This window comes from Nycticebus coucang, chromosome 3 (assembly GCF_027406575.1).
Source record: "Nycticebus coucang isolate mNycCou1 chromosome 3, mNycCou1.pri, whole genome shotgun sequence".
NCBI classification, from domain to species: Eukaryota; Metazoa; Chordata; class Mammalia; order Primates; family Lorisidae; genus Nycticebus; species Nycticebus coucang.
This window is the reverse complement of record NC_069782.1, coordinates 36,954,197-37,098,375: the sequence shown is the minus strand read 5'-3', so window position 1 is coordinate 37,098,375 and position 144,179 is coordinate 36,954,197. Positions and strand designations below refer to the sequence as shown.

The 144,179-nt window shown below is 36.5% G+C and overlaps 1 protein-coding gene across 2 annotated transcripts; it reads right to left on the bottom strand.

Annotated features, from left to right (window-relative positions):
- Positions 1 to 28,240: 28,240 nt before the first annotated feature.
- SLC6A15 (solute carrier family 6 member 15) lies at positions 28,241 to 120,901 on the bottom strand. 2 transcript variants are annotated; one of them, XM_053586012.1, is made up of 12 exons: positions 120,787 to 120,901; positions 54,980 to 55,453; positions 51,205 to 51,362; positions 50,724 to 50,850; positions 49,520 to 49,701; positions 43,825 to 43,935; positions 40,030 to 40,271; positions 39,510 to 39,702; positions 37,543 to 37,735; positions 35,287 to 35,446; positions 30,912 to 31,074; positions 28,241 to 29,608 (listed from the first exon to the last, which is right to left on the bottom strand). In XM_053586012.1, exons 2-12 carry the CDS (start codon positions 55,266 to 55,268, stop codon positions 29,237 to 29,239), a joined length of 2,190 nt encoding a protein of 729 aa, XP_053441987.1. In that variant the 5' UTR covers positions 55,269 to 55,453; positions 120,787 to 120,901; the 3' UTR covers positions 28,241 to 29,236. The 2 variants fall into 2 exon arrangements, with proteins under 2 accessions (XP_053441987.1, XP_053441989.1); XM_053586014.1 differs by lacking the exon at positions 120,787 to 120,901 and adding an exon at positions 75,180 to 75,444.
- Between the last annotated feature and the right edge of the window lie 23,278 nt (positions 120,902 to 144,179).

Genomic DNA, 144,179 nt, shown 5'->3' with positions numbered 1-144,179 from the left:
GTAGACCTTTCAGATACAAAAGTTGAAATCATTACCAGGTAAAGAATTCCAACCAGCTGAGATTCTGACAGAACACCAAGGGCATATGGAACGCATGAGGGATAAAGATCACTGATTAGTAATCTTTTTGTCCTCAACGTCTAACAGTGTTTTTGGCACATTTAAGTGCTCGATGAACATTTGGTAACTGAATAAAATTTGTCTGTCCAGCTAATTATCTAAATCATTGTTAAACCAAATGACGTTTTCAGAACTAAATTATCAAATATGGTAATGACTTGAGGTTTGCAATCCCCACTATTTGTTTTCCAATAAATGCACGTGAAAATAGAACCACAAAACAACTAAATTAACTTTGCTATCCTGATAAAAATTCTTGTGAGTAATCCTGATCATAGATTCCCAAGTTCCTCACTTTGCTTTTCATTATATTGATAGGAGGTATTTTGGAGAACTAAATATAAAACATCTGCCTTCAACTGACTTGACTGGCAGGTGCAGTATAATAATAAATCATTAATTTGGATGCTGAACTTAAAGAATGACACCAATCCACATGCAATACACATTATTTGCTGGTTCTCGGTGTCATACTTTTCCTTCTAAGCTCTCCCCCAAACTGCAGGGGAATAAAGCAAAAAGCCACATTACCCAGAATCCATTGCCAGGAAAGCAGTGAGAAACATTTTTGAAAGTTTGGGAGGTGGGAGAGGAGAATTCTGTGACTGGTGTTGGGAAGGGGTGTGGGCACCAACAGGTGTTCAATAGATGAAGGGCATTTGGGGAAGCCACGGGAGTTCCATCTGAGAATTATTCACTGTAATGTTCTCTGGCTTGATTAAATGGTGCAGGCTTCCTGAGGCTTTCTGGAGTTCTGAAAAGGACCCTCACCGGCACTTCAGGAAGCTCACTCATGTCGCTGGTGAAAAACTCCCCATGCTAACTTCATTTCTCAATACCCTAAAGGTGCCTTTTTCCTAGCCCTTGCAATAGTTTGGAAAACCTCTACTTATGCATTTAAATTCCTTTCTTGTATCACATTCATCTCTGATTACCTACACATGATACACCATTTATGTCCCATACTGTTTCCTCTTAAGTGATATGAATAGAGGAATAAGCAAAAAGAAGGCAGAAAAAAATCAATACTTATAATATTTATTAATTTTTTTTTAAATTAATAGATTTCCTAGTCCCAGGGATCCTTATGGATGAATCAGATAAACATTTTTGAAAAAATACTGGAAAACAACCTTCTCCCAAAGAGACAGATGAATGGTCAACAAACACATGAAAAAGTCCTCTGAGAAATGCAAATAAAAATCTCGTTAGGACATCACCTAATCCCAGTGAGAAAAGCCAACATCACAAACTCCCAAAACTGCAGAAGCTGGGTGGGTGTAAAAACAAGGGAATGCTTTTATTCTGCTCGTGGGATTGCACTCAAGTACAGCCTTTTTGGAAAGAAGTATAGAAAATCCTCAAAGAGCTAAAAGTAGAACTTTTATTTGATCCCACAATCCCATCACTAGGTTTCTACCCTAAGATAAAAAAAAATCATTTTATCATAATAGGACATTTATACTCAAATGTTGACTGCCACTTAATTCACAGTCACAGATACATGGAAACAACCCAAGTGCCCATCAACCCATGAATGGATCAATAAACCGTGGTATATGTATACCATGGAGTACTATTGAGCCATAAAGTAAGATGGAGACTTTACATCTTTTGTATTTACCCAGGTGTAACTGAAGAACATTCTCCCTAGTAAAGTATCTCATGAATGGAAAAGCAAACACCTCATGTGCTCAATACCAATTTGAAACTACTGGATGAGCTGGGTGTGGTAGCTCACACCTGCAATCCTAGCACTCTGGGAGGCTGAGGCAGGTAGATTGCTTGAGCTCAGGAATTTGAGACCAGCCTGAAGAAGAATGAGACCTCATCTCTAAAAATATTTGGGCATCGCAGCCGGCACCGGTAGTTGTTGTGACCCCTAAGGCCCTGGTCTCGGTAGCCTCATGATGGAACCAGGTGAGACATGGATTAGAAGTACAAGTTTACAAAAGGCAGGCTAACTTTAAGTGCAGGATAGCCCCAAGCCCCCTCTTCAATGGCTATTTGTTAAGGTTATACACAATACGTGTGGAAAGTTAAGGTAATTACATATGAGGGCTTCATGAGTAAGGATTGCCATGTGCTCTTTCATCACATATTCTTTCCCCACAACCCCCCATGAAGAAGTACTAAGCATCGATGTTTAACACATGCTTTCTAGTGAGTGACCTATTTATCTCATTCCAGAACACTGAATTACTTGGGAGATTGCCCCCAAGACACAAAACATCTCTAGGCTTGCCAGGAGACTATCCTATTCTCAGCGTTTCCATTTAATGTGATAAAAATCAGTAACTATCCTTTGCAAGCATGGTATCCATTCCTCTACATATCCCCTGTTTTTGTTTAAGACATTTTTGGTCAGGATAAGGAAAAAAATAGCCATCGTTCCTTTCAATAGTTCTTCTCGTTGAGCAGCTCCTCTTCTTGCTAGGCAAAAGAACAAGAGGGCACATATAGTAATTAACAGAATTATACCAGTGGTGCCAGTGAGGGCCTTCACAGAAGAAAAAAGAGAGAAATTAGTAACACTATTGGAAATGCTTTTTAATTTTAGTTCCTGTGACAGATTGCAATTATTTAATGAAGGTCTCAGGTATATGTTGTAAATCTATCCGAAAATGACATTATGTTGTTCCAGCCAGGCTAGGCACAGAGGGAGACATGCCTCCTCCATGCCAAACAATATGGGAATGGTTGGCTATGGTAGTTGGTCTTACAAAAACCAATGCATTTCTCCACCTGTTTGTCTTGGGCTGATGCATGGGGTTTCCAAACAATGACACTTCCATAGGAAGTATTAACTAATGCCCAAGGTTTCTTGCCTCTGCCCATTGTCCATTGCACCCATTATAAATGTGTAGCAAAAGGCATAGTGCAGATTGGAATGTTAGGTGGGGGAAGGGTAGTGTCCCCTTTCCAAATTAAAATCTGGAGGAGTAGCATGGTTTTAATTTGTTTGTTATCAATACTATTACGTATAAGAGAAAATCATGCAGTGGGAGTGGGTTGAAGGTAACCACTGCCAGGACTTAAATAGAAATGGTAGGGTTAGTCTAAGATATTGTTCTGTTAAGGGGAGAATTAGGGATATAGGCTTAATAGGTGAAATTCTTTGCAGCAGCATTTACCTTTGTCAACACTAGTGCAATCATTGCTAGGAACAAGAAGTCTGCTATTAAAGGTTTACCTTGATGTTTCACTAAATCTTCAGCCACTGATGACAGCTTTTTTATTTGACCCCAACAAGGAAAAGTGGAGTTAGTGGTTCTTGGGAGAGGATGATATCTGTTCATCCACTTGATGGTCATGTTTATTGAAGAGATCAGTGAGGGTGGATTCGTCAAAGTGCTGGCGAGGTCTTTTGCTCATATCAAGGCTTAATCTAGTGGGCAGGTAACCACTGCTTTTCTTGCTGTTCTGTAAGGATATGAGTAAATGTTCAAGCCCAATGTAACACATAACCAGGTTCCCATTCAGACATATCCAATTTCTTATAGAAAATAGGTTGCTGTATTTGAGAAGGTGGTGAATGGGTAAGAGATGTCCAGTGATGTTCAGCAGCTGTGTTTCCATCATTGTTGAGATTGAAAAAATTAAGAGTGAACAGATCTCTAGTAAGAATATATCTAGGACTGTTATTCAAGGGGAGTGTACCACCTCCTCCTTTCTGTTTAAGTAACATATCTTTTAATGTTTTGTGGTGTCATTCAATAATGGCCTGGCCTTGAGAATTATAGGGAATACCATGAAAAAGTTGAATATTCCAAAAAGGTAGAAAGGTATTTAATTTTTGAGTAGAATAAGCAAGTGCATTGTCAGTTTTAATAGACTTAGGAAGTCCCATGACATTAAAACATTCTAATAAACATTGAATGACATGGTGAGTTCTTTCTCCAGATAAGGCATTCTTTTGGACAGAATTATAAGGACTTTGAACAACTTTTGATTTATTACCGTCAGTGTATTCAGCTTTGCCATGCTTGTTGGCATCTGTAAAAGTGATAGCATCTATAATTGGTGAGTTTCTGACAATATGAGGAAGGATATGGGAAGTAAGTTTTAGGAATTGAAATCTTTTATCATGAGGATATTCATTGGTAATTAAGCCTACATAAGAAGCAAGAGTGATTTGCCAAGGCAAAGATAATTGAAAATTGAGTTGAATTTCCTTTTCTGTAAAAGGAACAATGATAGAACAAAGGTCATAGCCAGTAAGTTGTCAAATTCTGTTTCTGCCTTTAGCAATTAGCTCACAAATTTTGTCTAAATATTGTTGTAATTTTTTGTGCCGTTTTATTAGTTTTTTAGCCACTCTAAAAGGGTGTTCTCTTGATAAATAACTCTAGTTGGAGATTGAGAAGTGGCTATTATTATCAGTTAAATCGGTAATCTAATGTCAACTCGATCCAATTCTTTTGAGGCAAACTTTTTTTCAATTAATTGCAGTTTCTTCTTTGCCTCTGGAGTAAGTGAACAAGGACTATATAAGTACAAAGGTCCTGCTAGGATTTTAAAAAGATTAGTTAAGGCATAGGTTGGTATTCCTAAAGTTGGATGTAACCAATTAATATGACCTAACAGTTTTTGGAAATTATTTAAAGTAGATAAGGAATCTAACCTAGATTAACGTGTTATGGGAGAATTTGTGTTTGAGACAATTTGTATTCCAAATAATTATATAGGGATGTAGTTTGAATTTTTTCTGGAGCAATTTGTAGATCATAAGATTTTAGGGTAAGTATAGCTTGTTTAAATATGTCTTGCAAAACAGCTAAACTTTGCTGTGCAAATAAAATATCCATATAATGAATGATGTAGGCTGTGGGATATTGTTTCCTAATATGCTATAAATGCTGATCAACAAAATGCTGACACAAAGTAGGACTATTTAACATACCTGTGGCAGAACTCTCCACTGAAAATGCTGATAGGGTCTTTGTTGATTACAGGAATATAAAGAAAAGGGAAAATGTGATTGGTCTTCAGGATGCAAGTATATACTGAAAAAACAATCTTTTAAGTCAATGACATATAAATACCAGTTGGAAGGGATCATGGTGGATAAAAGAAGTCCTGGTTGCAGGGGAACCATAGGAACAATTGTTTCATTAACTTTGTGAAGATCAGTGAGCATTTGCCTGATTTCTTTTTTACAACGAAGACAGGAGAATGCCAAGAGCTGGTAGAAGGCTCAATGTGTCTTGCTTTAAGTGTTCCTGAATTAAAGATTGTAAAGCATCCAGTTTTTCTTTAGTTAATGAACACTGTTTCACCCATCCTGAATTATTGCTCTTCCAAGATAGCTTGAGAGCATATTTTGGTGACATCTATGCTAAATTTGACATTTTAAAGGAATTAGTATGAGAGGAAGGTATAGCTACTACAGTTTTCCATTGCTGAAGTAAATCTTAAACCCACAAGTTAATAACAATATCAGCTATATATGGTTAAATTTGAGCATTTGATTATCTGGTCCTACCCAAGGTAAAGGTAATGTACTTTAAAGACTGAATTTAAAGTTCCTATGCCTGTAAAAGTAACATCAACTATCATTTTCAGCCACTCCTTCAGCCACAGATTTAAAGCCATGACTGAAACATCTGCACCAGTATCTAACAGGCCAGTAACGTATTTATCCTTCAAAGTGAGTATTAATTGAGGCCCATTTTATCAATAGATATTTGCCAAAAAATGCTGTTTGAACTGCTGAGACTACCAGTGTGTTTTTCACCAGTACTTTGTAATTTAAAGTGAGGAAGGAGTAGCAATTGAGCAATATTTTGTTCAGCTAAAATTTGAGTTGGTTGGTTTACTGAAATCATGATCCGTATTTCCCCTAAGAAGTCACTATCAATAATACTCCTGTGGACAAACATCTTTTAACATAAGATGTTTAACTACTTTTTCCTAACAATAACCCAACAGTATCTGGGGGAACACAACCACATATTCCTGTTTTTAATTTCTTTATTCCCATGTTGGAAAGCAAAAGAACATTATCATGCTGGTAAATCGAAAGCGGTACTACCTGGGGTGGCATATAAAAGGGATAAGAGAGGCTTAATTTGCTGGTGAGTGGTAGGTCTCCAGACCCATATTCTTTGCCTGTGGGCACCTTTAAGGGTACTCCAGACTAGGAGGGATATTAGTAACTGTAACTGGGAAAAGCCCTATAGTATCTTCAGAAGTAAAGTCACTGGTCTTTCACCCCATAATAAAGCCATCATAATAGAAGTCGCAGGTGGATCATCTACACAGGGAGGCACTGAGGGCAATGTTGAGTAATCTATGTTAACATTTTTAACTGTATTTTTATTTATTTTATTTTATTTTATTTATTTATAATATTATTATTATTATTAATTTTTTTGGCGAGTGGGGTGCTCGCCCACCCAGCCAAGGTTGGTACTTCAGGAACGGCCTGAATGGCCCCCACCAGGGGACAAGGGGCGGCCACCGACCCAGAGACTCTGTAGACACTTCAGCTTGCCACAGTCCCTGGTTCTGGCTGGAATGTGAGGAGGTGGAGGGTCCTTGAGCTCTGAGAAGGTGGGTGGGAAGAAGGTAGCACCACATGCCATCTCCCATCCCGCCACAGTTCCTGCTTCATGGCTGCTGCCGCTGCTGCAGCCCCCCATCCATGCTTCCTGCTGCCTACAGGCAGGAGAGGGGAGGATGGTAGGTCAGATAGATGGACCTGACCCAAGGTGCATGCATGCTGGGACAAACCCTGTGTCAAGAGCTATGTTAGCATTTTTAACTGGAGTATATTCAATATATCTTCCAACTGTTTAATCTGAGCTGCCTTAATGGACATTGGGGTATTTTCTTGCTTATTCATGTCTGTATCACTTACTTCCTCTCCTGAGGAAGGACCAGAAAAACCTTCATAAGCTTCTGGTTCCCAATTCTCCTCAGGTCCAGATTACCACTGAACCTCACTATTCTCCTCTCTTTCAAATTCGGCTCAAACATACCCTTCTTCCTCAGTTCCTAATTCTCGTGACTCCCCAAACAGTAAGTTACCCATTATTTTCTCTAAATATATTTGCTTATTATTTACCAAAGGGCTCACTAATTCCAAGTGGAGTTCCTTTGTTTCTAGTAGGGACAAAGGTCCCGCTTTCTCTGAGCAGAGTTTCCCTTTGGGACTTCCTTCCACTGTCTACGGAAGGCTTCACTTACTTCTGAGTGTCCTTTGTTCCCTTCAGTCTGCGTCCCTGGTGTCCTGCTGTATCCAGCAGTATCCTGCTGACTGCACCAGATGTCACAAACCCTTAGGCCCTGGTCTCAGTAGCCTCATGAAGGAACCAGGTGTGGCACAGATTAGAAGTACAAGCTTGTGGGAGGTGAGCTAACCTTAATTGTGGGGTAGCCCAGAGCCCCCTCCGCAATAGCTATTTATTAAGGTTATATACAACAGGTGTGGAGAGTTGAGGTAATGACATACACAACAAGTGTGGAGAGTTAAGGTAATTACATATGAAGGCTGCATGTGTAAGGATTGACACAGGCTCTTTCTTCAAATGTTCTTTCCCCACAACCCCCATGAAGAAGTACTAAGCATCAATGTTTAACATCAATGTTTTAACTGGAGTATATTCAATACATCTTCCAATTGTTTAATCTAGCGTACTAGTGAGTGACCTATCTTATCTCATTCCAGAACACTGAGTTACCTGGGGGACTGCCCCCAAGTCACAAAACATCTCTGGGCTTCTAGGAGACTGTCCTGTTCTCAGCATTTCCTTTTAATGTGATAAGAAGCAGTAACTGTCCTTTACGAGCATGGTGTCCATTCCTCTACAGGTAGTCTCAGCTACTCAGGAGACTTAGGCAAGAGAATCACTTGAGCCCAAGAATTTGAGGTTGCTGTGAGCTGTGACACCATAGTACTCTACCTAGGATGATAAAGTGAGACCCTTTCTGAAGAAAGAAAGAAAGAGAGAGAGAGAGAGAGAGAGAGAGAGAGAGAGAGAGAGAGAGAGAGAGAGAGAGAGAAGAAAGAAAGAAAGAAAGAAAGAAAGAAAGAAAGAAAGAAAGAAAGAAAGAAAGAAAGAAAGAAAGAAAGAAAGAAAGAAAGAAAGAAAGAAAGAAAGAAAGAAAGAAAATACTACATGAACAATTACAGGCCCACATAAGAGAAAAACACAATTAAATTCAAGAATAGTGGAAGGGAGAAGGGGAGGGGCATTCAGTAAGCTCCCTCTAACTGGTACTATATAGTGGTATGTGGCACACCTGCTCTGTGAAGGATTCAACTACACTCAGACATTACCTAACAAACACAAACAATGTAACCTAATCATATGTACTATTAGATTAATCTGAAGTTTTTGAAACAGAAAAAAAGAGGGGAAAAAACCCAAAAAAATGTATTAGAAAATAGTATTGTTTTGGTGGTATAGTAATCACATCTAAAATTGTCTTTACTGCTGCAATATAATAATTCTGTGAACCATCATGAAGCAACTAGAAAGTGGGTATCCTGATCCGTCATGAAATTGTTATTAAATTATCTAAAATGTGATAGAATAATAACAGTAACCATATTGATAGCTAATATTAGGTCTTAAAAATTCTATAAGGTACAGGATGCATAATTTTTTCATTAAATATTCAAAGTGAAAGGATTATTCTATAGTTGTTCCGACCTAATTATTTTAACATGATATAAAAACTATGAATCAACATACATGGAACATTTCACATAGCCAAACACTCTACTATTTATGTACTTTGAGACATGCCAACGAGTGTAATTTACATGCTTCCTGATTTTACTAGTACCTTAGAGTGATTTATAATCCCTCTGTTCATCCAGCTGTCTGTAGTTGTAACTTCTAACTCCAAACTTTGTTTCAATCTATCTGTTGTATTCCATCTAACATTATGGGCACACCAGCTACGTTATCCTCATCTTTGATAGACTTAACTCCTCAATCCTGCTCCTGAACTTTTTCTCTCCATCCTACCACCGCTAATTCAATTTGCAGTCAGCATACAACAAATGGTCCTGAATACATAATCAGGATCACATGAATCACTTGCTTTAAACTTTTAGGGTTTCCATTTTCTTCTGTGATAAAATCGAAATTTCTTTTGGCCAGGGAAGCCCTACAAGATAGGGCTCCTGCTTCTCCTTTCAGCCTTGTCACAACCCTCTGCCCTTTCCCTCACTACACTGCAGCCACTCTGCCCCTCTCTACCTCCCTCCCTCCTGTGCTTTAGCACCTTGGCGTTTGTTGTTTTTCTCTGGTAAATGCTTTATTTGTACTTTTCTGGAAAACTTTGTATTTTCTAATAACTTCAAATTTGCATAAATATTCCCAGAGAATTATTAAGAACTCCCAGAGAAACTTTTTACAGATTAGGACACTCACATTCATAACTAAAGTGAAACAGTCACAATCATGAAATTACCATTCATAGAATAGTGATTAAATTTGTTTTCCAACCCTTAAATCCTTTTCAGATATTTCAAATCTCATTATGGTCCCAGTAATATACTAGAATCCAATCCAGGATCGTGTGACACATGTAATTGCCATGTCTCATTAGCCTTTCAAAATCTGAAACTGTACCACAGGTTCTTCATGTGTTTCACATCTTTCATGACAAGTTTGAAGAGTGCAGGCCAGTCAGTTACTTTGCAGAATGTCTTATATTGATTTGTGCTCTTCTCATTACATTGTGTCAGAAAGTACATGAAGGCTAATTGTCATATTACTAGTGGTGTTAACTTTTATCATCTGGTGAAGATCAAGCCAGGTTTCTCCCCTACAGAATTAATGTATGTATATATTAACTCATAAATATGTTAAAGATTTTTTAGAAATATACTTTGACACTGTAAATATCCTGTTCTTCATTAAAATTTCACTCACCAATTTTTTGATTCATTTATGATTCATGAGTGGATTAATTATTACAATTATGGTTGTCAAATGCTGATTTTCCTATTCCAGCATTCCTTTTACACTTATTATTTGGTATTCTACTTAAGGACAACTTGCACTCTATTTAATTTATTTATTATTTACTTATATACTCATATGTATGTATAAATTTTGGATTTCTTTTTTACCCAGAGTTACAATTGTTACTATCATAATTTGATGATCTGATTCTCCCATATGTGGTCAGTGGAAGCCCATTCAAAGCTTTTGCTGTATCATTTTGACACATCTCCATCATTCTTTGGTTGTTTCCTTTCTTCCAGCCCAATAAGTTATTCTGAGCTCATCTGGTAGTTTTCCTGTCCAAATCCTGGAGTCAGCCATTTCTTCCAGGAGCCCTGGTTCATAGTAATTTAAAAGGTTATTTATATTGGGCAGTGCCTGTAGCTCAGTGGATAGGGTGCTGGCCACATACACCAGGGGTGGTGGGTTCGAACCCAGCCCAGGCCAGCTGAACAACAATGACAACTGCAGCAATAACAACATCAAAAATAGCCAGGCATTGTTGTGGGCACCTGTAGTCCCAGCTACTTGGGAGACCGAGGCAAGAGAATCGCTTAAGCCCTAGAGTTTCAGGTTGCTGTGAGCTGTGATACCACAGCACTCTACCCAGGGCAACAGCTTGAGACTTTGTCTCAAAAAAAACAAAGGGGGATATTTATAAAGCAAGATCAGGGCTCCAGTGGTGTTCATTTCAAATTGAGCATCATAATTTATTGGCTGTTCTGCGGAAAGAGTTTGGCAAAATTTGTATTTGTAAATATATGCATAACTATATGTCCGTATCTATTTCTAACTATTTCACAGTGTTACTTTCAATCCTAGACTTCCATGTCTGTAACTCTCACATTTTTAACAGTGCGAAGACTGGCTTCCTTTATCCTTCATTTATTTGCTTCTTTTCTTTATCCTCCCACATTGTACGTACCAATATTCTGACAGTCCTGGAGAAAGTTCAACACCTATTGAAGGGGGAAAGGAAGACTAAAGGAGAAAGGAGAAATGGGAAACCTCACCACATCTTTTAACTAGTTCAATTTCATTCCTGAGGAATGAAATTCATTTCATATTTGAGGACTGATCTCAAATATGAAACCATACTTTAAAATTGGCCATTTTAACAATAGAATGTGCAAGACCTAAATAAAAATGTAACAAAAAATTTTATATTCAAATATTTAATACACAAATTACAAATATTCTTATCTACTCAAAATGTAAGAAAATTGACAACCTAGTTTTTATAATGTCTTAGTTTTTAAATGTGTCAAACTTTTGATACGTGACTCCAGAAATTCTTTTGGACTTGATTCTGCTTCTTACTAGCTGTGTGAACTTGGGAAACATTTTATTTGAACTGGAGGTCACAGTATGATGTTAGCTAACTCGTTCACATTTTGTGAAGAACAAATGAAATGAGAACTATGAAGTTCTTGGCATGAGCTTTGTCTGGCTTATAGTAAACAGTCAAAAAACATTTATTGTTGTTGAAATATGTTTGGGGTAGTACTATTATTGCCATCAACTTCAATTCATGTTACTGTTAGTATTAGTACTCCTCTGCTTTTTTTCTGCAAGAATTTATGTATCTCCCAAATCATAATCATACACTGCATAGTTACTGTTAAACTATAGGAAAATTATTGTTTCTTGAGAAACATGATACATTCATAGCAATAGCAAATAGTAAATACTTTCAACCATATTATTTAAATGATGTGAATAAATTTATTTTGTTGGTCTACCTATAAAAACAGGTTCCATTTATTTTCAAAGATAATTCATGTAATTTTACATGCAACAATGCCCATACATAAACATACAGAATAATGGCTAATTCATCCTTTAAATACTTATATTTTAATAAAAGAGTTTTAAAAATAGTTTACTAATGTCCATAATTAATACTGAAATTTTAATACATTATGTCAATTTTCTTGATGCTTGCTTTCATTTAAGAAAACATATTTAATGATTGCTTATATTTTATTGTTAAGAATCAGTAAAGTAGGTCTTTTTACATATTTATAAAGTTTCTACATAAAATAAAACTCCATTTCACTTTTAAATTACATGATAATCTTTAAACATACACCTTCCAAAGTACCAATTGTTACTTGGATATATAGCAGAAATAAAAATCCTCGAAAACCTATTAATATGGAAATGTACTACTGCCCTCTTATGGAAAATACTTGAATGACACTCAGTGCTTTACCTGTGGTTTATTCTGTAAAGGTGGAAAGAGATATAAATAAGATTTAAACAACATGATTGAATTTATTACACTTTATTGTGTTCATTTACTGTTTTGCTTGTTGATTTTTTTAATACAAAATATTTTTAAATTTTTCCTTTGTATAATTTTCTTTTTCCTTTAAGCTTATCAGTATAGTATTTTTAGAAATTTCTTTCTCATACAGTGTCCTTTATGTTAGAATTGCAACAATATAGTTAGTGACAAAGTGGAATATAATAGGTAATCATTCAAGTTTTATCATTGGCAAAAATACTCATTTTAATGTTTAAGCTATGGTTGTTTAACACAGAAAACTGGACATAGCTGGAAAACAATAGTTCACACTATATAACATGTATTTGACTTGCATTTTTCTAGATACAAAGCATTATCCACTGTTAACACACTGTAGAGGTTAATGTAGGAAACATAGAACATCAATGTAGTGTGATTAGTACTGTTGCAAGGGTAAGCAGAGTCTCCTAAAAGAAAACACCATCTAAGTTGAGAGGTGAGTTAGCCAGTTTTTCCATCATTTCGGTTATTATTGTGTGTATTTGGGCATATTAGTAAGATGTCACAAATTATCTTTGAAAACAAATAGAACCCTTTCATAATAGATAGGCTAGCACAATTAATTTATTCACATCATTTAAATAATATACTCAAAATTACATTGTATTTAAATCTAGTTCTTCTAAGGGTAATAATAAAGTATGGTTTTCACTATTTTTCTTCATAGTTCTAGAAAAAAATGCAAATAATGCAAACATTTATAAGTATAATTCTAGGCCAAGATTGAGAGTCTGTCTCAAAAAAAAAAAAGTATAATTCTGATCTGATCATTTTTGTTAAAAATCTAAGGCCTGAGAGTTCATCAGTGACCCAGGCAAAGTTGCCACGCCTGGCCAATCAGGAAAGGACGTGGCAGACCAGGGCAGGAAAGCAAGAGCTCAGAATCCTTCCTTCTGTCTAGTGCATACCATTCACTAATAATATTACACGGATAATGCCTTTCATCCTATTAAAATAGAAATTCATTCATATATAAATATTTCTTCATCTCATCTCTGAAGATGAGAATTGTTATAAAGTCATAAATTTATAACTCTATACATTCCCTTGTCCAAAAATTATTTTCCTAGATTTCATTCAGAAATAGCATCACTTAATGCCAAGAATATTTTCTTTCTATACCAAAAACTTTTTCTGGCATTGACATTACTTGAAATTGGGTGATTATAACAAGAAAGTACTTAGACTTTAATCGTGTAAAATTATTGTATTCCTATAAATCAATCTACTTGTAATATTTTAGGTACTTTCATTCAGTTATGGAAGAATCAAGGCAAAATCTCAGTTAGTGTTTCTCATGATTAAATGTACCTTTGTTATGAGAAAACAAATAAAAAATGGAATGCTTCTACCCACCACCCCCATCCTATAGGTGTAGGTTCTCACTGCCTAAAAATGGAGAAACAGTTTTGTTACCAGCCTTGGTTAACCTGAATGGCTATTTCATGCAGAGCACTGAGGGTCAGATCCTAACAAGGCTGACTGAGGCTATGTGCTGACATCTACAGACTCTACTCATTTCCAGTGCCTACTGTCATAGACAAGGTGGGGAATTTGATTGCCCGGGACCTCTCAAGGACCCAGCCCACTCTGTGCACCCAGTGAAGTGTTGACTAACTGTAAATTTAGTCTAGAGTAAAAATGCTTTGAAGGTATGACCACTTTAAGATAGGAAGATATTGTGTAACTTTGAAAGCTATGAGGAGAAATCTGTTTAATGTACACTCTGAGTGTAATAACATAGCTAATATTAAATGACTGTGAGAATAAAAGTAACAAAGTGAAAGAGGAGGGCAAAATAGTTCTTTGAGGCGATATCCTCGCTGGTCTCTGGAATTGCTGGTTTTTCTGTAAAGAAAAGTAAAACTGTTGATCTCCCATCTGTTCTTCTGTTATCTGGTTTGTATCAGAGGCAGACCTACTCTTTGGTATGACAACAATATTAGCATTTTAACTTAAGTAAGTTGAAAATTCCACAGTTTGAAAACTTTGAAAAATTAAACTTTATCATATGAACTACTATACCATCTAAAAGAACACAGAAAGGTAAATGAAAATTAAAATGATGAAAAAAACAGGTGTATTGTTTTCTTATTGGAATGAATCTGTAGAATTTAACAAGAAGGTAGATTTATCTACTTGTTAGTTTACTATTTGTTTGAGTATAAATGCTGGTGTGGATGCAGAGAGAGGGCAATGTTTAAGCACTCTTGGTGGGACTGAAAATTAGTACAACCTCTTTTGAAAACAGTACGGAGATTCCTCACAGAAGTAAAAATAGAACTACATTTGATTCAACAATCCCATGACTATTTACCCAAAGGAAAAGAAGTCATTTTTTCAAAGAGACACCTACACTCAAATATTTATGGCAGCACAATCCACAACTGCTAAGATGTAGGATCAACCCAAGTGTCCAGCAATTCATGAAGGGATTAACAAATGGTGGGAGATGTATGCTATAGAACACTACTCAGGAAGGATGGATGAAGGCCTTTGCAACAATTTGCAGGGAACTGGAGCCTCAGGGAATTATCTAAAAAATGGAAAAATAAACACTACATGTATTCACTATTAAACTCGAACTAAACTATTAGTACAGAGGAAAGTAAAACTCAGTGGAAATCAAACAAGGGGGAGCAGGAAGAAAAGAATGGGTGAAAACCTACCTAAAGGGTACAATGAACACTATTTTGGTGATGGTCACCTTTATAAATGTGACTCAAGCCATGATCGTGCCTGTGAATAGCCACCATACTCCAATCTGGCAATCTGACTCCATCTCTTAAAAATCAATCAATGAATCCATCAATAAAAAGATTGAAAAATACTGCTTTAGAATTAAGGTGGGGGGAAAAGCTTCGCAGCAAAAGTAAATATTAGCAATGTTATTACGCATTCAGAGTGTACATTAAACAGAGTATACATTAAACAGATTTCTCCTCATAGCTTACAAAGTTACACAATATCTTCCTATCTTAAAGTGGTTATACCTTCAAAGCTATATTCTTGATGAGAGAGAGTGCTCTAGAGGGAAATAGCATAACAGGCATCTGCATCTATGAATTCTGTTGACCTTGTCAACAATGTAGATAAAGTCTAAGGTCTAAGGATAAAAGATCAAGTGAATGCCATGTTGCTATCATGCTTGAACATTTTCAGGTTTATTCTATCTTTTCAAGATCATGGCAGTCTACAGACTCAGACTCAAACTGGGCTTATGTGATCCTCCTGGCTCAGCCTTCTGAGAAGCAGAGATTACAGGAACATGATACTGTGTACTGTGTACAACTCTGCCTTCATTTCTTTTGCCAACTGAGGCCACTAGCAAACTAGATCTAGGACTTGGTTTCAGTAGTTTCAGTAAAAATAATCTATTTATATGACATACACTTGGACACTTTTATCATGATATGATGACATGAAACTTATTTTATTTCTTTCCCTCCCTTCCTCCCTCCCTCCCTCCCTTCTTTCTTTCTTTCTTTCTTTCTCTCTCTCTCTCTCTCTCTCTCTCTCTTTCTCTCTTTCTCTCTTCTTTCTTTCTTTCTTTTTGGCAAAGCCTTATTCTGTCACCCTGGCTGGAGTGCAAAGGCATCATCGTAGGTCATTCCAACCTCAAACTCCTGAGTATAAGCAATCCTCCTGCCTCAGTCTCCCAAGTAGTGGGAGGTACCTACCTGGCTAATTTTTCTACTTTTTGTAGAGACAGAGTTTCATTCTTGCTCAGGCTGGTCTCAAACTCCTGGATTAAAATGAACTTCCAGGGTCAGCCTGCCAACGTGCTAAGATTGCACAAATGTGAGCCACTGTGCCTGGCCTGTATTATGTTTTTACTTTATGCTCTTCATTATAGTAACTCACATTCATAAAGAATTGAAAGTATTTTGACATTCAAAATACTGGCTCACATTTTTTATTACTTCTTTTTTTAATTTTAAAATATTATGGGGGTAGAATTGTTTTTGTTTACAGGTATTGATTATTTTCTATGCTTGAGTCACATTTATAAAGGTGACCGTCACCAAGATAGTGTCCATTGTACCCCTTAGGTAGGTTTTCACCCATTCTCTTCTCCTGGCTCCCCCTTGTTTGATTTCCACTGAGTTTTACTTTCTTCTGTACTAATAGTTTAGTTCAAGTTTAATAGTGAGTACATGTAGTGTTTGTTTTTCCATTTTTTAGATAATTCCCTTAGGCTCCAGTTCCCTCCAAATTGTTGCAAAGGCCTTCATCCATCCTTCCTGAGTAGTGTTCTATAGTGTACGTATACGTCTCCCACCATTTGTTAATCCCCACAGTCTGCTTCCCACTCAACCTTCCACCATGTGGGGACCATCACAGAAACCCTCAGCAAAACTGAAAAGATGCCAGGAGCATGCTTTTTTTTTTTTTTGCAATTTTTGGAAGGGGCTGGGTTTGAACCTGCCACCTCCAGCATATGGGGCCAGTGCCCTACTCCTTTAAGCCACAGGTGCCGTGCAGGAGTGTGTTTTTTGAACTTCCAAGACTGAAAAACTTTGAGCTACATAAACCTCTTTTCCGGGTAAAGTATCCAGAATTACGGCAACGCGAGCTAAGACAAATCCTATTGGTCTTCTCTCAAATGGAATGAAAATCAAAGTGCTATGATAATGCTATGATAATGGGGGGAGGGGGTATTTAGTGAGAAGGTGGATGTTTTAAAATCATTTAAAAATTATGGTAATTTGAAATTATGGTAATTTGAATTATGGTAATATGAAAGTGCTATGATAATGGGGAGGGGGTATTTAGTGAGGAGAAGGTGGATGTTTTAAAATAATTTAAAAATAAATATGCTATACTCAGTAATAGCTGGCAGAAAGTGTGATTGTAATATTTCTAACAGTTTTCTAGTTTTATGATTTTTTTCCATTTTTTTCAAAATGGTATGGCTTAAACAGTTTACAACTAAATTTGCAGGAAAAAAATGCATGTAATTGCTATAATTGGTACTGATTTTATTCATGCTTAACCAATAAAGATGAGAATTTCTTTGGGGAGTGTTCAAGAAACACAGTAACCACAAAATAAACTCAAAGAGGGAAAGTTGTTTTACTTTTTAAATAATTTTTAAATGATTTTAAAACATCCACCTTCTCCACCTTCTCCTCACTAAATACCCCCTGCCCCCATTATCATAGCATTATCATAGCACTTTCATTTTCATTCCATTTGAGAGAAGACCAGTAAGATTTGTCTTAACTCATGTTGTGATGCCATAAGTCTGGATACTTTACCAGGAAAAGAGGTTTATGTAGCTCAAAGTTTTTCAGTCTTGAAAGTTGGAAAAGCACACTCCTGGGCAGCGCCTGTGGCTTAAAGGAGTAGGGCACTGGCCCCATATGCCGGAGGTGGTGGGTTCAAACCCAGCCCCTGCCAAAAACTGCAAAAAAAAAAGCATGCTCCTGGTATCTTTTCAGTTTTTCTGAGGGCTTCTGTGATGGTCCCCACATGGTGGAATGTTGAATAGGAAGCAGACTGTGTGAAGAGGAACCAAACAGGAGGAGGAATCTCGCTTTGTAATAACCTCCTCTTCTTGGCCTCAACCTATTCCCTCAAGAACTAATCCAGTCTGGGAAGAGGGATAACTCTCTACTTGGAGAGCAAATGACCCCAAGTCAATCTTGAGGGATGGAGCTATGGCCCAGGCACCTCCCCCTAAACCCCACATCCCAACAGGGCCACTTTGGGGATCAAATTTCAATGTGAGTTTTAATCAGGGACAAATCATATCCAAATCATAGCAGGATTAATATTTTATTATTTTCATTTTCTCTAAACCCACAATTTCTAACCAAGAATGCCCACTAGAAGTGGGGCTTTGGTGTGTGTCACACTTTATGGGGGCAAGACATGATTGCAAGAGGGACTTTGCCTAACAATTGCAATCAATGTAACCTGGCTTATTGTACCCTCAATGAATCCCCAACAATAAAAAAAAAAAAAAAAAAAAACATTTTCCATGCAAAAGCGAAAAAAAAAAAAAAATCCCTGAAATTTGGCTTCAAAAAGGGCACAAGTGTTAGAAAGCCTGGTTATAGTTAAGAAACACTATGACTTCATCTTTAACTTTCTGGAATCACATACTCATTTGTGGATTTGATGAAAAGAGTAATTTCTGCATAAAAAGTGCACATAAACACATGGAAATGCAAATATATTTTCATGAAATTACATCTCAAGACCTCATTTCCTCAAGATATTGGACCCCCTTATACTGGACTCTAACACCTAATATTGAGTGCGTTTTCTCTTTCATCCTTTTATTTCACTCCAGAATCCTGAATTAGCCCTCCTCTCACAATCCTTAGCTTCATTCCCATTTAGCGATAGATAGATCTTGGCCACCTCATATCTGGGTGCAAGACTAGGCCATAGTTTGCAGAAGTAGTGAAAAGTAATGCGAAAGTAAAGAACCTCAAATTTTAGAGTATAGAGAAGACTACTCCAAATTAAAATTTATTGATTAAATACTACGCTGCCTGGGAAGGGGTCTCACTGGCAAAGGGGATAAAATTAAAAAGAAATGAATAACATTTATACTCTATAATGGCTTAGTACTAAAAACAAAACGGAATTTTGATTAGATGATAAAACAGGTGAATACACCAATAAATGCATGACCAACTATAGAACTGACTGCATGAAAAAAGCAAAAAGAAGAGAATCTTATTCATTTTGCTTTAACTTCTTTGGCCTAAATTCCTCAACCACCAAGTGAGGGCATAAGAAGGGGTTTAAATTCTCTCCACCTCAAAAATAGGATTTCTGCAGTCTTCACCTTATCACTGTGTGAGCAGAAAGGTGAAGACCCATTTCCTAAGGCAAGTACCCAAATTGCAGATTATACCAAAAGTAAATTAAATCAGTACCTCATAGAGATATCTGTGCTCCTAAATTCACTGTAGTATAGTCACAAAAGCTGAGTTATGGAAACAACCTAAGTCACCATCAATGGATGAATGAATAAAGAAATTATGACATATAAGTATATTCACAAAGGTGTGTTAGTCAGCCTTACAAACAACAAAAAAGGAGACACTACCATTTCCAACAGCCTGGATACAGTCAGAGGACATGCTAAGTACTAAAAGCCAGGCACAGAAATACAAATACTGCCTGACTTCACATATATGTGGAATCTTTAAAACAAACAAAAAAATCCAATACATAGAAATAGAAAGTAGGACAGAAGGTTACCAAGGGCAGGAAGGAGAGAAAATGGAGGGAATGTTGAAAGGTACAAACATATATCTATGTTTGATGAATAAGCCTGGAGTTTGAATGTAAGCATGTGTATTTTTGTTAATATTCTTACATTATATACTAAAAATTTGCTAGATTTTAGGAGCATTTATCACACACAAAAAAGGAATTATGGAAGGTTATGGCTAGGTTAATTTGCTTAACTGCAGGAATCATAATATGTATATTCAAACAGCATGTTGCGCACCATAGATACCATTTTTTGAAAAGATCACTCATGGCAAGAGAGAAAGAAGAGGAATGATACTATTTGGCAATGCATTATTGTGTTACATTAAAGGCTGGCAGGTTAAATATTTGCTAGAAATTTTTTTTACTATTGGGGTAGCTTGTAGAAGGAAATATTGTTTCAACACAAAATAAATGAATTTTATCCTTCATTCTACTGATTCTACATTGATTTATTTGCAGCCATCCTTGCTTCCCTGGGATGAATCCAAACAAACCTTGCCGGTTCTCACTCATATATAGAAAGTAAACATTAAAAAATATTGATATCAAGGAGACGGATAGTAGAATGATGGTTACCAAAGGCTGTGAAGTATAGTAGAAGTGAGGATGGTGAATGTGTACAAAAATATAGTTAGATAGAATAAATAAGATTTGAAAATGCAACTGAGTTACTGTAGTCAGCAGTAAGTTAGGGAACACTTCAAAATAACTAAAAAAGTGTAGACTTGAAATGATCCTAACACAAAGAAATGATAAATGCCTAAAGTGACGGATACTCCAATTTACCCTGATTTCATTAATTCACATTCTATTTCTGTATGAAATGATCACATATGCCCTATAAAGATATACAACTCTTATAAACACATAATAATTAAAAGAAAAAAATAAATATTTAAAAATCAAAATAAAGAAAACATATATTACTCAAGCTTCTGAAATAAGGAAGCAGATCTGTAAGTTTGTATATGAAACACTGTCCAAAACAAATTATTCATTAAAATAAGATACAGAAAACACAGAATGCTGTCACTTACTAATATATGGTGTATACATGGAATATTTCCAGAGGATACATAACAAATTTCTAATGGTGGCTGTCATCAAGGACGGTAGTGGGTAACTAAGAGAAATGTTGGATAGGAAACTCGTCATTTCTGGGTTGTATATAATGTGTATATATTACCTATTTATAAAATATTAAAAAATTTTAAAGTGATATAAAATATGGTATCTATGAATATGTAAGAAATTAAAAACTTTAGTCACTAGATTTAATATTTAAATGCTATCATGCTGTCTGGTTTCATTTGCTTTTGTTTGGGATTCATGGAGGATACAAAGAATTAGGTTACACTGGTTGCATTTGTTAGATAAAGTCTCTCTTATAATTGTTTGCTTGTTTTTGAAATAGAGTCTCACTCAGTCACCCTCAGTAGAGTGCTGTGTCATGTAGCTCACAACAATCTCAAACTCTTGGGCACAAGTAATCCTCTTGCCTTATCCTCCTGGGTAGCTGAGACTAGAGGCCGAGTCACAATGTCTGGCTATTTTTAGAGACAGGGTCTTGCTTGTGTGCTCAGGCTGGTCTCAAACTTTTGAGCTCAACTGATCCACCTGCCTTGGCCTCCCAGAGTGCTGAGATTATAGGTGTGAGTCACCAAGCCAGGCCTATGCGTTCTGTTAACATTGACATATAGCAAAGCAAGACTATCTGGACAAATTAAATCAATGGCCATGCTATTTGCTGTTTCCACCCTTATTTAAACAATGTAACTGATTTGGTAATAGGAAAATTATAAATAAAAAAGAGTTAACTAGATAGCACTCAATGGAGTTTCTCTGCTTTATATAATTTCACATCTTTAACAGTTTCATCTTTAAAAATCACATATTTATTTGCATTTCAAAGACAATACTGACTCAACAAGTAGTCAACCTTACACAAGGTTTCTAGGGAGGCTGTAAGTATTTTCTCAAGAATTGTGAGACATAGGGGGTGGAGGCAAGATGGCCAACTGAAGCCAGCTTTCCACAGAGGCTCCTTTCAAGAAGGAGAGTTAAAGGACAGAAGTTTAACAAGTAACCTGGTGGATTAGACCTGAGCCAAGAGAGAAGGTTGAAGAATGCACATCAACCCTGCTGAGGCAAGCTGCGACCCCATGGGTACAGACAAAAGGTATAAAATCCATTGCCAAGCAGATGGGAGTCCCCTCCCCCATGAGAATGGCTTACAATACTCCATACAAACAAGCAAATAGAGCTCAAAAGTCCTCCCATCCCAAGGGAGAGACCCTCTAAAAACTGGACCTACTTCACCTACAAGGGTACCATGGCGCTCTCCTGCCAGGCATATATATAGAACTGTATGTATTCTCTACCTGCAATTCTGAACTCCCAGCACTCCCCTCCATTCTCACTCTGAGGTCTGGAGGCCTGACCTGGAGGAGCCCAGATTCTTGGGTGTTTTCTCGAGGGGTGTGGACAGGGCATGGACTGCTGCTGGTCAGTGCTGATTCTGCAGCATGGGAGTAAGGAGAGGATGGTCAGCTGAGAGGGAATCATACAGGAGTAGCAGTGTCCTGAGGCACAGAGCAACAGCTGCAGTGGCAATAATAGGGCTCACCCCTGGATATTCCGGAGTCGCACCCCCTATCTCTCTGGACAACCAGAGGAGGCCAGGCATCTTCCCTGGTGGCAGCCACTGGCAAAACAGATCTGGAATGGAAACGCAGGCCCTGTGAGTAAAGGGTTTGCTTCAGGCAGTACCGGCCTTGGCAGAGCATGGGGACTAGAATACACATGTGCAGAGCCAGCAGATTCCCAGGTCAGGGCTAACCCAGAGGACTGCTTTACTGATCCTAAGACGTACCCGGCTGGCCCTCAGGGGATCATTAGCTGAGACAAAGGAGGGCAGGCAGAGGCTGGAACTGACAGCTAACCATGCAGCCCCAATACAAACTGCAGCCAAGATCGGGCAGCTGCACAGACAGGGCCTGAGTTGCAGGTTGTGTAAACTCAAACAGTGTCTCTTCTGCAGGGAAATATAGCCAGGACAAAAACAAATTCTGTGGAGTTCTTCTGTTCTGTCAGCAACATCAATCAGGGGCGGGCTGGAACTGAGTGAACAGCCCCAACCTCCATTAAGCACCTGAGGTTGTCAAGCCTCACCTCCCCACACCCTTTTGGATAGTGGTAGAGAGCAGTGGCCTGGCTGAGGAGACATAGATCTCCCTGTGATTCAGGCAGGTGCAAACCCCTGGAGTATCTGCTCATTGGCAGCAACTGGGTCACAGCACTGTGGCTATCAGTGACTTGGTGTGACAGAGGTGAAAGGTGGGGAAGGAGGCATCAACCTCCCCAGACTAATCTATTTGCTGGATGAGTCCTCCTGATCTCACGGAGAACCAGAGCAAGTCACATATGAGTTGCCAGCAGACCCTTGCAATGTAGTTGCCAGAGACCTTTTGAACTCTCCCACCTGAGACAAGTGCTGACTGAGACAATTGATTTGGACATATTGAACTAGGCCAATTGCCTGAAGTCTATCCAAGTGGTACCCTGGGTGTGTGGTTGTGAGAAGGTTTGAATTTCCATTTCCAATTATTGCCTGTGGGGGGCAAGGTGACTTAATTGCTGGTATTTCTCCACAGCTCAGACTTCAACCCAGAGTAACTGATTCACTGGGGTAGGACAGAGACCACCTGAAAACAAAACAGAGCCACTTAGCTCCACCACACAAAGCAGATTCCCCAGTTTCTCAGGCCGTAGCATTGTATGGGTCCTTGCCAACTCTCTAGAGGAAAAGGTACCTACAGCAGTCCCATCTTTGGGGCAAAGGGGTGGATAATCACTACTCCTGGAGCACCCAAACCAACTTCTCTTTATCTGCTCATCTAGTCAAATGGTTTAAAATAATCATGGGGTGGAATCAGCAGAAAAACTCCGGTAACATGAATAACCAGAGTAGATCAAGACCCCCAAGGAAAGATATGGCAGACACGACTGAAGATCCCATTCATAAACAGATGGCCAAGATGTCAGAAGTTGAATTGAGAATTTGGATTGCAAACAAGATTAATAGAATGGAGGAAAAGTTGGAATTGGAAATCCGAGGAGCAATTCAAAAGTTGTCTCAAAAATTCAGTGAATTTAAAGACAAAATCACCAAAGATTTTGATGCATTGAGGCAAGAATGTGCAGGCCCCAAAGATCTGAAAAATACAGTACAATCCCTCAGTAACAGAGTGGAGCAAGCAGAAGAAAAGATTTATGACATTGAAGGCAAAGCTTTTGAACACTCCCAAGATCTCAAAGAGGAAGAGAAATGGAGAGCAAAAACGGATCCTTCTCTCAGAGAGCTCTGGGATAATAAGAAGAAAACTAGTATTCGCCTCATAGGAATCCCTGAAAGTGACGAAGTGGCTTTGCAAGGCACAGAGGCTCTTCTGCATGAAATTATGAATGAGAATTGTCCAGACATGCTAAGACTTCTGAAATTCAGATAGCAGAAAGTTTCAGAACCCCAGCATGACTCAACCCAAATAAGACATCCCCCAGGCACATCATAATTAACGTCACTGAAGTTAATATGAAGGAGAAAATTCTGAAAGCAGCCAGACGTAAGAAAACCATAACCTACAAAGGGAAGAATATTAGAATGACTGTAGATCTCTCTGCTGAAATCTTTCAAGCCAGAACAGGGTAGTCATCGACTGTTAGTCTCCTAAAACAAAATAACCTTCAACCCAGGATCCTATATCCAGCTAAACTGAGTTTCATTTATGATTAGGAAATTAAATACTTTAATGACATTCACATGTTGAAGAAATTTGCCATAACTAAACCAGCTCTCCAGGATATTCTGAGACCTATCCTCCATAAAGACCGGCACAATCCTCTACCACAAAAGTTTCACTCAGAAACTTTTGATCAAACTTCAACATCCAGAGTGGCAAAAGGATTAAAAACATCCACTGGACTTTCGAAAAACTAGATACCCAAAATTCTACCAGGCATATCAATAGTCTCCATTAATGGCAATGGCTTAAATTGTCCTCTAAAGAGGCACAGGTTGGCTGACTGGATTCAAAATCTCAGGCCAGATATGTGCTGCATACAAGAATCTCATCTTACCTTAAAAGATAAATATAGACTCAGGGCGAAGGGATGGTCATCTATATTTCAGGCAAATGGAAATCAGTAAAAAGCTGTTGTTGCAATTTTATTTGCAGATAGAAATTTGTTGGCTTTAAACCAACAAAAATAAGGAAGGATAAGAATGGTCACCATATTTGTTAAGGGTAATATTCAATATGTTGAGATTTCAATTTTTAATATTTATGCACCCAACCAGAATGCGCCTCAATTTATAAGGGAAACTCTAACAGACATGAGCAACTTGATTTACTCCAGCTCCATAATATTCAGAGATTTTAACACTCCTTTGGCAGTATGGGATAGATCCTCTAGTAAGTAGCTGAGCAAAGAAATTTTAGATTTAAACCTAGCCATCCAACATTTGGATTTAACAGACATCTACAGAACATTTCATCCCAACAAAATTGAATATACATTCTTCTCATCAGTCCATGGAACATACTCCAAAATCAATCATATTTTAGGTCAAGATCCTAACAAACAGAATCAAGCAACACATCAAACAAATTCTACATCATGACCAAGTTGGTTTTATCCCAGGGTCTCAAGGCTGGTTCAATACACATAAATCTATAAATATAATTCAGCACATAAACAAATTAAAAAGCAAAGACCATATGATTCTCTCAATTGATACAGAAAAAGCTTTTGATAATACCCAGCATCCCTTCATGATCAGAACACTTAACAAAATTGGTAAGGAAGGGACATTTCTTAAACTGATAGAGGCCATCTACAGCAAACCCACAGCCAATATCGTATTGAATGGAGTTAAATGGAAATCATTTCCACTCAGATCAGAAACCAGGCAAGACTGCCCATTGTCTCCACTGCTCTTTAACATTTTAATGGAAGTTTTAGACATTGCAATTAGGGAAGAAAAGGCAATCAAGGGTATCCATATAGGGCCAGAAGAGATCAAACTTTCACTCTTCGCAGATATGATTGTATATCTGGAAAACACCAGGGATTCTACTACAAAACTCTTAGAATTGATCAAGGAATAGAGCAGTTACTCAGGTTACAAAATCAACATTCATAAATCGGTAGCCTTTATATATACCAACAATAGTCAAGCTGAAAAAACAGTCAGGGACTCTATTCAGTTCACAGTAGTGCCAAGGAAGATGAAATATTTGGGAGTTTATCTAATAAAGGACATGAAAGAGCTCCTTTAAGAGAACTATGAAGCCCTAAGAAAAGAAATAGCTGAAAATGTTAACAAATGAAAACATACCATGTTCATGGCTTGGAAGAATTAACATTGTTAAAATGTTTGTACTATCCAAAGCAATATACAATTTTAAGGCAATCCCTATTAAAGCTCCACTGTCACACTTTAAAGATCTCAAAAAAAAATACTTCATTTTATATGGAATCAGAGAAAACCTTGAATAGCCAAGACATTACTCAAATAAAAACAAATCAGGTGGAATCATGCTACCAGACCTCAGACTATACTATAAATTGATAGTGATCAAAGCAGCATGGTACTGGCACAAATACAGAATGGTAGATGTATGGAACAGAATAGAGAACCAAGAGATGAACCCGGCTATTTACCATTAGTTGATCTTTGACAAGCCAATTAAAAACATTCAGTGGGGAAAAAGATTCCCTATTTAACAAATGGTGCTGGGTGAACTGGCTGGCAACCTGTAGAAGACTGAAACTGGACCCACACCTTTCACCATTAACTAAGATAGACTCTCACTGGATAAAAGATTTAAACTTAAGACATGAAACTATAAAAACACTAGAAGAAAGTGCAGGGGAAACATTGATGAAATCGGCCTGGGCGAATATTTTATGAGGAGGACCCCCCAGGGAATTGAAGCAGCATCAAAAATACATTACTGGGACCGATCAAACTAAAAAGCTTCTGCACAGCCAAGAACACAGCTAAGTAAAGCACGCAGATAGCCCTCAGAATGCGAGAAGATATTTGCAGGTTATGTCTCCAATAAAGGTTTAATAACCAGAATCCACAAAGAATTCCAATGTAGTAGCAAGAAAAGAATAAGTGATCCCATCTCAGGGTGGGCCAGAGACTTGAAGAGAAACTTTTCTGAAGAAGACAGGTGCACAGCCTATAGACATATGAAAAAATGCTCATTCTTAATCATCAGAGAAATGCAAATCAAAACTACTTTGAGATATCATCAAACTCCAGTAAGAGTAGCCCATATCACAAAATCCCAAGACCAGAGATGTTGGCATAGATGTGGAGAAAGGAAAACACTTCTGCACTGCTGGTGGGAATGCAAACTAAGACATTCCTTTTGGAAAGATGTTTGGAGAACACTTAAGGGATCTAAAAATAGATATGCCATTGGATCCTACAATTCTTCTACTAGGTATATACCCAGAAGACCAAAAATCACATTATAACAAAGATATTTATACCAGAATATTTATTGCAGCCCAATTCATAATTGCTAACTCACGGAAGAAGCCCAATTGCCCATTAATCCACGAATGGATTAAGAAATTGTGGTATATTTATACCATGGACTATATGCAGACTTAAAGAAAGATGGAGACTTTATATTTTGTATGTTTACATGGATGGAGCTGGAATATATTCTTCTTCGTAAAGTATCTCAAGAATGGAAGAAAAAGTATCCAATGTACTCAGCCCTACTATGAAACTGATTATAGCTTTCATATGAAAGCAATAACCCAATGATAACCTAAGACTATGAGGAAGGTGGAAAGAAAGGGGAGGGGAAGAGGGAGGATGGGCGGAGGGAGGGAAATTGGTGGGACCATACCTTTGGTGCATCTTTCAAGGGTACTTGTGAAACTTACTAAATGAAGAGCATAAATGTCTTAACACAGTAATTAAGAAAATTCCAGGAAGGCTAAGTTAACCAGTGTGATGAAAATATGTCAAATAGTATATAAAACCAGTGTATGGTGCCCCATGATTGCATTAATGTGCACAGCTATGATTTAATAATAACAAAATACAAAATAAAAAATAAGGAATTGTGAGACTGCAGTAGAACACCATTTAATCATAATACTCTACGTTTTCATTGTCTCTAAAGTGGCAGTCAATGTATCAATCTCTAATCCCATGTGGAATGTGAAGATTAACTCACCTGTGGCTCAGTGAGTAGGGCGCCCGCCCCATACACCGAGGGTGGTGGGTTCAAATCCTGCCCCGGCCAAACTGCAACAAAAAAAATAGCCAGGCATTGTAGCGGGTGCCTGTAGTCCCAGCTACTCCAGAGGCTGAGGCAAGAGTATCGCCTAAGCCCAGGAGTTGGAGGTTGCTGTGAGCTGTGTGAGGCCATGGCACTCTACCGAGGGTGACAAAGTGAGACTCTGTCTCAAAAACAAACAAACAAACAAAAAAACTCTTAGGAAATGCCTGAAATGCAAGACAATCCAGTTTGGGAGATACAGAGAAAATCAACGTGAGAAACAAGCATCATTTTTAAATGTTGTTTATTTGTAGATTAAACTGTAATGCCATATAATTTTAACAATCACTTAAAAAAGGATTTATATTTGCATAAAACGGAAGCAAAACAGAAGTATATGAAATAAAATGCCAACTTGCTTCAAGTTTTCAAATCAGTACTTTAAGTACTAAGATACATCTATATACATTGCAAGTATATTATATAAATATACTATGAGTAATCTTGAAGCCACAATAAATATCAAGTAGGTTTTTAGGCACACGGCATAAGAAAAATGCAGAATCTGCATATTTCTTGAGAGTGCTGAGTGACTCACTCACAGATCATTTTCACACATGTATTTTACACAAAATATACAGCCATCACTCACATGATCCTCAGCCACCTGTGGATTTTGCCTTTCACTCCAGCATTAGTGCCTTCTTATTTTTTGATGCTATTGCTCTATACAGCTATTATATATGAAAATATTTTGCAGTTTGTTTCAGCTAATTTCCTAAGAAGGTATCAATGCTACCAAAATAATTACAACCTATCTACACAACATATTCATGGAAATGTGCTGAGAGGCACCAAATTACAGAACTGTCCTTTTAATACTGAAAGTTACCCTGAAGGCAAACTTGTAAATTTTAAGGTCTATCATTTTTGAATTGCCAATACTATTAAACCCAGAAATTATTAGAAACTGAGGTAATACCTGTTTTAGAGATAGAAATGCTCGAAAATACACCAAAGTACTTTTAAAAATCCTGACAAACATGGGCCTCGGTCATTATAAGCTTCGTCTGTAATCTTTTCTGCACAAATGTAAACCAAAGAACCCAAAGGAATGTTCTAGTTGAACTGACAGATACTGTTAGGATTAGAGATCACAGCCATAGATCACCTGAGATCGCCCCCCATAAGTGAAGCCTAATGCTTCTCTTAATAGAGCCAATAGAGAGACAATGTTCATTGATGAGAATGAACCAAACTATACAGGCTGGGTTTTCCCCCAGCTACAAATCAGATTCTGGCATGTCTGGCATGTCGGCCATCAAGTACCCTATTCCGTACCGTCCATTGGGAGCTGTGTCCAGAGTTGGCGACCCACTCTGTTTTCGATAAATATTTTTACCAAAATTTGGAGATGACATCTCACTCGGTATCTTTCCGTGAATGAGGCTTGCATCGTCTCCCTCTAAGTTGACAGGCTCTTTCAGGACCCGACCTCTCTTATAGGTCACAGATGCTAAATTACCAGAACTATCATCTATGAGGTTGCAGCGACGGACAGTGAAGACTACAGGGATGGGGAGGATGGCCAGGACCATGAGAGAGACACAGACAACCATTCCCCACATTGGAAAGCTCAGAAATTCTTCAGATGCCTGTTAAGAAAGAAAAATAATGATGAATAATCTCTCTTTCTTTGCACACACATGAAAAAAATTCTACTTGTCTCCTGTTTGTAAGCCCAGAAACTGGGCTGGCTTTGTAACTTGCTATGACCAAGAGGGAGCAGTGGAAGTGACATTCACCAACTTCCAAGACTAGATCTTAAAGGCCTTGCAATTTCTAGATGCTGTCCCGAGTCCATGAGGCTTGAAGAAGGCAAGAATGAATGACCAGCTAGAGAGAGAAAGCTAGGGTCTCCAATCTGAATGCCAACTGTTAGAGTTGGCCCGTGCAAGACCAGAAAAACAGCCGCTCAGCTCACCCACAGAACCCCCAGAAATCATAATCAAGGTTGCTTTTAGTCATTAAGTTTGGGGATGGTTTGTTACTAAGCAACAGATAACCTGTGAACTTGTGCCACGTGATCTTTCTAAACTATGAATATATTGATTTTGAAGCACATCTAGCCCCAAGAGATTTGGTAAAGAGTAACAGACTTGTTTATGCCTCAGTGACATTAGTCCTTATTATATAGAATAATTCATTACAGATAAGGGTCAGAGGTATCTCTGAAAAATAAATACTGTCATTTTATAAAAGCTACTATATGTATCATGATTATATTATTATGGGCTAATGCAGCTTAAAAATAGAGATTAAAATAGTCATTGCTAATATAAAAGTTACACCTAAATACAGGATTGCCATAAAGTTCGTGTGTAAATTTTAATTTTATATTGCACACGAACTTGCTGACTACCGTATTTTTTTTAAAATTATGTTTATATGGCTAGTATACATTTTCACTGTTATATAATATCTGGGATATAATTTAATCAGTTTTATATTTTTACAATATTTCTGGAGTTTAATATTTTCCAGAGTTAAAGGTCCAGTAATTTATTGGTTTCCAGTAATTTATTGATTCATCATGTTAAAATAAATAAATCTGCTTTAATAAGGGCAAGGTCAGTGTTTCCCATGCTTAAAGAAATTCACAATGGGGTTGCGCCTGTGGTTCAAAGGAGTAGGGCGCTGGCCCCATATACCAGAAGTGGCGGGTTCAAACCCAGCCCCGGCCAAAAACTGCCAAAAAAAAAAATATATATTCATAATGTATTTAAAAAATCATAGATGCGTGGGGTAAAAAACATAAATCTCAGGATGCTCCTATAAAAGCAACCCCTTATTAAACAGCAAAAAATACTGTGAAGAAAATTAAAAAAGAGATAAATCCCTCTAAAATGGCTTTCTGTGTACCTTTTTAAATCTAACTTCCTTATATTGCATTTTTACCTTATCTTCAATCCATGCATTATAGCCAGGAGGACTTAATCCCATATTCACAACACTAGCTATTAGCAATGACAATAGCATTAAAGGAGAAATGTATTTCCACATATAATAGTAATATCTGCTGGGAGCAAAGCCTAGCATATCTCTTAGGTCTTCCATAAACCTAAAAAAAAGAAAAAAAGAAAGTATTTAATTATTCCTCAAATTAACATTACTAAACCTTAAAATGTGCATTGAGTCAATAGTTTGACAGAAATTTAACCTTAAATACCCTATGATATATCATCCCCCTTAAAGGACTATAATAAACAATTCAATATACACAAGTGTTCATTTTAACATAAGGAACTGGGCCTTGGTACACTATGTGGTGCAAGTCAGTCTATGTAACTTATGTCAACTTAAGGAGGTGGTCAATGTAGGGAGGTTCTATTGCAATTCAAGTAGAACATCTTCTCTCTCAGAATTCCATACCTGCTTATAAGGCAAAAAACGAGGTTTGGAGACCAAAACATCTTACTTTAAAATAATAATTCTGACATCTTTTAATGCATATTTTAATCTCTCTAAGGTTAATTTTTGGTATTTTCAAAAACGATACTATACTACCTACCTTAAAGAATTATTGTTAGGATCATAAACAATGAATATAGCTCACATACGGTAGGAATTCAATAGGTGAATTAGTGGAATTTTTCCTACTATGTTAAAACTATTAATATTTGGAACACTATTAAAAATAAATATTCTCTACCATGCCCATCATAAATGATGACATATCTAAATAGAAATCTAAATTATGAATGTATTGATTCACAGATCAGTCTAGTGACAATATCAAAGTCCATCACTGTGCAGGTCAGGAGTTATGAGTAGCTCAGTAGACTTTGAAATCAAGGTCTGGATGATAGTTGTGGCTCTATAATTAACCAATGTGTTCTCCCGTACAAGAAGCGCCAACTTTCCTATCTGTAATATCTAGGTGGTGTTACTTACCATAGAGGATTTTTTTCTTTCTTTTTTTTTTTTTAAATATAGACTTTAGTTTTTTAAGAGCAATTTTAGATTCACAACCAAACCGAACTGAAGGTATAGTGATGTCCTGTATAGCTCTCACCACCATAAACATGTAACCTTCCTTCCTTAGCAGCACCACCTGCCAGAGTGGTTCATTTGTTACAATTGATTAACCTGCATTCTGTGGGTTTGGACAAATGTAATCCACCATTATAATATTACACAGTGAAGTTCCGTTGTCTTAAAAATCCTCTGGGCTCTACCTATTCGTTCCTCTCCCCTACCCCTGGCAATCACTGAACTTTTTACTCTTCTTTATAGCTTTGCTGTTTATAATGTTATACAGTTGGAATTGTAGAGTATATACCCTTTTCACATTGGCTTCTTTTCTCTTAGTAATAAGCATCTGCATTTCCTGTAAGTTTTTTCATGATTTGATAGATCATTCATTTGTTTTTAGAGCTGAATAACATTTCATTATTAGGATAGATTGCAGTTTACTTTTTATCAATTAACCTACTGAAGGGCATCTTGGTTGCCGTCAGGTTTTGACAATTATGAATAAAGTTGTTATAAATATCTGTGTGCAAGGATTTATTTTTGTGAGTATAAACTTCCAACTCCTTTGTGTAAATATGAAGAAGAATGATTGCTTGATCATGTGGGAAGAGTATGTTTAGTTTTACTACAAGCTGCCAGACTATCTTCTAACGTGGCTGCACCAGTCTGCATTGCCATCAGCAATAAAGGAGAGTTCCACTGGTTTGCATCCTTGCCAACATTTTGTGTTGTCAGTTATGGAGGCTGGCTGAGCTACCAAGTGTACAGTGGTACTTCATTGTTTTAATTTGCATTTTCTCAATGACCTGTGATGTGTGTATACATCTTACTTGCCATCCAGTGAATAAGTTTTTATAGGCTTCAACATTAATGTATGTCAGACAGCTGTTACTACTGCTGCTATGTAGTACATGATTACTAAATTTAAGTTCCCCTGTCCTCCCTTTCCTCCTTTTTGTTTTTTTAAATTTCAGATTAATGTGAGAGTGAAAACAATTAGGTTACATTGCTTGTGTCTGTTAGGTGAAGTTCAAGTTGTAGTTGATTGCTTTACCCAGGGTGTGTGCTGTAGGCGCTACACTGTCCAATTTCCATCTCTCCTTCCCCCATCTGGAATTTAATTTTGTTTTTCTCTCATGTGGGGGTGTAGCTGTTTATCTTTTGGTTTCATGTTAGTATTGCACACATTGGACGCTTGCTTTCCATTCTTTTGATACTTAACTAAGAATGTTCTTCAACCCCATCCAGGTAAATGCAAAAGACATAAAGTCTCCATTTTTGTGACTGAATAGTATTCCATGGTACACATATATCACAGTTTATTGATCCACTCATGAGTTGATGAGCACTTGGACTGATTCTGCATATTGTTGATTGTGAATTTAGCTGCAATGAAAACTCTACTGCAAATGTCCTTATGGTAAAATGAGTGTTATTCTTTTTCCTTCTGGGTAGATACCTGGTAAAAGAACTTGAGGATCAAATAGAAGGTTTACTTTTAGCTCCGCGAGGATTCTTCTTACTTTTTCCACAGAGGCTGTATTAGTTTGCAGTCCCACCAGCTGTGTGAAGCGTTCCCTTCTCTCCAGGTCCACGCCAGCATTTGCAGGTTTGGGACTTTGCTATGTGGACTATTCTCACTGGGTTAGGCGATATCTCAGGGTTGTTTTGATCTGTATTTCTCTGATGATTAGGGACGAGGAGCTATTTTTCATTCGTTTGGGGGCATTGATCTGTCTTCTTCAGAGCAGGTTCCGTTCATGTCTCTAGCCGATTTATAAATGGGATTGCTTACTCTTCCCCCTCTAGTTTGAGTTCTCTGTGGATTCTAGTTAACACTCCTTTGTCAGATTTATAGCATGCGAATATCTTCTCCCATTCTGAAGGCTGTCTGTTTGCTTTAGTTGTTGTGTCCTTAGCTGTGCAGAAGCTTTTTAGCTCGACCATGTCCCACTTATTTATTTTTGGTGTTGGCTGCAATTGCCAAGGGGTCTTCGTCATAAAATCTTTTCTTAGGCTAATGTTGTTTAGAGTTTTCCCCATACTTTCCTATAGAATTTTTATCGTTTCGTGTCTTAAATTTAAGTCATTTATCCAGAGAGTCTATTTTTCTAAGTGGTGAGAGGTGTGGGCCTAGCTTCAGTCTTCTAAATGTGGCTAACCAGTTCTTCTAGTCCCATTTATTAAATAGAGGTTTTATTCCCCCACTGCATGATTTTGTTTGATTTATCAAAGATCTCATGACAATAAATAGATGAGTTCATCACTAAGTCTCTAGTCTATTCCATAGATCTATATCTCTATTTTTGTGCCAGTACTATGCTGTTTTGATCACTGCAGACTGGCCAAAAGTTTTTGAAAGTCATTTAAAATTTCTGGGAGCTTTTTCACAAAGCTCATTCAAACTGATAATGTTCTTTATGTTGCTTAAAGGACTTTGGCCTTCACTCTACCTGCGCCCATTCCTACATGACAGAGCTACTGTAACCTTGAAGATCTCATTGCCTTTTGTTCCATATATATGAGTTAGAAACAGTGACTTTAAAAATTATTGGACAAAGCCTCTAAAGGTATTTTTACCCTGAGATTACTATTATGGTTCATTTAATACCATATGCATATACTTTTATGTACAAATTTTAAATTCGTAGGCAAATGGTGAATTTAAATAATGACTCCATATAAATGGGAAGTTTTGTATATATCATATACACACACACACATATATGATATGTATATACACATATATATATCAAAGTGGAATATATCATTTCCCAAAATTGTCCTTCTGCATAAGGAATTACAGCACACACATTTCTCTCATAAAACAGTTTAGCAAAATACTTAGGAGATAGGCTTTAAGATTAAACATAAATGAGGCTATAAATCCCAGTTTTGCTGCTGTCCAGGTATGTGATAATAGAGCCACTTTCGGTCTCTCTAAGCCTGATTTTCCCAATCTATAAAATATAGATAACAATAATAACTCAGAAGAACTTAAGGTTCTTGGAACATAGCCAATACTCACTGGATCTTTGAAGGGACTATTTGATAACCAGAATTAAATTAAAGCTTCAGACTTCTAGACAACATTATAATCTTTATAATTCTAATTACTCATCCAGTAGGAGACTGTCCTTTCATAAAATTGTTAATTGAACAAGAACCTGCAAAGGATTTGATTTTCTGAAGAATTTTACCCTCTATTCATTTTCCTCCTCTGAATGAAATAGATATCAATAATTGGTCTTATCAAAATAAAGGTGAAAAATGAATGCATAAAAGCAAATATACTTACTTATCTATTCCATAAACAAAGCAGACAGCAATATTCTCCAAAATGACTACAATTAGCAGAGGCAATGTAGCAGAATAATCGTCAAACATTGTAACAAAGTAATTTCCAGAACGCTGCACAAATATCAGGCCAATACAAAATGCCAGGAGACAACAGATCACTGGGGAAAGTGAATAAATGAAAGAAATTATCCCTTATTGACAGTCAGGTCTTTAAATCTTTATTATAAATTATTATATTCAAACATTTTTAACCTTGTATAACATTTCATGCAATACTTTCTTCTGCATTCTATTTCCCAGCCACATTTTGGCAGAATGAGTAAAACTGAAAGAAGAGTAGGTGACTGCCGTCTAGGAGAGGAGAAAACAGACATCCATGGATTCAATCAGATAAGGGCTCCCTAACAAGCTTAAGTATGAGTCCTATTACCTCCATCTCTTAAGCACCAGGCTAGGGCTATGAGTTACATCACACAGAAAAGAGTGTCATGTGTAAACATATAAAGTAAAAGAGTAGCATTTACTTCAAAGTCTACTGCATATCAAATTTAAATACTTATAGTATAAAATAAATAGTATCTTACTTAACTTTTAAACATCAGAGTTGAACAATGTATTGCTATTTTAATTCTATAGATGAGAGAACTGACCCTGATGAATTTAAATACTGTACTCAAAGTCTCAGGCTGGTAATAGCAGGGCTAAATTTGAACTTAAGTCTGACTCTATAGCCTGTGTACCTGTGTAACTAATTGCATTTTAGTATAAGGCAAATATGAAGAGAGTATATTCTATGTAGCACAGAGGGTGATAGTTTTGCTTTAAATGTGAGATAAAAAGGTAATGAGTAATATACTTGAGTGTTACTGTATGAAAGAGGTTAACACCATACTAAGGTAACATTTCATTGCCGTTAAATGTGACTATGACTTGAAGTGTAGATCTGATCCCAGAAGACGGGAAATGAGGCAAGACAGCACATTCCCCTTTGCTCTTTCCAAGTAACTCTTTCAGTGAGAGTAAGAAAATACTAGCTGTATACTATTACTTTTCCTTTAAATTTGCAAGCCCCTTACTACAGGATGGGCTGGTTTGGACATGGAGACCAATACAAGAAATGCAAAGATGACTCCAGCCTGCATGTCAGGAAGAAACAGATCAAACTGATTTCTAGAAGATAAGAAGCTTTGCAATTTTGTTTGGCTAATTTGAAGATCGATAGCTATCTATATTTAACAAATTAACTTGTTTTACACACACACATACAAGCTTAGCAGAGCAGCTAGTGATAAAGGTATATACTTTGAGTTATTAACCCACAGTTATTACTAAATCTTTCATGACTAAAAACAGAGCTTGGAGGGGCTTTCACATTACCACTTAGTGAGAAAGATCACCTGTATATTTTTTAGCCAATCTTATTTTGCATCACCTAACAGACTGTTTCTGTGCTCCGGTCTGGCTAACTTCCCTATTGTTCCCTTAATCTCCACTTACATATATTTACTGAAGTTGTCCTCTGACCTCTGAGAAAACCCCTCCCTGTTTCCAATACAATTTCCATCTCGTTGTCTGATAGTTCCATCATATACTTAGATGACTTAGCTTTTTCTGAATTCTAAGAACACACAAAATCGCTATTATGCTATCTATCAATATATTGTGGGATGTCTTATCTACCCAACCTTATTTTAATTTTAGCACTATTATTATCAGAGAAGAGGTGCTTTTATGTCTCTGTATCTCTCTTATAATTTTTCTTATAAACTTTATATTTCACAAATGCAAGGAAGATATACTACAAAACTGTATTAACAATGGTCTATGTTGATAAATTGTTTTCTTTTCTAACTAGAGACATTAACTATCAGTAAATCACAATTTAGATGGTATGTGAGAACTGGATTTAAAGTTTGTCATTTTCAACTACGTATTTTTTGGATTAGAGTATTGCATCTGAGCTGCTCTATCTATAATTATTTGACTCATAGACAAAAATTCTACATGAACATTTTAAGACGATTCTAGTGTCATAAGTACTATTGTTAAATTATAAACAAATGAATGACCATAACTAATTAAATATAATTTGAGTAAACATACACATATTATACAAATCAGTATATAAATAAAATGATAATAAATATTAATAAAACCCAAAACATAACACATTCCCATTTCCATCTCTAATCCTTCACCAAGAATAAAACTGCCTATATCAGTTTGGTGAAAAGACAGATATGCAAATACTCACCAGTAAGAAATTCTTTCCTGACTTTGAAAGTGTCCACAACAGGTGTGATGATCCCTTCAATGGTTCCAAACATACTGCCAAGCCCCAGATTTACCAGCATGAGGAAAAACATCACTGACCAGAAGGGAGATGCAGGGAAATGCGTCATTGCTTCTGTAAAGGCAATAAAAGCTAACCCAGTCCCCTGAACAGCCTGTAAAATATACCAAATAGCACCATGAATACAAAGCAATATTAAGTAGTCGCTCTAAATACAAGTTACAAAGGGGTAAAAAAAAAAAAAATCTGGGTGGCACCTGTGGCTCAAAGGGGTAGGGCGCCAGCCCCATATGCCCGAGGTGGCGGGTTCAAACCCAGCCCCGACCAAAAACTAAAAAAAAAAAAAAAAAAATCTGTGAATAATGGCCAGGAGCTATATACAGGAAATCAACATGCTGACATCAGCCTATAACCTGATAGGTCATTTTCTTATTCTCTGAACCAAGATCAATTAGGTCAAGTAGATGCAAATAATAAAACTTTCTTTAGAATTACTAAATAAAGCACTCAACTGTACGTGAACTCAGTATTTCACACAGAGCCTAGAATGATGTATCAAATGATACATAATATTTTTGTTCTGTTAACACTTATCAATGTGAATAGTAATTTATTATTACAGACACATTAATACAAATACATACACAACTATTTATGACCCACATATAAAGATGAAAATAATGTTCATTATTACCTTACCGCAAAGTAGCTTAATCAACATTTTGGGGGCAGAACACTATTAAAAGAGGGTCTTTATCTAACACAAGCAATCAATGTAACCTGGTTCTTTGTACCCTCAATGAATTCCCAACAATAAAAAAAAGAAATACAGACCGTGAAAAATAAACTTGTTTTATTTAAAAGAAAAATACTAAGGCAAAATAAAAGCATGTGAACAACAGAATAATTAGATTATATAAAGTCAATTTTTTATATTAAAATATACATTTATCTGTTATACTTCCGTTATTTCTACCTTCTAGCTAAGAAAAGTTGGGCTGATATGCTAATTTTTATAATTCAAGAGGCACAATAAATTCCCAGCAAAAATTAATTTAAAAATGGATAAAAAAGGAAACACTCAAATTGAGCTGAACAGAATGGGATTACTAGCAAATATTTTCATGAGTTTATTTTTACAAGTACCTCAAATATTAAGTTCTGAAATAATGACTTACTTTACCAAAGGAACTGTACTGCTAATCATGCTTCAAGTTGGTTATACTATCTCATTAAGATAATAGATAGACCAAAATATCTTTACAAACCACAAGCTTTGAAAGGCAAGTTATTAATTAAAGAAACATTTTTTATGAAATTCAGGTTTTTATATTAATGATGACAGTATTGATAATTTCTTACACATGTTTCTTCTAGCTCTCTTAAACCAAATGATAAATGGCCAATTTCCAAATTATGTTTTCCTTTTTGACAATGGTAATACAGGACGCAGTGGCAGCCAATATAAGAACACTTATTAATGTTCACTTATTTCTTGACTAATAAAACATGACAGTGGCTAAAAAAAAAAAAAGGACTTGATCGTAACTCTTTGAACACTGCTATTAAAATCAAATCAAATATTCTTCATGAATCAAGAAAATTATGCACTCCACATGTAAATGAGTCATAATTCAAATTCTGTATTAGACCAGGAAAAGTATCAAACTAATCATCGTTCTATACCTGAAATAGCTTTATTTATAATCATACTTTAAATTATTGTGACTCAATCAATAAAATTGCTTTATAAAGTAAAGCCAATCTTTATGATTTAAGAAAAAAAATCTCTAAAATGAAACTTGTGAATTTTGAAACAACATAATCTTTCCCATTTTTAAAGTCCATTTTCCTTAAAGAAAGCTGCTGGATAAAGCATGTTTTAACTGAATGTCTATTATTTTATTGCTCTCACGTGGTCTACTAACTTTATTTAGCTCATCTTCAATTTGACAGGAGTTGAGATGAAGAACCGGAAACTCTTCTTCTTTCACTTTTTGAATGATGTCATAAACTAAATGATAATCTTCCACAGTAACAACTGAAAGGTTGATATGATGAGGAATAATGTCCTGGCTAATGTTTCCCATTTTTAAAAATTTTATGATCATCTCTGAATTTCTGAAAAATAGAACAACATGTGAATGAGTGCTTACAAGTCCATTGGTATATAACTCCTATACAATCAAGCCATCAGAAGCTAATGAATGTGGAAAAGTTCCCAACACAAATAAATGATAAATGTTTGAGTTGACAGATATTCTAATTACAGAGACTTGACCATTACATATTGTGTGCTTATATTAAGATATCCCATAGATATGTACAGCTGTTATGTATCCCATAGATATGTACAGTTGTTATGTATCCATAAAAATTTCATGTAATTAATTTAAAAAAAAATTTTTAAAACAACGGGGAAAAACTAATGGAAATTAATATCCATACTGTGCAACGCATTTCTCATTTACGACATTGGCTTTGAATCCCAGAACTGCAAACACCACCAATGTTGCCAGGACAGAAGTGAAGAAATTGATGAAGGACACCAAGACAGCATCAAAGTGGCAGTTGTTGTCTCTTTTGTTGTAGCTTGAAAAGGCAATGACGCCACCAAATCCCAGACCTAAGGCAAAGAACACCTGTGTGGCAGCTTCTCGCCAGACCTTGGGCTCCAGCATTATTTCAAGCTGTTTAAAAACAAACATAACTGAAGTCAGTTGCAAAATAATATTTCTGAATGATTCGTTTATATAGAAGGAATCCTATTGTTTACATATATTAAAATGATATTTATGTACCCATTGCTTATTTAAAACTGAAAGATAATCTTTTTTTTTTTTTTGAGACAGATTCTCACTAAGTCACCCTTGTTAGAGTGCTGTAGCATCACAGTTCACAGCAAACTCAAACTCTTGGGCTTAAGCGATTCTCTTGCCTCACCCTCCCAAGTAGCTGGGACTACAGGCTCCTGCCACAATGCCCAGCTGGTTTTTTTATTGTAGTTGCCATTGTTGTTTAGCTGGCTCAGGCTGGGCTCGAACCTGCCACCCTCAGTGTATGTGGCTGGCGCCGTAACCACTGTGCTACAGGCGCCGAGCCGGATAATCTTTACTAAATAGAAATAAACATATTTTTTTAATTTCAGAAAAAATCCAGACAAATATGTACATGAGAAAGTCTATCAAGCTTCCCCATGGATATTTTACCTGCATGGATTTTCTGCTTATGCAGAAGTTTTGAAATATTTTAAGCCAACTCATTGAACAACTGTATGAAAGAGAAATTAATTACCTTTACTTATTTTCCATTATACCATGTATTACAAAGCAAAATAAATCAATAACCAATAAAAGTACTTCAATAAAATTACTACCAATAAAATTACTTCACTAATACTTTAAGTTTAGGTTTTCTAGTGTCCAACTATGGCTGAAAGAGATAACTCCTGTGAACTTGGTAGAGTTGATCTATTTGTGCTTTGTATATTTACACATGTGTTACACATTTATTCAAAAGTTTACTGAAAGCCTTGTCTTTAAAAATAGCGGAAATGTAGCTATATTATCTGTAAGATACCCTTTCAGATCCAAAGCGTTAATGTAGCAAATCTGTGCTAAATGCATATTTCAAGTGAGATGGTTTGCATTTTAGATAATTATCTCTGTATGTAATTAAAGCTTTTAAAGGAAACATGAGTCACTACTGACACTGAACTCAATAAACAGTTAAGTTCAATTTCAGGAATAATAGTGTTTAAATTGGCATTTTATCTCTTTCACTATGACAATCGCCTTTATTGGGGGCAATGTCAAACACGGCTAGGAACACAAGTTCCACAGAGAGTTTCAGATCTTGGTTCTGCCAATTAACATTTTAAAAATAGTGCAACCTAGGAAAATTGTCTGTCCTCCCTGACTTTCAGCATCCTCAACAGAAAGATAGAAGAGAAGTAACAAGTAATGTCTGACTTACACAGTGCCTACCATAATCAAAGTGCTCAATAATTGTTCGTGTATATGAACGATAGTGAGAGACACACTGATAAGCACTTTATGTGGTTTTATCATGAACTAGTCACACTGACCCATGAGGCTGTTGCTGCTATTAACTGAGTCTTAGAAAAGTTAAGAAGTATGCCTAAGCTCATACAATACGTCTGGGGGAGAAATGAAATACAAACAAGTGTAAATTCCAAAATGTTCTCTCAAATATTAGAATTTACTGCTTCAATTCATTTTATGTATAATTAAAATCTATTAAATATTCTAAGAAGCATAATCGTACTTATCTCTATGATCTACGAACAAGTAACCGAGATATTTATCTTGTATATTGACAACTGCTACATTTTCATTCTACAACCAAGGCTGATCTCGAAAATACACTCAACTGTCTATCTTTACTTTATCCACTAGATGGCAGAAAACACCTATTTACTAAAGAGACTGGCTGGATTACCGGTAGTTTTAATTTCTGAATTAAATCTCCACTCACTGACTGTTTCAGGAGTATCTGGTGTGCTTAGGCACTTTCTCCCCTATGTATACAATATAAATTAAAAAGTAATTTACAACTTTTTTCATTATTATATTACCTATCACATTCTAGAGTGATCTAACAAAGCATGTCAACTGTCAATAAAAAGCAAGCTAAAGAAAAAAATACCTTTCTATTTCATTAAATTTTTGTAGAGCGAGTATCTCACTATATTGTCTCAAAATCCTGGCCTCAAAGGATCCTCCAACCTTGACCTCCCAGGGTGCTGGAATTACAGACATGAGCCATCATGCCTGCCTTAAAAAAATAATATTTTAAAAATGAACCATAGGCCAGTTCAAAAATATTAATTTATGCTGCAGCCTTAAGTACTCAAGCCATGAAAATTATTACATCAAAGTACTTACTCTAAATATCTACTTGAATTAAATGTTCACCACTTCAGAAAGAGAACACTACATATATTCCAGAAATTCACAAATAGTTTGGTTGTTTTGAACTCTGAAAATATTTTTTAATATTATAAATATATTTTGGTCATTAAGTATGGCTTATTTGAAGCAGGTTTAAATTAATCAACATGGCCAAGATTTATAACTCTTAATTAGTTCTTCACCGAGGAGAAGTTCTAACAACTTAAATGTTCAAAAGGACTTTTGAACTAACTGAGAAAACCAGACACTTATGTCAGCATTTTTGCTCCCACAGAATGAATACCAGCTCAAAGCCAGACACACAAAGAACACAGCTTCTTTTACACAATATCAAGGCAGCTGCCAGAAGTGACAAAAAAATTCTGAAGAAGCTAATCCCGTCTGTCCAAATCTCACAATGCTGGTTGCACATTCATCCTTTGGATAACTCCCAATTTCTAATTATGAAATTAACTTTATGTCTGCCTGTGATGGTATTAGCAAACTAATAGTGATGTAAAACTTCATTTCAGTGACTAACAGAAAACGCATACACCTCAAAACTTATTTTTGTTTCCTGTTAAATCAATATGACAAGTTAAAATTAAGTCCACCTTTCGGATAAACCAGTTTCAATGTGCCCAGTGTTGAGCTCAGCCCTACTGATTTGAATGACAGAATGTAAGTTTTGAGCCCTCTGTGAAATCTAACAAAAATGTTCCTAAAATGAATCTACAGCTATAAAGTTATAGAACTTCCCAAAATGATCACTGTAAATATTATTCCATAAGGTATAAGACCTCAAAACAAAACTAAGAAGACATTTATTTTCTCTATGATACTATTTTATAATACAATAGAGGTCTTAACCTGGGTCCATGGATTTTAAATAATCTGTGAACCTCCTGAGATACTAGGCAAATTAATATGTTCGTTACTTTTTATTCTGGCAAGAACATCTGATTGTCCATTTTTTAAAAGAGTTTATGACACAAACATGTTAAGAACCACTGACAGAGGGGAAAAGTAAACAAAGACTGAAAAGTTCTAGGATTTAATGTGTGTAAAAACTGGGAATTAATTTATTTTAAAAGAGGAATTTTTGAAGTTGAAATACTGATAGTTTTACTCAAAAGCTAAGAGGGGACGTTTAAAACCGGAGATACATGGATACAAGTTTTATATATAAGAAAGCTCTGGGGTTTTTTTAAGTTGGCTAACATAACTTAAAAGTGTAATGCACGTATTACAGTTAGCTCTTGACTCTAACAGTAGTAACATTTCGACAATAAACAAAAGACTTTCATGATCTTGGAAACATGGCACAGACCTTAGGGGTAAACATGTGGCGGATGCCGTCAATGGAGCCATTGAGAAGGAGTGCTCTGATTAGGAAGCAAATTAGCACCACATATGGGAACAGAGAACTAAAATACATGATCTGCAAAGAAAGAAAAATAAAATAAGTGAGACACTATGACAACTCTAATATTTTCTTTATAGTTAAGAATACTCTCTAATTTTTTCTTTAAAGTTTAGAATACATGCGTTCTACTCTATACATTGACAGTCACTGTTTTTAAATTATGATTAATAATACTATTAATAACTCCTAAAACATTTTTGAAGAGTGACTGGTTAGTCTTGATTCAGTATTGTTTAAGATCCTATTAGAGATAGAAGGAAAAATAAGAAAATCTTAATCTCCTTTGAAATAATCCACAGGTGTAGTGTAGCTTGAATAGTTTGATTCCTTACAGTTCATACCATCAATATCTACAACAGAAATATACTGGCAGTAACTAACTCCTCAAAAAATTCCCATTCTGGGGGAATGTGCCTCAAAGGAGTAGGGCCCATGCCCCATATGCTGGAGGTGGTGGGTTCAAACCCAGCCCCGGCCAAAAACTGCAAAAAAAAAAAAAAAAATTCCCATTCTCATTGTTTTAAGTAGCAAAAACAAAGTCCCTTTTTTGTTGTTTTAACTGAAGTTATGATTCCGTAAACCTTCTAGAGTATTTCCTATGCTAAATTTTCTCCTGAACAATTAACTACATAAAGGTTTAGCCTGCTGCTTCATCATATTTCTCCATCGAATTAAACAGTTTGAAAGATATCTGTCATAGAAAAGGAACTGTCCCACCTAGACATTAACTGTCTCTTTGACATTTTCATATGGATGCATAATAGGTATCTAATATTTCTTCCTGTATTTATATTTTTCTATACTTAAACAGCTCTAACCTATGCTAAATATGTCCGTTTCCCGTATCCCAAAAGCCAACTGACCACCCCAAGCCAAATTGATTCTACCAAAGAAATCTCACCTGGTCCCCTTGTTTCCACCCTCAATTACCCATCACTTTTCACTATGAAAATAGTTTCCCCACTCATCTTGCCTCCAGATTCTGTCAGCTTTCCTTTACATCCCAGAAATTCCTTATCCACACTACAGCCAGTGTGATCTCTCTGGAATACAATGTACTCAATTCTAATATGAAGGCAGTAGATGACCTGATACCAAGTGGGGGTAGGACAATGAGGGATGTGGTGAGGGGAGGTGGGAGGCGGATAGGGGGTCAGGATGTATGGCGCACCTCCTGGAAGCAAGACGCAGTTACAAGAGGGACTTCATCGAGCTCAATCCGTGTAACTTAATTCTCTGCACCCTCAATGAATACCAAACAATTAAAAAAAAAATTCTGGTAGTGTCACTGAACTACTAAAAATCCTCAAATGTTCCACACTGTGTGCTAGGTGACAGCCCAACCTTTTCACAAGTGTCCTTTGATATCTGCAGTTAACTCACATATCCCACCAGCTGCACAAACGGTAGGTGAAAGTTAGGAGTATTCAGCAATCACCGAGCTTTGCACCTGTTGTTTTCTGTGCTTTCAATATTCTCTCTTTGGAATTTCTGGAGAACTCTTCCTCCCCAACCATCAAAGCCCAGCCACAGTTCTCTCTTCAGTTAAGGCTTCAGCTAAACCCAGGTTAATATTAACCACTGCCTCTCTGCTACCATGTACTCACCATATGCCTCTGTCACTTGATAGCTACATCCACTTGATAAGTTGAATTATCTATATTTCCCATTAGATTATGGCTTCCATGAGGACAAAGACTCTGGCCTATTAATCTTTGCATATCCATCAGTGCCTGGTATATCATAGATATTCAGAAATATTGTATATTGAGGGAGGATTTACAAACATTTGTTCTCCTTCCTATACATATCCCCTGAAAAATTATTCTATAGTATTTTAAAACTTATATCCTATTTATATAATCATACTTCATTCAGTTTTCGTTATTACTTAAGCAAATATTTGACTTCTTAAAGACACTGATCTGGATTCAGTGGGATAGAACATTTCAATCATGCAACATGGAGAAAAACAACAGTCAAGATTTTAACCACTAAAAGTGGTTACGAGAAGGTCACAGCCCAATTTTATTCTATGCACAGAAAAAAGGACAAAATAAACTACTGAATTCCAATATTTAAGAAGATATGTCTTGAAACTCACCACTTTATAGAAATATATGTGCTGTTTTGAAACACAAACTCTTTGCATTTATTTATATGGCTGCAATCTTATTATACCAAAATAGTTAATATTAAAATGGGTTAATTTTAACCTAACTGGCTATATATACCCCAAACACTTTCTCCTTAGCACACTTTATGTCATTCTACTCATATTATTTTGTAAGTCAGTTTTTTATTTGCTGCCTCTGCCATAATTCCCTAAGAATAGCCATATCTACCTCATGTATTGCTCTACATGAAGAACCAAAGGTTTATTATAAACATACCTTCAGAAAAACTCATTCTTTTTGAGGATTTCATAGCCCAGCTTTATCTCTGCTTGTCATTCATAAGTTGTTTAATTCTGGCCAATTATTTATTTTTCCTAAGCTTGTCAACTTTATATAAAAATGGGGATAAAATATGCAAATCATCTGCCTGATATAAATATTAAACAAGCTAATGTATGCAAAGTACTTAAAACAGCAGAAGTAACAATAGGAAACTACAAATTGTATTAGTAGAAAATATTACCTTAGAAGAAAGCTAAGAGCGTCTCATTTCTAGCCTTCATCTGTAGGCAGGCATCCCCTTAAGAGATGCCAGTTAAGAAAGGGACATGCAAGCTCTGTTTGACCACCTGGGGTGATGCTGAGTTCTCACCGCTGGGGCAATTCATTTCATTGTTTCTGGTTTGATCCCTGACAGGCATCGTTTTCCTTGAAGATTTACTACCATCCCACTACCCACCATAATCCCCAATATTTGACATAGTTCTGTTTTCTTTGGATACACAGAACAGCCTTGTTCTTCTTTTGATTAACCTGTTTGAAGATCGTGATCAAGGGGCTGAGATTTCTCTTCTTTATAATAAAGCAGGAAGTAAGAAAATTCAGTAAAATCTGGTATCGTCCATGTGGCCCAATTGAGATGTGTCTTAGTTCAAAGGACAGTGACACTACCTTACCCTTCTTTTAATTCATGAAGTTCCCAATTAGCAATTTGATGGAGGGTTTGCCTGGAATTTCTCTGTGTGTGTGTGTGTGTGTGTGTGTGTTGACCAAGCACATCATAAGTTGACTCATACTCCTCTTATAGCTGCTAAATCTCTTACGATGTTTATACACACAGCAGCCTACGTTGTATTTCTCTGTCCTGTAGTTGTCTGACTGTTTGTGTGGAGGCATTTTTGTTTGGTAGGCAAACACAGCTTCTTCGTCATAAATTCCCTATTGTGTTTCATGCATTATTTCAGACTGAGGGATTGTGATAATTTAAACGTCCTATCTTTGTTCGTGTCACTTACAGCTAGCTTTCTCATCTGTACCTATTTTCTTCCTTCAAATTCTGCTGAAATGCCACTCTCTTCCTAAAACATTCTCATTGGAATAATACATTTTATATACTATGTAAGTTGTATGGCATTTTTCTAGATAAGGTCATATTACGTGACAAGAGAAAAGCAAGCCCAAGATGTTATAGTAAAAATAGGATGAATAATTCTCCAAGTAATGATAAGACACAGACTCAGAAGAAACAAAATGTTGACAGTAAGATACACCGAGTGTAAGAAGGGTTTGAACTTCTCTGGTCGGCTCACAGCTGGCTCTTTCTACCAAATGACATTATCTTAAGAATCATATAAATGTGCTTAGGTCTGGTGTAAGAATCTATTCCTTTATTGATCATTGAACTGTAGTGTGAAAATGCAGTAGAAGACACACTCCATTATACCAACTGACTGAAGTTATTTGGTCATGTAATACAATAACACTTTCCAAAGATTTAATCAGATGTGCAATCTATCATAGTCACTTCTTCAAAAGTAAAAATGATAGTTTCCACCAGGAAACAAATATAAAATCAGCTACCATCTTCAAGCTAAAAAAATCATCAAATATTTTAAATTAAATATGAAGTAAGAGGAAACAGAGGTGAATGAGACAGACTTCTGCCCTAAAAGATTCACTATTTGCTGTGAGCAAATATGATGGTAAGTGATATTATAGAGTTGCAGTACCAGAACATGGGCTCTGCATTTAGACAGGCTGCGGAACTAGGATTGACTGACCCTGGAGCTTAGGATAAACTTCCCAATTTCGCAAACGTGTTCTTTTACACATCTATAAAATAGGCCTGAAAAGGTCAATTACCTTTTACTGTTGTTTACAGAATAAATTGGATAAAGTACATAAAGCAGTTACAGCAGTGCCCAGAGAAGAATAAATGTGTAATAAATATCGGCTTCCATTATCGTTCTGGTCTAGCCATTGTCAGGACCATCTTTATCTTTTTTTTTATTTTAGATCAGAGTCTCACTATGTCACCCTCAGTAGAGTGCCATGGCATCGCAGGTCGCAGCATCCTCAAACTCTTGGGCTTAAGCGATTCTCTTGCCTCAGCCTCCCAGGTAGCTACAGGCGCCCACCACAATGTCTGTCTGTTTTCTTGTTGCAGTTGTTTAGTTGGCCCAGGCCAGGTTTGAACCTGCCACCCTCGGTGTATATGGCCAGTGCCATAACCACTGTGCTACGGGCGCCGAGCTGCCATCTTTATCATTTCTTATTATTTCTAACATTGCTACTATTACTACTACTATCATTCCAGCTAGCATATGATGGTGAGTGGTAATAAGGTGACCTGAAAAGATACCTGATCAGAGCTATGCTTTGGAAAGAAAAACAGCAGAGATGAACTGTTAAGAGACAGAATGAAGAACAGACAATAACCTCTGTGATGATTCCGCAAACACATGCAGAGAGCTTTAAAACAGTGGCAGTGATAATGGGGGGAAAGCAAAGTGAAAACAAAATAGTACATATACGTTACTTTCCTACACATCCTTTAATAAAACCACAAACCAAGGTACCTAAAATTCACTTAATATCTTTTTCAACTACAGCCTTTTTAATTTTCAATTTTCCTTAGCAGAGATGATCTTCAGTCTTTTGAATTACTCTGAAGTCCTGTTGGGATTATCATCACTACATAATGATGTTAGTAGTTTTAAGAAACACTCCGTGCATATGCTATTTTAAAATTCTTTATGCAACTATTCCTTAGAATCCCTATAGTAGAGGGAAATGAGTAGGATAAAATAAACAAAATGAATAGATTCTTTATTCTACCACTTTGCTTACTTTCCATAATTGCAACTAAAGACAGAAAACTAAAACATTAGAGTTAACTGAATAAACAGCAAAAAGAAAAGACTTTTAAGTATTGGCAAAAATTTTAAAGATCTTGTTGAAATAAGGGCAAATTATAAATGACATTAGATTTTACTGCAAGGCAATTACATCTTTATTTATGACCTTTTCTTAATTTTAACACATTTTTAAAAGCATCACTTTTCACCAATCTTTAATTAAGTACCTAGAATGAAGTGTTACATGAAGTTTGCTCGTGGAAATTTGTAATAGAAACTGAGGGAGGGACATTCATTCACAGGAATGGTGATTAGCAGAATGGAACAGGGCTCTAACATACTAACTTTTCCAGAAGACTGAATGCCTTTGATCATAGCCAAGCAAACCATGACCCAGGCAGCCAGCAAGCAGATCGTCATCTTCCAGTTTAAGCCTCCACTTTCAGAAATGGAACTGGAAATATTCAGTGCTTCTCTGTACCAGTAATAGGTCGTGGCAGAACTTTTTTCACATTCTGGTTCTATGACTATAGAAAGAAAGGTAACACACAATCATTTCAGACTATAAAGAACAATAAGCTAATTCTTAACATTTCCTAGAAAACTACAACCATTCTATAACAGGCTGTAAATTCAGAATGAAGTATGAAAAGATCAACCATGCAAAAATTTGAAAAACCAACAAACTGTGTATCCTCTCTGATATTTCTTATCATTCATTTCTGGGGTAAGAATATGTGAGCTGCTTATCAAAGTAATTTTTTAAAAAACAGGTTTATTACCCTTCCCATCCAGGCTCCTTGGGGTAGCCCTGGTCAGATAAGCTAGCTGCTTGCCATGTGCAGCTTTGAAGTGGGGCTATTCTAAAGTGGCATGTGCTGGAAATGTGAAATTCAAAGTGGATTCCAGCTTTAGGACAAGAAAAATAACATAAATTACTGCATTAACAATGTTTATAGTAACTGTATGTTAAAATAATATTTTTGCTATGTTAGATTAAGTATTCCACCGACTTCTTTTTATTTTTCTCCATGTCTACTAGAAAAATTGAAACTACACATGTGAGTTGCATTCTGTGTTTACTGGACATCACTAAGCACACGGTAATTTTTTATTTACATTATAGAATTTTTTTTTAATGATGAGAAAACTGTAAAGCAACAGAACCAAAGACATAAAAGCTATTATTTTAATTCAAATTCTTCTTTTGATGACTTTTTGTTGCCTTTAATGAAAATGTAAGGCATCAATAAGGGTGTACAAAAGACTGTCAAATTTAGTAACTAAAGACTTTCAATATTTTACCCTGGTATCATATGGCAAAATAAAGCGACTTGAAGAGAACTAGAAAAAATTAGATGGCCCCACAAGTCTTATATTTCAGAGAACGCCAATCCTAAAAGTGAGGAGAGTCTGTTATGACAATAACTGAATGATTTTTCCTTTATCACTGAAATAAGTCTTGAAAGTCTGTGCCTTTACTATTGATATGATCTTTAAATACAAACAAAACAAAATAAATCAAAAAACTACATTTTCCACATCTTACAAGTATGTGAAGCATTTTTCACCAAAGGACACTGATCCCAAGGTAGGGGTTGCTGAAAAGACTGAGAAAAATAAAACAAGCTCCAGCCGATGATGACGTTGTAGTAGAGAGCCACAAAAAAGCACACCTGCAAAATAAAAAAGGAGCCCATTACAACTCTCATGTTTTCTCATTTATAACAATGAGATGAAATGCATAAATACCCACTTCACATTTTTTACATCCTCATTTGTTTTAATTAAACATATTATCTTTTCTTCGAAGGTGATGTCTCTCGGAGACTTCAGAGCATGCATTAACAAGATTGTGCTGTATCAATCTTTACAGCTGTTTCGGGTATTAGTCCATACTTCAGTCGTGTTTTTTGAGACATGGTTAAACAGTTATGTAGAAACACATACTCAGAGGTTTTACTTAAATGTGAATCATATCATTGCAACCCTGTAAAGATTATAAACATCCACCACACCAAGAAACTTACTACGCAACTTGCGAATCCAATCCCGCCCAGTTTAGGGCTTATGTAATTCCATACGCCAATGCTGCCTCGCCGAATTCTTTGACCCACAGAAAGTTCCAGGAAAAAAAGGGGAATACCTATTACCAGAAGTAGTATTAAATATGGTAAAAGATATGCACCTGCAGAAATGAGAACAAATAAAATAGGTTATATTTTTAATAGTTACAGTAGAGACGTTTATTTGGATTATAGCATTAAAAGACAATATTTACATTTCTATTTAAGTCTCTATATAATATATAGAAACTATTGTTAGAATAGTATAATTACAGAGAATTTTAAAGAAAATGCAACTTCATTACTTTAAACTTTATAGATTTTGAAACTTGAATTTGACTGTCACAGAAGTTTCTGATAAATAATAATTATGATAAAAGAATCAAATTAAAAAGTTGTATGTTAATTTTATTGAAAGAGCAAAAGGGCTTCATTTTTCATAAAAATATTTGATTCTTTAAAATTAATTATTTGGCTCAGTGCCTGTAGCTCAGTGAGTAGGGCAACGGCCATATACACTGAGGCTGGCAGGTTCAAGCCCAGCCTGGGCCTGCTAAACAACAATGACAACTTTAACAACAACAACCAAAAAAATAGCTGGTGGTGTGGTGGGCGCCTGTATTCCCAGCTTTACTTGGGAGGCTGAGGCAAGAGAATCGCTTAAGCCCGAGTTTGAGGTTGCTGTGAGCTACAATGCTAAGGGCAACACAGTGAGACTCAAATATAATAATAATAATAATAACAATAATTTTCTGAAGTAGGATTTACAAACTCCTAGAAATATTATTTAAACAATGGTTATAAAGTCATTTTTTAAAATTTTATTTCAACTCACTGAAATCACACATTCTAAATATGATAAATTAAAATGAATGAGTTTTTACGGTATTAATGTTGACTTTTTTCCTAAATAAAATGCCCATCATGGGAAAAGAAAAAGGTTCAAAGACTGAAAAAAAAAATAAAGCAAAATAACTTCTACCAAAGGCACACATCATTCTTTCCCATAAATCCTACATATAAAAGTACCTTTAATGAATCATAGTATTATTTGTTTTCCAAAATTCTGAGAAAAGGTAAAATTGATTGATAAATTAATATATTTCATGGCTACTGTAAATACATATGTCATATTATCCTCATAATAAAGTTTCCCTATTAAAAAATATTTTTAAGCTAAATCACAAATGAAGGCATATGAGTACTTATTTAAAAAAATAAACCTTAATAGCTTGACAATGTTAATATTAAATTATACTATTTAGATAAAAGAAGATAAGTGTAAAACCTGTATTTATTTCTACCGTGATAATCCATATGCAAATTATGATGAAACAACCTCTGAACTAAGCTTCCTACGTTCAGATTTTTAATCTGCAGTTTTGCTCAACTAGATACTGTTATGTGTAGCAGTTTTAAGTAACTGATGGTACTAAGTCTCTTTTTTTGTAAGAGACCATTTATTATCTTTTCCTTACTTTAAAAGTGTTTAATTACATTGAATAGATTTTTGGAAGCTATTCAAATTGTTTTGGTAGTTTTTCATCTAAAGAAATCACTAGTACTTGATTTTTTCAAATTATTTATCTCAGTATCTATATATCTTTGTAGTAATGACTGTGTATAAGGATCTCCCTTCACAAGTAGTCGGTGCATAATCCCATCTTCTCACGGCTGATCTTCAGTCTTTCAGACTTAGTTGATTCTACAAAAGTGTATGTAATATAAGCTATTAATGCATGAGCTTGTAAAATAAAACTATTGAAATTCTAATTCTAAAATGATTAGTAACATTCAGGAACTGCTGACCTGAAAGTGTTATCCAAGAACTGACTCTGAATTTTAATACTTACATCCAATCTAGAGTATGAATGGGGTGTATAGGTGCATGTTAAGGACTAAATAAAAAGAGAGACAGAATGAAGACTAGAGTCATTGGAGCTCCTTCTTCAGCCACATGTGCAATGACATGCTGCTGGATATTTAGCCTTTTCTTCTAACTTGAATTACTCAAACATTCGTCTCCATATTAAAAACAGTCCTAGCTAAAATAAAATTGCACATTTACCATTTGCCAGGTACCTATCTAAGCACAGAGATACATTTATCCTTTGCCAGGTACATATCTAAGCACATTACATACAGTTGTTTGTTTATCTCTTATAAGAATCTGGTGAAACAAGTACGATTATTAACACTATGGCTGTGGAAAGTAGTCCTGAAGAAATGAGGTAACTTGTGAAAGGTCACACGGCTGCTGGGAAAAGACTCAGGCTTTTCAAGTCAACTCCAAACCTGACCCGATAGCCTCAATGCTAACGCACTTGTTAAGCTTAATAATTGTACCTTAAGAATAATGTCTTTAGACATATCAACTTATATTTACTCTATTACTTTTTTCTATTTTTTTAGAAAGTGCTTCAAAATTGTTCTTGCTAATAAGCAAATACTAAATATAAAATCCTTTATTCCTCTGCACTAAAACAGAAATTGTACTAAGTGAAAGTCAATCTGACTTTTCAGATGGACAGCATAGCCTTCTTCCTGACCAGTATGGCCAGTAGGGCTCACGGAGGGAAAGGTCCCAACCACAGGATTTCTCTTCTGCCAGGCCTGGCAAATAGAATGATTTGTGACAAACAAAAAAGCAGGGTAGTGCACAGTTGTACACGGCCCATCTGATAAATAATTCACATATCATGCCTCTGCCTATCTGAGGAGCTTTTCAGTAGAATGACGGGTAGTGCATCACCAGCGTCAGATGTGATCCTTAGCTCTCAGATTTGTCAAACAGGCTACTTTATCCAAACCTGATTTTGTGCCTGATTGAATTAACTAAAAGATATATTAAACATGTTTTGTCACCATATTCCCTTATCTTTTTGTTAGTAGAAAATATTGTTTCTGCTCTTCGTGTGCTGAAATGCACAACTATGGCGTAATAATTTTTAGCCATACACTTTAATAGTTTTAATGTACAGAGATAATAAAATTTCACGCTAAATGATAGTTAATTTAACTTTCGGTTTGATTCTGATGCAATATGGAAGTAGTATTGTACGTAAAGAATTTATATTTTTGTATAGATATTTTCCCTAGATTTTTAGGATTTTTTTGCTAAATAAGCTTGGCAATTACACGCATAAATACAAAAAGTGAGAATAACAATAGGATGCAGATATTTTTGCTTAAAATTAAGGATGCTAATTTCTTCAAAATTTTCTTTGAAACGGAACATGGTCCCAAAATACTACAGCATTTGAAAACTGTAATCATTCTAAATTACATGGGAATTTTTGCTTTTTTGGAAAAGTGAGGCAACTTAAAATGGAGTTAATAAGTCATCTGTCTTCCTTCACCAGCGCTGTCCTGTGCTAGGAGCTTGAGGTTATTCTTTAAATGGAATAACTGGCACAAAGGATGCAACATTTGTTAGAAAAGTTCCAGTCAGTAATTCAGAGATGATTATAACACTCACAGAAGAATTTGAGAATGTGTTACTCTTAAGCAATCCCTGAGTATTCATAGCAAGCCAATCTGCTCCTATGGAAACCTAATCTGAAAACAGAGCTGGGCTCTCTTCCCACAAACGAGTCTCCCTAGTTTCACAATGGAATTCATAGTTTCAAAAATAATGAGTCCACAGCAACAATAGGAGCTATTTGAGAAAAACGATTGCAATTTACTACAGTAATTTATCACTTAAAAAAAAAAAAACATAAACGAAGAAACAACTTACCACCACCATTCTTCTGACATAGGTAGGGGAATCGCCACACATTCCCTAAACCTACGGAAAATCCAACTTGGGCCAGGATGTATTGCAGTTTACTGTTCCAAGCTGGTCTTTCATCTTCAACTTCAGATTCTTCTTCGATATCTATATCTTTCTCCTCTTGGACATCAACAATTAGTTCACTCTTTTTAAAAGCATCATCAGCTGAGTCTTCATTGGAAAGAAGGTCTTTGACAGACTCAATAACCTCATCATCTAATTCTCTTTTTACTACCTTGCTATTCTTAGGCATTGGAAAGTGTAGAAAGTATTATTTTTAAAAACTGTCTTTTGGAAAATGTTAGTTCTTTTTTTAAAAGAAAAAAATATTCCACCTGGGATGAAGTAAAGACCGAGGATGATACCAAATAAATCCTTGATTCAAGGTGATAAAGTCTTACGGATCCTGGGTCTGTATGTCCAATATTCTGTAGATACCTGTAAAGTAAGATGAAATGTGACACTATTTAATGATGAAAACATTTAAAATACTGAATCATCTTTTCTTGTTTATTTTTATGATGAACAAGGATCCCTTTCTAGAGAGTATGAAACATACAATTGTCTTTGGTCTTTCAGAGTTTAATAGTTCCAGAAGAAAAGTAAGAAATGTAAAGCACTTATTAAGTTTCACACACATTTTCTTTGCAAAAATATCAGACATACCCCAGTGTGTAATGTATAGTTTGTTCATTAGTAATTAAGATTTTGTAACTCTTCTTAATTCTTTTTTTTTCCCTGACTGAAATATATCTTTTCTTACACATCCCTTTATTTTGTTCCTCACAGAATTATGTATGCAATTGCATGCCAACACTGTAGATGTGTCTTGTACATAATCTCTTCCACCCAGGTATCATCCATTCACTCATCCAACTGACTGTGATGGGACCTTATGAAATACAATCATAGTAAATCACATGTCATATGCTTTTAAGAATCCTGTGTCTAAAATTATGATTGCGTATCTTTTAAGACGTCTTATTTTCAACTACAGAAGAACTTTCTAGTTTGGAAGGGTCTACTTCATTGTGCCATATTGAAATATTACAATAAAACATTGTGATTTATACCACTACATTGTTGTAAATCTAAAACTGGGTGATGTTCAATTGTACTTTGTTGGTTTATTTGATAATAACATAGAAGGGTAAATGGTTAAGCATTCCTAGAACACATTTCTAAAAAGTCCTATTATCCCCAGGGAAATTAAGCTAAGACTAAAAAGGGGGAGATTTACAAGATAAATAAAAAATAACCTTTGTGGTTAAATAACCTCCGTCCTAAAATCATGAACTTGAAATTTGTGCTGTACAAAAACTAGTTGTGGGAATTTGTGCAGTGTTCTCAATTTGTTTGTGACTTAGTTGCTTTAACTGTTACATTAAAAAAAATAATAATCCTGTTTCTAATAAAGAAGAAGACGCATCTGCAATAACTATACTACACTGCAGAATTTAAAAGACCCCAAATAGGAAATATCAGTAATGTCAGACAAAATTAGAATTGTGAAGAAAGTAATGAGGCTACACATAAAATACCAGGACATTATAAATGAGGCAGTAAATGGGAAAAAAGTCACGATATATATATATGAACGTTCTCCTAAGCAACTCAACAAAAACACTGCCATCATTTTTTAGATTTTCTCTCCTTTTATTAGTGTGTAAACTCTCGTATTCTTTTTTCCTATTCAGACACAGACCAAGTAAATGTACAGTGCATGTCTACAGACCAAAGACATTGTCTGCTTTAAAAAATGACAAAACATATAAGTGCTTCTCTTCAAAGCTGCATTGGGAAGCTTTCGAAATTTTAACCTAAGCATTCTGCCATTTATTGCTGTAACAAAAAGGAATTTATTGATAGAACTGCTATTAAGTTTATATTAAAAGTAAAACAGTTGTCATACTTCAAGCTATAAAATAAGCAAGACCGTGCAGGGTAAAGACATGAAAAAAAATATTTAATTTATCTATGTAACTAATTACTTTGTGCAATTACTTTGTTGGATGATGTGTAGTTGTTTGAAAAATTAAAATATATACTCTAAGAGAAAACATATATTTATTCAGGATTTGTTAACAGTTAAGAGGAAACTGAAGGTAAATCTGAAAGAGACACATTCCCAAATGAGGAATAAATGGATATCTCTCTAGAAAAAGTGAAAAACTTCTTGCAGTGATTATTTTAAAGAAGCCAACAAGGTTTTGATGTGAAAATATTCATGAAGTTTAATATTGTGTCTGCTTAATTTGTATTATTTTCCTTTACAGCTCAGTATGTATTAGTTGAATAAATGAATAACTGCAATTATTGAAAATCTGTAATAAGTTAATATTTTAAAATAATTTCTGCTTGAAGAAAACAACCTGACTTTAAGAAACTGTGTATTGTGAGACATGAATTATCCGGATTAAATGTCTACATTTATTGTATTATCTAAAGATGAAAGTCATTGGCATAATAACGTGATAAATGGGCACTGATTTTAGTCCAACAAACTTGGACATTGTATTCTACCTCTATTATTTATTAACTGTGCAACTGCTGGTAGTTATATTTTCCCTTACCTCAATTTCCATAATAAACATGGCCTCTTATTCATTTTTATGCAAATATAAAGGGTAAGACTATATCCAAGTTTAGAGATACTATTAACATTATAATAAAATACTCATATTTTATTTAAAAAAAATTTTTGAACAGTCTTAATGATAAACCTACCTCAAATCAATCATCACAGAAATTGTTGTATCTCTTCTACACATTTTTGCACTTTCAGAAAAATTACACAAAAACTTGAAATGAAAAATAACACCTTTGGATACTACCACATGTTTTTACATGTTAAATGAAGAATCAGCTTCAATTTATATAAATTTTACATTACATATGAATTTAAATAACAAAACTTTCGGAAAACATTATACTTAAAAATTCTCATCAAACTACCGAAAGGTTATATTTTCTATTTCAAAAATCACTACCTAATGTAAACAAAATTTAACTGCAATATAAATAAATATACATAAATGCACACACTCATACGTATCATTAACAACCCCCAGCAACCTTTATACAATTTAAATAAAATCTATTAAATAGTTTAAATGTTTTTACATAAATTTAGATCTCCTTTATTAATTTAATCCCCCTCAAAATGGGATGCCACATTAATATTATAGGTAAAATAATTTAAACTCCCTTTTCTAGTCTGTTCCTTACCCTCTTTTACCTCCTGATCTTTTCTGCAGTAATTTTCAGAAGATAGGGGGAGGGAATATAATTAACACTGAAATTTTGACAATAAGATATAATTCTGGAGGAAAAAAAATGTCATTGCTTAGAGAATAACTTTGTGTATCTATTTCACCTCCATAGTCACAATGTTTGAACTTCTCTGTGAAATGAATGAACCAAATTTTTTTTTTTTTTTTTTTTTTTTTTTGCCCAGGGTCCAGGTTTGCACCCGCCACCTCTGGTATATGGGGCCAGCACCAAGCTCACTGAGCCACAGGTGCCGCCAAACCAAAATAAATTTAAAAGAAAATTTTCTATAACATATATATAGAGAATATGTGTGTGTATACATATAGTTTTTGTTTATCATTTTTCCCCAAGACCCTGTACCCACTGATCAGAGGCATTTGCTTCAAGCACACACACATGGTGGGTGGCTGGAGCTTCTCTAAGCCTCTGCCTGTCTGCCAGCCTCCATTTCTTTTCGACACTGATTTACTACTTGAAACTTTATTTATTGCACCATGTTGGTGTGGTGGGAAGGGTGGGGGCCTGCCCTGGACACAGGGGCCCTGCTGAGCAGTGGCCTCACCCTAGGCACCTGGAGCCTGACCAGATTCTCCCCTATCCTGCTACCCCCACCTCCACCTCTCCAGAGAGTCTCCAAGAGCCTTGATCCTTTGCCCTCCCAGACCAACCATTCCATAGCCCTGGACATAACACCTGTCAAAGGCCCTAACATGCTGGATGAGGGGCAGCAGAGAGTGAGGAAAAGGGGCCCTACCAGGAGGGAGGCCCCCATCAGCCCTGCTGCTCTACCGAGTCCCCAAGGCAGAGGTGTATCTCATGCTGGATGAGGGGCAGCAGAGAGAGAGGAGAAGGGGCCCTACCAGGAGGGAGGCCCCCATCAGCCCTGCTGCTCTACCGAGTCCCCAAGGCAGAGGTGTATGTCATGCTTGGACAAAACTGCTTACCCATTTGTTTTGCTTCCCTGTGCCTCTGTCTGCTGATGTGTGTGGGACACTCCTGTCTGTCTATTCCTGGAAAGTTCATTACTACAGACCCTGGGACCTTCCCAGTCTGTGCCATACTATTATCCATAAACCAGGCTATCTGTAAAAAAAAAAAAGTAGCCAAATGTAAAAATATATATTGAGTTTCTCATGAGGTTTGTAAAAACGAAGTATAGAGACAGCAATTTGGAAGCCAAATCAATTTCAAGTTTTCAAGATCTGCCTTTCTTGAAAGATAAAATTTTAAGGAATTTAAAAATCTTGCCTAAATAATTTAGTCCATCAGTGTGGGCCATAAACAAACTGAAAAGAGAATAAGAAATGAGGTTGACTGTTGCTAAAAATGTATTGCAATTGCTATATCTGGGAACAGAAGAAGAAAGGAAGCAGGAATGTCAAAGGAAGTGAGGTAGAGGGTGGAGAAGTAAGGTATCGGGTGATAAAATATAACATTTATAATGGTAGAATCAATATCCAATAACTGCACAGCCTCTGCCAGGTTAGCACCATTCATTCTTGTGACAGAGAGTCAACTGGAGGCTAAGCAATCACCCACCATTTTCATTTTTTTTTCTTTTTTTTGTTTTGATTCCATTATCCTGGTTATTTATTTTTTATTAAATCATAGCTGTGTACATTAATGCAATCATGGGGCACAATGTGCTGGTTTTATATACAATTCGAAATGTTTTCATCAAACTGGTTAACATAGCCTTCACGGCATCTTCTTAGTTATTGTGTTAAGACGTTTATATTCTATGCCTACTAAATTTCACATGTATAAATATGGGAGAGTATATATCTCTTTGACACACGGACTTCCTATCTTTTGGATAAATACACAGCAGTGGGATAGCTGGATCATATGGTAGTTCTACTTTCAATTTTTTGAGGAATTTCCTTACAGTTCTCTATACTGGCTGTGTTAATTCACATTCCTACCAGCTGCGTCTGAGTCTTCCCTTTTCTCTACAACCTTGCCATCTGGAACTAGGAGTTGCATTAGCTGTCCTCATTATGATCTGGTAAGGCCTCCTATTTGCAACTGCACAGCAGAACAGGGATCAGAAAAATACGCCCAGGAGCCAAATACAGTCCACTCTTTGGCTCTGTAATTAAAACTTTATTGGGACATACCTAGGTCCATACATTTGTAAGTTACCTGTGGCTCATTTTGTGCTACTACAACAGGGTTGCTCTTACCAACTGTAAATCCTATCATATTTACTCTTTATTGAAAAAGTTTTCCAACCTCTCTTTTGGAGAATAAATCTGAATTGAATTTGTGGAGGTCCCTAGCTTTATCTATTTCCCATTTGCATGGTACTATTTTATCAACAAAAATGTTGAGATAAAACTATCTCCATTCAAAGATGAGTACAAAGAAAAAGTTTTGCATAGAGGGATAGAGGGCTATACTAGAGGGAGAAAAACCACGAGCAAAAGACATGTGTATCACATAAACATACACCAGGAAAAGTGCTCCAGAGCTATGAGGTGATCACTTGTTAGGAAAAAAACTCATGAAAGTGAAATTAAAGGTTAATTGGAAGAAAATGTTAGATGGATGAATACAAGTAAGAAATGGGAGAATTCATCCCAGGAAAGAAAGTCACATCAGAAACAACTAAAACTAGAATTAAAAACTGCTAAAACTAAATCCAGAGACATGGAGGCTTAAAGAAGCTTTACAAAAGATAAATTTAAAAATATAAACATTTTGAAGTAATTTAAAGAAAAATCTGAAGGAAACTGAAGCTAGATGAAGGTGATCCAACAACCTTATAGTTGGTATATCCAAACAAGAGAAAAGAACTAATAAAAGGCAAAATATTAAAAGACAGAAGAACAAACGTTCACTTAAAGACTTGTATTTTCAAGTTGTAACAACATAGAAAAGCAAACACTGAGAAATTACTATGTAAAGAATTCCTAGGGATTTCAATCAGAAGTAGAAAGGGGAAATAAAAAGACTTCTCAGAATAGTCAGTAGCTTCCATAAAACTAAGAGAAAAATACGTGATCTCCAATTTTTAAACCCAATTGATTTCTTTTCCAATTATAAAGACCACAGGCGTCTATTCCTATTCAAAACAAAACTGATTAACCCTATCCTTTGAGGAGAGAGCGTGGAGGAGGGACGGGCAACCTAATCATGAAATTTATCCAACCAGTGAAGAAGCAAAGACCTCAGTAACAGACAAGCCAGGGCAAGGAATAAAAGTGAACAAAGAGATAAAGTTTTCAATCTGTAGAAATTATACTGAGGGGAAAATATAAATTCAAATTTAAAAATAACTAACAAAATCAGGGGCTGAAATCAGATGAAAAAGAGTGTGAAAATGTCCACACTGTTCGTGCAAGGAATAAAAGATACTATGTAAATATGAAACTCTACAGTGGAATCTTCTGGGAATTAATATATCTTGATGTAATGAGATTTATTGGTGTCAAACATTTATAACTGAATTTTAGAGACAGAGTTCAAATCCTCACTCACTGAATGAGGTTTTATGATCTTTGCCAAGATACTTAACTGTGCCTCAGTTTCTTCATTTATATAATGAAGACAATAATATGCTTTTCTAATAATAGGGTGCTTGAATCAATGCCAGCACACTGAGAGCACTCAGTACATATTCTTTTTATTACTACAATGATTATCACTCTCATCATTGTATTACATTGCAAGTAACTTATTGTATGTTATTCTATGAAGGAGAATATTGAACTCATGTGACTCATTTTTTTTTTTTTCTTTTGAGACAACATTTTTCTGTCAGTTATCTATTGCTATGAAACGAATCCTCTCAAAACCTACTGGCTTAAAAACAATTTTATTTCCTCATTATTGTTTGGGAGAGAGGAGTCAGCTAGGTTTAGCTAATGTGCTGTTATTCTGCCGGTCTTGACTTGGGTTTCTCCTGCACTGCAGTTATCCATCCAATCCAGTGAGGGTAGATTGTCTATTTTTTTTTTAATTTTTAATTTTTTTTTATTGTTGGGGATTCACTGAACGTACAATAAGCCAGGTTACACTGATTGCATTTGTTAGGTAAAGTCCCTCTTGCAATCATGTCTTGCCCCCAGAAGGTGTGGCACACACCAAGGCCCCACCCCTCTCCCTCCTTCCCTCTCTCTGCTTTTCCTCTCCCCCCACCCCCCTTGAGGGTAGATTGTCTTAATTATGATCTAACTTACATTCTGGTAAAAGCGAGGGTATCAGCCAGAGCACTTTGGCTCTCCCAGGTAGTCTCTCCAAAATGCTAGCTACCACTTTTTCACCTTATAAGCTCAATCTACAGATTTCCAAACACACCTAAAAGAAGGTAAGCAGGGGCACAAGTGCTACTAAAGCCTCTGTGTCACATTCGCCAATGTGTCACTGGCCAAACCAAGTCCCCAAACTCAGCCCACATTGGTGCAAGAAAGCCCCACTTCTGGATGGAAGGACCAACAAACTCAGATTGCAAAGGACATAAGAAAAGGGAAGAGAAAAATAGAATCACATGCTTTAAAAATAATTTTCCACGTTTGCCCACTTAGTTCCCCACTCCCCTGGAATTTGTTGGGAAAGGGAACAAAGCAATCAAGAGTTGGCACCTAACTTTGCCCAGGCTGCAACTGCTACTGTAGGCAGAGATCCTGGTTCCTGTTTTTCCGAACTATTTTCATTCTTGCCCTTTTCCATCTCATCGCCAGGCACCTCATTGTTTCTTTGAATGCCTGTGACTCTGCCAATCTTATTTCTTTTTTGCCTAGTACTCAGCACGGGTTTCTACAGCTTGCAAACAAAGAATCCTAAATTACACACCAGTTATAAATGACAAACCACTGTTATATTTTCATTCTTCTATCTCTGTGTATAAACATTAATGCACAAAAATGTTGGCAACTTTACATCATTTAAATGCGAACTTGAATTTACTTTTTATGCATTCTCCCTTTTCATATTACTGTAGTTCTCTTGTCTTTTTCAAATTAAATCTATGGAAACTATTGAAATTAGATCCAATACTTTTTCAAATTAACATAAAAATTTTCTAACTCAGGGGTCTTCAACCCCAACCAATTTATTTTATGTGTTGTTCTTTTCGAGGTCGTTTCACCTGTTCTAGGCCCTTTTCTTTCCATATACATTTTGAAATCGGTCTGACAATTTCTCCCATAAAAACAAGACCTTCTGGGGTTTTAAATGAGATTGCATCAATTTTTATGGGTCTATATGGAGAGAAATGACAACTAAAAAACTGAATTTTCCAATCCAGGTTGTAAGTATATCTTTCTTTTATTTATGCATTCTTTATTCTGTATTTCATTCAACCAAGTTTCAAAGATTTTCAGTATACTAGTCCTTCACATCTTTTGTTAAATGTATCTCTAAGTAGTTTATGTTTCTGAATATAATTGTAATTTTTTTGAGTTTCAGGTTGCAGTTGTATTTTGCTGGTATATAAAATAAAACTATTTTTTTATGACAAATTTTTTTTCCTGCAATGATACTAAATCAAGTATTACATTTTTTTAAAAGATCCTTTAGAATTTCCCCTTACACAATCACGCCATTAGTGAGTAAAGATAACCTGTACTTTTTAAATTGCTTACCTTTAATTTCTTTCTCTTGACTTATTTTTATGGCTAGAACAGCTACTAAAATGTTGAACAGAAGAGCTAAGAGGAAATGCCTTCATTTATGGCTCAGTATTGCTGGGAAAGTAGTCAATATTTCAGCTAAGCACAAAGTTAAATTTTTTCATAGATATCATTTATCTGTTTAGTGAAGTTACTTTTTAAGTTCAGCAACGGTTTTCATTTTGCATTATTAATGTACTGAAATTTGACATATTTTCTGCCTTTATTAAGGTAATCTTGTAACTTGTTAGTCTTTTGATATAGCATATTATATTAATTAGTTTTGTGTCTTAAACTGGTGTTTCACTCATGGGATACATCCCACAATTAATCATAGTGCATTACTTTTTAATGTATCACTAACATAAATCTGCTAGTTTTTTGTTACAGGATTTTTCAACTATAATCATTTGAATCTGTGTGTGCAATTTTTTTTCCCTATATGTTTCTCCTCTGATTTTGGTGGCCTCATGAAAACTTTTGAAATGATTTCCCTTTTATTTTCAGAGAGAATATGAGTAGGATTAGTTTTATTTTTTTCTTTAAATATTTGGCAGCACTCACCAATCAAGCCATCTGGGCCTGGAATTTTCTTTCTGAATATATTTTTCATTAAAAATTCAATTTCTTTCAAGGTGGCGCCTGTGGCTCAAAGGAGTAGGGCGCCGGCCTCATATGCCAGAGGTGGCAGGTTCAAACCCAGCCTGGGCCAAAAATTGCCAAAAAATAAAAAATAAAAAATTCAATTTCTTTCATTGATACACATCTACTTAAGATTTTATTTTTCTTATTCGTTTGGTAAGCTGTCATTTTTGAGGAATTTTTCTATGTAATCATAAAGGTATCAAATTTATAATATTCTCTATATTTCATAATAATCTCTATATTTTAAAAATATACATAGGATTTTCATGCATATTCCTTCTTTTATTCCTGATTTTGGTAAGAGATCTTTACTCTGCTTTTGTTTTGACCAATCTTGCTGATATTTTCTTTGTAAAATTAACAATACTTTCTGCAATTCTCGTTCCATCTTTAAAAATATTTTAGCTCACAAACTATTGTTACAATTTGTTTGAAACTATATTATGTCACATTTCCAGTGAAAACATACAAAGGCCTGAGATAGCAGGCAGGTGCTTTCATCTTTAAAACAAAGAATGACTCAAACACACTTGCTTCCCCTAAGTTTGGCATTCATCACAAGCTTAATATTTTGTGATAAAGTACTAAACCACCAGTAAGTTATTTCCATAATTTTGATAGTCCATTTTACTGAAGAAAGGATTTTTAAATATTAACTCTTCTAACATTGAATCTTAAATTTATTATGGATTCAAATGAAACATATTTTTAAATTTCTATATAACATATAAAGAATATCTGAATAAAATAAAAATATTGCAACATTCAAGAAAAGCTGGCACAACATGTTGATTAGTGTATAGTTATTCAATAACTGCAAAAGGAAAAAGACAAGCCAATTGATGAAAGACTAAAATAATGATCTCGAAAATATGAATATTTTCAGTGATATAGAATTCAACTCCCAATATTTACAAATTATGTCACTCTTTATGTAATTTTTTTGTGATAAGCAAAAAGATAACAAAAGTCACAGAGCCAATCAAAATGGAGGGAATACAAAGTCTCAGTTTATATTTCATTAAATATATGTTTGCCCCCAAAAGTGTACTATATTACTTCTTTCAGAATGCCTAAATGTTTTATAAAAAATAGTAACACCAAATATTCATGAACATGTGAAGAGAAAACCAATCATACATTTCTAGTGGAAATGTAGAATACAGCCACTCTGAAAACAAAAAAGCTTATAGCTATTTTTGTTATAGAACCAAACAGGGTCCATTTGCCCAAATGGTGTTAGAAAGCCAAACACCAAATCACCAGGTTTTTATAGAGAGATTTTTATTACAAGGCAGCCAAGCAAGGAGACAGGAGTCTGACTCCAATGTCTCCCCAAGTGAAAGGCTAGGACAGGTTTTATAGTCAGAGGGTAATGAAGCATGGTCTGAATGTGTATCTTGCAATGGGATAATCCCAGGAGGCAGGATATGACTAGATGGTGTCCTGGGGTGACATTAGAGCTCAATCTAGTTGGCTCACGAATTACACCTTCTTAATTCAGTCTCCATTCCTTCCTCCAAGCACTCAGATTCTGCTGGTGGTTGAATGCTTGGTTCATTTGGGCATGCCTAGGTTACATAACTTGCAATGCAAGGGTCCATGACAACTAGGAAACAATTCCTGGAGAGATTTCAAGATGGCTGATTAGAGGCAGCTTGTGTTCATCAGTTCTTCAGAGAGCAATCAGAATATTCATGAAATACTCATATTTGGAATAGCTCATTGGAGGGGAAAAAACATTTAATAATAATAAAAGCAACAAGGAGACACCAAGAGTGAAGGCAGAGGCTGGACTTCCAGCATGTAGGCTGTTGGGAGCTTTGAGTGGCCACTGTAAAGGGGTAGGCAGCAGACCTGCAGGACTCTGCACTCATGGTGTGGGAAGTTTTGGCTACAGGAGAACTTCTTAGCCTCCACAGGCCTTCACAGAGACATGGGGAGTTGCTGAAATACCACACTGAGGCACTGCCTGTGCTCTGGTGGAGCTTCACAGGCTTTGGGACTCTAGGTACCTGCCCTGACAGCCACATAGGGAGCCCTTTTTCCTACACTATAGTTCCTACCCTAAGGATGCTTCTGCCTCATGCTGGACCAGGGAGACAAGGAGAGCCTGGGCAATTCCCCAAGCCCCCAGGTCAAGTTTTGCAGCTATAGTTGTAGGCCACTGTCTGGCGAGGGAGGGGTGTACAGCTTGAGCTCATTACATGAGCATAGTGGGACATACCCTGCCCAACCCAGGGTATGTCCAATCCATGCAAGAAAACAGGTGGCCTGCGTTAGTGTTCTGCCAGCAGCCTAGGACCAGCCTTTATGGCCCAGTGTTGGTCAGCGCTTGAACTCAGGGATCTGAGGACCGTTCCACTGGTCCAATCCTCAAGACTATGGTATTTTAAGAGGCACAGAGGAGAGATCTGTGAAATATCTTGAGTGGGGAGTAAGTCTGCATAGGCAGAACTAAAAGTAAAGTGTGATGTGGTCCCGGGCTGCTGCCCATGCGCAGAGCACCCCTGGCCCAACAGGAAGCTGAGAAAGCTGCACTGTCAGTCCTGGGTGGGATGTCTATTGCGGAAGATCACAGTCTGCGGGGACATTGCTTTATGAGTGCTACTGTCTTTTGACTCTCCCAGTTCAGGCTGCTGTGGGCGGCCAGATGCCAGATGGAGGTTCATGAGGGAAGGAGGCCAGGGGAGTGAAACTCATTCCATCTGCTGGACGGTGAATTTCAGACAGCCCCTCCTCCACAAGCAGCTTCCCTGGTATTGTGGAGCTGCTTCCGCCCCTCCATGAAGGATTTCTTCAGTGGCCCCGGAGCCAAAACCCAACCGCTACTGAGAAAGCACCATCCCTTCTTTTAGGAAGCCTGAAAACAGACTTGCCTGATCCAGCCCCCATTAGCTTCACCAGCACAGAAAGGGTCCCCGGGGAGTTCCAGAGCACCATCCACTTTCTGGGATGTCTGAATGTTTCTTCGGATCTACTATCTACTAGAGACAAAAGTTAAGTCTCACAAATAGCAGGTGGCTCCCTCCTGCAAGTGCCACCTACTGGCACAGAGGTCAACTTGCACAGCCCATTACAGCATGTCCTGATTCAACTATACAGAGGTTGACTGTTACCTACAAGCACCACCTACTGACCTGAAGATTAAACTGGACATCCCAATATAATTCATACAGTTAGAAGTCCGCAGAGATGAAGACAGTGACAAAATTTCAGAGACCTTCATCTCCACTTCTCAACAGGATGCTGGGAATCTGCCAATAGGCATAGAATGCCACTGCTATAGCCCACAAATAAGTAGCAAGTGTGAAACCACCACACTAAGGCTATCTATAACCAAGGTATTCAGTTAGAACACAGCCCTCCTAAAAGTACACACACGCAAAGCCAAAGATCCATACTTAACATACTTTAAAGTTACCCCCTTACAAGGGGAACGAAGTCCCATCTAAACAAAAGTAAAATCAAAAACAGGAAATGACAGCCTCTCTAGATGAAAAGAAGCAGATGAACTCTGGCAGTATGTAAAAAACAAAATGTAATGACACTCTGACAAAAATCATACTAGCTGTCCAGCAAGAGATTCCAATCAAAAGGAAAATTTTGAAATGTCAGATAGCAAACTCAAAATTTGGGTGATAAGTAAGCTCAATGTGATCCAAGAGAAAATCAAAATCAGCACGAAGAAACAAACGAAAATTCATGGCATGAATGAAATGCAAACTAAAGAGGAAGATATTATAAAGCAACAATAGCAAGGACAGAACTTCTAGAAATGACAGACTCATTTAAGGAATTGCAAAATACAATGGACGGTTTCAAAAACAAAATAGACTAACAAAGAAAGAATTTCAAAGCTCAAAGACAAGGATTTTGAATTAATCTGGTCAGTCAAAAAAAAAAAGACAAAAAAAAAAAGAATTAAAGGAAATTAGCAAAGTCTTCAAGAAATATGAGATTATGTAAAGTGCCCAACCCTGATAATTATAGGTATCCTGAGGGACAAGAAGAAAAAATAGAAAAAGCACAGAAAACTTATTTGATGGAATAGTAGAGGAAAACTTCCCTGGTTGTGCTAGAAACTTAGACATCTAGATTCAAGGTCATCTGGAAGATTCTTCTTCTGGAAGATTCTTTCCAAAGCACATATTCGACAGGGTATCCAAAGGAAAAGTGAAGGAGAAAAACCTACACATTGCAAAACAAAAGCATCAAGTAACTTATAAAGGAAAACTGACCAGACTAACAACAGAAATTCTCATCACAAACTTTACAAGCCAGAGGGATTGGAGTCCTAGTTTCAGTTTTCTTAAACGCAACAACTGTTAGCCAAAAATTGTGTATTCTGCAAATCTCATAAATATAGGAGAAATAAATTCTTTTCCCAAAGAGCAAACACTAAGGGAATTTGTCAAGGCTAGACCTGCCTTACAAGAAATGTTCAAAAGTGCTCTAAGCATTGAAAAGAATGGTCAATACTAATAAAGGTAAATACATGGTGCCCCATGATCACATTAATGTACACAGCTATGATTTAATAAAAAAAAAAATTCACAGCTTTTATAAAACAGTAACACAAGGGAGAAAAAAAATCTACTGGTTAATAATCAACAGGATGACGAGAAGGGCGTCTCACATATGAATATTAACTTGAATATAAATGGTCTAAATGCCTGTAAGTAGGTATAACTAGTGGAATGGATAGATAAACACAAGATGAGCACTCTCCAGGAAAAACATTTAACTGGTGAAGATTCTCCTAGATGTAAGGTAGAGTTTTGAAAAAAAATATTTTACCCAAATGGAAATCAAAAGCAAGCAGTAGTACCTATTCTTCAGATAAAACAGAATTTAAATCTACAACAGTAAAAAAAAAAAAAAAATACAAAGATGGTCATTATATATTGACAAAGAGTCCCATTGTCTCTGCTAAAAGATTGAATGCTTTTGAATGCTTTTCCTATATGATTGGGATCAAGATAAAGAATGGCCATTTCCACACTCTTATTCAAAATACTACTGGAATTTCTAACAAGTGTAAATAAGCAAGAAAAAGAAATACAGTCATCCCTTAGTATACTTGGGCGACTGGTTCAAGGAAAGGACCCCCCAGGAATTTCAAAATCTTCAGATTCTCAAGTCCCCCATCATCCCTGAGGAATCTTCATATACAAAATATTGGCCCTCTGTATCCATGAGTTCTGCATCTCACGAATACTATTTTTCTATTTGCATTTGGGTACATACACATATGGTGAAACCATAGATACAGGAGAGCTGAATCTATAAGGCATGTAGATAATAAAGGTAGAAATCAAACTTTTCACATTTGGAGATACTCTGATCTGAAAATCCTAAGGAATATACAAATATGAATACTCCTAGAACAAATTATTCAACAAAATCATACGATGCCAGATAAACACACACAAATCATTTGTATTTCTAAGTGTTAGCAATAAGCAAGTGGACACAGAAAATAGAAAGGCAATAGCATGACCTTCCCTAAAATAATGAAATACATGAAAAGGCAATGAAACATGGACAATATTATTTTTACTTATAACTATTATGTCCTGTTTTTAAAAAATGAAAGATACAAATATATAGAAACATACAATGTTCATGGATTGCAAGACTCAACATAGTAAATATGTCAACTCTCCTTAACTGATAGATGGGTTTAATATAACACCTATCAAAATCTCAGCAAAATCTCTTGCATAAACAATATTTTTCTAGAATTTATATGAAAAGGCAAAAAACTACACTACAGCAATTTTAGAACATAAGAAGGAAGTGAGAGGAACAATGTGACACAATTTCAAGACATTATATAACCACAGTAATGAAGTCTAGATAAGGTTTGCAGGCAGATGAGACACATAAACGCGGAGCAGGAGATACTACACAGAAAGAAGTGCAGATGAGTATGCCCAACTGATACCCAGTGAATTTCAATGGAGAAACATAATCCTTTCAACAGTTCTGAAAACAATTGAACATCCCTTGGCAAAAATATAATCACTACCAAAAATTAAGTAAAAATGGAGCAAACTTAAACATAAAAAATAAAACCATAAAACTCTTAGAAAAAATCATCATGGAAAAGTTTGAGATGTAGGTATACATAAAGAGTTCTCAGACATGACAAAAGTCAGACTTATCAAAGAAAAAATTGTGAACTGGAGATCAAAATTAAAAACTTTTGCTCTGTGAAAGAACCTACTAGGAGGATGAAAAAACGAGTTAAAGTCTGGGAGAAAATATTTCCCAGTCACAAAGGGCTATTATAGAGGATACATAAAGAAATCATATAAATCAATTACTAAAAGTAAAATTAGAAAATGGGTAAAGTACATGAAGGGACATTTCATTGAATATTACATAAGAATAGCAAATGCGCTCATAAAATGAGGTTTCATATTATTGGGTCTCAGAAAAATTTAAATTAAAACCACAGTGAGATGTTACTATATACCATCAGAATGGCTAAAATACAATAACAACCAAATTCTGATTAGGATGTAGTGAAAATGAACCATTCAGTCATTGCCAGTGACAACATAAAATTGTGCAACCCGCCTAGAAAAAAGTTTGGCAGTTTCTTAAAAAACTAAACATGCAATTGCCATATAACCAAGTATTAATTGCACTCTTGGGCGTTTATCCCAGATAATGAAAACCTCCCATCCACAAAAACCTATCAGGAGTATCCATTCAGCTTTATGGATATAAATAATCCACATGTCATTCAATGGGTGAATGATTAAGCAAACTCCAGCACATCTTATACCATAGAGTACAACTCAGCCAAAAATAAATAAATAAATAAACTATTGTTATACACAACTCAGATGGATCTACAGAAAATTATGCGGAGTGAAAAAAAGCTAAAAAAAGCAAAAGGTTAAGTATTGTATGGTTCCAGTTATATAACATTCTTGAAATGACTAATAATAAACGTGGGCAGACTAGGGGTTACCAGGAGTTAAAGATGGCAGGAGTGAAGTGGTATTGGTTATAGAAAGGCAACACAGAGAATTGTTTTGTGATAAAACTGTTCTGTTATTTGCATTGAAGTCAACATTCTGATTAGGATGTTGCAGTTTAGTTATTGCAAGATTTACAATTGTAGGAAATTCTGTCAAGAGGTTACAAGGATAATGTGTGATTTCTTAACAGGACCACCTCCACATCTCTGTAAGTAAATAAAGTCTTAAAAAATATTTTATGTATAATCAAGCTTATATATATGCATATATACTCAAGCTAATATATGTTTTCTCTCCATCCCAACCTACTTCTTTTTGCATTACATTATGCATAATTCTACCTCTCAGTTTTTCAAACATTTTAATAACTTTTTATCTCAATATGATATTTATCTTTCTAAATAACCATGATATTCTATCTTTCTAAATAACCATGATATTCTCAGTGCAGGTGCACCACATATTTAGACCTCATTTCTGATAATTTGTTACTATAGCCTTTCAACAAATTACTTTCTATATGTTGCATTGCCACATCTTTATAATAAATTCCTAGAAGTGGAATTGCGGACCAAGGGGCATGTGCTTTCCTAACTGTGATAAATGTTGCCAAATGGCCCTTTATAAAAATTGTGTCAATGTGCACTACTGGAAGTAACATGGAGGGCTTGTTTTGCTGTGATCTCTTTCATCTTTGCCAATTTGATAGGTTAAAAAGCTTCCAGAGTAAGCATTCTATTTAAAGATAACAATCAATCTTATGTGAAAAGATACCTTAGCACATTAATCACAAGTAAATAAAGTGACCTTCAAGGATGAAAACAGCTTTATCCTATATCAAGTGATTTCATGCATTTAAAATTATCCCATATCTCAGTTTATCATTAGTAGTTATTATTCACAGAGAAAAAGATAATTATTGGTCAAAGTTAATATTTAAGCAGATAAATATATCAAAATGTATTTACTAAAGATTGCCAGAGGAGTAGTATTATAAGCAAACTGGTAATAAATCTAACAATTACCGCCATATAACCTTTAATGTTTTTCATGTATCAGACTATGTCTGTGGATTTTTGTTAATAACACCATCTGCTCAGAAACCATTCAAAATCTATTCTGCATATGAACATATTAATATATCCAATCATGCATGTGCATGTAGTAATAAAAAATTAACATTTTCCTTAAGAAATTGAGAAGTGAAAGCAAAGTTTAAGTGAGATTTTGATAACCACCATGGTCTCCTTCAAGTCTGTCATTCTAAGTAAATGGTTCTTTTAATTGCCTGGATGAAAACCCCAGAGACTTAAAAGGAATGCAAATTTCTTACTTATTCATACACAAATTTTATTTTATGACAGGGGAAATATATTCTCTAACTCGTGCACAGTACAATTTGAACTCTGTGATCAATGGATAAAGTAATGATTATAAATAAGAGGTTTAGGCTTTAGTAACTATTACAACTTATTTCAAATGTTTCAAAACCTCACAAGTAGGGCGGCGCCTGTGGCTCAAAGGAGTAGGGCGCTGGCCCGATATACCAGAGGTGGTGGTTTCAAACTCGGCCCCAGCCAAAAAAAAACAAAAAAAAAAAACTCACAAGTAGGGCTTCTCATCTGATTATTGGTATCTCAAACAGTTAAGTTATCTGATTTTTAAATTATTTTCTTATTAATTGGGTGGCAGAGTGTTTTTATCTCTTAGAAACATAGAAATGAAAGATACAAATACCTTTCATTTGTATATACGAAATATATGAAAGGACACATACCTTTCTTAATCCCATGTAAATCTTGAGTTAAGACTGAAATTGTGAAATAATTTTATAGAGTATATAATGTGCAATCCAAAGAAAAGCTTATCAACAAACAGTACAATATTAATCTTTCAAAATTGTAATTTCTGTCTTTCAGAGAAAATAAGACATTGTAAATTTTGCTTGGAAAAAATAATTGATGAATTCAATTTTGACTTCAGCTGTTTGGGTTGATATATTTTACTCCAACATGTATACCTGGCTCACTGATGATACAATTAGAAACTCAACACACAAAAATAAGATCTTCTGATTCTGCGGTCAAACACCTCGAATTTAATAAGAGAAATACACGTACTGTTCAAATAAAATTCAGTCCATCATCAAGTATTATGTACAAGTTAAGCCCAGTACTAGGCTCCTAACACATAAGTAGATCTGTTTTTCAGGACTGTTTTTGCAGAAACCAGGGTGGGCGAGGCGAGGAGCTCCCTGGGGCTGCGAAGCAGAAAATACAGTAATTCCTCAAAGCAAACACTTTGTTCCCGGTATGCGAGAAAGGAAACCAGGCACTGACAGGTATAATATAGCTTTTACAGAATGGGCGATGAAGAGCCCATATGCAGCATGCAGAGCAAGTCCTTCTTTCCTCCCAGACTTCCTAGGTAGAGAACGACAAAAGTGGTGCAAACTAAGATCAGGTCTACCTTTAAGACCTGGAGGGAAAAACAGCCCCACGGGGAGAAACGGTCGAAGTCTCATTTGCATAAGCACCCAAACACAGCTGACGTCACCGCGCCCGAGTCCGGACCCCGCCCAGTCTTACTCCAGCCCTTCGCTGCGGGCGGGCGGGCGGGATGAAAGGGGAAAGGGAGACACCAGAAAGCGCGAACCTGGGGGCTTCGCTCTCCTAGAACTCGCATCAAACGCCACTCCTCGGCGCAACGGAAAAGAACTCAGGCCCCTGCGGCCTCTGCCACTGGGTGGGTCACGCAAGTTCCAGGGACGCCTCCGACGTTTTGATTCATTCATTTGCGTAATAAGGCTGCAGCGCAAGTTAAGATTGAAAGGATACTTAAAACCTTCTGTCCACCACACATAGACAAGCCAAGTTGGTGAAAAGTAGAAACGATCTAAGTTTAGTCGCTTCCCATCCGCTCCTTATAATCCCGGCATCACTTCCCTCCCAGTCACACTCTCCGGTTCCAGGAGGGGCAGAAACGCCCAAGCTGTGACTTCTCCTGCACCCACGTGCGCGGCGTGGGGGGAAAGGCCCGCTTTCGGACCGTTTATCACCGGATGCCTCCAGCAAAAGGAATTTGTAGTCACGTGAAAACACTCTTCGTTCCGTGGTCGCCTTCTGCAGTTGCAAAAGCTACCAGAAGCGAATGAGGAATGAGGCTCCTTGCTCTCCCCGCCCCACCGCCCACCTGCACGAGGTTTGGCTACCAATCACCTCGAAAGCGCCTCTTTCCACCCTGACCCTCCCAACTTTCCTCTCGGACTTCCCAAGTGTCAAGACCCCACCCTACAACCTCCACTTAACTTGAAAATGAGTAGGTCTCTGGGGATGCCCTGGGCAATTTCCACCACAGGAAGGAAGGATGGCGGCACGTTTCCACCCATGTGCTTCCTCCTACATGTGCAGCCTCTACCCCCCTGATGTGCACGTATACAGAACGCAGATAAGAGAGGGTCGCCCGCCGAGCCCACTTTCTCCCTCCCAGGGCTTTTGAGCCATCCTTCCTCCATCCGTCACAGGACAGAGCCCGGTATCCATCCATCGGTTCGTTTCCAGTCCAGATCCCCAGTATCCTGGATGGCTAATGACGAGCCCCAGGCGTGCCCTTAGCATAGGAACGTGTCATTACCGTTAGTGTGTCTTGACCCAGCGCCTCTTGCTGCGACCCGGTACTGGCAGCAGCAGTCACGAAAGGGTCCGGTCCGGGTGGCTGCGACGGAGGCCCCAAAGGAGCTATCTCGGGAGAAGCAGCTGCTTGCCAAGGGCGGGCCCCGGGGCTAGGTTTGGGGGGTGCTACCCTGCAGGCTTGCAAAGAGACTAGTGAGCTCCGGTGTCTCTGCCAGGCAACAGCACGGGATGCGGGCGCGCGGGCGCGTGTGTGCGCGCGCATGTGTGAGTGTGTGTGAGTGAGCGTGTGACGACGGCGCCCACGTGCCCGGCCCGCCCGCGGTGCGGCCGCCGACAAGCGGCAAGGGAGGCGGAGGCTGTGGGCGGCGGCGGGGCGCGGAGGAGGCAGTCGGGCGCGCAGGCTGGCGCCGCACCTCCGCCCTACCGCCCTTGACGCAGAGGCCACTGCGGCTGCCCGCCGCGTCCCGCCAGCGCCGGTGGCTGGGTCGGTGAAATGCTGGATGGACCTGGGGAAACCCTCTCCAAATCAAAACAAAACAAATTCCCCAGGCCTCCGAGGTTTCCTCAACCCGCTCAGCCTCAAGGATGGGCGCCCGTGGCCGGCCCGAGCCTTTTGTCTCGGAGAGCATAACGATAGGATCGATCCTGCCTCGCTAACTCTGGGTATTCTCCAAGACTGGAAGAAGAGGATGACCCAAGGAACCCTTTCCCCTAGCTTTCTCCCCCAGGATAGCCATGTACACCTCGGGGCCTTGGCCTCTCCTTCGGGGGTGACAGCGCCCTCCATCTGGCCAGGTGGGGAAAGGCGTTGTGAGGAATCGGTCCTCCCCCGCTCTGCGGGGATCCCTCAGCATCCTCCCCTTCTCCAAGGGACAAGATGAAGCCCTGCTGACTTCTGACTATTAGGGGCGAGCTCATCCTTAAGCTACGTGGAGCATTCCTAAAATAGATACCGCTAAAACACAAAGCTTAGCCACCTATTGAAAATGGCTCAATCGTTCCCTGAACAGGACATACACTCTAGGAATTCATTTCCCATACTTGAAACTTTTTAAATGTGAGGAAACTGCAGCATGTTTCTAGAATAGATTACGGCAGAAAAGGTTCAGTGATGTGGCAAATACATTTTTCACTTCTGGATGATTAATTAATATTACCATTTGAAAAATACCTTGTGCACTTTAAGACCTTACAACAATCCCTTAGATTTTGACAGTTTTTATCCAATTAAGATCGAATTAAATAATAAGGCCATTGCAGACAGATTTTACATGCAGGGAAAAATCTCCTGGAAAGAAATCACAAGGCCTAAATGTCAGGTCAGAACATTGCTACTAATCCTTAGCTTTTAAAACAGCCAAAAGAGTTTTCTTTTTTTCACCTCAGCCTCTCTTCCAATCCCATCTTTAAAAACTTAAATGTTGAGGGCGGTGCCTGTGGCTCAGTGAGTAGGGCACCGGCCCCATATACTGAAAGTGGCCAACTGCAACAAAAAATAGCCGGGCGTCATGGCAGGTGCCTGTAGTCCCAGCTCCTCGGGAGGCTGAGGCAAGAGAATCGCCTAAGCTCAAGAGCTGGAGGTTGCTGTGAGCTGTGACGCCACAGCACTCTACCGAGGGCGACAAAGTAAAACTCTGTCTCTAAAAAAAAAAAAAAAAAAAAAAAAAAGTTAAATGTTGAAAAATTAGAAAGTGAAAAAATAAATTAGGTTTGTTTCTTCATCTGTTCCTCCCCTGCCACAGATAAACAAATGCTCTTTGACAGATGTACCACTGGGGAAGGGCAGTTAAAATAAATTATTTCACATAATTTGCCTATCCATCACTTTTTGGTGAACAGGCAAATATTTATGTTGATAAATATGTATAGAGTTCTATGTATAGCGAGAAATTGAAACACAGCACATGTTATCAATAACTTAAGAAAATAAGTCTTTCCACACTCAGGATTAGACCTATCTATCGAAAACAAAGTTATCTGTACACTCACAGCAATACTTTACAGTAGTACCAGGAAGTACTAAAAGCATTTTACCCTTACACTTTTCTGATCCCTACCTCAAATGCATATGCATGACTCACAAAATATTCTAGAGCAATGCCCTCAGGAATGGCTGATACTAATTTATGTCTTGATACCAATGAAGAGAAGCTGGTGAAAGCAACGTTTGTACTAAGCTCCCCACTAAGTACCTGGGGCTTTATAATATCTTATCTAATATCCTTAGCTAATTAATGAGGTGATTTTTTCCTAATTTAGAGATTAGAGAGAGGTGATTCTCAGGGAAAAAAAAAAAACTAAAAAAATCACACAGCTAATTTAATAATGGAACGAAGAATTAAACTCAGATCTGCTGGTGTCAGAGTTTATAGTTTTCATAACTCCTTAGAAGGAATTACAATTAATAGTTATAGCTATAATGAATGTATAGATTTTTATGAGGAAGAAAGGGTAGACTCTCAATACAAGTGCTAGACAACTTTGAAAATAATAAGCAGAATGAGACTAGAAAAGCTCCCAAAAAGCTGTAAAAATTCCAGTCACAATTGAAATGTATTCTTTTTCAAATGTAAACAACAAAAAGTCTTCAGAGATAGAGAATTCCATTGCTGCTATCTTTCAGGCTAATGATTATAGAGTACTTTCTCAGTCACACTGTGGAAAAAACGACCACATGCTGTTGGTTTGGGAGGAGGAGGCAGCACATAGAAGGGAAAACAAGGAACTTGGAAAAATATTTCCACAAGTTAAGGGACACTAGCCTTTATGGCCATACTATATTTATTAATACTGATTTCTGGTCAATTATGTATATTAGTAATGTGCAGAATAATTTATATATTTTATTTTTCTTAATCCTTACACCAACCCCATAACATTGGTCTCATTATTGCCAAACATCACAGAAGAAAAAACTGAGACATTGGTTTTTCAAGGTCATACGGTTAGGATGTATCCATTAGATAGTATAATAAACAAAACAAAAAACCCTAGACCACTGCTCCTATGTAAATCATTTTTTATTCCAACTTTTAAGATTTTATCATCACACTCGTCATTTGAAATACATCTAATAAAAGATGAGGTGAAAGAGAGAAATATTTCCCTTGACTGGATCATAGAAGGAATCTGATTGATTGAGCCTTACTACTTTAGTATTTTTTAAATAAAATCCCTTAAAATAACAATATTATGTAAAACTCCAAAAGATGTATTATTACAGTTCAGAAAAACAATTTAAATATTTACTATAGAAGAGATTTTAAAACAATAATACTAAAGGAAAACATTGATATCAGTTCACATCATAAGATTACATTAATTCATTTTCTATATTTTTATATACATACAGTATAATATGGGTATTCTTCTTTGCATTATAATAAAAATGTTTATTAGAGAATCCTCCATACCAACTGTTGTCTAAAATATGGTTTCAGAATTTTTATGGAACCCAAACCTGTACAATCCCAAAATATCTATTGAATAATCTGTTCTGTAACCAACTGATGAAGGGCTTAGAGGTAGATGGAGGAAAAAATAACTAAGTTATCTGGTTTTTCTGTGGGTAAAGGATGGGTTAATTGAATTGACAGTATCAAAGCAATCAAATGAGTTTTTTAATTGGCTAAGATAGTAAAGTATTCAAAACAAGGTAGAAAATGATTGATTTTGCTTAATTGTCTATACTTTGTAGACAAAGCCTAAATAGCTCTGGCAGCAAAAATACCAACACAAACCATCATTTTCTTAACAACAAAATGCAACCCCTGCCTCTGAGTACTGATCATAATCATAATCATTAAATTTATTTTCTTTTCTTTTTTTTTTTTTTTGTCTCACTTTGTCATCCTCAGTAGAGTGCCATGGCATCACATCCACCAGTAACCTCAATCTCTCGGGCTTAAGTGATTCCCTTGCCTGACCCTCCCGAGAAGCTGGGACTACAGGTGCCTGCCACAAGCCCCAGCTATTTTTTGTTGTTGGTGTTGTAATTGTCATTGTTGTTTAACAGGCCTGGGCCAGGTTTGAACCCACCAACCCTGGTGTATGTGGCTGGTGCCTTAACCCCTGAGAAATGGACGCTGATCCATAAATTTTTATTCTTTAATTACAAATTTCTCTTATATAATGGCAGAATACAGTTCTAAAACATGTTATGCATATCACGTACTTTGTTCTGAATTAATCCATATAGCCACTTACAGGTCCAAAACCAAGGTGTTTTATGGTATTTGCTTTGCATGCACTATGTGAGTTGCATGTTTTTCTTTATGAAATCTCATTAATATATGCAGACTCTATAGACTCCCTGATTTTTTATGTATTTCTAAAACAATTGTTTTAATACAAAAGTGATACTTACTCATTGAATGCATTTCAAACCATGAACTTGTACATGGTTAAAAAATTAAATTCCTGGTGTTCCTGTTCCCCATTGTTTGAGGAGGATCAAGACAATGAGACTAGAGTTCAGTTTTAAATACAATGGTCAGGATAGGTCTCATTGAGATTTTACTGTAGCAATGCCTTGAAGGACTAACAGGAGTTAGCCTGGTGGATGCTGGGGGACAGGGATAGTTCCAGGGAGAGGAATGAAAAGGGGCTTTTCAGACAGTGAAAAGTCCTTAGGATCATTGAAAAAAACCTAGAGGAAGAGTTTACCTGGCATGTTTGAGAATGAGAGGAGACATAGATATAGAAAAAGTTTGTCTTAGTCCACAGAGATGAACTTACAGTTCATAGATTTTCTGTTATTGAACCATGTTTGCATTCCTGGAATAAAGCCTACTTGATTATGAGATACTACTGTTCTTTATGTAAGTTGATGAATACAACTCTTTAACATTTCATTTAAAGAGTTTTTCATCTCCATACACAAATGAAATTTGCATATGTGACTTGTCTATGTTCCTACAAAGTATGTTTTGTATGTATCATAAAATGTGATCCACAGCTAACATTCTTATTCAGTTTTCTCAAATACCATTTCATGAGATAAAGCTTGTTTATTACTGTCCTGGGAAATAAAGGAAATTAGGAGGGGTTAAGATACACATATTTATCATTAATTGATTCATAATTAATCTATTTAAGTTAACATTTTCATCTCAAGCAAATGAGTAAATTTTGGAATTTGTTTCTTTTAAATGGTTCATTTCACCTAGTTTCTAAGTGTTTTAAAAAATTATAATAGGAGCTTAGGAGTTTAAAAATAACATTATAATTGTATATATATGCATTATTTATAGGATGTTGTTTATTTCAACTTTCTCTCCACATCTTTTTAAATCAGCTGAACGCTAAACAATCTTTTCAAAGAACAAACTCTTGATAATATTGGTGATGTATATGTTTCTTTTTAAATTTATATTCTTATTTATGTATTTCTACTACTTTATTTAAGTTTACATATTGTCTTTTTCTAGCTTTTGTATTTGAATAACTACATTATATTTTAATTTCTGCATTACTTCATGGTTATGATTTACTTTTTAAGTATTTATAGCTTTAGCTTCAAACTAAATTTTTTTTGTTATATATTCAATCCTTTTGTTGTTGTTGTTGTTTTGTTTTTTGAGATAGTCTTGGTCAACCTGGGGTTGAGTGCTGTAGCATTATAGCTCACAGCAACCTCAATCACTTGGGCTCAAGCAATCCTCTGGCCTCAGCCTCCTGCATAGCTGGAACTACAGGCACTCGGCACAATGCCCACCTATTTTTAGAGATGGGGTCTCTCTCTTGCTCAAGTTGGTCTCAAACACCTGAACTCAAGCAATCTGCCGTCCTCGGCCTCCCACAGTGCTAGGATTACAGGAGTTAGCCACTACACCCATCCGCAGTTTCAATTCTTAGTTGTATACTTTATAAGTGTATTTTAAACTTTTTTGCTGTCAATTGTTTAGAGCAGTCATGAAGTCAAATAAGTGGGACTTGAACACAAGCACTGCCTACTGTAAAGTCAATGCAGTAACCAAGGCTACTAAGGGACCATTGGGAAGGAATACATGCAGCTGAGTTTCCCAATCCCTAGGTCTGTTAGGAGCCAGGCTGCAGGTTCCATCTCCCCACCTCCCATTAATTACATAAGAAGTTTGCTCACTATCAAACTCAGCATGCAGCTGAGTTTCACAATCCCTAGGTCTGTTAGGAGCCAGGCTGCAGGTTCCACCTCACCTTCCAGGTCTGTGGAAAAATTGCCTTGCACAAGACTAAGAAAGTGAGCCATTCAGTAGGAGGTGAGCCCTGGGCGATCAAAGGAAGCAGTCTCATCTGTATTTATAGCTGCCAGCCACTTCCCATCTCTTGCATTATCTCCTGAGTTCCACTTACTCCACCACCACCACCCCCTCCACATCTTGTCCAATGAAAAATTGCCATGAAACCAGTCCCTGGTATCAAAAAGGTTGGGGATTGCTGGTACACAGCATGGAGTCTGGACGAGGGGGTCATTCATATCACAGCCAGGGTGGAGCAAACGATGAGAGATTTCATGACATTACTCAAAACTGTGCAGTTTAAAACATACAAATTAATTATTTCTAGAATTTTCCATCTAATATTTTTGGACCATGGTTGACCCAGGGTAGCTTAAACTATAAAAAGTAAGACCACAGCGTCTGTGCGGGGGCGGGTCTGAGCGCACCCGCCTGGCGGCAGGGCGGAGGGTCGGGTGGTGTGTCACGAGTCCAGCGAGGGGGAAAATGAACGGGATGCAGAATTGGTGTACCCTGGTGGACGTGCACCCGGAGGACCGCACTGCGCCACAGTGATATTCCTTTAAGACTTTAGAAGTGAGAAGAGGCGGAGCAAGATGGCAGCCGAGTAACAGCTTCCTTGCATCTGGGCACCGTGAGTCTGGGGAGATAGGACTCCAGGCATCTCTGGCTGGTGGGATCTGCCTATCATCACCCCTGCGAGGATACAGGGAGTCAGCAAGAGACTTCTGGACCCCAAGAGGAGGACTAAAACAGTGGAAAACCAGCAAGTGGTCGCGTGTGTTCAATCCGTCTATACCCACCCGCAACTGTAAGTTCAGTAGCAGCGAGACTGCAAACCAGAAAGGCCTTACCTGTGAACTGTTTTGGTGTCTTTAGACTTGGCACTGAGTTGAACTGCCTTGGGGAGAGCATGAGAGGGAGTGCGGAGAACTTTGGCCTTTGTCTAGGGCCCCAGTCTGAACCGCTGAGCCAGACGGAGCTAATAGTGTTTGGCTCTGGGTCACAGGCAGCCATTGTGAGCGATCTGCCCCGGCAAGCTCTGCCCTCAGGGTCGCAGAGCTAGAATTGGGTGTTAGCCGGTAACCCAGCGACCAAGTAGCCTAAGGGCGGGGTCTGAGCCGCCTTGCAGCCCTAACCCTCGGGGGCAGAGGGAGACCAGTTTTGGCACACTGGGTAAGTGGATAGCCACTTCAGCAGTGATTCCAGCGACAAGCACTTTCCTGGGAAAGATTCTGCTCAGCAAATGAACAAGCTCAAAGTGCCTTTTAAGTGGCCTGAAGAGAGACTTAGGGTGTCTACCTGCTGGGGTTTGAGAAATTAGCAGCCTCTAGTCGTATCAGAATTGTGATTAACATATCATACCCCCAGAAGACCACGTGTTGCCCAGACAGTATTCAATAACATACACATACTGCTTTGTTTTTGGTTGTGTTTTTTTTTTTGGGGGGGGGGGTTGGTTCTCTTTTTTGTTTATTTTGATGTTGTTGATGTTGTTTTATTTTTTAAGTTCAACCTTTTCATACAGATCCTTTTTCTTTCTCAATTTTTTTAGTTTAATAATAATTTCCCACTGCTGACTATTTCAATAATTAGAACTTCATTTTTGTTAGGGTTTCTACCGCTATTATTTGGTTTTCCACCCAATTTTATCCCGTAAAGTTTTCTGTTTGTTTTTTTGGTTTGATTTATAGCATTTTTGTCTTTTCTCTCTACTTGGTGGAGGTGGGGTACTGTGTCTGATCAGGTTAGCAAAGAGCTGCTGACCTCAAGGGAACCACCCAACTGGGCACCCCCAGAAGGTGGGTTTTTATTTAAGGTTGTATCAAAGTACCCTACTGTACACCTATATTGCTCTGTCTGTCTCCCTCTTTCTGTGCCTCTCTTCTTTTTGTCAATATTCCTATTACCCACCCCCTCTCCTTTCTCTATCTTTCTTTGTTTTTTTTCTTATCACTTGGTCCTCCTTTCTTTCATCCCTTTTTTGCTCTTCAACCTTCTCACCTGTCTGGTTCTGTAACCCTTAGTCCACAGGCAAGAGAACTTAAAGAGCAAGAGGAAGTGAAAGGAAAATTAGGGCAAGGAAACAGATAAAAGAAATCACTCATGAGGAAGAATCAGCAGAAAACTCCAGGCAACATGAAGAACCAGTCCAGAACAACCCCGCCAAGGGACCATGAGGTAGCTACTGCAGAGGATTCCACCTATAAAGAAATGTTAGGAATGACAGAAAGGGAATTTAGAATACACATGTTGAAAACAATGAAAGAAATGATGGAAACAATGAAGGAAACTGCTAATAAAGTGGAAAATAACCAAAAGGAAATCCAAAAACAGAATCAAATAAGAGATGAACGATATGAAGAATATAAAAAGGATATAGCAGAGCTGAAGGAAATGAAACAGTCAATCAGGGAACTTAAAGATGCAATGGAAAGTATCAGCAACAGGTTAGACCATGCAGAAGAAAGAATTTCAGAGGTAGAAGACAAAGTTTTTGAGATAACTCAGATAGTAAAAGAGGCAGAAAAGAAGAGAGAGAAAGCAGAACGTTCACTGTCAGAATTATGGGACTTTATGAAGCGTTCCAACATACGAGTTATAGGAATTCCAGAAGGGGAAGAAGAATGCCCCAGAGGAATGGAAGCCATACTAGAGAATATTATAAAAGAAAATTTCCCAAACATCACCAAAGATTCTGACACACTGCTTTCAGAGGGATATCGGACCCCTGGTCGCCTCAACTCCAACCGAGGTTCTCCAAGACACATTGTGATGAACCTGTCCAAAGTCAAGACAAAAGAAAAGATTCTGCAAGCTGCCAGGAGTAAGCGCCAGTTGACCTACAGGGGCAAATCCATCAGAGTGACTGCAGACTTCTCTAATGGAACTTTCCAAGCAAGAAGACAATGGTCATCTACCTTTAATCTACTTAAACAGAACAATTTTCAGCCCAGAATTCTGTACCCTGCTAAGTTAAGCTTCAAAATTGATGGAGAAATCAAATCATTTACGGATATGCAAACATTGAGGAATTTCGCCACAACAAGACCAGCTCTACAGAAAATACTTCAACCTGTTCTGCACACTAACCATCACAATGGATCAGCAGCAAAGTAAGAACTCAGAAATCAAAGGACAGAACCCAACCTCCACACTGATGCAAAAGATAAAACTAAGCAATGGACTCTCACCAAATAAGACGAATAGAATACTACCACACTTATCAATTATCTCCATAAATGTTAATGGCTTGAATTCCCCACTGAAGAGACATAGACTGGCTGACTGGATTAAAAACCACAAGCCATCCATTTGCTGTCTGCAAGAAAAACACCTGGCTTCAAAAGACAAATTAAAGCTCCGATTCAAGGGTTGGAAGACAATTTTTCAGGCAAATGGAATTCAGAAGAAAAGAGGAGTTGCAATCTTATTTTCAGATACATGTGGATTTAAAGCAACTAAAGTCAAAAAAGACAAAGATGGTCACTTTATATTGGTCAAGGGAAAAGTACAACAAGAAGACATTTCAATTCTAAATATTTATGCACCCAATTTAAATGCTCCCAGATTCATGAAGCAGACCTTACTCAGTCTGAGCAATATGATATCTGATAATACCATCATAACAGGGGACTTTAACACACCTCTTTCAGAGCTGGACAGATCCTCTAAACAGAAATTAAACAAAGATATAAGAGATTTAAATGAGACCCTAGAACAACTATGCTTGATAGACGAATATAGAACACTCCACCCCAAAGATAAAGAATATACATTCTTCTCATCACCCCATGGAACATTCTCCAAAATTGATCAGATCCTGGGACACAAAACAAATATCAACAGAATCAAAAGAATTGAAATTTTACCTTGTATCTTCTCAGACCATAAGGCACTAAAGGTGGAACTCAACTCTAATAAAAATGCTCGACCCCACCCAAAGGCATGGAAATTAAACAATCTTCTGTTGAATAACAGCTAGGTGCAGGAAGAAATAAAACAGGAAATCATTAACTTCCTTGAGCATAACAACAACGAAGACACAAGCTACCAAAACCTGTGGGATACTGCAAAAGCAGTTTTGAGGGGAAAATTCATCGCTTTAGATGCCTACATTCGAAAAACAGAAAAGCAGCACATCAACAATCTCACAAGAGATCTTATGGAATTGGAAAAAGAAGAACAGTCTAAGCCTAAACTCAGTAGAAGAAAAGAAATATCCAAAATCAAATCAGAGATCAATGAAATTGAAAACAAAAGAATCATTCAGAAAATTAATGAAACAAGGAGTTGGTTTTTTGAAAAAATAAATAAAATAGATAAACCATTGGCCAGACTAACTAGAAATAGAAAAGTAAAATCTCTAGTAACCTCAATCAGAAACGATAAAGGGGAAATAACAACTGATCCCACACAGATACAAGAGATCATCTCTGAATACTACCAGAAACTCTATGCCCAGAAATTTCACAATGTAAAGGAAATGGATCAATATTTGGAATCACACCCTCTCCCTAGACTTAGCCAGGAAGAAATACAGCTCCTGAACAGACCAATTTCAAGCACTGAGATCAAAGAAACAATAAAAAAGCTTCCAACTAAAAAATGCCCAGGTCCAGATGCCTTCACTCCAGAATTCTATCAAACCTTCAAGGAAGAGCTTATTCCTGTACTGCAGAAATTATTCCAAAAAACTGAGGAAGAAGGAATCTTCCCCAACACGTTCTATGAAGCAAACATCACCCTGATACCAAAACCAGGAAAAGACCCAAACAAAAAGGAGAATTTCAGACCAATCTCACTCATGAATATAGATGCAAAAATTCTCAACAAAATCCTAGCCAATAGATTACAGCTTATCATCAAAAAAGTCATTCATCATGATCAAGTAGGCTTCATCCCAGGGATGCAAGGCTGGTTTAACATACGCAAGTCCATAAACGTTATCCACCATATTAACAGAGGCAAAAATAAAGATCACATGATCCTCTCGATAGATGCAGAAAAAGCATTTGATAAAATCCAGCATCCTTTTCTAATTAGAACACTGAAGAGTATAGGCATAGGTGGCACATTTCTAAAACTGATTGAAGCTATCTATGACAAACCCACAGCCAATATTTTACTGAATGGAGTAAAACTGAAAGCTTTTCCTCTTAGAACTGGAACCAGACAAGGTTGTCCTCTGTCACCTTTACTATTCAACATAGTGCTGGAAGTTCTAGCCAATACAATTAGGCAAGACAAGGAAATAAAGGGAATCCAAATGGGAGCAGAGGAGGTCAAACTCGCCCTCTTTGCTGACGACATGATCTTATACTTAGAGAACCCCAAAGACTCAACCACAAGACTCCTAGAAGTCATCAAAAAATACAGTAATGTTTCAGGATATAAAATCAATGTCCACAAGTCAGTAGCCTTTGTATACACGAATAACAGTCAAGATGAGAAGCTAATTAAGGACACAACTCCCTTCACCGTAGTTTCAAAGAAAATGAAATACCTAGGAATATACCTAACGAAGGAGGTGAAGGACCTGTATAAAGAAAACTATGAACTCTTCAGAAAGGAAATAGCAGAGGATATTAACAAATGGAAGAATATACCAGGCTCATGGATGGGAAGATCAACATTGTTAAAATGTCTATCCTTCCCAAAGCAATCTACCTATTCAATGCCATTCCTATCAAAGTACCTACATCGTACTTTCAAGATTTGGAAAAAATGATTCTGCGTTTTGTATGGAACTGGAAAAAACCCCGTATAGCTAAGGCAGTTCTTAGGAACAAAAATAAAGCTGGGGGCATCAGCATACCAGATTTTAGTCTGTACTGCAAAGCCATAGTGGTCAAGACAGCATGGTACTGGCACAAAAACAGAGACATAGACACTTGGAATCGAATTGAACACCAAGAAATGAAACTAACATCTTACAACCACCTAATCTTCGATAAACCAAACAAGAACTTACCTTGGGGGAAAGACTCCCTATTCAATAAATGGTGTTGGGAGACCTGGATGTCTACATGTAAAAGACTGAAACTGGACCCACACCTTTCCCCACTCACAAAAATTGATTCAAGATGGGTAAAGGACTTAAATTTAAGGCATGAAACAATAAAAATCCTCCAAGAAAGCATAGGCAAAACACTGGAAGATATTGGCCTGGGGGAAGACTTCATGAAGAAGACTGCCATGGCAATTGCAACAACAACAAAAATAAACAAATGGGACTTCATTAAACTGAAAAGCTTCTGTACAGCTAAGGAGACAATAACCAAAGCAAAGAGACAACCCACACAATGGGAAAGGATATTTGCATATTTTCAATCAGACAAAAGCTTGATAACCAGGATCTATAGAGAACTCAAATTAATCCACATGAAAAAAGCCAACAATCCCTTATATCAATGGGCAAGAGACATGAACAGAACTTTCTCTAAAGACGACAGATGAATGGCTAACAAACACATGAAAAAATGTTCATCATCTCTATATATTAGAGAAATGCAAATCAAAACATCCCTGAGATATCATCTAACCCCAGTGAGAATGGCCCACATCACAAAATCTGAAAACTGCAGATGCTGGCGTGGATGTGGAGAGAAGGGAACACTTTTTCACTGCTGGTGGGACTGCAAACTAGTACAACCTTTCTGGAAGGAAGTATGGAGAAACCTCAAAGCTCTCAACCTAGACCTCCCCTTTCGATCCTGCAATCCCATTACTAGGCATCTACCCAGAAGGAAAAAAATCCTTTTATCATAAGGACACTTGTACTAGACTGTTTATTGCAGCTCAATTTACAATCGCCAAAATGTGGAAACAGCCTCAATGCCCACCAACCCAGGAATGGATTAACAAGCTGTGGTATATGTATACCATGGAATACTATTCAGCCATTAAAAAAAAAGGAGACTTTACATCCTTCGTATTAACCTGGATGGAAGTGGAAGACATTATTCTTAGTAAAGCATCACAAGAGTGGAGAAGCATGAATCCTATGTACTCAATTTTGATATGAGGACAATTAATGACAATTAAGATTATGGGGGGGAGGAAAAGCAGAAAGAGGGACGGAGGGAGGGGGTAGGGCCTTGGTGTGTGTCACACTTTATGGGGGCAAGACATGATTGCAAGAGGGACTTAACCTAACAATTGCAATCAGTGTAACTGGCTTATTGTACCCTCAATGAATCCCCAACAATAAAAAAAAAAAAAAGAAAAAAAGAAAACTATGAAATCCTCAGAAAGGAAATAGCAGAGGATATTAACAAATGGAAGAACATACCACGCTCATGGATGGGAAGAATCAACATTGTTAAAATGTCTATACTTCCCAAAGCAATCTACCTATTCAATGCCATTCCTATCAAAATACCAACATCGTACTTTCAAGATTTGGAAAAAATGATTTTGCATTTTGTATGGAACCGGAAAAAAACCGTATAGCTAAGGCAGTTCTTTGTAACAAAAATAAACCTGGGGGCATCAGCATGCCAGATTTTAGTCTGTATTACAAATCCATAGTGCTCAAGACAGCATGGTACTGGCACAAAAACAGAGACACAGACACTTGGAATCGAATTGAAAACCAAGAAATGAAACTAACATTTTACAACCACCTAATCTTCGATAAACCAAACAAGAACATACCTTGGGGGAAAGACTTCCTATTCAATAAATGGTGTTGTGAGAACAGGATGTCTACATGTAAAAGACTGAAACTGAACCCACACCTTTCCCCACTCACAAAAATTGATTCAAGATGGATAAAGGACTTAAATTTAAGGCATGAAACAATAAAAATCCTCCAAGAAAGCATAGGCAAAACACTGGAAGATATTGGCCCGGGGAAAGACTTCATGAAGAAGACTGCCATGGCAATTGCAACAACAACAAAAATAAACAAATGGGACTTCATTAAACTGAAAAGCTTCTGTACAGCTAAGGAGACAATAACAAAGCAAAGAGACAACCTACACAATGGGAAAGGATATTTGCATATTTTCAATCAGACAAAAGCTTGAAAACTAGGATCTATAGAGAACTCAAACTAATCCACATGAAAAAAGCCAACAATCCCTTATATCAATGGGCAAGAGACACGAATAGAACTTTCTCTAAAGATGACAGACGAATGGCTAACAAACACATGAAAAAATGTTCATCATCTCTATATATTAGAGAAATGCAAATCAAAACAACCCTGATATATCATCTAACCCCAGAGAGAGTGGCCCACATCACAAAATCTCAAAACTGCAGATGCTGGCCTGGATGTGGAGAGAAGGGAACACTTTTACACTGCTGGTGGGACTGCAAACTAGTTCAACCTTTATGGAAGGAAGTATGGAGAAACCTCAAAGCACTCAAGCTAGACCTCCCATTTGATCCTGCAATCCCATTACTGGGCATCTACCCAGAAAGAAAGAAATCCTTTTATCATAAGGACACTTGTACAAGACTGTTTATTGCAGCTCAATTTACAATCGCCAAAATGTGGAAACAGCCTCAATGCCCACCAACCCAGGAATGGATTAACAAGCTGTGGTATATGTATACCATGGAATACTATTCAGCCATTAAAAAAAATGGAGACTTTACATCCTTCGTATTAACCTGGATGGACGTGGAAGACATTATTCTTAGTAAAGCATCACAATAATGGAGAAACATGAATCCTATGTACTCAATTTTGATATGAGGACAATTAATGACAATTAAGATTATGGGGGGGGGTGCGGCGCCTGTGGCTTAGTCGGTAAGGCGCCGGCCCCATATACCGAGGGTGGCGGGTTCAAACCCGGCCCCGGTCAAACTGCAACCAAAAAATAGCCGGGGGTTGTGGCGGGCGCCTGTAGTCCCAGCTGCTCGGGAGGCTGAGGCAGGAGAATCGCTTAAGCCCAAGAGTTAGAGGTTGCTGTGAGCCGTGTGACGCCACGGCACTCTACCCGAGGGCAGTACAGTGAGACTCTGTCTCTACAAAAAAAAAAAAAAAAAAAGATTATGTGGGGGAAGCAGAAAGAGGGAAGGAGGGAGGGGGGTGGGGCCTTGGTGTGTGTCACACTTTATGGGGGCAAGACATGATTGCAAGAGGGACTTTACCTAACAATTGCAATCAGTGTAACCTGGCTTATTGTACCCTCAATGAATCCCCAACGATAAAAAAAAAAAAAAGACTTTAGAAGCTGAAGTAGTTAAATACTAAGACTTTCCTGAGCCCCATTCTTATTTTTTTTGTTTGTTTGTTTAAACTAGAGTTATGATGTATTAAAGGCTCACCATGAGGATCATATAATCTTTATAACAGCTTTATTGAGATATAATTCTTAAATTGTAAGATTCACCCATTTAAAGTATATAATTGAGTTTTAGTATATTCATGAAGTTGTGCAGTCGTCAGTAAATCAATTTTAGAACATTTTCATTACCTTATAAAGAAATCCCAGCCCATTAATAGTCACTCCCCATTTCCCCCCAGTCTCCCTAGCCCTGGGCAGCCACCGGTCTACTTTCTCTGTGGGTCCACCTATTCTGGACATCCCGTGTACATGTGATCATACAGTATGTGATCTTTTGTGACTGGCTTCTTTTATTAGCACAGTGTTTGTAAGGTTCATCCACGTGGTAATATGAATCACTACTTTATTCCTTTTTATGGCTGACTTGTACAATGGATAAATGTTGGTAGACATTTAGGTTGTTTCTGTTACACTTTTAGCTATTATTAAAAATATTACGATGAAAAAAAAAAGTAAGACCACAGATAAGGGAGGACTACTGTAGTTACAGCTCTTATTTTCCCAAATTAACTTTATTTCTGACTTTGAGTTCTCAAACAATTTAGCTTGTCAAAAAAAAAAAAAATGAATCTCATTTATTCTTGGGGTTTCCTTATAATCCCCAAGCAACCTCTGTGCCCCCAATTCACTCCTTTATGTTCCTATCAAGGATTTGGGGACTTCATGTGTGGACCAGGCACAGGAAGTGACATCTTGTAATTACTGGGTTTTCTGTGCTGCTGCTTTTCTCATTCCGTGCTTGGGGCACAGGAATCTGCTAAGAGAAACCTGTGCCTAACAGTCCTTCTAAGCTAAAGTTAATCTTTCCTGATTCCCTGCTGCCTCTTTAGCTTAACCAATGTTAATACTAAGCCAGAAGATATTGAGGGTATATTAATTACATAAGAAGTTTGCTTACTATCAAATAAATACTTATGTGTATCCTTCACAGACCTCCATATGTTGCCATGGCACTCCCTTCTCAACCTCAGTATTTCCTCACTGGAAAACACGCACAAAAAGAGTGACACCTACAGAATTACAAATCCTGAGAAAGTTTCCTTAATTTCCCCCAGCCTTCCCCAAAAGGAAGGATAAGTAATTAAACTCCCATTATAACAATCTTCCACAAAGAATTGTTCAAAATCATAATGATGACATTGTAAATGAATAAAATATGTCTGATAATCTCTAGTGTATGCAAAACTCCAAAGTGGGAGAGGCAAAGTTACTGTAAGAAAATGAGAGGTAAAGGGAGGACGCTTGCTTCAGGAAGGGAGGGGCTACATCATTCAAGGGCATCTAAGGAAGTGGAAGAAACAATTGAAATCTAGATCAGGTATCTGTAAAGTTCAAACGTTGCATTTGCAGCCCCTATTTCTTACGTTCAGTCTCCCAGCTCAGACTTCAGTGACACATCAGACAAAGTTTGTGTCACCATTCCTTAGTCACTTTCCCAACACTGACTATTCAAATCTCATTTACCACTGTAAAGGAAATCACTCAAACCTTTCAACATAAGCACGTCCTGAAATAAATTCCAGACTCTTTTCCATAAGGTCTGTTCTCTTATGGAACCATTCTAGTGTGAACATTTTATTAGTCTTGGTTTGTCCAGCAAAGTGGAGTAAAGATCTGGAGCACTGGGACTAGAGCAGTGGTTCTCAACCTTCCTAACACCGCAACCTTTTCATACAGTTCCTCATGTTGTGGTGACCCCCAACCATAACATTATTTTCATTGCTACTTCATAACTATAATTTTGCTACTGTTAGGAATCATTACTTCATAACTGTAATTTTGTTACTCTTATGGATCATAATGTAAATATCTGATGTGCAGGATGGTCTTAGGCGACCCCTGGGAAAGGCTCGTTTGACCCCCAAAGGGGTCGTGACCCACAGGTTGACTGCTGAGCTAGAGAATCAAACACTTGGACAACTGCCGCTTTAAGCAATGAGGCAGGTGGAGATTTCCAAGTTCATGGGGAAGTCCAAGAAGTCACTGCATCTAGTTGTGTGACCTTTGGGGAATGGTGGTTACCACTTCACTTCTATTTTCCAAGGTACATGCACATTCCTCTTACCCGCAAGCCCAGAAAGCCTACATGTAATGCCCACTACTAGGTCAAAGTCAGGTGCTATCAAGTAGACAACAGCCGACCTAGCAAAGTATCTCTGAAGCAGACTTTTTTCATGAGCTTCTTTCACTCTTTCCTTTTTTTTCCTTCAGTGATATTTTTGTTAGATGTTGTTATTACGGCTATGCTGATTTTTACAAAATGAATTAGAAATGTTTTCTATTTTACTAACTTGGTAAATAGCATGGATATATCTTCTTGGAAGTATCTCTTCTTCGAAAGATTGAAATAAATTAACTTGTAAAATCATTTGGACCTGCTAGTCCTTGAGAGGTAATTCTTCCACATTTTTCCCAAGATTTCCTAAAAAAAAAAATCTGCATATTTAGTTTTTCTCCTTTGCTGTAGTCGTTTTGGAATTTGTTTTTCAGAAATTATCCCAAGCAAATTTCAAACATAGAGTTGTGCATAATATTTTATACTTTATAAGTCAGTTTCCCTTCTATGCTTGCATTTTAGTGAGTTCTGGCTGTTGTAGCAAACTCTCATAGCCTGGATGACTTCAATAACAAATATTTTATTTCTCACAGGTCTAGAGTCTGGGAGTTAAAGAGCAAGGTGCTGGCAGAACCAATGTTTGGGTGGGGAGGGCTGTTTCCTTATCTGCAGATAGTAGATTTTTTGCTGATTCCTTTTTGCAGACAGCAAAAACAGGGAAGGACGCTCCAGACTAGAGTCTCTTTTTATAAGGATGATAATCTCATTCAGGAGGGCTTTCCCTTCCTGACCTACTTACCAAGTTAGGGCTAGGAGCTTGCATCAGTCAGCCTTCCTGCCACACGTCTAAATACCCAGGAATCTCAGTTGCTTACAGCACAAGCGTTTCTTCCTCATTCATGCTCCACTCCTGGGACTGCAGTTCACTTCACTCTACCTGGCTCTGCTCCACTTGCTCCAGGTGTCTTCTCGTTCTGGGACCTTGCCTGATGGGGCAAATAGGAAAACACCTATTCTCTCAGGGTATAGATGAACAAGAGGCCGAATTAACCCCGAATTACAGATGGAGCTTCCATTGGCGTGTGGTACGTGACACATCTTTCCCCTTTCATTGAGGCAAAGCAAGTCCGTCTCAGGTGTGGCTGTTCTGGATCTGGAAACATGGGGGTGGGGTGGAGAAAGGTATCTATTCTTCACCCTTCCTCCCCGGAACCCTTGCAACACAAATCCAATATATAATGGCAGAACAGGAACATAGGGCCCTGGTACATAGAGCAACCAAGGGCTCAAAGCAATTCTGAGCTAACTTTGCTAAGTGTTCCTACACTGAGCAAGGAAATGTTACTTAGAGGTTACTGTTCTGCTCTCTGAAAGGGGCTTCTTGTCTTTTGCCCCCCATGGCTGCTGGGTTCATCCCTATTTAATGAATTGTCTACCTTTTCATGATAACCTTTGGCCATAGCTGAAATGCGGGCTTTTGTGCCTAAAATAATCCTTCTCTTTAACTAGACTGGCAACACTTCTGGAAGTATAACTCTCAAAATATTTTCACAAATTTATTTCCCTCCAATCAGTTCTATGTGTTAATATTAACCACCACACTCCCAATTCTTTTAAGACATGCTTTTGCTTCAGACCTAATTACAGGTACTTTGCGTTTATCAGACATCTGTGGAATCATGTCTTGGAGGTCTCTAAATTTTTCCAATTTCAAGAAGATGATGGAGGAGGTAGACAAATTAATTAAATTCAAGTGAAAACAACAGGTGTGATGGGCATGCCCTCACTTTGTTCAGTGAAGTTGTTCAAAACATTTTGTTTTTCCTTTTGATAGTTGAAGAAGGGAAAAAGTTATATCTCCTAATACTGCAAGTCTTAGAATTTCTGAACTGTGTATTTTCCATTTCATCTTTCTTTAAAATGAGCTGATGGGGCGGCGCCTGTGGCTCAAGGAGTAGGGCGCCGGTCCCATATGCCAGAGGGGGCGGGTTCAAACCCAGCCCCGGCCAAAAAAAAAAAAATAAAAACAATAAAAATAAAATAAAATGAGCTGATGAACTCAACTTTTCTTGGAAGGTACCTCGGCAAATACATCTAATACCAAAAGCCTCATACTAATAACATTCTATTTAAATTTTTTTTTGTCAGAACCACAGACTCGTTAGATACATTATTTTTCTGTTTTTTAATTATTGGATGTGACAATAATTTTAAAAAATATTTCCTCATTGTTAGTTGCTATTTTTCCAGTTTCTAATAACTGGCTACTATCTATTTACTATCTGATCTCAAGCCAGTGCTACATATGTTAGTGAGCCATTGTTGTTACTTATTTTATGTTATGTCAGAACCCTCTTTCTCTATCAGTTTTCTTGTTTGTCAACATTGTGTCATAACAAACATAATTAATGTGGCTTACTCTGCAACCCAGGCTAAGGGATCATATCCTGTGTAGCATACACCTATTTATCAAGGCAAAGAAGAAGGGCAAGAATATAACCCAAACCCTACAATCATATTTAAAACTATCAAGACATAGAGAGATTTTTACTTTCTGAAAGACACAGCTCTTAAACTTAAAAAAATATTTTATTAATTTACATATTACTTATTTTACTAAATGGCTTTAACTCTGTTACATCTTCCTCCTGCCTTTATTGAGTTCATTTGCTTTTCTATTTATCACTCCTTAAATTAAAACTCAATTAATTTTCCTTTGTGTGTGTGTGTGTCTCTGTGTGTGTGTGTGAATAAGAAAAGGCTCTCACCAGTTACGAAGAGATGCTGTATTCAAACTCTTTCCTAGTGTTACTGCCTGAATGTCAGGAACTCTCCCCAGATGTCCTTCCAACTTCCTGAAAGTTGCTATCTCTTGGCTTATGGCTTAAAGTCCAGCTGCTTTCAAATTTATATAGTTTCATGTCTTAAGAAAGGATATATTACTGACATCTCTGCCCCATCAGTTCTTTGAGAATTTTATCCCTTGCTCTACAAATCTGAGTACACTTAAGATGTTCTAAAAAAGGTACATATCTTTATTATTTCAAAGTGATGCAACATTCTGAAAGAGAAAAAAAAAAAGCCTCTTTGTGTCTTTCTTTGCTAGATCTCGTTAAAATTCTTCAGTTTATTTTTAGCATCTCCCTTTAGATTTCGGATCATATTCCAAAATATCTTCCTTAAAATTCCCTTTGATCATTGCAGTGGGGATCCAAGGAGGAATTAATTGTCTGTATTCACATCATCATCTTACCTAAAAACCCTCCATTAAATTACACACATTTAGTGTATCATAAATTTGAACAATGTGTTAACACACTGATGTTGTTGGGCCACAGAGGTTTGAAATGGTGAAGAACAGTGATAAAAATGTGCAATGAGGAATGTCAAAGAAGGTGAAAAATGGAGAGAAGAACCCCCTAATATTGGAAAGAAATTATAACTATCATTCAAAAGGATATTCAAGAAAACAGAAGATAGCTTCAAAGATTTTCAAATTGTTAAATATATATGTGTATATATGTATATTTAAATTCCATATTTAAAGAAAAAAATCAGTAAAATTATATGATGTGTACAAGTGTTCCCTTTTCTCCACATCCACGCCAACATCTCTGGCTTTGGGATTTTATTATGTGGGCTAATTTTACTGGAGTTAGGTGATATCTCAATGTAGTTTTGATTTGCATTTCTCTGATGATTAAGGAGGATGAGCATTTTTTCATGTGTCTGTAGGCCGTGCGCCTGTCTTCTTTAGAGAAGTTTCTCTTCAAGTCCTTTGCCCAGCCTGAGATGGGATCACTTGTTCTTTTCTTGCTAATACGTTTGAGTTCTCTGTGGATTCTGGTTATTAAACCTTTGTCGGAGGTATAACCTACAAATATTTTCTCCCATTCTGAGGGCTGTCTGCTTGCTATACTTACTATGTTCAAGCTTTTCAGTTTGATCAGGTCCCAGGAGTGTATTTTTGATACTGCTCAATTGCCTGGGTGTCCTCTTCATAAAATATTCACCCAGGCTGGCAAGACATGATTGCAAGAGGGACTTTACCTAACAATTGCAATCGGTGTAACCTGGCTTATTGTACCCTCAATGAATCCCCAACAATAAAATAAATAAATAAAATTTTAACTGTGATCCAAAAAAAAAAAAAAAAATATTCACCCAGGCTGATTCCTTCAAGAGTTTTCCCTGCACTTTCTTCTAGTATTTTTATAGTTTCATGTCTTAAGTTTAAATCTTTTATCCAGTGAGAGTCTATCTTAGTTAATGGTGAAAGATGTGGGTCCAGTTTCAGTCTTCTACAGATCGCCAGCCAGTTCACCCAGCACCATTTGTTAAATAGGGAATCTTTTCCCCACTGAATGTTTTTAATTGGCTTGTCAAAGATCAAATAACGGTAAGTAGCTGGATTCATCTCTTGGTTCTCTATTCTGTTCCAGACATCTACTTCTCTGTTTTTGTGCCAGTACCATGCTGTTTTGATCACTATCAATTTATAGTACAGGCTCAGGTCTGGTAGAGTGATTCCTCCTGCTTTGTTTTTGTTTCTAAGTAATGTCTTGGCTATTCGAGGTTTTTTCTGATTCCATATATAATTAAGTATTATTTTTTCAAGATCTTTAAAATATGACAGTGGAGCTTTAATAGGAATTTCATTAAAATTATATATTGCTCTGGGTAGTATAGACATTTTAACAATGTTGATTCTTCTCAGCCATGAGCATGGTATGTTTTTCCATTGGTTAACATCTTCAGCTATTTCTTTTCTTAAAGTTTCATAGTTCTCTTTATAGAGATCTTTCACGTTGCTACAAATATTCTTGCACACTTATTTTTATGGACATATCTTCTCATTGTGGGGACAGAGGATAAATTCCTAGGAATAGAATCCTTGTGCCATAAAATACGTGTATATTTATTTTTATAAGAAACTGACGTAATTTTTTAAATGGGTCTGGTTTCCAAGCGTGTGCTCTTAATTACCATATGATAAAGATGAGGTGGGTCTCACAGAAAAAATTAGGATTTTTCCAAAAATTAGATAAAGGTATTTCAGATCAAGGGAATATTAACAAAAGCATAAATATATGTTTGTGTATTTTTTGCACATGAGAGGGAAATGAGGAATGTTTTTTAATATAGTGAGAGATGAGATTGCAAAGGTAATTAAATCATGTCCTGGGGATTTGATTGATCAAAGTGCTAAAGATTTGGGGATTAATGCCATAAAAAATGGGCAATAATAGGAGTTTTGAGGAGAAAGATTGACCATTCATTCAGTTATTGGTACTCTAAAGAGTGCTGAGCAGATACAAGTACCATGGTGGCCCCACCAGTGGTATAAGAAGAGGTGCTAAAGATCTAAGAAAGCAAAACCTCAGCCACACAAGAAATATCTCTGAAAAACTTTGAAAAGAACAATTCTAAAGGATTTTGTGATTAATTAGCTTGTGTTTCCTGAAGAAAGTAAGGCCAAAAGTCTAAATCATTTGGAAGTTAATATTACCCTTACCCAGAACAATCAACTATTTCCCAATAATGCTACAAAACGAATCATTCCCAAACTCAAAAACTTAAACATACAATCATTATTAACTTGATTTATAAGACAGTCAAGTTAAAATTGGGAAGCTGGGAGCAGGATGTATTTTTGGAGAGACACCTGTTAGGAATCCCAGTTGTTCTGCTAAGATACTAGGTACCTTATAAAAGAGGTTCTAACTGTAATGCAGTCTATGTTCCAGGTTTTCCATAGAAAAAATTATTTAAACTACTTTATAACAAACACAGGTCTATTTTAATTCTGAGTCAACATACTGTAGTCCGATTCCATTTATAAGATTCTGTCAAATAATTTTTGTAGAATAGTTTTTTGGGGGGTGGTGTAAGAAAATACCCAAGAAGATTACATTTCTTTTGAAAATAACATTCAATTATTTTAAAATTGACTTAAGTGCTTGTAAATTTTTTAATGCTTAAGCATTAGTGCTTTTTGAACTGAGGCCAAATTAATGTACAGACATTATAAATAAAGAGGGGATATAACATAACTTTCAAGGAAAAGCAGTGTACAGTCCTAATTATATGTTACTTTAATATTCTGCTTATAAAGGATCTGAGGATATACATAAACCATGAGAATTCAGAGTGAGTCAAAAGAGAATCGATAACCCCATAAAGGCTCTGCCAACAATTTTCTCTTCCATTATTTCCACATGGTCTTACCCAAAGTCTGATTGGCATATTCTAATCTCTTTGTTATTAGCATGTGGTTCTCTTGGTAATAATAATACCTGAATATTGTATTTCCTCCAGGTAATTAGAATCTGCTTTTTTCCATAATTTGGATTCTTCCTCAAAATGGTAATGGGACCACCATTCATTGGTCATTTTTTGCCTATCTGTACAGCTCTGTCAGTTTCTCACTAGAAAAGTTATGACAAAAATCACTACTATAAATAATACAGTATGGCCGCTGTAAATAGGAGGGAGTTGGGAAATTCAACTAGAAGATAGGGCTAGTCCAAGAATGAAGTTAAGAAGACTGAATAAATCAGCTATTTCCACAATAATGACAAAAAACCCAAATCATTTGCAAACTCAAAAGCTTAAAACTACCATTATCTTCATCATGTTTCTCTGTAGGGGCTGGCAATTACCTTTCCTGGGCTGGCCTTGCTCTGTTGTTTCCGATCTTTATTCAGACTGTCCCACATGTCTCTTCCCTACCTCGGACCACTGGTGTCCACAGCAAAAGACAGGAATGCCAAAAGATCCAACAGAAACTTGATGATTTCTACGGCCAGGATTAAACTGGCAGACTATTCCAACTGCCTATTTCCACTGTCCAAAGAAAGTCACTTGGCCAAACTCCAAATAATGAAGTAGAAAAGTATATTGCTCTTTTTAGGTGGAGGAAAGAAGTGAATATTTGTCAAAGGTAGTATAAGCCCTTAAGCAATATCAAGAATTTTTGTTTGCCTAGATTTCTCTGTCTTACGCTTCACACTGACGTATTTCCTTGCCTAGATGTCTCCCAGTTACCTCAATTTCTCTATCCTTGACATTTCTGATCTTGCTCAATGTCGTGTTTTAAAGCCCTTGCATCAGTAAGCGTAGCCTTGTCCAGTTCCTGAGTCATCAATAATGAAATAATTTATTAGTCATTCCATTTCTATTGACTCTTGGTATAGAACATAAATGTCATTGTGCCGTACAGCCTATAATCTTGTTGAGCATCAGCCGTTTTTCTAAAATATTTTTGTAGGTAGGTGAGAATTTTACTTCTTTTTTTTTTTAATCTAAGATTTTTGTATCTCTTTTCCTAAGTTCATGCTAGGATCCACTCTAAACACCATCCAGCTAGTAAGGTCTAATCTATTCTAGAGCTTAGTCTGTTCCTATGCCCCTAGTACCTGGACTGAATTCTTCCTCAACTTCAAAATTGGATACACGTAACTAAAATAGCAAGGTTCCTGCTCAAAAATCCACTTGACTAAAGTATTGCTTTAGAAATAGAAAGAGTTTTATTCTACATTTATACTTTGTTGTAATTTAAAAGAAATGATGGATGTGAATATACTGCATTTAAAGAGATGGTAAAGTATCTCAAGAATGGAAGAAAAAGTACCCAATGTACTCAGCCCTACTATGAAACTAATTTATGGCTCTCACATGAAAGCTATAACCCAGTTACAACCTAAGAATGGGGGGAAGGGGGAAGGGGGGAGGTGGGTAGAGGGAAGGGGATTGGTGGGATTACACCAGCGGTGCAGGGTATATGTGAAACTTGGTAAATGTGGAATGTAAGTGTCTTGGCACAGTAACTGAGAGAATGCCAGGAAGGCTATGTTAACCAGTGTGATGGTTAAAGTGTGTCAAATGGTCTGTGAAGCAAGTGAATGATGCCCCATGATCATATCAATGTACACAGCTATGATTTAATTAAAAAACAAATAAATAAATAAATCTTGCCTATTTGGAGCGATAAAGTTTCTTTCTCTTGAACTACATGTGGTTTAGGAAAAATGATTCCCTGTTTCCCTGAAACAAACATTGAAAAATATAAATATTGTTTATATCTCGAAGTCGGTATTTTTGTCTAATGCCAGTGTTTTTGTCTAATCCTCCATATTTCTTTGGATTCCCCAAATATTGTGACTTCCTAACTTAAAATGTAAAAGTATACTGTCTCTTACATGTTTAAAGTGTAATTAAATGAAAATGTGTATTTTGTCTGACAATGTTATCCATGTTTTATGAAACTGAGGAAACTATAGGAAATGAAAATATAATTTATTAATAAATGAATTCATTTGAAAAAAAATAAATAAAGAGATGGTGCAAAAAACATGCCCACCTCATGACAGAATTATTGAAAGTATATCCGTTTCTAAGATTGTTTGCTGAAAGGAAAAATAAAATAAAACTTTCAATAGAATATTAACTGTATCACACCTTTAACAACTGCAGTTTTCAGAAAACTTTTCCCTGCTTCATAATAATATTTCTTAAACTCAGAGACTTAACCACCGTTCTACTCTCCATCTCCATGTGATCAATTAATTTAATACTTACTTCCCACATATCAGTGAGAACATGAGAAATTTGTCTTTCTGTGCCTGGCTTATTTCACATAACATGATATTCTTTAGTGGCTGGAAAGGGTCGGAGAGATAGAATGGGGATGGTTAATGGATGGAAAAATATAGTTAGATAATTAGAATACAATATTCAATAGTGCAACAAAGCAAATGTAGTTAACGGTAAGTTATGGCATGCCTTAAAATAACTAAAAAAGTGGAATTAGAATGTTCCTAACACAATGAAATGATAATTGCTTGAAGTGATGGGTGCTCCACCTACACATTAATACACATTGTATGCCTGTGTAAAAAAATTCATATGTACCATATAAATACCATGTATACAACTGTTATGTTCCCATAAAAATAAAAACACAGGCTTGATATAATGGGAATCAAGCTAAATATTGATTTGATAAAGTGTATTATTTTTCTTTTTTTTTGAAAAATCAGTCAAAATTGTTAAAACTTTAATTTTATAGTTAAAAATTGAGTAGAAAGTTGACCAATTTACATAAAAGTTGGCTTATTATCATACCAGCTGCTGAAAAATTTGTGAAACAAGTTTCAGGTTGGCAAGCAATACTGCAGCCTGTCTTAGATATAAAAATATCTTTCATGCAATTAGAAGAGAGGTATAAACCCAGGTTTCAGGCTTCTGAGGGTTTCTCTTGTAGGTGATTTCCATTCTCAGTGAAGTTTTAGGAGAAGGTTAAGGCAAAGGTGGATGGCCTGCAATTTAATAGATCTTTTTTCAGATAAAAGTGTTATAATTGATGAGAATTTAGGATCATGTAAGTTTGAGGAATCAGCCTATTGTGAGACGTAGATATTCATTAAACATTTTCCATCCTAAACTTAAATCAAGGGGTGTTCTAGATTTTATTTTCTGTCCTTTATTTCTTAGAAAATTAAGAGTTTTATAGCATCTCCATGTGGTTTTACTTATTTTCTACATGATAGTAAAATAGTCTCTACAAAGCATGTTTCTCATTTTATTCAGCATTTAAAATTGTTAAAGAAATTTCACAAAGGTGCTTCTTAAATAGTTTTGTGATTTACATAATGTTTCATCTAGTCTGTGGAATCTAGTAAAGGTGATTTTTTGAAGAAAAATTGTACAATTATTCAGTGAACTCAGATTTTCAAGCAGCTGATGCTTCAGAAGTATTTTTAAACTGAACTTGTATTACATGAAGTTCTACAAAATCTTATCTCTATTTTGTCTAATGTCCTAAACATCTCCAATCAGTCTTTTATAGTTGCTAATGAAATGTCTTTATTTTTTAACTAGAAAAGCTCTGATTTCAATCACGTTGACATTTAAGTGCAATAGAACCTATCTATGTAAGTTAACCACCCAGGGGACTGTAACACATTGGTCAACATAAGAAGGTGGTCAGGATAGGGAGGCTATCAACTATGGTTCTACTGTATTAATTGAAGGCACGTGCAGGGGCAGCCAATGTAGGCAACATGTGGTTATTGCAGTAAAGCCGGCAAAATATTTTTCTTCTAGACTAAAGATATTCTCCAATTTCTTGGATTAGTTAACTTTCATTATTATGGGCTTTATATCAAAATAATAAAGAAACTAAAATTGGGCCAAAATAATTGAATGAGTTTTTACCTTATAAATTCACATATCAGTACTTTTTACTTTAGGGCAATATATATATTCTCCTAGATCAAGATTAAAATCCACACTGCCTTTTATAGAAGGTAAAAACAGGGCACCTTTCCAATTGATTGTAAGATTTGGAAAGATGGGAGCTATATTATTTTCTTTTTCTTACCACATAACTTAAATTTATAGAGGTTATTAGACTTTTCTATTCATTTTGTGCTAACACTAACGTAAGCTTTACAAACTAAAAGAATAATTACACACAGTGCACTAATTTTTGTATCTTTATGAACAAAAAACCCTATATCCAAGCATATCATGTTAAATTATTCTCAAGAATAACCTGTTGGGGTAAATTAACATCTTTGTCCTAGGCAGAGTTTGAACTTAAACTACTTTTTCTCTCTCATTGGTAGTGTCTCTTTCTTGACTGTGTATTTTTAAGAATACAACAACTACTAAATACTCTGACCAAAATAATATTATAATGGATGAAAGGATTAAGTGAATTAACCTTTGTAATCTGCTGATTTTCTTAAAATAACCATGAGCTTCCACTATCCTAAAATATATCCTCAGATATTACATAATATTTTTTTATCACAGAAGCCCCAATAAACAAACCAACTAAACAAAATTTGAAATTTTCAGAAAGCTTTCTCAAATATTTTAATTTAAGAAAACTTCATCAAAATTATGGTGCATAATGCAAGAGTATGTGTCAGATCTATTAGTATAGGGCATAAATGTTTAACACAATAATTAAGTAAATGAGATGAGGTTTATATTAACCAGTGCGACGTAAGCGTTCCTAATTCTATATGAAATCAGCCCATTGTACCCCATAAATGCATTAATGTATACATGATCTATGTGTTTGTGATTTAATAAAAAAAAAATAAATAAAAAATAAAATAATGTAAAAAAATATTTACTGTGTACCTGGTGCAGTTAAGGCAATGTCATATGTGAAATATATATCGTATCCTCAAGCAACTCACCATTCATACAGGAAACATTACAAATATACTTGAAAGGAAAAATAAAAACAAATGCAACCTTTTTTTTAGCATCATATGGTAACTTAAAAAGTGTAATATCCAGCTAAATTCCTATAAGAAGAACTTAAACAATTTAAACCACATCAAAATATTGAAAACCCTTCAAAATACATCTAGAATCGACTACACTTCTCATTCCCTCTCCTGCCATGATCCTGACATGGACCGCCGTCTGTCTCTCCCTGACATGATTCCTATGGGCTTCTAACCCACTGTGCCTTTGCCCCTTGACTCTTCATGTGTAACAGCATCTAAAGTTATGCTTTAACATGGAAGTTATATCCTGTCATCTCCTCTCACTCCCAGGCTCTTATCTGCAATGGCTCATATCTCCAATCAGAGTGAAGTGATTTAAAATGATCCACAAGTTCTTCCGCGATCCTCCTTCCATCTCTTGAGCACTGGACAGGCTGATGTACAAGTCTCCTTTTCTCATCTTCTCACAGTCTGTGCTTACTCAGCTCTTCCCACATAGACTTCTTCCTATCCTTGAATCATCAGTGAGTCCCCTCCCCTTATCAGGGCCTTTTCAATGGCTGTTTCCTTTGCCTGGTGTTTTCTTGCTCCAAAGTCAATTGTCCTCATCTACTTCAAATCTGTCAAGTATCTTTGACCATCCTATTTTAATTTGCATTCCAATTCTCAGCCTGGCACTCTCAATTCTTTTTACTCTGCTCTACTTATGATTTTTTATTCTATAGCACTAATTGCATTCTGAGGAACTATAATTATTTAGTTATTTATTATGCTCTTTGTTTACTTGTTACCCTTTTCCCTGTGACATGAAGAGTCATTGTATGGCTGCTGGAGACATCTCATTTCAGTAAAGCAGTGCAGGACTCCCAGAAGGTACTTAATAAAAATGTGTAAATGAGCAAATGTCTATAGGAACAAGTAGGAAATACTGCAGTTTGTTTTTTTCTATACAATTTTTACTAAATTGAAAACTACCTATGTTGAGTTTGAATTTTTGTTTATTTTTATTATTATTTTCTTTTCGATCTGAGCTGCTGCTCTAAAGACTGAAATAACACCACCAAGTAAGTAGAAAGAACAAGAAATAATAGCACTATCAGTGAGCTCCTCCTCTTTTTGAACAAATATAAAAATTCAGGGTTGAAGTTCACTTATTTGTATATTTGCTAGTCAAAGGAAAATATCTTTTGTGATGCTCATTAGATAAATTATTAGTCTCATTATCCGGCATGCAGACCAAAGCCTGGGCTTTGGGCCACTTTTAAAGAGGGGCACCGTATGTAGCTTTGTAGAAGGAACAGACTGGGTAGTTTCTCCCTTCAGTGAACAGATCTCTGCACACCTGTTTTGTTCCCACTCTGTCTACACTGGTGCTAGTCCTTTTTCTTTCCCCATCAGGCGATACACCATGGATACACATCTAAAGGTATAAACAGACTTATGTAAAATTCATACATCTTGCTTAAAAGCATATCAAAATGTTAGTGATATGAGTGATTTTATATTTAATCCAATTGTTTTTTATAAAATATTTTAAAATTTATAAAAGTTGGTGCTTTACTCTCTCTATATCCAAAGTAGTAAGATAGTATAGATGACAAATCAATAAAGGAGTTTTGACACTGTAAAGAATCATTACTTGGTCAATTTTTGAGTATGTTTTCAGAAGAACACAGGGAGTGTTGAATTCAATGCTACACACTGGCAATTGACTAGAATTGCTTCATCAATTCATTAATTTTTTCAACAGCTATTGAACCTCATATCTCAGATGACATACTAAATAATAGGGTACATTTAAGACATGATCCTTATTTAAAAAAAATAAATCAAGGGACTAGTAGGAGAGGGAAAGATAAAAACATAATTAGAGTACAATATGTTTAATTTCTCTAAGCAACCAACTGTAAGCAAAAATTCCACAGAGGAAATAGAATAAAAATTTCTTCCCTCTGAAACTAAAGAGCAAAAATTCACTAAAATTGAGCTCAATCAGTTGTATATTTTGAGCAGCTTATGATTTTGATTCAGAGACAAATTCTTTGCCCTAAAATTCCACAAAAATACGCATTTGTAAACTGAATGCCCCGTGTTGACATGGACGTGGCATTTCTTAGGTGGATATATAATTACGTCTCTATGTGCTTAAAGCTCTTTCTTTTGCCAATGACTGCCTGGGTTTTCATAACTTGAACCTCAACCTTGACTTCTCATGTTCTGTCTCTACATCTTGCTTTCTAAAATCAACCTTCTCCCATTTCTAAAAACTATCCTCTTTTTGAAAATGTTTAATTATTATGGGTACATAATCATTGTGTGTATTCCTAGGGTAAAGGTGATATTTTGAAACAGACATACAATATGCATTAATTGAATCAGGGTAACCCAGAACCACTTATACCTTCCGTAAAAGAAACCATGTTTTTTCATGTTTCTGAATCTTTGTTTATGCTGTTTGCTGTTTTACTTGACATTCAACTTCCCCCTCAAGCAAACTCTGTTCAAAACTTTCTCATATCCAAGTATTGTGAAGTTTTTCCCAGGGCCAGAGTCACCAGTTCCTACTTAGTACTCTTAAAATTGCATTTATTTTTTTAATTTTAAAAGTGTATTAATATTACCTAATATTTTAAATGTTTGCTAATTTCCCTATGTTTCTACCTATATTAACACTAAGGAGGAGAGACATAACATTCATTTATGTTTCCATTATCTCTTATAATATTGGTATATAATAATTGATCAACAATATTAATTAAAATGAGTTTAATCATTTTATAAGTTACTGTTACTGTTTTTCTTTATGCTCTGGGAAATTTTGTTTAATCACCCACATTTACCATTTACTTTTCAACTAATGATTAGTTTGCCTGAGTCTTGCCTACACTAATTTACGATTTTATGTTAATTCATAGACAGCTGAATTTCTTTTATTATAATCTTTGCCCAAAACCACATCAATGTTTATCTAATTTTCATTCACAATTCCAAATCAGGAAACTATGTTTCTTTGTTTTCAGGTGAAGTATGTAAAATATATTACATATTTTTCAAATAGTAGGTTATTCAACCTGGCAAAGAAACTCCGTTACTCTAGAAGATACACATTAATCTTTGTATTCATCAGAAAGTAAGATGGATAACTATCTGATTTGCCTAGATTCTTACGGTTTCTGAGAAATATAAAGAACCAGGTCATATTATAATAAAGCGTGACCCTAATGATCTCTGAGAATTGGCTTATATAATTATGTCACTTTTCAGTTAGCTCCCTGAGTCAACACATTGCTTCCGTTTTATATATTTTGACTTCTTGAGAAATGCCCCCATATTGGCTATCTGATGATATTTGAACAATTTCTTAAAATTAGGATACTTTATCTGCCATTGAGAAATGTTTTAATGTTCATCAGATCATATCAGCATAATATAAGAATTGAATTAGAATATTTACTTCTTGGCCAGAAGGTTTTTCTAGACATTATAGTGATTTATCTGGGTAGAAGTGGGGAGGATAAGCTTAAAGAAAAATGTCTTAATTACATCAGATTTTAAAAATTGAAAAAAATTCCAATCTTCCTAAATCTTAGGTTAGTCTTAATATATAATAATAAAACTATTTTGGAATAAAACGTAACATACAAAGTCTATAGTTTAAGAACAATATCAAGCAGCTTTCCAATTCAATAAACTTTGAATTGATTTACTCTTCACTGTTTTAGCTTGGAAATTGTTACAAGCATTGTGGCAATTACGACTTCCAGCTTAGTTTTTAATCCATCAAAGAGAATCTATGGATCTATAATTTAAGGAAAATGAAAGCATTAGCACATACATTTACCCCAAGTGGTCATCTTGGTTCTTAGAATTGAAAGGAATCCTGTTTTGTGATTGTAGAGATGTGTCAGGAAATAAAAAAAGAGGACTGTAATTTCATAGCCCTGTTCAGCAAGTTTCACTGAGCAACAGATAGCACTAAACTACCTGTGAATTCTGTATGCTGTTTCTTATGTTGTATTACCACCATGACATCCAAAGTCTTCTGAATCTGATTGCCCGTATCCCTTTTCAAAAGAAATCTCTGTATATGTTGTCTTCCCAACCTTGTGTTCTAGACCCAGATGCTAAAGTAACTTTGGGATTCCAATTTTAACCCTGTTACTGCCTCCAGTTGGACATAGAATATGGTTTTATACGTGTATGTTTTAGATAGTTTTAAAAGGAAAGACTAGCAATGTGGAGTTGTCATTCATCTGGCTAATGCAATATTAAAGGCTTAGTTTCATAAAATCCAGAGCGTGAGTCAGTATTAGAAAATTAACAGATCTTCTCATATGCCCAGCACAATTCTATATTTATGTGGCTGCAAATACATAGATTTCATTCTGACAGGAAAAAGTGTTGTTCATTACAAAGAAAACAGTGAGTAATATTTAGTGAGAACAAATAGGTGATGGATAATTAGCCAGGGGCAAGAGGTTGGAGGACAAATGGCTACAAATCTGTTGCTACATCCAGTATTTATGAAAAGGATGGATTTCTTAACAATATTATCTAGCGAAAGTAATAGCTACATAGTATTTGTACAAAGGAGTACAAATTTTAGTCAAATTTAAATCCATAAAATTTTAGATAGTACAAAATTTCATTTGTAGTCAAGATCTCCAAGCATATTTAAACGGGCCACTTGTTGGCACTTGAAGCCAATGCTACGTTTTTTCGGCGTCCAATGCACACTGTCTATAAATAGATGCACAAAGTAGCCTGATACTGGTGTAGTGTCCTTGACACAATCTCAAAAAATTTACAAAAACAGTTGTCATTTTTTCTTTGGAAATTAGACCACTTATTAACACCTTAGAAGTTCATTGCTAAGGTTGTTTGTCCTTACAAAATGCATTGTATAATCATGATATACAAACTGATCATATGAGTACATATAAAATCAAGTAAAACAATTCATCTATATAGTAATTTTCAATGTTGATGTTACTTATATTGTGCAATAATATTTGAAATTATTGACCACTCAAAGAAGTGAAAAGAAAATCACTGAGGTGAATTTGATATAAACTTACAAAGCAACATTGTATTTGTCAGATCATGCTTACATGGTTTTTGTTTGTTTGGTTGATTGTTGTGTGTGTGTGTGTTTTACTCAGATTGTGCTTACATAGTTATAGTTTGTTTGTTTCTTTTGTTTGGGGTTATTTTATTTCTTTCTGAGACAGAGTCTCATGCTATTGCCCAAGCTAGGGATACGGTGAAAGTGACGTGGCATCAAGCTGGTTTATAGCAGCCTCAAACTCCTAGACTCAGGCCATCATCCTGCCTCAGCCTCCTGAGTAGCTGGGGATACAGTGCTTGCACCATGCCTGACTAATTTTTCAATTTTTGTAGAAACAGGGTCTCACTATGTTCCTAAACCTGGACTCCAATTCCTGGCCTCAAAGGATTTTCCCCACTAGGCCTCCCAGAGCGCTAGGATTGCACGCATGAGGCACTGTACCTGGCCCCCAAACAATCATTTATAATAAAAGAAATGCATTTATTTATTTATATTCTGTTAATATTTGTTTGTTGCATTCCATATGCTCTACAATTAATTCTATTAATGAATAAAATATGTAGGTTGTATTTTCTTTTCTTTTTATATGCCATCAATTCCTTTGAGAGAAATTCCCCTTTCTTACACCATTGTTTATGGTAAAGTTGACCATTAATAAGATCTATCTACTCCACTCCATCTATCTCCTCTGAGCATATGATCCAGAATAAACAAACAAACAAAAATAATTTCTCTTCATATAAATTGTTGGCCTACCAGAGAGCACATGGTATAGCAGGACAAGCTGGGCCAACTGGTGCTCTTTCTGGAGTTTGGTATAGATGCTGGAAAACAGAACACATCTCTCACTCTCTTTAAAAAATTTTCAAGGAACATAAGCACCATGGATGTTTTAAACTTGAAATTGATTATAGGTGACAGGCTGCATGAGAATATAGTCTACACAGAGGTAAGTTTAGAAAAGATGAGGAAAAAGCAATCACATTGATGTGAGAATGATCAGAGCAATCATAAAATTAGTCAGATTTGAAAGTAATCTTGATCAACAAATGGAACACCGACAAATATAGATGAATAATAATGATATTTCAGGCCTAGGGCAGTGTAGACACATTTTAAGGGGTAATTAAGTATCTATCTGTTTGGCCTCCGTCCCTTTCTCTCTCCCATGTCCCCCTCTCATTCTTCTTCCTTCTCTCTTTCCTTCTTTCCTCTTTCCCTTTCTTCCTTTCTTAAGCATTTATGAGGCAATAGCTAGGAACCATAGTGGATATTGAGGTTAAAAATCAAGAGTTCCTGCCTTCCAGACCACAGGATCAAAATGCATTACCTTTGTATTTATTAGATGGAATTTAAAATGATCAATGCAAAACAACTTTCTTTCTTTCTTTTTTTTTTTTTTTTTTTTCTGCTTTCAGCCAGGGCTGGGTTTGAAACCACCACCTCTGGTATATGGGGCCGGCGCCCTACTCCTTTGAGCCACAGGTACTGCCTCAAAACAATTTTTTTCTGTCCCTCATATAATTTGGATGATAGATCCATTCTCCAAGTAGAAATATGTTTCTAAAAGAATATGTTTCATGGAAGTTGGTTTTAAATTATAATTTGTCTATTTAAAGTATGAAAAATTAGATAAGAAGCAAAAGACAAGTTGAATTTTACATGAAAGATATAAATTTATTTGAACCTATGTAACACAATGAATATTAAGTCTTTCCTACCCTACTGCTATGCTGGGTGATATGTCGTTTAAAGAATGGCTTCAGGACTTTATTAAAAATCTGAATTGTTGGCGGCGATGCCCGTAGCTCAGTTGGCAGTGCACTGGCCACATACACGGAGGATGGTGGGTTTGAACCTGCCCAGGCCTGCTAAAACAATGACAACTCAACAAAAAATGTAGTAAGGCATTGTGGCAGGCCCCTGTAGTTCCAGCTTCTTGGGAGGCTGAGGCAAGAGAATCGCTTGAGCCCAGGACTTTGAGGTTGCTGTGAGCTGTGACGCCACAGCACTCTACCCATGGCGACTGCTTGAGACCCTGTCTCAAAAAAACAACAACAACAACAAAAAAAAAAAATGTATGGTTGATGACTTTCTATATAGATTAAATAATTAATAAATGAAATTTGGGACAATAAAGCCAAATAGAAAGACATTTTTATTTTCAGCAACTGGATAATTTAATGAAGAAAGGACAGAGAGGTAATGTATAAATAAGGTAACAATTACATATGCACAGTGGAAATGCTCTCATATTGTTAGAGGACAATCTTACTTTAATGTGATAAAAATTAAATTACAATTAATAAAATAATTTTAAGAAATTAAGTTGATTCTTTGGACTTCCTCAAGACAGTAGAATCTTCTATTTTTTATTTGCCGTCTATGAAAATGTTTGTGTGCTACAGGCAGAAATCACTGCTGACAGATAATGAAAATTGTTAATTTAATAACTGTGAAACATGAAATAAAGATTGCCATTAAGATTGGAGATCTTCAACATTGTTTCTACTCAATATGCCTTACTTGGTTACTTCTTCAATTCAATGTTGCTGTATGGCCTGAAGTATTTTTCTATAACAATCCATATCCTTAACATTTCATAATTCTTATCTCTATTAAAATGTAAAAAAAAAAATTCTACATCGACAACCCTATTTAAATAAATTACTTTCATTAAATTAGGACAGTAAAATAAAACTTGGCAATTATGCATTTCATTTAACATAGAATTTGCACACTATTACTTTAAGGGACGTTTCCCTCATAGTTTATGTGGTCTGTTTACACACAACTATAAAACACTTCCTTTCAGTTTTGAACTGTAGCATCTTCTATGAAAATTTAAGATAACAAAAGACATTCGTGTTACAGGAGAAAGAGGTATTATTTCATGAAGTGTATGTAATTATACATATATAGGTAGTTTCCAAGTTATAGATGTATTTTTTTCCAAAATTTCACTTATGAGAAGATATTTTTACAGAAAGGGAAACTAGTGTGGCTTTCCTATAAAATCCAAGAAATGTTCATTTTATCCAGAAGTCAGCTCTAGTAATTTCTGCCTATGTGTTTGGCTACCCAGAGAACATAAGTTTAAAAAAATAGAAATTTAGACTTGAACAAAATATAGTAGAAATTATTATACTAATTGAAAAGGAATGTGAAAGTATATTTTATTTGGATTTTTTTCAAACAGTTGAGAAAATTCATATTATTGAATAAAGGATTTTTTTTTTAGTAGTACTTTTTACTTTAATTTTTGGATAATGCAGGTGTAATCCCATTATTTCCCCTCCCTCCACCACCTATCTTAGAGGAAAAGCATTCATTATCTTTTTACCATTAAATATGATTTTTTGTGTAATTTTGATAGATGCCCTTTATGAGGTTTGATGAAGTTCCTCAGATTGAAGACTTTTCCTTTTGTTTCTAGTTTGCTGAGTGTTTTTGTCATAAAAGGGTTTTGGATTTTGTCAAATGCCTTTTCTACTTATATTAAGATTATCATGTGGTTTTTGTCCTCCTTCTTTAATAATATGGCATATTACACTGATTGATTTTTTTAGATCTTAAGCAAACACTTGCATTCCTGGGATAAATCCTATTTGGCCATTATACATAGCCCTTTTTATATGTTGTTACATTCGGTTTGCTAATATTTTATGGAAGATCTTTATCTGATATCTTTATTTGACTTTACTATCAGGATAATGATAGCCTATAAAATGAGTAGAGATGTGTTCCTTCCTCTTTTATATTTTGAAAGAGTTTTTAAAGAATTAATCATCGTTTTTACTATTTGGTAGACTTTACCAGGGAAGCCATCTGAGACTGGGCTTTTCATTGTGAGGAATTTTTATTCAATCTCTTTACTTGCTATAAATCTGTTCTAATTTTCTATTTCTTCTTTGATCAATTTTGATAGTTTGTTTCTTTCTAGGACATTTGTTAGCATATACATGTTAATATCCCCTTATAATTCTTATATTTCTAAAAAAACAGTGATAATGCCCCTTCTTTCATTCTTACTAATTTGAGTCTTTTATGATTTTATTTTTGTCCAGCTAGCTAAAGTTTTCCATTTTGTTGATCCATTAAAGAATGAACTTTTAGAGTGGCCCCTGTGGCTCAAGGAGTAGGGCGCTGGGCCTATATACAGGGGGTGGTAGGTTTGAGCCCAGCTGCAGCCAAAACTGCCAAAAAAAAAAAAGAAAGAAAGAAAATGAACTTTTATGTATTTATTTTTATATGGAGACAAAGTGTCACTCTGTTGCCCAGGTTAGAGTGCCTTGCCCTCAGCCTAGCTCACAGCAGCCTCAAACTCCTAGGGTTAATTTATCCTCCAACCTCAGCATCTCTACTAGCTACTACTACCCCGTTTTCCCGAAAATAAGACATCTTCCGAAAACAAGACCTACTTACAGGAAATATAAGATGTCCCCTGAAAATAAGACCTAGCGCATCTTTGGGAGCACACCTGAAAATAAGACACTGTCTTATTTTCAGGGAAACAGGGTACAGACGCTTGCCACAGTGCCGGGCTAATCTTTCTATTTTTAGTAGAGACAGGGTCCTATTCTTGTGCAGGCTGATCTGAAGGGCACGACTGAGCTCAAGGGATCCTCCTGCCTCAGCCTCCCCGAGTGCTGGGATTACAGGTCACAAGCCACCATGCTGAGCCAAGAGGGAACTTTTAGTTTGGTTGATTTTCTCATCTTGATTTAATTTATTTCCGCTTCTATCTTTATTATGCCTCTCTTTCTTTCTTTGGGTTTAATTAGCTCTTCTTTTTCCAGCTTTTTAAGGTTAAAGGTTACATCATTTGAGATTTGTGATCTTTTTTCTCTTTTAATATAGACATTCACAACTATACATCCTCCTCTAGTCACTGCTCTGTATACATCCCCTAAGGCTTATATATGCTGTTGGGTTTTTTTATTCACCTCATAGTAATTTCTAATTTCCTTTGTTAGTTTTTTGATTTAATGGTTTAGGGGTGTATTTTTAAATTTCTATTTATTTTGGATATCCTGAATTTCCTTTCATGATCAATTTCTAATTAATTCAATTGTGATCAAGGTACATACCATGTATGATTCGATCTCTTTTAAATTGATTGAGGCCTGTTTTATGGGCTATCCTGAAGAATGTGACGTATGCACTTGAGAATAATGTCTTTTACTTGGTATACTTGGTTTATAAAGTTGATCAAGTACCCTGAGTTATACAATTAAAATGTTAATGTAAACAATTTAGTTCAGAGTAAGACTAATTCAGTTTCAATAGTATACAAAAACTTTATTTTAATAGAGTTTTATTTTCATGACACTCTTTTGTGCTGTTACTATGTCTTTATACTTATAAGCACAGCAAGATCATTGTATAATTATTGCCTTATGTATTTCTTTTTAAATCAGATAAGAGAAGAAATTGATTATAAATAAAATGTTTGTGATTTTATTTGTATTAACTTGCATAGTTACCTTTTTTGGTGCCCTTTATTTTTTCATGTGAGTTCAAGTTAATTTTTAGCATCGTTTCATTTCAAATTCAATGACTTTCTTTAGTAGCTATTGTAAGATATGTATGCTAGCAACAAAGTCTCCAAGTTTCCATTTATCTATAAATCTCTGTATTGCCTTTGATTTTTGAAGGGTAGTTTTGCTTGATGTAGAATTCTTTGGTTGAGTCTGTGATTCTGAGTGACCAGAAGTCAGAGCGTTTTTCTTTTAGAATTTTGAATATGTTACTGTGCTACTTTCTGGCTGGGAAGCCAGCTATCTTATCAAGAAGTCAGGGGATTTCTGCTGAGAAGCAAGCTATCTTATAGAGAATTCAGAGGATGTGATGTTTCTCTTCTATTGCTCTTTTAAGATTTGCATATCGCAAGGGTATAAGCCAAGTTTATCAAGTATAGAACATAAATGTCTTAGCACAATAATTAAGTAAATGAGATGAAAGCTATATTAATTAGTTTGATGTAAGCATTCCAAATGATATAAAAAAATCAACACATTGTACCCCACAAATTCATAAATGTATTCATGATCTATGTGTATATGACTTAATAAAAGGAAAAAAGAGAGATTTTCTGTTTGTCTTTGGGCTTCAAGAGTTTGAATATGACGGGTCTAGGTGCAAATATCCTTAAGCTTATTTGGAGTTCATAAAGTTTCTTGGATGTAGAAATTAATTGAAAGTTTTTCCTCAAATTGGAGTTTTTTGAAATTAATTTTTCAAACATTATTTCTTCCCTTTTCTCTCCCTGTTGTTATCAAGAACTTCCATCATGTGTATGTTCAAGTGCTTGATGGTATCTTATAGCTGTCTGAGGTTCGGTTCATTTTCTTTTCATCCTTTTTTCTTTCCATTCCTCAAACTGAATAAATTCAGTTACCAGTTTGCAAGTTCACTGATTCTTTCTCCTGCCAACTTAAATATGCTTTCAATCTCCTCTGGCGAATTTTCTATTTCATTTACCAGACTTACCTAGGATTCTTTTTCTTTCTTTTTTATAACATCTCTTTATTAATAAATTCTACTGTGGAAGATATTGTTCTCATAATTTTTCGTTCTTCAGACTTTTTTTGGTTTTGTAAGTATATTTATAATAGCAAATATAAATTATTTGACTAGTTAAGTCTAACATCAGAACTTCCTCAGGGGTAACATCTTTTGATTTCCCCACCCCACCCCCTTTGTTTGGGCCATAGTTTCCTGTGTCTTTCCAGGTATTGTAATTTTTATGTTGAAACCTGAGCATTTTAAATAATGTAATGTGGAAAATTTGGAAATCAGATCCAAAGTTGATTGGTTTTGCTGTTTAGTTGTGGCTAGTGTTAGTAATTTTTAGTGATTTTCCTGGACTTATTTTGTAAAGTCTGTACTTCATGTCAAACTTTCTCCTGCCAAACTAAATATGCTCTTAATCTCCCCCATGCAACTTTTGGGATCTCTTATTGGCTATCTCATGACTAAACAGAGATATCTTTAGATGCCTTAATCCAGTATATTTTACATCTTATGCCAAAGGATTCCGTGCTTGTGTTGGGACGTGCCTTCAATGCTTTGGCAATTTACAACTCCACCTTCTTGCCTGTATTTGCTGGTAACTAAGAGTGTCAAGGTCAGCTAGAGTTAAAAGATTAGTGGTGCCTCTACAGGTCTGTCTTTGGCACATGCACATCACTATATGAGTATAAACCTCAGATCTTTGGGAAGATGTCAATAATTTTCTAGGGCCTCAGGATCCTCTCCTTCTCTGGTTCTCCCTTTTCAGATTTTGGACAATATTTTGTTTGGCCCAAATCCTATCACTGTCTCACGCAGATGTCATACTAAATAATTGCTGATAATTGTTTTTGACAGATGATCTGTGGATAGAGTTTTTTTAGTTGAGTGAGCTCAGAGTCAGGTCAAATAAAGGCAATCCCTATACATGGGCCTTTTTTGGGGAGCTACCAAACAGATCAAATAATGACTATTACATGGGAATCACAATTTTTTGAGGCACTCTAAACTTAGTCTTCCCTCTTTTGGTGGTTGCTAGACTCTTGGTTTTAACACCTGTCTTGGCTGGTTTTCAAGACTACAATGGAACTGGGGGAGAGTAACCTAAATCTTGTGAAACTCACTGTTTGGGCCAAGATTCTGCCATAAATACTCTTCTGTCTGGTAAAACAGTTTGGGTAATTCTGAAAATCTGATTTTAACAGTCATTGACTGTTTTCTCATAGTCCTTATGGTGAAAAAGAATTTTTATGTCCTTACTGTACCTTTTGGAAATACAAGGTTCTGCCCATTTCGAAGGAATAGCTTTTATTCTTCCAGTCTTCAGGCAATCCCTGACATAGGTTCTATAGGTTTGTTCTTAAGTTGAATTTGTATGTAAGTTGGAACAGATATATTTATCTGCTAAGTGTGATTTGCACAGAGCTAGATGTTTGTATCGTGGGGACTTCCTATACTTTACTTCTAGTAGAAATTCTGCGTAAATGCAGCTGCTACCCCCTCACTCCAGATGGATAGAGTTTTTCCTTTGGTCATATCTGGGTCAATATGGAAAATCTTTGATTAGCTGCTAGTATAAACTATAATGATTATTTCAAGACTTTGGAATTAAATGTGCTAGAATTTATTATTTTAGATTGCATTGACATAGAAGAATTAATTGCTTTTTCCTTTGATATCTTGGGGGAGGAAGGAGCTGGGATAAATGTGAAATGCATTTTCCAGAGCATATATAAATCAAGACTTCTAAACAACAGAATGATAAGCTCCAGAGCCAAAGAGTAAAATAAACCCCATATGATGTCATAAGAGTTCTATTTCTTCCTGGGGCTTCTGAGGATGAGCACAGAAATTTGGGGGAAGAGGGAGCCACTGTGCATCATCTAGAGTAGATGGCCAATGTCTATCTACTGATTAACAAAAATAAGATAAAGATGTCGTACAACAGTGGTAACATCAAGACTGGGAAGGCAGTTATAATACGAAATGGATATAACCTTTCCCCAAGAACAACCTGAGGTTTGGACTAAAATAGATAATAATAACCGTATGCATTACCCAACATAATGCCAGATGCAGACAAACTATTTTAGGGGCTTAATACAAGGGTTTTTGTTTTTTTTTAATCACATCGTTTCATATCCCATGTGGCTCAGGTGTTTCTCCTATAAGAACTCTGTTTTCAGTAATGATGAAGACACCCAGGTCATTTTCATCTGTTAGCGTAGCCCTCTTTAAACTGTTTTCAGCTGCACAGACGAGGCAACACGTAGAATGAAGTAGAGAGCTGCATGAATCCTTGGCTACCACAAACCAAAACTGACCCATCATTTCACTTCTGCTTCCAATTCATTAGTGATAAACTGTCATCTGTATGCAGGTCAACATGTAGACCTTTCTGAAATCCAGGACAATACACTAACAGTCTCGCCATAACCTCACAATCTAACAAACCAAACAACTACCACAGCAAAACAAATTCTTCTATTTTCTTTCTGATAGAATTGGATGGTTTCAAATTCTATCTAATAATTCCTATAATTTGGAGTTAAACTCCACTGTGTATAACTTGTTAAAGTTTCATCTATAAGAAATACTACAAATGATGACTTAAAAATACAGATTTTACAAAAAGTTTGGCGTTTTCTTACAAAGTTAAAGATGTACCTACCATATGACCAGAAATTGTGAAAACATTTATAATGGCAGGGATGATTAATTTTATTTGTCTATTTGACTAGGCTGTGGTACTCGGTTGTTTGGAAAATGCCAATCTAGATATTCCTATGAAGCTATTACTTAGATGTGATTTTGATTGAAATTAGTACATGATTAACAATGATTAACATCAAAATCAGTAGATTTTATAAAGCACAGTACCTTCCATGATGTGGGTGGGCCTTATACAATCAGAATGCCTACAGAGGCAAGTTGAGGTTATGGCAGGGAAGGAATTCTACTTCCATGCTATTTAGAATCAATACTGCAATACAGACTCTTGCCACAATTATTATCAGCCTGCTAGACTGCTCCTGAAGATATCAGATTTGCCATTCCTTACAATCATACGAGATAATTCCTTTTTAAAAGAAATCTCTCTCTCTCTATGTGTGTGTATATACATGTACATATATTTATGTGTGTGTGTCTGTATATACACATAGCACACAGACACACACACACACAATCACTGCCTATTAGTTCAATTCCCCAGAGAACACTGACTAACACAGATTTGGCTGAAAGAAGAAATGGCCAGGTATCTGACTGTATACTAATTCATGAGTTGTGACCAGTGATATGGCTAGGTGGTCAGGAAATTGGAGGGAGCATAATTAGAAGACTGGTGACAAGCAGGTCTGGGTAACAGGTGTCTGCATAGACCTCTGTAAGTGGTCCAAAAAGGCCAAAAAATATTTTTGAAAATATTTCTGTCCCTTGTGAATCCTCACCAAAGGGTAACCTCAGAAGAGGAAAATTGTAACAGTTACGCGGATAGGGTGGTCCATCCTCTGAATGCAGGCCGTTCTCATTCCCTAGTCACTCAGATAATTGCCCAGTGGTGTAGGGAAAAGTTTCCCCTGACATCTTCGCAGAACCTGCTCTGCTTACTCTCACCTTTGCAGGAACCTGCTTTATGCCAAAGACCTAAAGAATCATGAGGAAGGTAAGTGAGCTAGGTGTGTACATGCAGGAGTTTGGAAAACCAGCCTCCAAGCAAGAATGTATATGTGAGAAGGAGAATGTGTTGTTATGCCAGACCAAAAGGTTATGGTAAAGGTTTTCTAGATTCTGAAGTTCTCTTGACACTAGAGACAGAAGTTTTGCTTCAGGTCTGCAAATTTGCAAAAACAAGCTGGAGACATTCTGTCTGACATTTTCCATGTTTCCTGCTTTTACTGCTAACATCTGATAAATAATTTTTAACTACTTCTTCCTGCTTTATGATAATAAATATGGACCCCAGGTTTGCTTAGCAGGATGCCCTGAGAACTCCTCAGTCCCCTTCACACAGATTCTGTGTCAAGTCTCTTCATTCCTCATCTCTAATCCTCTACACCTGGTAACCTCTATGTGACCAAACCAACGTGATTGGACCAACGTGACAAGGCCCACGTGAAAGCAACAGCCATTGCAGGGACAACTTGGACGTCCATTGACTAAAGGAAGAAGCCCAGAAATACCTGTAGGACAGGGAATTTCCCTTTGGCTGCATTTACTACAGGGCACTTTCCAACAAGAGACAAGAACTTTCAAGAGAACAACACCTGCACATTGCTACTCTCAAACAGCTGTTAAAAGCTGCGGACTGCACACTCAGTGAAAAAGCCTTAGTTTCACTTTTACTAACAGTACGACAGCATTGCCTTTGGTTCTTGTAGTAAGGAACCTCAAACTTATCTCTGTGTGAACCGGTTGGCCATGTACTTAAACTACACGCCCCAAAGATGAGAAAATTTCTATTTCTACCTTTACGGCATGGACCCTGATTAAGGCTGCTCTCATGTCTTTGCATGTTTCTGACACAAAGGAAGAAAGTTCAAGAATAGAAAATATTATGCAGGAAATGTTAAGAGTACCCCCACCTTGGCAGGTTGAAATCATGCCTGCCCCTCCACCACCTCTGATGGAGCCAGAACCCATTCCTTCCAGTCAAAAGGACAATGAATTTCCTCTTCTACCAATGGCCAAAGAATTAGCCCTGTTGGCAACTTCAGCTCCTGACTAGGAACCCTACTGTAATAACTATAAATCCTCCTTTCAGAAGTGCTTCAAAGAATAAATGAACAACAACAACAAAACAAAAAAAAAAAAAAAAAACAAAGATAGCACAAAGTAATTGTGTCACCTTCCCAGGGATTACAAAAAACAACCAACCACATGGAATTTAAACATTTACCACACTCAATCTTTAAAGAATCAAGGAAAGCTAAAACTCAATTATCTCTCATTTTAAAAACTATAAAAACAATGTTTTGTTTCAGATATGATTTCACTTTTCCCATTGACTTATTAATCATTAACATCCCCATAAACAGTTCAAGTGTTTTGCTTCAAAATCCGCCAAACTGTTTAATTCTAGAAGAGGGCTTTTTACTGACCACAGTTAAAAAATCCATTTATACAAAAGTAGAACAACAAGACATCATTGCTTACAGATTTCAGGACAAGACATATACAATACACACTTACCAGCACCCGCTGACCAGGTGGAAAACTTAAATACTTCCTCATTAACTATTCAAATAGCTCTCACAGACTTTACTGGACAATTAATTTATCAAACATTTCACACCCATTACTTCAGTTCATATCCACAGTTCCTTTCGAGTTAAGTAAGTCTTCCCAACCATTACCTCACACTTTAACTATTTTTACAGACAGATCTAAAAAAAACTGACCTAACAGGTATTACCTGGCTAACACAACCAATGGAAATATAAAACCTCCTCAGGACATAAAACTACACAATAATTTGAATCAGCAGCTATAACTGTAACTTTCTATAAACAGCCAATTAACACCGTAAGTGACTCTCAATATACTGCAATATACTGCATTTACAACAAAGCGTTTATTCAAATCTCAAATAAAAAAAAATGCAACGAGCCTTTATATCACTTATCCTAGAATTACAAAATCCCCTTCATCAAGGTGAACATCCTTATTTTATTACTCCTATCAGAGCTCATACCAAACTACCAGGACCTTGGGCCCTAGGTAATGACCAGATAGATACACTACTTTCTCACAAAGAATTATTTTCTGTGTCAGTTCAACAAGCTTCACTCTCCCATGCTTTTCATCATCAACATGCCAAATCATTAGGGTATCAATTCAAATTACCTATTAAACTTTCTAAACAATTAGTATGGGCTTGGCCTGATTATCAAGCCATCCCAGGACCTTCCCTTGGAAAATGCTCCAAATCTAGAGGATTACACAATAATGAACTTTGGCAGACAGATGCTACACATTATCCATCATGGAAAACACACTATTGACACTCACAGCAGATATGACATATGTATTTCCATACTGCACCATTAAATGGAATAATAAAATTAGCCTTGCCATTTCCCATTTGTTATTTTGCCCACATTAGTGTTCCCAAAACCTTAAAAACAGACAATGGCTCCTGCTATTCCAGCAGCTCTTTTCAAACATTCCTTCTTAATTGGCAAGTATAACATGTTACAGGAATCTCTTACAATCTTACTGGAAAAGCCATTGTCAAACATGCTAACCATTTATATTCAAAACCAAAAAGAGGAACGTGACCCCCAGATCGCTCACCCCAGAGATATTATTAACAAAGCCCTTCTAAGTGTCAGTCTTTTCAATTGGAATCCTCATAATATTTTTGCATTTCAGAGGCATTTTTAAAATGTCTCCAAGGCAACATGGCCAAAGGATCAATGAGTATTCCTGCAATCCTTAGACTAGTTTCAATAGGAAGGACCTTCTCCAGTCTTAACATGGGGGACAGGGTATGTGTGTGTTTCTACACCAACAGGACCTGCATGGTTCCCAATGAAAAGGACAAAACATGAGCTTGAAGGACCACTTCAACCCACAGTTGATCCAGGAGTACTTTCAATGGACGAGACTTCAGCAAAATCCACAAGTATCCCTGTCCAAAGCACAAGGGCACCCCCGGTAACATGGGGATAACTTCAGAAATGTCAAGATGTCACCTCTCTTATGAGAGGGATCTGTGCTCCTCCCCCTGAGAACAAGTTCTTGGCTTGCCTGACAGTGGTAATTCAGAACTCTGTGAAGGTGTGCTTTCTCTTTTTATTTGTTTTTTCTCTGCCACTAAAACAAAACACATTTATTGGGCTTAATAAAACCATTTTTAGTCCAGATTATGTTTTGGAAAGATTCTAAGCCTTACTCCTTTCATAGTTTCAATTATTGTTTTGTTTGCCTCTGCATCAGTGGCCACAGCCGCTTTAATGGCATCTGTTGAAACTGCTCATTTTGTTGAAAATATGATGGTAATACTACTCAAGAACTTATGAAACAATTTAACATTGACAGTCAAATCATACAAAGACTTGAAGCCCTCGAGGCAGCTGTTGAATGGCTTGGCAACAAACAACAAGCCTTAGAAAGGAGAACTCCTCTCTGATGGATGGATGTTATTTTAACAACACCTACATTTGTGTTAGAGAAGTTCCCACAACAGTTCCCTTCATCGATGGGAACTAGTTAAGAATCGTCTACACAGGGCCTTTAATGACTCCATGGCTCAAGTCATCGCTGATTTATCTCGCCAGTGACAACCAGGCTATCCTCATCCAAAAGGATAGCCAACATTTTGTTTGACATTTTGGAAACAAATTTTCAATAGTTATCTCCTTCTCATTGGTTTCCAGGATTAAATTTTGAGAATGTAGTTTTTTGCTGCCTTACTGATTTTCCTCTTCATCATCATCATCACATTTGGACCATGTATGTGTCATCTGACCCAATGACAGAAGAAACGAGATGAAATGTTTGCTTATATTCACCTAATTATGTTAAAAAAAAAAAGGGGGAAATGTAGAGAAAAGTTTACCTTGACCTCTAGCAGAAGCCTGCTTTGCTTACTCTGACCTTTGCCAGGAACCTGCTTTCTACTCAGAGAAAGGAGGCTAGAAAACCAGCTTCCAAGAAAGAATGTACACATCAGAATGAGAGCATTTGTTATGCCAGACCAAAAGGTTATGGTAAAGATTTTCTAGATTCTGAAGTTCTCTTGACACTGGAGACAGGAGTCTCATTTCAGGTCGGCAGTTTTGCAAAAACAAGCTAGAGACATTCTGTTTGACGTTTCCCATGTTTTCCACTTTTAGTGCTGACATCTGATAAGTAATTTTTAACTACTTCTTCCTGCTTGATGATAATAAACATGGACCTGAGGTTTGTTCAGCACGACTTCCTGAGAGCTCCTCAGACCCCTCACACAGATTCTGTGTCAGGTCTCTTCATTCCTCACATATAAACCCCTTCACAATGGATTTATAGAACTACTGGCCACCATAGCAAGAATAGAGGTTATGCCTCTGTTCAACAACATGGACTTGCTCTTACCTAGAACAACCTGGCTACAATGCTGAGTGTCCAATCCACCAGTAACAAACATTAACACCAAGTCTCAGGTATGTCACTATTCCCCCGGTTGATCCGACAGCTACCAGATGGCAGGTTAATTACATTAAACCACTGCCATCTTAGAGGAACCACCAATTGCATATATGGTGGTGGTGAGTGGCAAGCTGGAGCCCGGGACAGGTTATGTGTATTTCCAGTCTGAATTAGAAAGCCAGAGAAGACCAATGTTCCAGCTCAATAGCAAAACAGCAGCAGTTCCCTCTTACTCAGGCTTTGTATTCCATTATGCCTTTTAATTTATTAGTTAAGTTCTACCCACATTGGAGAGGACAAGCTGCTCTACTAATTCAAATGTTAATCTCATAGACACACCCTCATAGATACGATCAAATGTGTGGGTATTCCATGGCTCATTCAACTTGACATAGAAGATTAGACATCATATATTTTATGATATTTATATGATATTGCAAAGAATAAATATATAAAGTTGTAAAGACAGAAACTGAATTAGTAGCTTCTTGGATCTAAGGTTGAAGTAGTAATTACATGTAAAGGGTCACAAGATAAGTTTTACTTTTTGTTTGTTTGTTTGTTTGTTTGTTTGTTTTTTAAGACAGAGTCTTATTTTGTAGTCTTGGGTAGAGTGCTGTGGCATCACATCTAACAGCAACCTCAAAATCTTGGGCGTAAGCAATTCTCTTGCCTCAGCCTCCCAAGTAGCTGGGACTACAGATGCCCGCCACAATGCTGGGCTATTTTTACAAATGAGATATAGCTCTGGCTCTGGCTCAGGCTGATTTCCAACCTGTGAGCTCAGGCAATTCAGCTGACTCGGCCTCTCAGAGTGCTAGGATTACAGATGTGAGCCACCTCACTGGCCCACAAGATAAGTTTTTTTGGCGATGAAAATATTCTATATCATGAATATAGTGATGGATACATTTGTCAAAATTATACAGCTAGAAATATAAAAATGCATTTTACTATATGGTAACTATATTGCAATATACCTTACTAAAATATATAGACATTTATTACATATAAAAGCCAGGTAGTCAAGTATAGCATAGCAGATTTCACATTCATATATATGAACCAAGGCTTTTCTACTTTTTATGTTCTATCAAACTACTTCATGACTTTGGGCCTAAACAGGATACCTTATGATAAAAAATGGCTGCTGGAGATCCAACCATCACACGCTATCTGGGAGCAAGAAAGTGGAAAGGATAAGACAAATGTGACTTCTACTCACATTTATTGTTCATAGCTTAGTCACATGGCCATACCAACCTGTAAGAAATTTTGAAAATGTCTTTTATCTGGGCATCTTGTTAGCTTGACAAAAATTACATGTCTGCTAAAAGGAGAAAGTATGTTAACACAATATTAACATTAACCAAAGTAAAAATCTACGAATCACCTTCAAATCCCCCAATCGCCTTACCTTTCTACCCCCACTGCATACCAGATCATCTATAAGTCTGATATGATCTAAATATGTCTCACATCCATCTTCTGTTGTCTATTCATAGAAAGACTTTTCCTGGACCAACCCTCCTCACGAATGTAGACCACTACAAAAGCTTCCTAATTTTGTTTTCTTTTCTTCTGCCCCTAGTGTTTTCCCTTATGCTTTATTCACTATGTAAAAGCAGGGTTATCTAAGTGATCCATCGTGTTATTTGTCTGTTTAAAACCTTCTTTACCTGTACAATAAAAGCAAACCCTTTGCATAGTTGGTGCTAACGACTCTGCGTTTAGCAAGCCTTTCAGGATCTAATGATACTGAAACACAAAGAGTGCTTCTCACACATGCTGTCTCTAGACACTTGCTTATATTAATCTCTCTCACTAAAATGCGATTCACCCTTTTCTCCAGGTGTCTAACCTTTACCCATCCATACAGACCAGCGTCAGTGTCATCTCTTCTAGGAAACCTTTTACAAAACCTGCAAGAGGTAAACATGCCCTCCTTCCCAGCACTCTGTAGCACTCTGGGGCCACCCCCACCATCTCATACCATACTAACATACTATGTTTTTAGCTTGTATGTATTGTCTATTGCTTCACAATAAATTATCTCCAATTTTTGGCAGCTTGAAACAACAAATATTTATTATATCACTCTCTCTGTGCATCAGGAATCTGGCACAGCTTGGCTGGATAACTCTGACCTCATCATCTCTCATAAGGCTACGATCCATGTCTCCTACGATCCATGAGCTTTAGTCATCTCAAGCTCCATAGAGATGTGTGGGCTTCCAAGCTCACTCACGTGACTTCTGGAGGTCGTTCAGTCCTCACTGGCTGCTGGCTAGAGAAAAAAGTGTTTTGCGTGAGGTTATCTTCATAGCAACACCTGGTAGACGCTTTCTCGGGAGGGGGGTGCACAGCAAGCACATAATAGTAATAATGTTTTCATTATCTAATCTTTTTATCATTATTATTATTTATTTATTAAATCATAACTTTGTACATTGATGCATTTGTGGGGTTCAGAATTCGATATACAATGTGAAATGCTTACATTGAACATTAAGTAACACATCCATTATCTAATCTTTGAAAAAATACTCCATCATTTTCATTCTCTTCTATTTTTTTCAAGAGGGAGACTAGTTCCAGCCTAGGCTTAATGGAAGGATGTAAATGCCAGGAAGGGAACTGGGGATCATTAGATGCTATCTACTCTGCAGGGACTATCTCCTCTAATTAGACACTTGAGAACAAGAATTTCTTATCTGTACTTCTGGCCATGTTTGGATAATTTTTTTAAATGCATGAATGTTTTCTTTATCTTTATATTCCCCATCTCAAGTATCCAGTGCTCTCTCAGTATGTAGAAGGAGTTCAACCAATATTCCATGAGCTAGGCTAAACTGAGTTCCCCTCTGTGAAAGGTTCATTAAAACCAGCCCCTAAAACTTACCATCCCCTGAAAACATCCTGGACTTTTCTTTTCCATGTTTTTATTCACTCATTTTTACTGATCCAGAATGACTTTCTTCATGTTCTGTCTCATATCCATTCCAAGTTATATTTCCATTAAATGTTCTATTTAATTCTACTGAAAAAAATGATCATATGGTACTTACGTTCCTCCTTTGCATTAATGTTATTATTTAGACCTTTTATAATTTTTAGCTCCTCATATTTCCTATTTTATCTCCCCTAGATTAATTATAAATTTCAGGAATACTTCTGTAAATTTTTTTGTATCTCTCTGAAAGACATATATAACAGTACGTGATCTTATCATTTCATGGTAAAGGATTGTAAGGCATTATCTAATATAAAGAAATATTATGAAAACTTAATGTTTTCATAATTGTAAGGAATTACGGTTGTTATAATCCTTTTAAAATGGCATGGTGTTATTTAATAGCTTTTCCCCCCACATTTTTCATCTTAGGACAATATATATTAAGACAATAAAAATAATAAAGCCTTACTGTGACAGAAAGTTAGTAGTAAATTTCAGGTGTCAAAATACTCAATGTATACACAAAAGCACATTTACTAAGTCAAATCCTGTCAAATCATGCCAAAAAATAAAACTTTCACCAACCACAACCAAATAGCTCTTCAACTTATGGTGTTCATATAAATGCAAGTTACTTAGATATTTGCTATGTAAATGATAATGTTTTTAAGCCAATTTTATAATATGGCTGGTAAAACATTTTATTTTTTTATTTTATTATTAAATCATAGGTGTGTACATTAATGCGATCATGGGGCACCATACACTGGTTTTATAGACCATTTGACATATTTTCATCACACTGGTTAACATAGCCTTCCTGGCATTTTCTTAGTTATTGTGTTAAGACATTTATATTCTACATTTACTAAGTTTCACATGTACCCTTGTAAGATGCACAAAGATTTTCTTGTTGAATTCATTAGTTACTCCCCTTCTGTATTGGATCATTTTCATGAGCATACTAAATGTAGGTGTAATACCACCAATCACCCTCCCTCCACCCATTCTCCCCAGTCCCTCCCCTCCCTCTCCTCCTTCTCTGCCTTTCCCATATTCTTAGGTTATAACTGGGTTATAGCTTTCATATGAAAGCCATAAATTAGTTTCATAGTAGGGCTGAGTACATTGGATACTTTTTCTTCCATTCTTGAGATACTTTACTAAGAAGAATATGTTTAAGCTCCATCCATGTAAATATGAAAGAGGTAAAGTCTCCATCTTTCTTTAAGGCTGCATAATATTCCACAGTGTGCATATACCACAATTTATTAATCCATTCGTGGATCAATGGGCACTTGGGCTTTTTCCATGAATTAGCAATTGTGAATTGGGCTGCAATAAACATTCTGGTACAAATATCTTTGTTATAATGTGATTTTTGGTCTTCTGGGTATATACCTAGTAGAGGAATTATAGGATTGAATGGCAGATCTATTTTTAGATCTCTAAGTGTTCTCCAAACATCTTTCCAAAAGGAATGTATTAATTTGCATTCACACCAGCAGTATAGAAGTGGTCCCTTTTCTCCACATCCACGCCAACATCTCTGGTCTTGGGATTTTGTGATATGGGCTAATCTTACTGGAGTTAGATGAGACCTGATCAAACTAAAAAGCTTCTGCACAGCCAAGAACACAGTAAGTAAAACAAGCAGACAGCCCTCAGAATGGGAGAAGATATTTGCAGGTTATGTCTCCGACAAAGGTTTAATAACCAGAATCCACAGAGAACTCAAAGTATAAGCAAGAAAAGAACAAGTGATCCTATCACAGGCTGGGCAAGGGACTTGAAGAGAAACTTCTCTGAAGAAGACAGGCACATGGCCTACAGACATATGAAAAAATGCTCATCATCCTTAATCATCAGAGAAATGCAAATCAAAAAAACTAACATTTTAAAGTGAGGGTGCCATAAAATGTGAGTGCATGGTTTCCAGTGATGTAAGCTGTTAGCACACGGTTAGTGCTTCTTTTGGCTAAAGTTCTGCATTCATTAAGCTGTCCAGGGCTATTCAATACTGCCAGTGAAGCTGGTCTGTTTCCATCTATATGTTGACATCAAACAAGAACAAAACTGAATGCCAGGCCTTCTTTTCTTAGTCTCTAATTATTGTAATTTTAAGCATAGGTTTTTAATACAGCTTGAATTTTTTCTATATAAATAATTGAAATAAATATATATCTAATTTTTCTCTATAATAAAAGTTATAGAACATTAGATATCATTTTAAAGAAAGAATACAAGTAAAAAATTCTAGCTATTTTACCATGGCCCTTATAATAATTTATTTTTTATGATACTACCAACTCCTATTTGATTACATCCATGACTATGTACATGCATTTTATTCTTGATTATTCTTCAAAATCTGTAGGGTGATTTATGTTCAGGTAAATTTGTTATGCCCGTGCTGAGAGATAGGCCAATTCAAAAGATCCTTTTCTTTACATAATCTTGGATTATATAAGTAATTTCTGTTATTTCTGGTTATTTTGTATTTTTTGTTTTTTTTATTTTATTCATTTCAATAAATTTAGGAAGCACAGTTTTGTTTGCTACATAGATGATGTTTATAACGCTGAAGTCAGAGCTTTTAGTATACCAGTCACCAAAATGCTATCCATTGAACAAATAGGTAATTCTGTAGCCCTCGCCCTTTCTTACTTCCCCTCCCCTTAGTTTCTAATGCCCATTACACCACTTTATGACCATACACACCCACCATTTAGATCTCACTTGTGTGATATGTATTTTTTATTCCATTCCTGAGATGTTTCACTTAGAATAATCCTTTAATTAAGTCCCATTTATTTATTGTTGTCGTTGTTGAACTTTCTTTTGGTGTCTTCATTGTAAATGCGTTGCCTCAGCCAATGCCTAGAGGAGTTTTTCTCATATTTTCTTCTAGAAGTTTTACCGTTTCATGTCTGAAACCCCCAGATTAAGAAAAAAATACTCGTAGACAGGAAATAAACAGCAATATCACAATCGCTGGGTACTTCGACATTCTGCGGACAGAACTAGACAGATCATTGAGGCAGAAAATCAACAAAGAAACCTTGGGCTTAACAAGGATCCTAAACAGGCCCAGGACAAACCAGCCTAAAAAACATTTATAGGGGGCAGCGCCTGTGGCTCAAAGGGGTAGGGTGCTGGTCCCATATGCCGGAGGTGGCGGGTTCAAACCCAGCCCTGGCCAAAAACCACCAAAAAAAAAAAAAAAAAACATTTATAGGACATTCTACCCTCAAACTGCAGAATATACGTTCTTCCCATCATTGCAGAAAACATTTTCAAAGATAGATCATATGTTAGGTCAAAAAACGAGTCTCCATAAATTTTTAAAAAAGCAAAACCATGTAACTCCTCATACCACAGTGGAATAAAAGCAGAAACTCTTAAAACAACACAAATACATGGAAATTAAACAATTTACTGCTGAATAATCTTTTGGTCAATAATTAAATCGCAATCAAAATGATAAAAGTTTTTAAATTGAACAAAAGGACACATGTTATTAAAATCTCTCTGGGACATAGTAAAAGCAGTGCTGTGAGGAAAATTCATAACACAATAAAAACTTCTACATTAAAAAAATGGAAAAATTACAAATTATCAACCTAATGTCATACCTAAGGGAATAGAAAGAGAAAAATACATGAGATGCAAAGCTAGCAGAAGAGAAGGAATACCAAAGATCAGAGCAGAACTAAACAAAATTGAAATAAACAGTTAGCTACATTAACCAGGAATAGATGAAAAATATTCAAATAAAATCAGTTAGAAATGAAAAAGAAGACATTACAACTGATACCACAGAAATGCAAAATGTCATCTGAAAGTATCATGAAAACATCTGTGCAGTTTCATGATACTAGAAATTAATTGTAATTAATGTGGCATACATTTTTTTATTCAGTAAGTACTTAAATAATGAATTTTGCATGCCAGGCACTGTGTTAGATGGAAACATTAAAACAAGGCAAAGATGATTTTTAGAGGAAATACATAATTTTTTATTTTTTTCAGAAACAAGCAAACTCCCAAGTTTGAATTAGAGGAAATAGAAACCTGAACAGACTGATGAGTAATGAGATTGAACCAGTGATTAAAAAAACCTTCCACAAAACAAAAAAGCCTGGGACCAGACAGACTTGTAGCTGAATTCCACCAGATCTGAAGAGAACCTATCCTTCTGAAACTGCTTCATTATGTTGGGAAGGACAACAGTCAAGCTCAGAGTCAAAGCAATAACTCAATACCATTTAGAAAAGATTCAATGAAACTAAAACACCCAGGACTACATGTAACTAAGGAGGTGAGAGACCTTTATGAGGAGAACTGGAAAACACTGTTGAAAGAAATCCTAGATGGCACAAACCAATGGGAAAATATTCCATGCTCATGGATTGGAAGAATCAATATTATTAAATGTTCATATTGTCCAAAGTGCCTTACAGATCCAATGCAATTCCCATCAAAATGCTGTCATTTTTCACATAACTAGAAAAAAAATCTAAATGTCACAAATAATTAAAAAAGAGCCCAAACAGCCAAAGCAAATTGAAGCAAAAAGAACGAGATTGAAGGTATTATGTTACCAGACTTCAAACTATGCCACAGGCTGTAGTAACCAAACAGCATGGTACTGATACGAAGGCAGATGTATAAATGAAGGGGACTCAACACGGAACCGGAAATAAAACCATATAGCTCTAATAAACTTTTCTTTTGTGATTTGGATGACCTTTATTTCTTTTTCTTGCCTGATTGCTCTTGCTGTAACTTTCAAAATCACAGTATTGAATAGAAGTGGTGACAGTGAGGCATCCTTCTCTCATTGCAGTTCTTAGGGGAGTGTTTTGTTGTTTTTTTTTTTTGGGAGGGGGTGGTTTGCAGTTTTTTGGCCAGGGCTGGGCTTGAACCCGCCACCTTTGGTATATGGGGCTGGTGCCCTACTCCTTTGAGCCACAGGCGCTGCCCTCCACTCCCTTTTAAATTGCCAGCACGTTAAGGAGCAAGGGAACTGACTTCTAGCTATTTTGTTTGTTTGTTTGTTTGTTTGTTTTGAGACAGAGCCTCAAGCTGTCATCCTGCGTAGAGTGCTGTGGTGTCACAGCTCACAGCAACCTCCAACTCCTGGGTTCAAGCAATTCTCCTACCTCGCCTCCCAAGTAGCTGGGACTACAGGCGCCAGCCACAACGCCTAGCTATTTTTTGGTTGCAGCCGTCGTTGTTTGGCGGGCCCGGGCTGGATTCGAACCCTCCAGCTCAGGTGTATGTGGCTGGTGCCTTAGCCGCTTGAGCCACAGGTGCCGAGCCAGGTGAGTGTTTTTAATTCTCCCCGTTCAGTAAGTACTATGTCGGCTATGGGCTGATCAAGTTTATTGAAGATTTTTATCTTGAAGGGGTACAGACAAAAACATGTGCTGGGGTAGGAATATACTATTCAATATGTGGTGCTGAGAAAATAGGATGGCCACATGCTGAAGAAAGAAACCAAATCCTTATCTCTCATCCTATACAAAAATGAACTCAAGATGGATAAAGACTTAAAAGTAATAAGGAATTGCATTGGCTCTTCACACTGAACAGGTGCTGAGAACACTAATGAATCTCAATTTCATGTCTGTATTAAGAAATGTTTGACCTGAGGTTCATTTTCTTATCAATATGAATCTGGACGTTAGCCTTAAAAAAGCAGGGGCAGTCCATCTTTGCCTCATTTTAATGTTTCTTCTATTAACACAGTGCCAGGTGTGCAAAATTCATTCTTTAAGTACTTATTGAATAAATATATACGCCATACATTAATTATGAATACTATAATTGCCTCTCTATGTTGCTTGTGAATCATTTTTCAATCTTTATCCCATTAATTAGGCAAATGTACATATTTTCGTTTTCCAACTCCAAATTTCTTTCATTTTTTCTCCTTACCTCACACTGGGCACCTTCTCTCATAATGTCACGGCCATGAACTGCACGTGGTTCTGTGTAGTGAACAGTGGCTCACGTGCACATCATACTGTTTGTGAACACTTAACCTGACATATGTTAACTCAGCCCTCGCTAGCTCCATATGTCTATTAATATGTCTATTTCACAGACAATGAAACAGATGGCCATAGAGGCTGGTAATGTGCTTAAGGTCGCACTGCTAGTAAATAGGGAAGCCAGGATTTTGACTTGGCCTGTTTGACTCCAAAATGTATATTCTAACACAAAACTCTAGCCATCGTTATGTTATGCTGCCTTACTACTATGGCTGTGATTTAAGTTCTGATTTACTATCCCAGTTAATACAGTTCTCATTTATATACACGAGTTTCTTTGGAGAAATTCCTACAAATATAAATAATGAATGCTCGTATTTCAATTTGTTACCTTAAAAGTTAATGCCTATATTTTAAAGCTACATTTTCCTTATATGAAATTCAAGATTAGGCCCAGACTCAATGGGCCAATGTTTAGATTTGCCTCATATCAACTATGCACCTTTTACTACATTGGTTATTTTTATCTGTTTGAGCATAATTATAATTATTTCATCTGTTATACAACTGACTTGCATGACTGCTGTGATATTAAATAAAATAAACATGTATTAAAGCACTCAACACAATACCTGACATATTATAGCCTTTCAACAAATATAATAATACTCCTTATAATAATACTGCTTGTAAGGATAATTACACAATTACTGCTTTTGCAATATTTGTGCCAAATCTCCCCATATTTAGTTAAGATTTATGGTTTAATACCTTGAGTAGGATGCTGTTAAATCCCAAGGCTAAATAGATAGAATATTTTATCTTTTAATTATAATGACAGATATACTTATATTTCATGGGAGATGAATGAAAGATATCCAAGTAAATTTATCTTTAAATAAACATAAAATATTTGTATGGATTCATAATGTAGAGTATCCTAGATCACAAAATGGGCTCTTTGAAGGTGCATATGGTCAACTGTCTCCCTTTAGTTTTACCTCCACTGATTTTCAGTAATTTTATTTAAAATCAAATCTCTTCCTATCTTTAAGAAATAGGATATTAAAAAGGCCTTAATTCTATTTTGTATTCCAAAGAAAAAAATAAGGCAATAAAAAAGCTATGTTGTATAGAAAATAACACACGTTTAACTAATAAATGCCAAAGGATTTATTCCAAAGGTGTAGCCTAATGTTCAATTATGAATGTACACTTTGAGGATTAGCCTGTGGTACAGGAAACAACATGTTTAAGAGATCACCTCTTCAGAACAATGAAATACCTAGAGCATTATGAGGCTTAATTGAATAAAATTTCACCATATATACCCATTCATAAGCTTACAACTCTTGACAAGTTAAAACTTCATCAAGAATTCAACATCAAATAAAAATTAATTTCTACCAGCAATGGGGTACGAAGGCCTAAGCCAGACAGGATGTGTTACTAACACCTACACTTTTTTTCCCCAAGTCACAGTTGCCCTAAGCTACTTGTATATGTGTCTCTTTTCTCCATTTCCCCGGAAGGAAATATCACAAGTAATTGGCTTCCCATTTTGAGATTATTTTTCAAAGGACCAAGACATTTAAAATTCTATTTTCCTAGAAAGGAATTGATTAATAATAATAAAACACCTACATGTGTGGATACAAAATATACTAGATCTTCCTAAGTTAACCATTAGAAGTATTAGAATAAATATCTTGGCAATATTAAAAATATATTTCATTTATACATATTTGTTACCTACTCAGTATCTTTTTGAACAAAGCGGAGCTGTGGCACAGACAATCGTTAAACATCAGCTGTGTGTCCACTATGTGAGATGTGCATAACTTTCCTATTAAGCAAATACAAGCATGGTGCAGACTACAGCAGAATCAGGTGAGGCCATTTGTCATGGCCAGTGATTTCATATATTAAGGTGTTAAAGACCAAGGCATTTTACTCAGTTATATGATTAATTCCAAAAAGTATATTATCTATCTCATGTTAGACAATTATGAACAGCTATGGTTTCAGTATGGTATTAATAAGTACATACTGATTTAGTCAGATTATCCTGGAGACAGGTGCTTTTAAATATATTCACATGTTTGCACCAAAGTGTTTTTCCCACTCATACTCAGCATTGAATGTGTATTCAGCCTAAGAAGGTATATACTGAGAGGATGAAGTTATTGTGACTTTACTTGTCTTACTTGTCAAATGATTTGAAGCAGATTTTAGGGCAACAGCATTGAAAATTGCTGTTGCATAGTGAACAGCTGAAGGAGTTTTCCAGGAAGACTAGAAAGAAATGAATAGACCTGTAATAGATCCAAACATGGGAAAAACAAGCTATGAAAAATTTCCTTTGTCTTCCTCATACCATTGTTTCTTTCCCTTTTTTCCAGTTTGAACCCTGTTCAAAAATACCACCCTTGCTCTGTCTCTTTGGTTTTCAGAAAGAAGTTTATGAGACTACTTAACAAGTCAATTAACTTCCCGGTGCCTCAGCTTTTTCATCTACAAAGTACAGCAGCAAGAATAAAAACACTGACTCACAAACTTTAGGGGGGATGCAACAGCCCAAACTGAGGCTTGTTAAAATGCAGATTCCCAAAGCCAGCTCAAAAATTCTCATTTCGTAGGATTTAGGTGAGTCCTCTGAATCGGCTTTTCCTAATAAGGTCCTGGAGAATTGGTAAGCAGACAGTCTGCAGATTCCACTTCCAAACTCCGAAAATATGGCAAATTTTCTTCAGGGCTCCCTCTACTTCTCATAAATTCTCAAGTCAATGCTACCTTTACATTCCATTGAAAGACTGAAAACTGATTCTCCACCTCTCAGTGGTGAAGTAGAGAGAATTTTGATATTACTAAGGTCTTCCAATTCATCCATTCCTTTTTTTTTTTTTTTTAACATCAATGTGGAGGTCACTGTGCAAGTCAACAGAGTATTGTAAAAGAAAATATGTCTTTTCCTTATGGAAAAGGAGTTCATGAAGCATTGTAGTTCATGAAGCATTTCATTAAATATTATAAGAAAAAATAGGGATGCTATTATGATATCAAAGCAAGGAGTCTTGTTTAAGAGTGTGTTGAGCTCTTACAGCTGTCAGATAATAACAGAAATAAAATTAATAGTACCTTGTCCTTTCATATTGAGTTTCAGTTAATGATGGACCATCAAGAGAAATAGAAATTATAAAGCTTCAGAACTAAAGAATACTCCAGAGACTGTTTATTACACATATTTTGGTTTTCCCGAACGTGTTATCAACTCTGTAATACTAACAATGATGGTGTACATATTTTTTCGTATTGAAAACTGCCTAATTCATTATAGGCACTCACATATGTTCACTAAGTGAATGAGTGAACATATAAATGATACAGAATAAACAGATTTTATTACTGAAGTACCAACAATTCTATGAAATATTTGTCTTATTTGTTAAGAGGTAGATATATATTTAAAGTACAGCCATGTATCTTGAACCTAAGGGAGACTTTTAAACATTCGCACTATGCTTCTGTCTACAAATATCTCTTATGTCTTCAAAAATATATCAAAAGTTACCTTTCCTCTTCACTAATCTGCACTGCCACAACAGTCACTGCATCCTGGAATGCTACCTACTCCCCATAGTGACATTTTATTCAAGATAGTTCCCTCCTTATACTCTATATAAATGAAAAGCTTGATAATTTCAGATGACTATTTTTGAAGATAGTGGCTCTTTCTGTATACTAGTTGCTTGATATCTATCATGTGGCAATAATTTGACAGTTTATAAATAATGGCAAGAAACGCCTGAAATGATGAGATTATTAAGAGTTATTTTCAGGCAGTGCCTGTGGATCAAAGGAGTAGGGTGCCGGCCCCATATGCTGGAGGTGCCGGGTTCAAACCCAGCCCCGGCCAAAAACTGCAAAAAAAAAAAAAAAAAAAAAAGTTATTTTCATTTAGATTTGTATCATAAAATGAAACTTGGTACTTTCTACAACACTAGCTCAAATTTGGATAAGTTAAATCTTCACAAAATTCATCTACCCAGAGTTCTCACTTTAATTCTGGCATGTGAATCTCAAAGCAACAGGGCTAATGCTTTCCTGGATATCTCTTGGAGCTTTACTAGTTTCCTACCTGCTCTGTTTGATAGCAACATGTGGAATTGAAGTGAATGTTTAATTAACTAATTGAGTCATTTTCTCCTAAGGAAAAGGGGATATTGTAGTCTATTTTGTCCTGGTGTACAGGAAATGAGATTTTTTTATGTCATTTGCTTTAGGTATAAGATGCCACATGTGTGAAGTAAAAAGTTAGAAATCAATTCAAAACGTAATTAATAGTGAACGCTTTTAACAGAAGTAGGCCTGTTTATTTGACAGTAAAAAGAAACAAATTTAACAAAGTCAAGAGTAGACAAGAGTAAGGGATCTTCATTGCTTCAGTTATCTACTGCTTTGTAACAAAGCATCCAGAAATATGGTGGCTTCAGAGAACAACCATTCCGTTGCATTTCAGCATATGTGGACCCGAAATGCGTGTTTTTCTGCTGGTCTTCACACTGCTGGGATGTCTAGTTCCCTGCTACTCCTCCAAGTGGCCTCACTCTCTCCAGCAGATCTGCCTAAACTTCGATCATACAGAGTTCAGTGTTCTAAGAGGAAGAAAGGGAAAGTTGCAAGGCAGGCATTCCCAGTGCTTAGATTCGCAAGTCATAGACCATCCCTTCCTCCCTGTTTCCACCCCCCACACCCCATTTTATTAGTTAAAGCAGGGGTAAGCCCAACTGAGATTCTATGGAAGGGATATAATCTCCACCTTCAGAAAAAGAGCTGAGAAGGATTATTCGGAAATCAGTTACTAGTCCATTGTTTCTCTAGGTAGATATTTGTATACTCAGATTATTGAATATTGTGATCCTTGAGGGCAGTGGTCACACCCATTCTGAAAGCATTTCTATGATTTTCAAACAGGCTGTTGAACTCTCCCTGGTCTTATATGGTTAAACTATACTATCTAACATTATTTATGTACTTTTTAAAAGGGAGAATTGTGTTCATTGGTTGTATAGAAAAGACACAGAAGAAAAATTGGAATCCTATTATCGCACGCACATCAACTCCCCAACCCTTGCTAATCTTATGATCCCGTAATGAAAGACTCTTGTGGGAATAGGAATTCTTTTTCTCTGAACTGACATGCATAAAAGAAATGTGATGTGAAAAGAATGCTTACTTACCCAGATTGTGATCTTATGCATCATAGGAAGAGTTAGAGAAATAGAGTAGGGTTTAAGACATCATCCTAGTTCTATGGATGAATGACCAGCTGCAGAAGTCCTAATTTGCAGGGGAAGAGGGGGTGGCTAATACATTTTAAGATTTCTCCCCTATATCCTAGTAGTTTTTGTTAAGCAGATAAAGACCTTTTAAACTGCCTTCCTTTCACACTGTTATGCCATCAGAAACTAAATAGACGTGCATATCACAGCTTATTTTCTTCCTGAGACCAGTTTTGGGATTATGGGTTGTGTTCTATATTATTATAACTTCTAATTTTACATACTTAGAAAGATAAGTTTAAGCAATCAAGAATAATTATCTGGTGAATTTTAGTTGACAAAATTTTAAAGTAAATCACAATATATAATCTTTATTATTACATTGTATTTCTCATTTCCTATGGCAAAAAAAATAGTTGTTGAGAAAAATCCTATATGCACAACTTCTTTAAATTTTTTTAAAAATCTTAACCACCAAGAATATGTTATCCAAAAACTGTTTAAGAAATTTGCTCTGTGATGTTACTCCACATATGCCTGAATGTAATTCTTTCCTTAAATCATGGAAGAGAAGAATAAAATAGAAAGCTCTTCTATAGCAGCATGGTTTAAAAAAAAATCATGTTTCTGAACATGAAACATTCTCTGAAAATTAAGTGCCATGGTAGAGATTTACCACATGACCAGGATAAAGGATTGGGTCACGGCCTTGGTAATCCCTGGATTTGAGACGTCCTTCCTGTAACCTGTGTACTGAACAAATGGGTGTCATAAAATGTAATCAGAAAGCATATTTGGTTTTGCTTCTGTGGGGAAGTTCTTTCTTGCCTCTAGATGATAACACGATAGTCCCATAATTTTACACATTACTCTTAGGAAATTAAAATTTCTTTGGCCTCTTTCATGTCATAAAACATCATCAAGGCAATATTTAAAATTCCTAGTTCTATCTATGAGCCAATACCTCTGATGTTGTTGAGTTATAGTCAATCCTTTTTTGCCTTCATCTTCTAACTGCCTGTTTTTATGTTTTAATTGTAACTATAATTCTATAATTCCTCCAATTTGAAATAGAGGGAGGCAGAAGATTGAAGGAGAGAGACAGGTCAGAATGGCTGTCATTCTTGCATCCAGACTATATTCATTCTTGATGTGCACACGAAGTGTTTAAAGCCAATCAAGTCCCCAGAGGCTGTGTTTATACATTCCTCAGAGGCCCTGTCATCCTTTTTTTTTTTTTTCTTAACATGAGGGAGGGCCAGGAGATACATGATGTGAATCACATTATTTCTGGATTCCATGTCTAAAATAAGCAATACAAACAGACAAGTAAGAGCAATTTATTTGTTGCATTTTAAAATTATTTTATTATTGTTTGGGATTCATTAAGTGTACAAGGAATTAGGTTACACTGATTGCATTTGTCAAATAAAGTCCATCTTATCATGTGTCTGCCCCCAAGAGGTGTGCCATACACTGTGACCCCCCCAACTCCCTCACTCCTCGCCTCTCCACACTTGCTCATTCCCCTAACCCCACCCCTTGTATTAGATCTTCTACTGTCTTCATATTAGAATACATCAGATTCTTGCTTCTCTATTCTTTTATGCTTTATTGAGAAGAATGTGTTCCACCTTCTTCCAGTTAATATAAAGCTCTGAGAAGGGAACACTTTTACACTGCTCGTGGGACTGCAAACCAATGCAAGCTTTTCTCTCCTTTTTATGGAGAATCCTCAAAGAACTCAAATTAGACCTCCCATTTGACCCCGCAATCACATTACTAGGCATCCACCCAGAAGAAAAAAAAATTCCATTTATCATTAAGGATATTTGCACTAGACCATTTATTTATTTTTATTTATTTTTATTTTTTGGACAGAGTCACACTATGTCGTCCCAGGTAGAGTGCCATAGCATCATAGCTCACAGCAACTCCAACTCTTGGGCTTATGTGATTCTCTTGACTCAGGCTCCAGAGTAGTTGGGAACTACAGGCACCCGCCGCAATGGTTGGCTATTTTTAGAGATGAGGTTTCACTCTGGCTGAGGCTGGTCTAGAACCCATGAGCTCAGGCAGTCCATCCACGTAGGCCTCCCAGAGTGCTAGGATTACAGGCATGAGCCACCAGCGTGCCTGGTCACTAGATTAGACTATTTATTGCAATTCAATTTACAATCACTAAAATGTGAAAACAGCCTAAATTCCCACCAACCCAGGAATGGATTAACAAGCTGTGGTATATGTACACCATGGAATACTATTCAGCCACTACAAAAGGGTCCATCAGTCTTATGCAGTTTTTACTTAATCTGAGTGAATTCTCTCATGAGACTTCTTATTTATTCTTGCAGCCCCTAAGAATATAGCGATTTGCACAATTTAATGCAGGGCTCTTTTGCCCCTTGAAAATGACCCTACTGACGGAGCCCAACACTATCCAATAGTATGTGCTTCTTCACAGGTGCTTCCCACACATGACCCTGGGGAGACACTCAGCCTCTGCTTCAACAGTCAGTGAGAGGAAAAGCTGACCTGAGGTAAGAGGCAAAACCCTTCCATCTTTGGAGCAGCTTCCTGCGCTATCTCTGTTGTTTGCATCAGAGATGAGAGAGAAATCCACGGTGCTTCCCTAAGTACATTTAGGAACAGATTTGACGTTTTCTGAGAGAACCGTTGAATAATACCTCCATTTTTTTCTCTCTTTCTCTTTTTTTTTTTTTCTCTCTCAACTTGAAAGGAGAAGGAAGAACGCTGTCTCACCCCTCTGGAGCAGGTTCTAGTTTTGATCTTTCTTTTTCTTTCAGCCCTTTTATGTGCCTTAAGTGAGTGAGGGTGTTCGGATTCATGCCCTTGTTTTTTGGTTATATCCCCTTTGGAATTCTTGAAGACTGTCTTACTTTAGTATCCGAGAAGTAAAAAAAAAAAAAATGTAGCAGTTAAAAGGACAGAACTTGGAGCTAGATTTCCAAACATGAAATTCCAACTTACTTAACTTTGCTGGGACTCAGTCTCCTCTTCCATAAAATGGTCTCAGACAGCTATTATTAATATCTAAGTGTATTGTGATGATTAAGTAGCCCAGAAGTTAAGACAAGAAGAATCTTATTTTAACATCCTTTTTAACATTCTCATTATTCCTAGAAACATCAGTCAAAAGCTGGAATATCAAACATTTTAGAGATATTAGCTATGCATGAGGGTATATGTCTCGTGACCTTGAACTCAGATTAAGTCACCAGTGGTTCAGCACTGCTACTATGTAACTCTGTATTTGATCTAAGGCTGCTTCATTAATAACTTGGATGCTTCATTTTCTCATTTATATATACAAGGTTTCCAGAGGTTTATGTGCAATTTACTATGTTAAACTGTTTTACATTGCACACAAATATTATGGCCACCCTGTATGTAAAAGTCAAAGTTCTTTTTCCCAGTTCAGTACATGAAACTCTTTTGTCAAAACATATTTATTTATTAAACAAGTGCTATAAAATAAATACTATGTGCTAGGTTCTCTAGGCACTGAACAAAGCCAGCAAAACACATCTCTGCGATTATGGAGATTATAATATATTCACAGTGACAGTTCCCAAGCATAAGTAAATAAAATATGCATTGTGTTATTTGTTATAGTTAAATGTTTCAGTTGTTCCACTTTCCAGAGAACAACATGGGAACTCAGGAGAGGAGACGTGACTGGGGCTTCCTCACCTTCTTGTGTGGCAGAAGCAATCCCGTGTTTAGGGCATAACAAGGTGAATTCTCAGCATGTCCAGGTGCCTTTTATCAAGAGCATACACAGTATCTGGCCACATACACTGGGGATGGTGGGTTCAAACCTGGTCCGGCCTGCTAAACAACCATGACAACAACAACAACAAAAATACTTGGGCATTGTGACAGGCACCTGTAGTCATAGCTACTCGGGAGGCTGAAGCAAGAGAATCATATATGCCTGAGAGTTTGAGGTCGCTGTGAGCTGACACCACAGTACTCTACAGAGGGCAACATAGTAGTTAGACTTTATCTCAAAAAAAAAAAAAAATACAAAACAAACAAACAAACAAAAAGATACAGAGTACTGTGTCCGCAATGGACAACTGATCAACTGATGATGTTGAGGCCACCAAGAGGTGAACATTCTTCTTTTTTTTTTTTTTTTTTTTGCTTTTTTTTAAAAATTCAGATTAAGGGCGGTGCCTGTGGCTCAAAGGTGTAGGGTGCTGGCCCCATATGCCGGAGGTGGTGGGTTCAAACCCAGCCCCAGCCAAAAACTGCAAAAAAAAAAAAAAAAAATTCAGATTAACATGAGGGTACAAATGAAATGATTAGGCCACAGTGTGTGTGTTTCTAAGGTAAAGCTTAAGTTGTAATTGAGCCCTTCATCCAAGGGTGTCCAATATTCGCTCACAACACGCCCATCAAGTGAAAGCTCACCAATCCCCTTCTCTCCTCCTCTTTCCCCTTCCCCTCCTCCCCCCGGCCCCCTACTTCAATATACTGGAAGCAATTCAAAAAGCCACCAACCCATGAATGGATTAATAAACTATGGATATGTATGGAATGGAATACTATTCAGCCATAAAATGATGATGACTTTACATTTTTTGTATTTCCCTGCATGGAGCTGAAACACATTCTTCTTAATAAAGTATCACAAGAATAGAAATGCAAGTATCCAAAGTACTCAAGAGGTGACCTTCCTTGGAGAACGCAGATCTTCCAGACTCCCTCTTAACTCCTGATGAAATCTATAGACTGGTCAGAGGTTGTCTCCCCTCAATCTCCTTTCTCCTCATGCTCCTTTTTTATTTTTTTTTTTTTTTTGTAGAGACAGAGTCTCACTTTATGGCCCTCGGTAGAGTGCCGTGGCATCACACAGCTCACAGCAACCTCCAACTCCTGGGCTTAAGCGATTCTCTTGCCTCAGCCTCCCGAGTAGCTGGGACTACAGGCGCCCGCCACAACGCCCGGCTAGCTCCTTTTTTATTTTTAAAGCAAGAAATCATGGAGACTTGCTCTGGTATCCTGCAGATAAGGGCATAAAGGAAGACAATAAAGAAACATCAATTGTGGGAGGCTGAGGCAAGAGAATCGCTTAAGCCCAGGAGTTGGAGGTTGCTGTGAGCTGTGTGAGGCCACGGCACTCTACCGAGGGCCATAAAGTGAGACTCTGTCTCTACAAAAAAAAAAAAAAAAGAAACATCAATTGTATAGCATGATATGTGTTTTGGCATTCTTTCTCACTAAACTGAAATGCTGTTTTGTGACCTGTAAAAGAACATAGGAACACTATGTTACAATTTTAAAAATCTCACCTCTATCGGAATGGTATCAAATGTGGGTAAGCCCAGAAAACAAACTGCGCTCTTACATGATATTGGTTTTCAAAAACATGTCTGGCAGCTTTGATAAACTTAAGCACACACCTACTCAGCGGACTACAATTTATTCAGGGGAAAATAAAACACACATTCATGCCTACACAGAAAATATGCAAGAACATTCATAATAAATAGCTCAAAATAAAAAATAGCCCATATGCCCTCAGTTGAAGATAAACAAATGGTAGCTTATTCGTGCAACAAGATACTATTTATCAATGAAAAGGAAGGGTAACAGCAGGAAGGAATCTCAAGCACCTCGCACTGAGTGGAAAAAACTTACAAAAAAGAGTACATAGTATATGATCTATCTGAAGTTTTAAACCAGAAAACGCTAAGCTACAGAAAAAAACTGAGAATAGTGGTTGTCCCTTGAACTGTGGGAGCAAAGTCTGACAGGGAAGACAATGAGGGAACTTTATGGATTTATCGTAATCTCCTGCATCTTCCTGGGAATGTTGGGTTCTACAAGTGTCCCATGAGCAGTTCCTGAACTGATCAAATGGTACACTTAAGTAATTTGAAATTAATTGTATTTTACCTCAACCGTAATTAGTGTGTTGCATCATTAAATATTTGCAGAATGTATTCATGTCCACAATGTACTAGAAAAACATCAGAGAATAAGATGGATTGATAGATAGTGGGACTGTTAATTATGTAATCAAGAAAGCATAAAAATGGTTAATAATAGAATCTGGGTGATAGGCCTGTGTTTACTTACTGACAATTCTTTTCTGAGAGCTGATAGTTTTCAAAACAAAATTTTAAGGAAAAGATTTAGTTTGAGCTGTGATATTTTATTATAATTCCTTTCATACTTTAAATA

Coding starts and splice junctions, on each gene's coding strand:
- SLC6A15 (XM_053586012.1), bottom strand. CDS start 55,268: ATGCCTAAGAATAGCAAGGTAGTAAAAAGAGAATTAGATGATGAGGTT. Junction 31,075..35,286: donor TTTGTTTATGGAATAGATAA/GTAAGTATATTT, acceptor TCTTTTTTTTAG/GTTTATGGAAGACCTAAGAG. Junction 29,609..30,911: donor ATGCATGGATTGAAGATAAG/GTAAAAATGCAA, acceptor CTTTCTTAACAG/GCATCTGAAGAATTTCTGAG.